This window comes from Microtus oregoni, unplaced genomic scaffold (assembly GCF_018167655.1).
Source record: "Microtus oregoni isolate MIOR12 unplaced genomic scaffold, Mior012 000084F_ref0000050, whole genome shotgun sequence".
NCBI classification, from domain to species: domain Eukaryota; kingdom Metazoa; phylum Chordata; class Mammalia; order Rodentia; family Cricetidae; genus Microtus; species Microtus oregoni.
This window is the reverse complement of record NW_024544550.1, coordinates 5,509,018-5,639,411: the sequence shown is the minus strand read 5'-3', so window position 1 is coordinate 5,639,411 and position 130,394 is coordinate 5,509,018. Positions and strand designations below refer to the sequence as shown.

Genomic DNA, 130,394 nt, shown 5'->3' with positions numbered 1-130,394 from the left:
TCCAGTGAGCCTTCAGCCAACATGAGAGATGAGATGGGCGTAGGAGCAGTTGAGGGCACTCGTGGCAAAGTTAGAAGCTCAGTTTCACTCAAAACTGTGTGCCGTCTAGGATTTACTAGGTCTCAGGTAGTAAGTGAGGGAGGATAGGAATGAGCAGGCAACACCATCCTGCTGTCTCCCTTGTCCCTCAGCCCTGCAGCACAGCAGTGAGCACACCCGAGATGGCCTCGTGCTCAGATGCTCTAGATGGTCCTTACACTCCATGGAGCGAGGTGGGGACCAAGACACTTGCAGAGTCATCAACGGTCTAGAGAGGAGACGATAGGAGTATGAGACAGAAAGGCTGGAACTGGCGAGTGGGGACCCTTCAGAGACAGGCATAGTGGTACCCTTGGGGAGTTCTTGTGTGAAGTGGGATCAGGACAATTAAAGGAGCCTTGCACTATCGCTACAGTTCCCTACACCGCGCGGGGCTGCCTATGAGCTCTCACTGCAGCCCAAGCTGGCAGGAAACTCCCAGCAATCCCCCTGCCTCAGGCTCCCTAGTGTTGGAATTACAAACAGGTAGCGCTGTTCTTGACCTTGACTGGTGACCTTACTGTGAGTGTTCCTTGTTTCCATCTCTCCTGGCCTTGCTTGCCACGCTGCCATGCTATGATGAAGGAAGAAAGGGTCCTCAGACGCAGAGTTTCAATCTTTCCTCATTCGTTTCTTTTTGCTTGCTTGCATCTTGTTTGGTTTCTTGTCAAGAGGATACAATTAGGTCATCTGGAGAGAACCGAAACAGAGGAGACAACACCATCATGTTGGTATTTTCTTTGATTAATGATCCATAGAGCTTGGCTTCACTTAGAATGAGTTCAAGGCTCATCTGCGTCTTGGTATAAACCAACATTTCATCTTTTCTCATGGTCAAATATAATATCCTGTTGCTGGATACACGATATTCCACTGGCTCATTTTTCAGTAGACAGACATTTGAACTGTTTTCTTCCAGTTGTTATGAATAATCCTGCTGTGAACATTTGTGTCTAAGTCTGTGTCAACACATATTTTCATGTCCCTTAAGGACTGGATTTTCAGTGTCATATGGTAAATGTGTTTAATATTTGGAAGGATAGCTTCTATTTCTTCTTTCTTTTCTTTTCCTTTTCTTCTTTCTTTCTTTCTTTCTTTCTTTCTTTCTTTCTTTCTTTCTTTCTTTCTTTCTTTTTTTTTTTTTTTGAGACAGGGCTTCTTCTCTGTGCATCCCGGACTGTCCTGGAACTCACTCTGTAGACCAGGATGACCTCGAACTCAGAGATTCACTTTCTTTCTCCTGAGTGCTGGGATTAAAGGAGTGTGCCACCATTTAACCCGACTTAACCTCTATTTCTTTCTTCGTGGCTCTAGTGATGTTGTCATACAGTTCACTGCATTGGTTTCCTGAAACATTCCTGTTTTCTTCCGTTTCTTGGTGAGTACCGTTTTTGAAACATCCCTCTCAAAAATTATAATCAGCTCAATATTCTATATCTTAGGCCTTGAGCACAGAAGCCAGAATAAAGATGTGTCTTTCGATACAGAGGGAAACTAGACACGGCTGGGTAAATTCCATGTGACCTGAGCTACCACCGAGAGCCAAATGCTGAGAAAGCACAAAGAACAAGAAGAGTCAAATTTCCTGTGGCGTGCTAAGGAGAGCTTCTGAAGGAAGGCAACACAGGCCCAGCCTGACAGGATGAATGTGGAACTATGAAAGACATGGAGGAGAGGGCACGTGCATCAGGTAGAGGCAAAAAGATGGGCTATCTGTGTGTGGCGACACGCCTTTAATCCCAGCATTCAGGAGGCAGAGGCAGGTAGATCTCTGTGAGTTTAAGGCCAGTCTGAATGACGTAGTAACTTCCGGGACAGTCGTGGCCTCTGTCCCAAATAAAACAGGAATGACAATAATAACGCCTTGCGAAAGCATGGAGAACTGAAGAAAATGGTTTCCAAGATGCCGCAAATAGATCGGCGGCATGGCCAGGGGCCTAAGTCCTTTCAGAAAGAGCCAGTTGTGACATTGGCAATGTCAGCCGAGATGAAGCTGTGAGGGGATCAAAGTGGTACATGAAGGAGTCACAGTGTAACCTGCTTAGCTTTAGTAAGAATACGGCCAGGAGGAACACGGTTGGCTTTGCAGAATTGATGACATCTTTTAAAAGAAAACTAATGTGTTTGTGGTTAAAAATCAAAGAGCAAGCATTGTTTATGATGGCAATCAACAGTCATGTTTGCCCTCTCATCTCCCACAATATACCTTCCCTTCTCTCAGCTGTTTCTCTTGGTAATGAGTTCCTTTGTTTATTCCTACGAATAAGCTTAAGCTGTTGCCTCCTAATGTGTCGGCTGAAGATAGCATCTCCGCTGCCACTATCTTCTGAGTGCACACCTTATCCTCCATTCCCTTACTGCTTTTATGTGTAGCTTTAGATAGTATGCTCCGGCCTATATTTCTTGTTCTGCCAACCCTAGACCGTATCTCTTGACTCCCCCATCCTATGAGATAAGGATGCTCGGCGGGCTGGCTGACCCTCAGCCCTTCTCTTCTTCTCTGCATCTCATCTTCAGTTACATGCGCATTTCATTTCACATTGTTGACACGGTCTTTCTGCAAGCGTAGTTAAATCACCCATGGCTTCTCCGTAGGCTGAGTTTAGAAGTTGGGAAGAAGGAGGCAGATATAGAGCTCAGACGGTAAGCTCATTTGTTGCTCTTGCAGGGGATCAGAGGACCAGGGTTCAACTCCCAACACCCACATTGTGGCTCACATGCATCTGCAACGCCAGTTCCAGGGGATCCAACATAGTCTTCTGACTCCTGTGGGCACCAGGCTCACATGCAGTGCACGTACATACATCCAGGCAAGACACTCATACACGCAAAAGAAACGAACCTTTCAAAACTGAAAAGAAACAGAAGCTACATGATTGAGGCTATATATTGTGGTCCATTCATAGCCCAGCTGTATATTATGCAACCATTTCCATTTCTTACACAGTGGTTTTGTTTCCCTAGAATTTTCTTTCTTTTCATTAACAGCTTTTTTTCTTGATTGTTTTTCTGTCTCTCTCTCTCTTTTTTTTTTTTTTTGGAGCTGGCCCAATATATAGTCCAGACTGGCCTGGAATTTTTCAATGTGGCTCAGACTGGCCCCTAGTTAAGGCCGTCCCACCTCAGCTTTCAAGAGCACAAGCGCCGCCACACTAGTCGTGACTGGGGAGTATTTCATATAGAGACGGAATACTCGGATTATCCATTCATCCATAATGGACATACTGGTCATTTCTACTCTTTCGCTAGTATGAATAATGGTGTTATAAACATTTGTAAACAAACGTTTGAACATGGGCTCTGTTTCCTTGAGTCACAGAAGAAGTGGGATTTCTAGGTTTAACTTACTAAGTAGCTGTCAATTACTTCGACGTTGGCTGCCTCATTTTACACTGCAGCGACTATATAGTTCCCAGTATGTCCACATCTTTACCAACCCGTGTGTGTGTGTGTGTCTCCTTGGTACACGCACATGTGTGTATACATATGTGTATGTATGTGTTTGTATGCTTATATAAGCATACATGTATGTAAATGGAACGTGGTAACTTTTAGGGTCATTCCTCTATAAAGCCACCCACTTTGTTTCTTTAGTTTTGGAGTCTTGCACTGGCCTGGAATTCATCAGGTAGGCTTGGCTAGGTGGCCAGCAAACCCTGAGGATCTGTTTATCCCCATATCTCTTGGGCTAGGATTATAAGGGTACCCCATCACCCTCGGCATTCATTCGCGTGTATTCTAGGGATCAAACTCAAGTCTTGATGCTTGCAAGACAAATACTTTAACTGACTGTCTTCCCAGTACACTTTTTGTTGCTTTTGGTTTTGAAAATTGTGACCAATCTAGAGGTGGTGAAATGATAGTTCTTGCAATGTCCAAGTCCTACAGTCAATAATCTCACTAGTCTTGCTCAAAACCTATCCCTGGTCTCGTGTGTGTGTGTGTTTTTTTTCAGAGCGTTCATCACAGTTTATACTTAGGGATTATTCTGAAGAATTTCTTGCCTGATGTCTGCCTCTCCTAGCAGGCCAAAGTTCCATAAAGCAGAATGTCAAATGCCCACTCTTTAACATGGTGCTTGGCACATAGTAGGCTCCATAAATGTTTATAAAATACAGGGAACAATAATTATTAAGAAAACAAAAATACCTGGCTCTAATTTCTTTTTCTTTTCACTAGCCCATTCTGCTTTGACGCTGAATATTATACCTGGCAACCAGGTAGAGCTCAAAAATAGTTTCTTCTCTCTCTCATACCTGAATATCCTTCATCCTCTCACCCTCCATCCATACTTCCTCCTCCCCCCGCCCATTTCCATTGCTAACCAGTTTTCCAGGAACGTCTGCCTGTAAGTGTTGGTAGATGCTAAACCACAGTAGGTCTGCCTTAAGTATCCAAGACCTGTCACTCACCTTGCAACTAGGGCCAGGGTAGAGAACTCACGTCCATGAGGCAAGCATGGAAAACAAGAGGGATATCAAGAGCTTTCTTTGGGGCTGGAGAGATGGCTCAGAGGTTAAGAGCACTGCCTGCTCTTCCAGAGGTCCTGAGTTCAATTCCCAGCAACCACATGGTGGCTCACAACCACCTGTAATGAGATCTGGTGCCCCTTCTGGCCAGCAAGCATACATACAGACAGAACACTGTATATATAATAAATAAATCTTTTTTTTTTTTTTAAAAAAGAGCTTTCTTTGACATTTCTCACTAGCCCCAAATGAAACCTAGCTAAGGTTGCTAGAGAACCGAGCCCCACTGCGCATCCATAGGAAACCCACATGGAGAACTCTGCAGAAAACAGCTAGACAGAATCTCCAAGCTCCAATTCTAAATCAGGAAAGAACACAGACGTGTCAGGTTCTATTCTGTGTCACCAACCTCTGACACTCAAGCCACTCCACACATCCCTAGCAACAATTCTCAGAACACAGGGAAGTCACTACTCCTAAAGAGAGCTATAGTAAGTTCCCTCTCTTGTCAGTTGGGCCGTCTTTCTCTCCATACTATGCTATGAAAGTTCAGACCCCATCTGAGTCAGAGGATATAAAGGTTTGAAGGACTCAGCACATATATATATATGTATATATATATATATATATATAAACCTATATCTATATTTATCACTATAACTGTATCTGTCTACATCTAACATGGAAATTAAATACACTAAAATATTAGCAATGATTACACTGGATGTAGGGGGGTTATTTGTGATTTTTCTTCTCTATAATGATCAACACTTGCTAAGTGTTGTCCATTAAATCTATGAGATAAGGAAGGAGTGGCCTGCGATATGCTATAATTGAACCTTAGTGGCATTGCACTTACTGGAAGAAACTAGTCATTTATTTATGGGAAGTTTCCAGGGGAGACTCTATAGTTGGCAAACAGATCCGAATGACCTAAAGACAGCAGTTATGTGGGGCTAGAACTGTCTGAAGAGTGTGAACTTCCCTGGAGAGATGAAAACATTCTTGACTGCTGTGCTGGTTGGTTTTTGTCAACTTGATACAAGCCTAGACCTACCTAGGAGGAGGGAACCCTAAGTGAGAAATTGCCTGTGGAGGTTTAAATGACAATGGCCTCCACAGGCTCATTCGCTTGAACACTTGGTCCTTGGTGAGTGGAACTGTTTGTGTGTGTGTGTGGGGGGGGATTAGGCGGTGTGATATTCTTGGGAGAGGTGTGTAACTAGGGTGGACTTTGAGGTTTCCAAGGCCCACACCATTCCCAGTTAGCTCTCTCTGTCTCTCTGCCTTATGATTATGAAGTGGATGTAAGCTCCCAGCTACTGCTCCAGCACCATCCCTGACTGCCAGCTGCCGTGCTCCCCACCATGACGCTCATGACTCTAACCCTCTACAGCCATGAGCCCCAAATCCAACCTTTTCAGTTATCAGTTGCCTTGCTTGAGGTGTTTTGTCATGGCAATATAAAAGTTAGTGACTAGAACAGTGTCCCATCAGATCGGCCTAAAGACAAGTTTCGGGGCCATTTTCCTGATTAACGGTGCGGGAGTGCCCATCCCTCTGGAGGCAGTGCCCGTCCCTCTGGAGGCCGTGCCCGTCCCTCTGGAGGCAGTGCCCATCCCTCTGGAGGCAGTGCCCATCCCTCTGGAGGCAGTGCCCATCCCTCTGGAGGCAGTGCCCATCCCTCTGGAGGCAGTGCTACTCTGTGCCCTTTGTCCTGGGTGCTTGAAAAAAGCAGGCTGAGCAAGCCAGCAAGCAGCTCTTATCCATGGCTTCTGCTTTAGTTCCTGCCTTCTGGTTCCTGGCCTGCTTTTGTTCTTACCCTGACTTTCCTCCACGAACTGTAACCTGGGATGTGTAAGCCAAACCAACCCTTTCCTTTCGTGTTGCTTTTGATTGTCTTTCTCAGAGCTATAGGAAGCAAACTCTGATCATTGTGACGATAAACCATGTAACTGTGTACCTTCAGTTTACAAAGCGTACTCTGTAGGATATGGGAATAATATCTCAATTCACTTGCTACTTAAAAAAGGATGATGAAACTAACTTTTAAAATATGTGTTGTGTTTAGAACCTGAGAGAGTGTACTGGCCGTTTTGTTTGTCGTTTTCATTGTATAACTTGTTTTTCAAGAAGAAAAGGTGAGCGTGGAGAATAAAGGCAAGAAAGAGTCAAGCAGGCGTGGAAGGAGTGAGGCCAGCAAGAGGCTGCCTTGCCCAGGTGGTCCTGCCTGATAGCCAGAGTTCACAGGTCAAGACAGGGAGTCTGCACCCACCATGACTCTTCAGCTGGCCTGCCCTGCCACTCCCAGGCCCGAGAGAGCCCTGCTCTGCCTCACCAGGCCTCACTCCCAAGATGCCTCCATGCCCTTCCATGTGTGTGTTCTACTCCCAGCCCTGTCTTGTGTGACCTCTGAACGCGAGTCTGTCTCTTCGCCTGGCAAGTAGGCATATTCAGAACAGTTTGGTAATACTCTGGAGAAGGGAATCGGCACGAGGTAGGAGAAAACACTTCCAACTGTTCGATTCTCTGGAGGGGGTAGGGCTAGAGATTATATGCATATACACACAGTTATATGTATATTGTTTATATACAAACGCTGGTGTTTATTATTTTTAAAAACCAGATGACTTACCACTGTGCTGGATTCCCAAGTGCCCAGGCGATCTGAATCTTTTCAGAAGAGAAACACACTGAAGAGTTCAGTGCTCTGGAAGCAGAGCTGGTGAGCAGAGGAGGCCAGGGAGAAAATATTCCAGATATGCAAACAAGCACAAGGCCACACATATAGTATCTGAAAGATAGCAGATAGCAGATGGAAAACCCTTTTCTTTGCTCGGTTCCTCATTCTCTTTCTGTCTCAGGTTTTCAGAGCTGTGACTGCCACAGGTTGGAACAAAGCTACGGTTCTGGGAAGGGGTAAAATATAAATTATATGTAGATTATCTTTGAAGTATGTAGTCAGAGAGATGAATATATAGTCAAGAAAGTGCCACCGGTCCTGGCTAGCTTCCATGTCAAGTGTGTGTGTGTGTGTGTGTGTGTTTACATTATGTTCTTGCTTGTATTATGCAGATACACATATGCATGTGTGCGTGGATACCAGAGGACAAAGTCCAGTGTCATTTTGCCACAAGGTCGTCTACCTATATTCAGAGTCAACCTCAATTCTCCAGAGACGGATGTACTATTCCAGTATAAATCTTTTTGCAACATCTTTATAGTTTTCTGCATGAGGAACTTCAGCGACATTGTGGGTGGCCTTGCCCAGCTGTGAGAAATGGCTAAACTCTAGGAGATGCTTCAAAGGCACACATAGACTTTGGAGAAGACCACCATCATAGTGCCACCCACTATGGAAAAAGAGTATGTCATCTAGACCAAAACTGGGTCAGGTAAGAGGTATCACGTTCTTTTGTGGAAATAGTGACTTCTCCCAAGATGCCCCGAGGCCTTTCTCTAGGATGCAAGGGACATATATAGGGTGCTGAGTGTCAGGTTGGTCCCATTTTCTACCCTCACTTCTACTGTGAGGATTTAGAATTTTCAGCTATGATGAGGAGATAATGACACTGCCCCACAAGGTAGCTGTCAAGTCTCTAACAGGAAGGTACTCAGTCAGGCATGGTAGAAACTGTCCAGTCAGGCATGGCAGCTATGCCTGCGATCTCAGCACTTGGGAGACTGAGGCAGGAGAATGGCCACAACTTGAAGGTGAGGCTGGACTATTTAGTGGGGAGTTTCAGCCCAGTTTGGACTACAGTGTGAGACGCTGCCACCAGAGTATGTTGAAGAACAACAGGAGAGGAGAGGCATAAAGTGAGAGAATGGGGAAAAAGAAGGAGGAGGGAGAGCAGGAGAGAAGGGAGGAGGGAGGAGAAGAGGAGGGAGAAAGAGGAAAAAGAAGAAAGGGAGAGGAGAGGAGAGGAGAGGAGAAGAGGGGAGGGGAGGGGAGGGGAGGGGAGGGGAGGGGAGGAGAGGAGAGGAGAGGAGAGGAGAGGAGAGGAGAGGAGAGGAGAGGAGAGGAGAGGAGAGGAGAGGAGAGGAGAGGAGAGGAGAGGAGAGGAGAGGAGAGGAGAGGAGAGGGAGAGGGAGAGATACCCAGGGCTGCAGGGAACCACCAGTATGTGACTGCTTCCCTGCCTTCCGCACATTAGACGCAGGACATCCAAGGGCCCTGGCCTTGCTATTTCACAGCCTGTTTGAAGAGGATAGAGTGGCGATTGGAAGGGCACAGCAACAAATCCAAATTAACTCTCAGTGAAGCCATTCTGCTCCCAGGGCTGAAGACATTAGATTAATTGCCTCCCTAAATGTCTCCATGCACCTTGAAGGAAGATGTTATCTAAGATGTTATCTTGGAGGAAGAGTCTAACCTTGTTGAGGACCAGGAATAATCAGTAAGGTGAGGTGCCTGGCCCAGGGTTACAGGGCCAGCAAGTGGTAGAGACAGCTTCTGCAAGGTCTTGATGGTGCATGCCTGACACAATAGAGTTGAGGCTCATGGGGTATGAAGTAAGACTTGGGGCTCAAAGCAGTATGAAAAGGGACAGTCTTCAGCAGTAACCAGGCTGATTGCCTTTGAAGACGAGGGGACAAAAATCTCAATTAGAGAAGACAATGGAAAGCGAAGCAGAAAAACAACCCGAAGATGTGTGTAACGGTCAGTAGAGCCCCAGGGAAGCACTAGCCAGGAATCAATGCCACCACATCTATCCTTAATGCTTAGTGTCCCTATACACAGTTTCTCTTCCTTGGGCCTCAGTTTCCCCATCTGCAAAGGGGAGGGAGTTAGAGAAGGTCCCTTGCAGAGCCCTTAGGGGAATTCAGCGAGGAAATTCAGATACAGCTCCTGAAATACTGTTCATCAGTTCGTATTCCTTCACAGAGGTCAGGCAGGCGAGTCAAGGACGGAGGTCACAGTCATGGGTGCCCTGGGAATTTTTTTCCTGAAGAGAACAGAGAGCTCGATGATTTGCGAACCTGGGAGTGTCTCTTGCCACAGCTGTGTTCTTCTACAAAGGTCAGATTAATGGACTCATAATAGAGACTCTCCTGCAGAGGTCAAGGAATTCCGACATTACTTTGATGTGTGGCTACAATGGAAACATTTTGTACTTGTGAATGGGATAGAGAGAAAGCAATGGCAACTTGAGTACCCAAAGCATCCACTCTGGAATGTGGTGTCTTAGCCAGATAGCCAGGGGTGGAGTCTTCTGTGTTTTCCTGAGACCTAACCTGCTACAGCTTCCCGGCAATCAAAAACCCAGGTGCACTCATCTTTAAGTGATGAGGTCTCATTATAGTTTTTCTCCGGGTCTGACACAATGAGAGAGACTTGCTGAGGATATGGGAGGCCGAGACATCCGAGGGAGTGGGGCTGAATGGGAATAACCCATCACGACGTGGCAGGAGAGAGGGGAGGGAAAACAGGCGACTAATTGTGTATGTCACTCTCACAGTAACTGCTCCTGAAATAGTGACAGCAATCCACTGACGAGGTCTTCGTGCTCATAACCTATTTACCTCCCCCTGGGACTTCACCAGACAATCCTGTTGTGCTGGAGTCTAGCCTCCAGTACCCGAACAGAGCAGACTCCTTACTATAGCAGATAAGCTGTTAAAAATGTAATGTGACGCTAAGCCCCAGTCTCTTCCAAGGGTCCAACAGAGACCTATGGGTCTTGCTTCCTCACAAATCTGATTCAGGTGGGGCTCCTTCAGCCTGCACCACCGCCTGCCGCAGTCCAAACAGTCTCGCTCTTCTACCATCTCCTCCTGTTGTGCCTCTGCTTCTACTTGTTCTTGATCGCCTTTGGTCTTTCCTGGACAACAATGCAAGGGAACTTGCAAAACAAACAAACAAACAAACCAAGCAAAAAACAAAAAGCAGCTAGCCTCTGGCTTTTTAAAGCAGAGGGTGGGCTTATAGCACACAGTTTAGAAGCACAGGGTTGTAGACATGGCCAAGATGGGTCTTCTGGCCAGGAGGTTCGCTAATTGCCCCAGAGTAGGGCAACTACAGGGATGGCCCAGAGGAAGAGGATGAGCGTCAACTTCCTGTGGGTTAGTGAGACCGATGAGGAGGAGAGGGCAAACTCCTGGAAGGACCAAACAATCCGCCAGCATTCTCTGCTTGGCCTCTGATGCCCCAAGCTGGCTGCCAGGGTAGAGGGAGTCCCAGGCAGGCCTTGATGCTTCAGCAGAGCAGGGGTGGTGAAGAGCCTGGGAACTCGGGTGCAGTCCACATCGACGCCCCTCCCTCTGTGGCTTGAGACCTTCTTTGCGGGTAGTCATGGGCCAAGTAACCCAGCTAGGTGAGGTCCAGCTGCTTAGCCAGCCAGCCTCATGCCCAAGTGTGGGCTTCCAGAGATGCTCACATTTCCTAGGCACCCACACTTCTGATAGGACCTGTGACCACACAGAGCACTGAAGCTGAGAACGTGCATTTCTGGCGAGCTCCCAGATGGTGCCAGGCTGCTGGCACTCCCGAGCTAATTCGGTGCCCTCCGATCCATGAGTCCTGGAGGTTCATGTTAATGGCACAAGTTCTTATGAAAGTGAATCCAAAGCTGGTGACTGAACTCCCTCTCGGGTCCATGCACAGCCTCTGAGGGCCAGCGGTGGGAGATGGAAACCTCCACATGATCACCCAGTTCTAGTCACGTGACTTATTACCTAAGTCACAGAGCCCGTGTGCTCTCCTCTGTACATGGAGAGGACACAGCCACATGCACAGATCATAGCGGTCAGCTGCTCGCCCAGCGCCCACCAGTGTTGTGTCCCTTGTTGTCGGTTTGTCCTCCTGATGCTACCTAACATCTTCCTTTGTTACTCTGCTTAGGTTGTGAGCTGAACTGTAGCGGGAACGACTTTAGAAGAGGAGGAATGGGTGCCTATTCTGGGTGCCCTAGTGTCACCCCAAACTGTATCACCCTTCACCCACCCACCCTTCAGGTACCCTCCTTGGGTCCTTGACAGTCGTTTTACCAAGTCCATTCATTCCCTTCTAGGTAAACTGCATGAGCTTTCAAGTAAGACTCCTCTAGGATTTGGCAGGTAGCCTGGAAGGGTAAGTGCTGGCAAGGGACCAGACTGCCAGAGAGGGCATTTCCACCAAGGGGGACAGAGCTTATGCCTTTCCCAGCTCTCATGCCCAGGTGGGAACATGGGTGCAGAGCCATAGAGCCACGGCTTTGAGGGTTCTCAGGGAATCTAGACATCCAGTCGTTGACATGAAATCTACCTGTTTGTAAATGGTTTAGTGAGCTAGATGAGAAATTCAAGTTCAGGGTAACCGCTAGTCAGTCATGCAAGCATGCTTGCGCGGAGGCATGCACGCTCCCCAGGTCGCTTACTGGACCATTGTTGTAAAATGGCGTGGCCATCCTTCAGAGCAGTGGTTCCTCACCTTCCTAATGCTGCGACAGCTTCATACAGTCCCTCATGCTGTGGTCACCCCCAACCACATAATTATTTTCCTTGCTACTTTGAAAGTGCAATTTTGCTACTGTTATGATTTGTAGCACAAATATCTGACATACACGATAGCTGATATGTAACCCCAGTGAAAGGGTCATTCGTTGACAAACACTGCTCTAGAGTCAGGGCGAGGCACCCATCTCTCTTGGGCTCAGGTCACGCCTGGTGTCACCAGCCACTCAGCGTCACCCATAATTCACAGCACTACCCATACTGGCATTGACCTCTAAGCTTGGGTGCCCACAAAGCAGCTGTGCACACGCACTGTGGGAGTGGCCTGGGTGGGTGACACAGGCACTATACAGACATTGGTGGGAAGCCGCTGATACAAAAAGGAGGACTTGCTTCCTGGGCTGCCCCTGCAGCTGCCCCTGGTAATGGAAGCAGCTGGAGTAAGCAGGTCCCTGAGAGCTGGGCTGCTGGGTGGAGGGGAAGCTGCAGCCTGGAGCCAGCTAGGCTTGGTATAGTCCACAAGAGGGCAGTGGTACTCCACGGGGAATGTAGCCATGGGCGCCAGGAAGCTGCTGAAGTAAAGCCCACCTCCAGCTACTGCCGCCTAGTCATTTCAGGGTTCTCTGGTCTCTAGGTCTTACCCTTCCCAACTTGTTCCCAACCTTGTTCCTTCCCCTGCCTGCTCAGTTCTCCCCAAGCCCTTAAAATAAAGAGCCCTCCTTTTGTGGGGATCAGTAACTGCGCCAACAAATATTTACTGAGTGTTTAATATGTGACAGCCCTTGTTGTCATGACCAGGTATAGACCAGGGACCGACGTCAGTAAGAACCGTGCACTTGCTGAGCAAGCATTCTACACGAGGAACAAATATAGTAAGTCATCAAAACAGTGAGTGCTTGAAAGTGACCAGTTCTTTGGTGAAGAGTAAAGCGTGAAAGAGACAGGCAGCAGAGAGTGTATTGTGCTTCCACTGATTCATCCATCCGTCCATCCATCCATCCATCCGTCCATCCATCCATCCACACACCTATCCACCCACCCACCTATTCAGTTGTTCATTTACCCACCAGTGCATCCACCAACACTCTGTCTGCCTACCTATCCACTTGTCTGTCCATCTAATCATCGACCAATTCACACATCCACCTACCCATCTGTAGGCCTCCTAGCAACTTATCCATCCACCGACCCACTCATTCACTTATCCATCCTTTCACCCACACTCCAACCCAAATTTCTTACTTTCTTTTCATAAGCTTTCTCCAGGGACGGTGACTGGAGGAAGGTAGGTAATAAGCAAGCAGATGCATGAGTTGTATTCAGCTATGCCAAGGGCTGTGAAGGTGACTAACCAGGGTGACATCGTCCTGGGTAGATGCCTACTTTGGTAGGGTGGTCAGCAAGCAAGTCTCTGAGGAGGTTAGCTACTCGAATAAGACCTCCAGGAAGGAAAAAGTCATCTAGGCAGAGACGCAGGTGGAAGGGTTCTGGGCAGTGGAAGTGGTGAGCAATTGTAATGGTCCTGGTGGGAACGGGTGAGCATTTTCAAGGACCAGCAGTCAACAAGGTTGCTGCTGTCCAGAGGTCAAGGGGAAAGAGGGACGAACAGGTTGGAGGGGTCAGTAGGTCCCCTGATGCGATGGGGCCTTTGGAGGTACTGGCTCAGTCCTGTTTGTTCTCCATCCACAGCTTCTCTGTCCCCAGCCCCCGTTCTCAGTGTCTGAGTTTCCTTCACTTATTCTGTTTCCTTTCCTTCTGTTATTTAGGAGTGGTTCCTGCTTCTGCTTTCTCTTCTGCCCTTTCCCACCCGCACAGCTTCCGCTTCAATCTGTTAGATGTTTAGAGCTGTCTTGGGCATTTCTGCCCTCTGACCATCATGTCCTCCTCTTTCTGCCAATTGACCACCAAGCTGCCATTTGGGACCCACAATATAGCCCTCCCTGCCCACCACATTCCTCCGTTTCCTTTTCTTCTCTTTACTCGCCATGTATTAGGTGAAATCTGCCATAGGTGGAGGTATGGACCTGTTTCGAAGGCAGAAAGCCCTATGTCTGGGGCTCTGAACAACCTAACCATTCTGAGGCTTAGTTCCCCCAGGAATTAAAAAAGGCTTGCCACGTGCATCTATTACCTAGCAATGTTATGCTGTTTATCATACAAAGTTATCAGCATACCTACAGGTTACTGTATTTTAAGGCCTCCTGGAGCCACACCCATCTGATGATACTGACCTCAAACATTTCTCCACCTTGAAGTTATCACAGAGGCTTCCAGAAAGACATGAACCCTGTTTTGTCCGAATGGCTATTAATTATTTCATATTTTATCAGGGCTCCATCTTGCTTATACCCAACCCCCCCCCCCCCCCACACACACACACTCAAGTTAAGTTTCTTAAGATAACCATCATATAATGTGTGCATTTCCAGGGAAGACACGAACAAAATTCTACTCAGTACAGATAAAGCGCCAACCACTGGTCCAAGAAATAATTCCATGTGTAGTTTTGTCGGCAGTTAGTTTATTGGGGTTACTTATAAGAATATGGGTGCCTTGTACTTATAGGAGCATGGACGCCTCAAAGGCAGCTGCATTGCCAGGAATCTCATCCAGGAAATCAACAATTCTCCAAAAGCTGCACCCCTGAGCCTTCTTTTACTGTGTAACAGGTAGTTTTGCTGGTCAGAATATCTCCTTTCCCAAGCAGTTATTTTTTTCTTATATAAACTTTGGATGGGGAGGGGCTTGTGTAATCTGAAACCTTATGCAACTTCCTGAGACTTGTGACGTTTGTTTACTTCCTGAGCCTTCTAAGTTTCACTTACTTCCTAAGACTTCAGGAGCCACTTAGCTCCCTCTGAGAAAGAATTTTCAATGCTGGGGAAAAACCCACACAACTCATGACCACCCTTCTTATAGCTTGGGAACATCTGGAATCAGGCGCCATTAGTATTCAGTCCCGAGTCTTCTGCCCTATCCAGTGCAATGAGGTAGGAAGCCCAACCAATTGCATTTGGAGCCACTTTTGAGATGTGTTTACATTCTGCTTCTGCCAGTTCTTACCAGTCAGAACTTGTCCAGACGGCATTGTTCTCAGCAGCTTGGTTCTCTCATCTATAAATGGGCAGAGGAGTACATGACTTTTAGGGTGTTGGCAAGACTCCATAAAACGCACGGACACCTAACAGGTTGCCCAATCTGATCCTGGCATAAAGCATGCATTTAATCCCCGTTGACCATGCTGCCTCATTCACTCTAGGGTCTTGCGCTACAGAGTCTCTGGCATAATTCACACAGCCTCCTTCACCCTCTGTAGGGTCCACAATCTTCAAGCCTTAGACAACCTTCCTTGGTCAGCTCCCCCCTGATCCCTTAGTACTCTAATGTCTTGTCATGTCTTGGGCTATGGGCATCAAGGATAGGCACCGGGAAGTGTTGTCTCATATGGGCACGACCAGCACAAGGTCTTTTGTAGAGAAGCCTGTGGAGTCTTCTCAGGGTGCTTGTGGCAGGTGGCATGTGCTCAGACTCAAGGGAGGCAGAGAGTTGTAGCAGAACCGGAGCTAGAAGCTGTAAGCAGAGAACAGGATTGAAACAAACCTAGGGAATGGTGGTAAGGATGGCACCCACACTTCTGTGGCACGTGAGGGAATACATGGATACTAAGAACTGCTGCGTGCCAGGCTCCATGCCCTGCTCTTTCTCTGAGAATGCCCTGCCAACCTCGAAGTTCACTTGTGAAGTGTCAGCCTTCACTTGGTCTAAGAGACCTGGGACCCCCCCCCCCCCCACTCCAGCCTGCTTTCTTTACATGGCAGCCCCGTGCAAAAGGTAGGGAGGAGTCTATGATCTTCTGCTTGAAGACTCTAGAATTGGGGTGCAAGAGCAGGTGACCGAAAAGTGGTCCGTGAGAGCTATTGAACATTGAGGAACTGTATCTTACCAAGGGTGCCAGAAGCTAGATGGCGCAGAAAACAGAGACAGCACGGAATGGGGTCGGGGCTGCTGCGTGCACACGGCTCTGCCCCATCAAGGTTGCTGTCCTCCGCAGGCCACCCCAGAAGCTCTCTGGACATGGCCTTTGGTACCTTGCCTCTTGGATTTTAGCTATTGTCAAGAAGGTCCCTAAGTGATACAGGTATGAATAATTTGCATTGATATGGACTTTGCTTTAGTGATTTAAATTTAAGGCCAATTTTGTTATATGTATATATATTTCTGATATTGATTAAGGTATTGTGATTGTGTAGTTCATTTAAAAATGTAATGTACATAGGTTGTTAATGGATAATCATCGATAATAGTCAAGCTTGTAGTCAGTCTGGGGCTGCTGCAATACCTCAGAAAAACCAAGCCGAGTGTAATGGACGTGGGATTGCCACACAGTCCAGTGGCACAGATGAATTTTCCCAGGCCCTAGGTCATTTTACTTTCACGCCCCCTTCATTCATCAATAATATTAGCATGCACTTTATAACTGCATTGTTACAAAGTAAGTGTTGTCCAGCCAGCATCAATCGTTCTGCCTTGATTATTTCTACATGATTTTTTCCGATGTTCGTATAAATTAACACCAAAACATTCTTGTGCTGGACCATGCTCAGTGGTGACTTTACCTGGCAAAGCTCACCCAGAGGCTATGCACGAGTAAGGAGTTGCTGCTTGGTGGGCAGAAGGGCATACACCAGGACAACTACATGTCTATCTCCACACTCTGGGGACAGGAAGCACATGGGCTCTTTCAGCATTCTCTGTATCCCTCACTCTAGTATAGACACTCCTTCTCATTTCTCCCTTCTAAGTCTTAGCCAGACCCCACTCTGTTTAGGTTCCAAGATCAGACAAGAGCAGGCATGTTCTGAGTAGTCTTGTCATTTCTCAACTGTAGTCCAGAGGCTGTGCAAGCAGATTCCTGTCAGGGCCTCTCGCTGTTTCCAGTGATCTTGGGCAAGCTTCTTGCTGTCAGCTGAGAGCGATTTATGGCACCTGAGTGGGAAGGGATGAAGCAAGGCATGAGGAAGCTTCAGGGAGAACCCTATGGCTCCCACCGTTCTCCCTTCTGAGGGGTCGGGGAAAAGCTGCATCCAACTTGAGGCTGGTCTCCTTCCAATTACCTTCAGGGCCAGGGGACATCTGAATTGGTGGCGGTTTCAGGCTGTCCATGGACTGGGACACACTGTCCAGGTCGTTGAAAAACAGAAACACAAACAAGTACAGGAAACGGCTGTGTTCTGGCCTGTGACAGCTTTATGAGGAGGGGAACGGGGAAGATGGCAGAGTGTGAGGTGGAAGTTGGGGGGTGAGAAGAAGTTGTGCTGACAAAGGTTTCAGGGCTCAGGGAAAGAGGGTGGCATCTCAGAAACGGAAGAAGAAAAACCGAATAGCACTCTCCAGTATGGTTAATGTGACCTCCCCACCCGTTTTCTCATTAGATAATTGCAGTCCCTTTTAATCCTCATCTTAGAACCAGGCTCCAGAGACAGCGCGAAAACAAAGCCTGCCTTTTATACTTAGTTATATTTGGTTAGTGGTGAAGCTATATTTGGACAAATACTGTCTGGATGACTTCAAAGTATTGGGTAGGTGGGAAATTAGTCAACGATGAAGCAACAGGACTGAGGGTAGGTGAGACAGAAGTGCCTTTTCTCTTGTTTTCACCCATCTTGGGAGTCAGATCCATCTCTGTACTACCTGTAAAAACACACCTGACTTGTTTCCAAAAGGTGAGCGGCATCAGAGCAGCTAACATTTAATGCCTACAAAATGCCAAGCACTGCCTCATTTACAAACCTTTTTTTTATGATGCTTGGCACTGTGCTGAGAACCTAATCTGCATGGGCTCATCTCCCTTGTGCAGCAGTACTGTCACCAGTGACCCTGTTTCGTAGCTGAGAAAAGCTGAAACCCAGAGAAGTGAAGAAACCCTCCTTAGGTCAGTTGCGTGGTAGCAAATGAGGATGCCCGGATTTGACGATTGGTCTGGCAAGGTCCAAAGCCCAAAGAAAGATTAGGATTGTGCAGGATGCTGAGTATTAGAAACAGGAGGAAAATACAGCAGAAAGTAGAACACAGTCATAAAATTATCAGCAATGACCCACGCACGGTAGAGACACCGGGGAGCGGGCATGTTTAGAAGATGACAGGAATTCAGCAGAAAGAACTGGAATAGAGGAGGCATTACACGGTAACACTGAAAGAGAGCTAGCAGAGCGAGTCAAACTGAAGAGGACAGAGGCAGTCTTGTGAAGATGAGAGAGAAGCCACATAAATAAGAAATGAATGAAAACCTATCAATTGTCTCATGAAAATCAATTCAGAATGATCATATGAAAGCGGTGCCATGAGTTACAAGGATAAACAGATTGCTAACTAAATTAAAACAGGAAGTGATACTTGAGTAGACTGTGAGTAGACAAAGAGATTGGAACTATGAAAAAAACAAATTCTTGAACTAAAGAATAACTGATCTAAAAAAGTTATACAGAGCTTACACATCAAACTTGATAGGCAGAAGAGAGCAAATAGAGACCGTGGAAACAGTTCATTTGAATTTATCCAGAATGGAGGGGCTTATGGGATACCATAGAGTGAACCAATGTACACATCATAGAAATCAAGAAATAAAAGGAAGAGAAAAAAGGGGGCAAAAAGAGTATATAAAGAATTAATGCTCAAAACTTGCCAAATGCAGATGGGAATGTTGGCATTTAGATTCATGAAATAGAAAAAAAGACTATACTTAGATACACTAATGCTATATCTTTTTCATGTAGATAGATTTAAATTTTATAATTTGGCAATTTTATGCATGTATATAATGTATTCTGTTCACAATCTACACGCTCTTACCCCTCCCATTCCTGCCACCACCAGCAAAATGCCCCTGCTTCTTCAATGTCCTTTTTTATTTGGCTTTTAGAGTTCAAAGACAAAGAATGTGAAAGCATTAAAGGGGAGCACTCACCTTCTAGGCTGGGGAGGAATGGGGCGTAGAAAGTCCTGAAAGAAAAACAGTCAATCCACAGCTCCAGCGCCAGCAGAACTGTCCTCTCCAAGTACGTGAATGATAAGGACATTCCTTCATCAACCAAAACCAAAGGAGATTGTCTCCACTTGCCAGATTTGCAAGAAATGCTAAAGGGAATTCTTGAACTTGAAACGAGAAGCTGCTAGACAGCAAAACGAAAGCATAGAGAACTGTCAAATTCCATAAAGATTAATATAGAGACGAGCGCAGCCCACTCCCAGGCTGTAATAACACTGGGGAAGTCATCTGTTAACTACAGAATGGAAGCTTAAAAACAAAACATTAAGAAATTTGCAACTATAGCCATGTATTAATGAGCACACAATGCAAAGGATAGCCATTCTGACATTGATAGTTTAAGAATACAGCAGAAGAGGGAAAGAGGAGGGAAGAAGAACGATATGACAGAAAACAACAGGCGATACTAAATCTTTAACTGTCAGTCACTGTCTTGAATGAAAATGCATGGAACTCCTAATCAACAAACTTGAACTAAGTAAATGGATTAAATAAGGCAATACCTAACTATATTTTACTTACAAGGAACTCATTCTATGTTTAAGTATGCATACAATCTGACTGTAAATTATGGAATAAGTTATTTCATGAACATAGTAAGCCATAAAGCAGGGGTAAGTATATTGGATAAAATAAGCTTTCTTTAAGTAACAAAAGGCCATAAAAGACAAAGGGCACGATATGAAGATAAAAAAGTTAATTCTCCAAACACATAATAATTATTTGTATTTAACATCAAAACACTGAAATATAGGAAGCAAACTTTCACAGACTTTGGGAAGAAATAGCAGCACATAAAAGTACATTTCAGCAACCACTTTCAACAGCAGCAGCAGAACTTAGGTAGGCGGAGAAGGCAGAACTGGATGCTGGGAGAAGGAAAGAGTCAGAGAAACGCCATGGATCTGCCACCAGAGATAGATGTGCTGAGACTTTGCAGGTAGACCATGACCTCGTGGTGATACACAGATTAATAGAGATGGGTTAAATTAAGATGTGACAGTTAGCCAATAAGAAACCAGAGCTAATGAGCCAAGCAGTGAGTGATTTGATTAATTCCGTTTTTGTGTGATTATTATTGGATGTAAGCTAACCAGGCGGTAGGGAACCAACAAGCGGCCTCCCTCCTCCTACACACACATGCTGATGGTGTTCATGTGGAAGGCAGGGGACAGCTTTATGGTGTCAGTTCTCTTCTCCTACCTTTATGTGTGTTTGGGGGCTCAAGCTCAATCATTAAGGCTTTCATCATTAGGCAGCTAGTGCCTCTACTGCTCAGCCACCTGGCTGGCCTAACCTCATGCTCTCCAATAACCAACAGGCCAAAGAAAAGATCAAAGGAGAAATTAGGAAAATGTGAAATGAAAAAGAAAATACAATATGGAAAACTTACAGGATACAATAAAAGCAGTAGTGCAGCAGTAAAACAATAATCTCTCCTTCTCTCCTTTCCTCCATCCCTTCTTCCCACCTGTAACATGAGGGCCAGGTTGTTGGGGTTTCTGTCCTGCCCTGTTCTCACAGCCAACAAGGTCACAAAGAAAATCACAGAAGTCTACATAAGTTATAAAACTGATTGGCACATTAGGTCAGGCTTCTTATTAGCTCTTATAGCTTATATTAACCCATTATTCTTATTTATGTTAGCCACATGGCTCAGTACCTTTTTCAGCCAGGAAGGTCACATCCTGCTTCTTCCGTGGTCTGGGCAGGACTGGAAGGAATGAGCTTCCTCTTCCTAGAGCTCTCCTGTTCTCATGGCCCACCTGTACTTCCAGTCTGGTTGACCTGCCTATATTTCCTTCCTGGCCAATCAGCGTTTATTTAAAACATGATTGACAGAATACAGACAATTCTCCCACACCACCCACCCCTCTCTCAGTTTAGGTGATGCTTGGGATTGAACTCAGGACCCCTTACACACTAGGTAAGCATGCTACAGATGAATTATTTCCCCAGTCCTTTAATAGCACCAAAATGGAGACATGTGTGCTCTAAGTTGAAATTTAAGTTGTAGGCTACAGCACGGTTTTAAATGTGTGGTTTTTCTGTTTCAGTTTCCCAAGCAACTGGAGTTACATGCCTGTGCCACAGTGACTGACTCAATAGAGATCGTGGGAGGGAACCTGTGGCAGATTCTTTACATATCATGCATTAAGCCCCAGGTGTCATTCCCAGCAACACACACACACACACACATTCACACATACACGCACACATATACACCTGCATGCTTGTGCACATGCACACATACAAGCTTGTTAGGAAAACAATAGTGAAAAAAGATTAACAAAACTGAAGAAGTACAACATTAATAGACATACTAACATGTAAAGGGGAAATCTCGAGGTATAGGTCCCCTCCACCCTACACAAAAAACTGCAGGCTACTAAGGTATGCCGAGAGTGGGAGAAATAGCTATCTAAGGGCTAGGCCTCCCCCAGTTGATTATTCGATAGCAGCTGCTCAGTCCTGAAAAAAGAAACATTATATGGATTGAGTTGTATTTTTATGTTCATGCATATATGTTTATGGACACACACACATATCACAAAGAAAAAAAGGCTTTCTGTGGATGCAGTTATCCACGTTGGGCACCAGCCATAAATTGGAGAGGGTGTGGGGGGACTCGGAAGGACGTAGAGAGAGGAAATGGAAGGTAAGAAATGATGTAATTATATTTTAATTTGAAAGTTAAATAAATAATTTTTTCATGACAAAAATTCAATTTCTTTAACTGGTAAAAATTCTCAAAAGGTTAGGAATAAAATGTACTTCATTATAATAAAGGTCACATACAACAAGCCCACAGCTGTCATCACGTTCAGTGAAAACTGAAAACTTTCTCTAAATTATGGAACAGGGCAAAGGGACATACCCTCATGACTTCCAGTCAACATACGACTGGCAGCTATAGCCAGAACAATTAGGCAAGCAAACAAAAGAAATGACATTCAAATTGTAAAGGAAGAAATAAAATTGCCTCTGCTCACACTTGACATGATCTTATATATAGAAAACATCAAAAACCCCTTCAAACAAAAAAATACTAGAACTGATAAACAAATTAATTTCCAGAAGAAAATGTCAACATACAGGATTCAGTTCTATTTCTGTAGACTAACAATGAACTATCAAAAGGTAAATAAGGAAAACCTAATTTAAAGTACCATCAAATATAACAAAGCATTTGGAAGCGAACAAATACATTCCCCCACTGAAAGTTGCACTAAACTGATGAAGGTAATTAGCAAAGACACAAATGGAAAGATACTCCTTGCCCTAGGACTGGAAGACTTAATGCTGTTAAATTATTCATACTAACCAAAGCAGTCTAAAGGGCCTGGAGAGATGGCTCGGTGTAGTAATATGGGGCGGCAGGGCTGCGTCCCCCACACCCGGCCGCCCACATGGCTAGCTTATGCTCCGAAATAACAACACACAAACTGTATTCTTTTAATCACTGCTTGGCCCATTCTCTTCTAGGCTAATTCTCACATATTAATTTAGCCCATTCCTAATCATCTGTGTGTAGCACCCCAAGGTGCGCTTACCGGGGAGATTCTAGCCTAGTCCATCCTGGGTCCGAGCTTCATCACGTGTGTCTGCCAGGGAGCAGGGCATGGCGTCTCTCTCTGAGGCGTCTGCTCCCGAGAGAGCTGTGTAGTCTCTGACCTCACTTCCTCTTCCTCCCAGCGTTCTGATCTGTTTACTCCACCTACCTATGTCCTAACCAATAAAATGGGCCAGGGCAGTTCCTTTATTAGCCAATGACCTTCCTCCATCATTTCCCCTTTTTCGGTTTAAACAAAAAAAAAAAAAGCTTTAACTTTAACATAGCAAAATTACATATAACAAAACAGTTATCAAGTAAAAGTTACAATAATCTTTATCATAACTAAGGAAAACTATAACTATAACTAACTATTCTTAACTCCATCAAAGACTCCAGAAAGATACAATACTACCTAAGCAAACAAGAAAAAAGCAACTTTTAAAACTCTAGAAATGACAGAGACATCTCGCTGCCTGGACAGTCACCCAAAGTTCCTCTGTACCCTTGGGGCATCCATCTTCAGCCTTTAGGCCCATGGTATCCAGCAGACATTTCCATAAAGCAGGAAAATTCAAAGTCAATTCAGTCACTATCTGTTGTGTCCTGCAGAATGTCTCACAGACTCTCTCATGAATCAGGAACCCCAAAAGATCATCTCACCTTAGGCAAGTTCAGTAGTCCTCTCTCTGCGGGTTCTCTGTGTCCAGTTTATGCAATAGTCCAGGCAAGAGCAGTTTCTTGCCCAAATGGCTATCAAAACTCCATAACGAGCCTCTTCGATGCCCATCTTCCTCTTGAAGTAGATTGGTGCTGCCTGGAGCAGAGTGTCTCATTGTCATGAAAAGTCCTCAGTTATTAAAACATTAAATGTCCTATTCTGTAATCTTTGAAAGACATGAAGAATGTCTATCTAACTGAAATACATCTCTATATATCTAGAAAATCTAACTAACATAACTACAAGCTTTACTATTATCGATGATTATCCATTAACAACCTATATTTCTTAATTATACAGTACATATTTAAATGAACTACACAATCACAATACCTTAATCAAAATCAGAAACACTTATACATATAACAAAATTGACCTTAAATCTCTATCAATAAAGCAAAATCTATACTAATGCAAATTATTCATATCTATATCATATCCCCCTTTAAATGTAAAAGAACATTTATAAACATTTTTTGGGAATTTGGGCGCAGTTATTTCTCTCCAAACTGCTTCCTGCTGAATGGGGGCGTCGTTAATTTGGTCTTTCATGGTATAACCTGTGTGCTAGTTTCATCTCAGTTGGCAGTTCAGCGAAGCAATTTTTTGAAGGCGTTCACACCAACCCTTCAGGAGGGCGTGGTCCATCATACCAAATCGGAATAGAAGAAATGAACAGCGTCTCATCCTCTGTGAAAACAAAATAAGAAACTCCTTTCCAAAGTATCATGTCTTTAGATCCAAATTTCAAATTTAAGGCATTTTCAAAGTATCTATGTTGGATTAGTTCAGCAGCATTTATAAACAAATATCTTTTAGCAGCTGTTGCTCCTTCCTCAGCATTCAAATAATTCAAAGAGAGCATAATAGCATACAGTGTCAAAATTCTCTGTTTATTTTCCATCTTTGTACAGCTTTGTTTTAACCTCTATTTCGTTTATTTTTACTTTTAACTCTTTGCTTTTTGAGACAGGTTCTCTGTATCTTTGACCTGAAGTAACTCTGTAGACCAGGCTGTCTTTGAACTCTCAGAGATCTGCCTGTCTCTGCCTCCCAGGCATTGGGATTAAAGGTGTTTGCTACTACACCTTGAACTCACAGAGATCTGTTTGTCTCTGCCTTTTAGGCACTCGGATTAAAGGCGTGTGCTACCACACGCAACAACTCTCTTCCTTTTTTTGTTTTTTACTTTAAGAACTTCAACTTTTAGTCTGCATATATTTTTAACTCGCTGTAAACCATTTAAAAATTTTCCTTGTCTTTGAATCTCTCTTTACTGTATATCTCTCTTTTTCTGACCACATGAGTCTTTTTTTTTTTTTTTAACCAAGTAATTTACCAAGCAATATCAGTAGGATTAAAGGCGTGGCTTTGCCGGCTAGATCCAGTCCATTCCTTAGCTTTCCAGCCTCATGGCGGATATACAGGCTGTAGCATGTTTACTGCAACAACTGTATGGCATTTCAAGGTCCCTGCCAGCAAGTGAGCTACAACAGACAACACTCAAGTCCTCTCTTGGTAGCCGGCCCTCCTGCCTCAAATAGTCAGAGTTTGCCCTGGCAGGACAGCCCAGAAAGCTGGCATTTTTAAATGGCGCAGCTTTTTTCCTGCTACGGCTGAAAACCGAAAAGCATGCATTCAGCTTTAACCGTTTAAGTGTTTTGTGGCAGGACCTCTTAATGAGCTGCAGGCTTTTGCAGCTAAAGCTGAGTCAGGAAGCCTCTCTTAGATGAGGCTCCCGCTTGCCTCTAGCAAGCAGAGCAGACCCGAGAACACAGCGAGTCTAGTTGCCATCAAACAAATCGTAGCACTTTACTCCAAATGCTCTATTCAAAAGCTCTGTCTCCTGCAGGAGCCAGACAGAGATCACAATGGTGGCACAGCCCCAGGAAGTTGCGCTTTAAAATGACACAGCCTTTTTTCTGCTACTGTTGCTGAATCAGGAAATCTCTCTACAGCACACCACCAACAAACAGCAAAAATCTGTGTTAAACTCTCTTTCCCTTATTTTTAAGCCTTCTCAGGCTTTTTAAGTGGGTTTAGTTGTTCACACGTCTGGGCACCAAATGTAGTAATATGGGGCGGCAGGGCTGCGTCCCCCACACCCGGCCGCCCACATGGCTAGCTTATGCTCCGAAATAACAACACACAAACTGTATTCTTTTAATCACTGCTTGGCCCATTCTCTTCTAGGCTAATTCTCACATATTAATTTAGCCCATTCCTAATCATCTGTGTGTAGCACCCCAAGGTGCGCTTACCGGGGAGATTCTAGCCTAGTCCATCCTGGGTCCGAGCTTCATCACGTGTGTCTGCCAGGGAGCAGGGCATGGCGTCTCTCTCTGAGGCGTCTGCTCCCGAGAGAGCTGTGTAGTCTCTGACCTCACTTCCTCTTCCTCCCAGCGTTCTGATCTGTTTACTCCACCTACCTATGTCCTAACCAATAAAATGGGCCAGGGCAGTTCCTTTATTAGCCAATGACCTTCCTCCATCAGCTCGGCAGTTAAAAGCATTTGCTGTGCAATCATGAGGGCCAGAATTAGATCCCAGCACCCACATAGCAATCCAGCATCCAGTACAAATACCTGTAACCCCACTGCTCACTGCTGTAGATTGAATGGGCAATGTTCCCTCCAGAATTCAGGCTGAAACTTCATCCTCAGTGCGAGAATGCTAAGAGGTGGTACCCTTGAGTTTAAGGGCTCTATCCTCATGAAGGAACAGATCTTTATAAAAAGTGGTGGGACTTGAATATGTAAGGCGTACTCTTTTGCCTCTCCATCCTTTCTGCTACTTGAGAACACAAGTCTGGAGGATGAAGCAAGTAGGTGCTTTCTAGGAAGTAGAGATCAGTTCTCAGCAGCCACTGACCCTGCTTAGGCCTTGCCCTTGAACTTCCAAACCTTCAGAAATGTGAGAAATAAATTTCTATTACTTGTGAATTATTCACTGTGGTATTTTGTTACAATAGCACAGATACTTGCTAAGTCCTTTTCTCTTTTTTTGAAAAAATATTATTTATATTATTGCTATTTGAACTTAATGAGAAACTTTATAATCCATAATTTGAATAATGTGCTGAGAAAGTTTTAAATTATTTTTTCCTTTTATTGAAAATAGATTTTTTTTCACATAACAATCCTGATTATGGTTCCCCTTTCTGTGTGCCTCCCAGTTCCTCCCCACCTCTCCTCCCAGCAGGCTGCGCTCTTTTCTGTTTCTCATTAGAAAATAAGGAAGCTCCTAAGGGATGATAATAAATTAAAATAAATAAGACAAAGCAAAAACCAACACATCAGAACTGAACAAAACAAACAGAAGGAAATCAGCCCAAGAGAAGGCACAAGAAGCAGAGACCTACTCGTTCATACACTCAGGAGTCCCATAGAAACACTAACTGGGAGCCATAATATATACACAGAGGACCTGGTGCAGACCCGTGCAGGCTCTGTGAGTGCTGTCTCAGTGAGTTCATATGAGCTTTGATCAATTTGATTTAGAGGGCATGATTTTCTTGGTGTCATCCATCCCCTTTGGCTCTTACTCTTTTTGCCTCTTCTGTGGAATTTCCTGCGCTCTGAGGGGAGGGATTTGAATAAGAAGACATCATCCCATTAAGGGCTGAGTGGTCCAAGGTCTCTCACTTTCTGCACAACGTCTGGCTGTGGGTCTTTCTGTATTTGTTCCCATCTGCTGCAGGAGGAAGCCTCTCTGACGATGGCTGAATGAGGCTCTGGTGTATGAGGAGAGCAGCATATCATCAGGAGTCATTTTATTGCTATGACTTTTGATTTTGTTTTGCTTTGTTAAGAACAGCAGTATTTGGTTTTACTCTAGGTCCCTAGGCTATCTAGTCTCAGGTTCTTGGTCACCCAAGTAGTGTCCGGTATGGGTTCCATTTCGGGGAGTGGGCCTTAAGTCAAATCAGATATTGGTTGGTTGCTCCCATAGATTTGTGCCACCCCGGGCTTGGTCCCAGTCCCATTCCAGTCTCCTCACTTGACAACTGTGTGCTGGCATGGCGGCAGGACTGTGTTTTTGGCCTTTGTCCAACCTGAAACCTTAAAAGGATGGGGTCCCATGAAACCCACAGTCGACAATTAATTTCTTCCTAATGGAGCTTCAAGCATTCTCTTTTATGAAGCATTTGATGGCTTCCCATTAGAGGGAATTTGCTGGAAAGCCTGGCTGGTTGCATGACGGCCCTGAAATGATGAACTGCGAAGATGTGTCTGGACTTGAATGAAAAGCAAATAGCGATTCTTGTTCCAGTGCATTAGCCTCCTTTCCTTGCCACAATGAAGTGTAGAGTCAAGTTATAGGGTGGCACCCCTCCGCCAGGCTATTTCTATAGGCAAGGCTGGCACACATATACTCGGTGTAAGCTGAACAAAATCCCACAGGCATACAGCAGAGATCTGGGCTGTTCCAAATGCCCATAAAAAGGACTCCATGGTTCCCTCATATGCTTGGAAGCAGGCACATGCAGTAACACACACACACACACACACACACACACACACACACACACAGAGAGAGAGAGAGAGAGAGAGAGAGAGAGAGAGAGAGAGAGAGAGAGAGCGCACATGGCATTTTGACCTGACTGCTTTGATGCATCCATTTAGACACAAGGAACATTGTGTTCTGACGGCTTTGAAGAGATGGCTTTCACACAAAGAGATTTTTATAAGGCCTAAAATTAAACCATTAAAGTTTCAGCTTCAAAACGAGCATTATTATCCAGCACTATTTGAAAAGGACATTCCCATCTCGCCACTTAACCTCACTCTGTTGATGACCTTCGCCCTGATAGGGCTTGATAGAGGAACTGAGGAATCCATAGGCCTGTTTGGAGCTGCCAGAAGAGTACAGCACCTGACCATAAAAATAAGGCCATCTGGCGAATGTTCAGTGTTGACGGCAGCATGATCCCCCAAAGAGTTCTTGGTGTGACAACGTGCTGGGATATGCTCGTGCAAGGATAGGCATGCCACACCAACATGTGTTCACACAGCATCCCAGAGAACCCCCTGGCACTGAGGCACGCGTGGACACACAGGCCCATTGACCTTCACCGTCTGGTTGACTGGAGGAGTGACCTTGGCTCTTGGGAGCTGCAAAGACTCGCCCTCTGCTGGAGTCCCGCCGAGAGGAGGGCACGGGAGTCCTACGGTAAGGGCAGTGGTGCAGCTCTAACGGCAGCACATGCAGCAGGAAGACCTGTCTGCCTAGTCGGTGCTGGGGCTGACTGTGCTCAGAGCCCAGAAGCAGGAAGGAGAGCTCCTCTTCAGCGGTCTGCTATAGCCTGTGAACCGTACGGGAGCCAGGTACTCACAGAACTGCCATATTGTCTGAAACCCGAGGGACAGTTCTGAGGCACTGGATGGAACAGTCATGAGTCTGTCCCCAGTGTTGCATCCAGAGTGGGAAAAGCCTAGTTCTGTGAGACCACAGGATAGCAAAGATGCAGAAGTCAGAAGATGCCTCTCAGGCCTCCTTCCTGCCCCTCCTGATGATTACCAGTGGGCCGTATCTGAAGGCATTTGCTGTACCTCCAATTGATGAGCTCCCACCAAAAAAAGGAGGGAGGAGACAGAGAGCAAGAGAGCAAGAGAGCGAGAGCAAGAGAGAGAGAGAGAGAGAGAGAGAGAGAGAGAGAGAGAGAGAGAGAGAGAGAGAGAAACACCCCCATCCTCAGGCAGATCGGCCCCTCTATTTGTCTTTTACAGCTCTCGCTGTCAGGAAATTCATCCTGATGTCTTAACCAAAGTGTCCATGTGATCAATTGCACATCTGGGAAGCATTCCTCACTGCCACCCTCATCTCCAATACAAATTAAGTCAGGCTCCTCTTGTGGGGCCTTGAGGAGAGATTGGGGGGGTTAAGTAAACACAGAATGGAAAATGAGATCTCTGTGAGGACCCCTAGATGGGGTAGCTTTAAGGTAAGTGCTGGGGGATCTGGCATGGTTTATACTATGACACCTCCTCATGAGGTGTTGGTCATGGAGGTCTCACAGGCACCCCCCCCCAAACAATACAAATTATTGTCATTCTTCTTAGTTGCCCAATACTACTAGATTATAAGACCCTATTATTGAAGACATCATACACTTTGGTATTTTACAAAGGGCAGAAGACCAAAAGGAGACGACGATAAGGAGGACCCACAACCTTGTTGTATGTCTAACCAATGATCTCTCTTTAGTAAGAAACATCCATGAAAGAAGTCTTGGCAATTAGGAGATAATGGCAACCCTGCAAAAGGTAAGTAACCGTTCTAGAAATACTTTCCATGCGCAGGGTTATGAGTCAAACAGCTGAACTGCCAGGTGCACTCATAACTGTTCTCGAAAGGGGTGACGGTGCTAGCTAGATTTGATTTGAGTAATAGGGTCAGAACCACCTGCCAAACTCAAAGTTTAACCACTCCTGGGAGTTGGAGCTTGAAGCCATCTGGGCCCAAGTCTCCGGGAGGCGATTATCTCTGGTTCTGTGTCCCAGTTCTGTTGGGCCGCTCTCCTTATTGTAACCACAGGAAACTGAGACCCTGAGGACAGAAGCCCCAGCCCACAGCCACCCACTAAGACGGGGGAAGGCTTTCCAGAGCCCCTCCAGCTTCAAGACTGTTTTCTGCTCTGCCAGGAAATAAAAAGGAAAAAAAAAAGGTGTGGGGAGGGGGAGGGTTCTGTCTTTTGATGGAAAGGTGTGAGTAGAGAGGTGGAAATTTCTATTTGCTATGAGTGTGTCATTGTCACATGGCTGCCTGCAATTGCCCAGCAGGATAGGAGGTCAGGTGCTGTTGGTTTTATCTTTATAGACTTATTTCCTGAAGCCAGAGGCAGCAGAGCAAGGTAGTGATAGAACCAGAAGCTGATCCCCTGATTCTCAGTCCCAAAACTGCTAATTCAGCAAAGGTCTTAGGTCTTGGAGGAAATGGGTGGCTTGGCATATGCCCCGGGAGATTCAGAATAACAGAACGCATAGGACAAGCAAACAGGAAGAAGGGGATTCGTTAGGAGGGATTGGCTTGTGTGATGTCAGAGGCTGTGACGACTCCACTTCTATAGTTGCCATCTGGAAGCCTAGGCTAGGTGAGTTCCCATCCTAGGGCGAAGGACTGGGACCTAGGAGAGCCAGCTGACTCAGTACCCAAGAAAAACTCACATTTCTGTTCATGTTCCAAGGCTGGAGAAGACTAATGGCGAGCTTCACAGTCTAGCTGGACGCATCTTCCTTGTCTCGGGGGCCTGCTGGTTGGTCAGGCTTTCTCCTGGTTGAATGAGGCTAGTCCGTTACTCAGTTTACTAATACATATTAATCTCATTCAAAACTACGTTCCCCACACTCTAGAATACACTGGACTAAGTGTATGGAACCTCACAGCTCAGCTGTGTCACTACTGAGAGCTTCTGGAGAGAGACTGGAGGAGCCCATTTATGGGATAGAGAATAGGGATCCATTTTTCAGTCCATAGGTCCAGGGCCCGGGAACAACTAAGGGACTGAGGTTTTAAAGCCAGGAGTTCAACGTGTTGGTCAGCATGGAACAGAGTGGCCACAAGCAGCTCCTAGAGTGGCTGGGTTAGCCGATGATAAAGAATGGGTAGGTAGGGGAGCGGAAAAAATGTATAGTGCAATAAAAACAATAAAAAAGTGGCACTGAAGGTTGATCATAGGGAGATGTGGATGAATGAAGTTGCTAAGAATAAAAGGGGGGTCACTCTCTTCAGGGGATTATTCGTCAATCTAAAAATCATGATAACTACACTGTTTCTCTCTCAGTATCCATCCTTCCTCTGTGCTTATTCCCAAGATGAAACTGCACATGAACCTCACAGTCAGGTGTTCTGCTTGTCTCTTCCGCTCTGCATCCACTTTGAAGTATTAACATCTCTCTTGTTCAATACTCCTCGAGGACTGGAGAGACAATTGGTCCTCATAAGGATCCCATGCTGTCGTACAGTTGGACTGATAGAAGCCATGACGGAGATTTCATAAGCAGACTCACTGAGGGAAGATGACAACTCAGGCACCCAAATCGTGAAATGGAGAGTTAAGGTCTACGGATATTTCCTCCTGGATATTGGCATGATGAGGACCAATTGAGCAGAGGTGAATGGAGTCGGGAAATAACACCATCTTTGAAGAAATGACTAGAGAATTTGGAGCCTGTCCAAGCCATAACATTGGGGAAATGAGAGCCAGGCCCTTAGGAAGGGCAGTTCCCCTTCCTGTGGCGATCCTGAAGTGTGTGACCACTTGACGTGGAGCCCCGAGTCTCCAAAAATCACATCACGTGTTCCAGTCCATCTGACCAGGCACTGTGGCCCTCTCCACGCACACAGTTGCCGTCACCGAGAAACTATGCCATGACTTTCACCTTTGCGGTCCTGCTCTGCTTGGGTGAGATGAGAAGAGTGGGAGGAAACTGTGAGCCCGAAGGGACTGTATAGCACAGCCCAAGACTTTCCCAGCAGAAAGGTCGAGGGGCACGGGAGGTTCTCTGGAGGGAAGATCTTTCTGAGAGGTCAGGGTGAAATCCTGAACAGGGAACTTTCTTCCAGGATTGAGTCTGAGACCCAGGAGCCCAGTGCTGGCAGGGATCTTTGAGAATAAACCCCGCCTATCAGTCCTGCCCAGATGTGTGGTGACCCCAGGAGAGAATGCGACCTTCAAGTGTTTCTCACAGGAGGAATATGACAGGTTCATTGTGATCAAGGAAGGAGAACAGAAGCACTCCATGATCATGGAGTCACAAAAGACATCGGCTGGGCAGTTCCAGGCCCTGTTCTTTGTGGGCCCTATGACTTCTAGCAGCAGTGGAACATTCAAATGTTATGGCTACTACAAGGCAAACCCACAGGTTTGGTCAGAACCCAGTGACCACCTGGAAATACAAGTCTTAGGATCAGCTATGAACATCAAACTATCAAAGGATGCATGCAAACCTAAAACAGCCTCAGACACCCAGGATCACACAGTGGAAAATCTCATCAGGATGGGGCTGGCTGGCTTGGTCTTCATAATTCTTGGGACTCTGCTGTTTGAGCACTGGCGCAACCAGAGTTGGACCTATCATGAAGCTGGGAAGTAATCAGAAGAGATAGAAGTACATCTTTTAAGGTTCTAAGGTTTAAAAAATAAATATGATAATCCAAAATTTCTGTAATAAAAAAAAAACAAAACAAAACAAAAAAAAAGAATGGGTAGGTAAGATTCCCCCACGATCCCCAGCGGTCCCAAATGGCATGGTCCTTCTCACCTTTGCAGCTTGGTGAGGATCAGGGAGGATGAAAGAATCACAGGCTTTCCTTGAAGGTCAGCATTTCTCTGAGATGCAGCTTGCGAGATTGAGGGGGGAAAAATACAATGTTGTCTTCCAATGCCAAGACAGCGAAGACTCGCTCAGGACACGTGGCGTGTCAGAGTCAGGAGCTTTGGATTCTGGCCCTAGCTCTTGCACTCATTGGATATCTGTGGATAAATTGCTAGACTTCCAGAGCTTTAGCTGACAAATGGAACTGCTAAGCTCTGACCTGTTTCCTCCCAGGTTATGGTGAAACTGACAGAAGATGCATATGAGAAAAGCCTTTGTTCTCAACATCCCTCCGGATGCTTAGCAAATATACAGCTGTCCAAGTTAGGAGGCTGGTGGGCATGAGGCAGAGCCCAGGTAATTGCAACCATCAGCAATGTCAGGAAAACACTGGATCTGTGGTCCTTAAGCCTGACACCATATCAGAATCACCCTGGGAGCTCTGACACCTCCATGTGTCCAGTGACCTCAGTCTCTGGGGGTGACACCCAGACATCTATATTAAAAACGATTCATCCATCATTGGAGAAGTTGAAACAGCAGCATCTTGCATTCAAGGCCAGCTTGAACCGCATATTGAGGACTTGTCTTAGAAACACAATGAAGAGAGGAAGGAAGAAAGAAAGGGACGGGGAGGGAGGGAAGGAGAGAGCGAAGGGAGGGAGGGAGGGAGGGAGGGAGGGAGGGAGAGAGGGAAAGAGGGAGGGAGGGAGGGAGGGAGGGAGGAAGGAAGGAAGGAAGGAAGGAAGGAAGGAAGGAAGGAAGGAAGGAAGGAAGGAAGGAAGGAAGGAAGGAAAGGAGGGAGGAAGTTCCAAGCGATTCTAATTTTCAGGCAGGGAGAAGAGTTAGTTCCCTGAATTCCCAGACATATAGATTGCTGCTGCTGCTGCGAGAACACCAGCAGCTGAGATGGGAAAGCCTCTGGGAGAAGGCAGTGTTGAAGGGAAGGCTGCATGAGGCTTAGAGTCAACTCATCGCCAGTAGTATTTCCCACTTGCTAGTACCATGCACGTGCCGACATCACCGCCCCTTTCTAGAACCACCAGTTTTATTTTTTTAGCCTACGCTAATTGTAAAAGCTCATGGGATTCATTGTGACACTTTCATACACGTGCTCTGATCATATCACCCCCTCATTACTGTCCTCACCCCCTTCCCACTGATCTTCTTCCTCCCTTCCTCCTCCCAAATAGTATCCCTTGTATTTCCACTACTCTTTTTATGACTTAGATTCTCATATAAAAGAAAACATGAGACATCTGTCTTCCCAAATCTGCAGTATTTTGTTTATATTATGATCTCTAATCCCATCTATTTCACCTGTAAAGTGACATAATTCTGTTCTTTAGAGCTGAATAAAGTTCTCTCTCCCCTTCCGCTCTTTCTCACCCCCCCCATCTTAGCGTGTTCGATATCTTGGACACTGTGAATAACTCACAATAAACATAGATAACCAGGTATATAATAGGGTAACTAACTCTGGCAACTGGTTTAGGTTCCTTCCTTCCTACACACACACATGCACACATGCACACACACACACACAGACACACACACACAAACCTCCAACAATCAGAGCCATCAAGTCCATTTTTTTTTCAAAAATTCGTTTTAATTCTTACTTTGTATGCATGTGCAATATTGGAGGCATATAGAGGTCGGAGGCCAGCTTTGTGGATCGGTGCTCTCCTTCTACTTTTACTGCACGCAGGGGATCCAACCTAAGATTTCAGGCTTGCTGGAAAGTGCCTTTATCTTCTTGGCATCTCACTGTAAAACCTTCAAGTTGTAAAAGGTTCAGTAGTGCATGAACCGGGAAGATGATAATTGACAGCACTCTTGGCCCTTCAGACTTCCAGCATTTACTCTGAAAAGCACCTTAGACTGACACATCAAAGTCTAAATGAAGCATCAGATCAACCTGAAAGGCTTGTTTCTCTGAGGAGACAATTCTTTTTCGCTGCTGACAATCCTTCTAACCCTTAGGGAGGGGACAGCATGTAGCCTGTACGCCTAACTTACTCCCTCAACTCCAGGAGGGAGGGAGTCACAGACAGAAATACAAGAAATCATCATGCTAGTGGTCCCTTGAGTTTGTTCCTGGGTTTTCCAAGAAGCAAGAAATGAGCTGATATGCTCATGGTGAGCAAAAACGACGGAAGGGGCCATTTCTGGGTTTCTCTAGCACCACAGAATCCTCGCATCAATTCTGGGAGATACACTGTTGGCCACTCCTCTCTCCAGATGAGGCAAGTGAGACTCCAACAGGTGGCAAGCTTCAGCTGAGGCCACACAGCTAGAACAGGAATAGCACATGTAAAACCCAACCAGGCTCGATGTGTTAATAAATCACAAGTGTTTCTTCAGCAAATATTTCAGGAATACAGTGACCGCAGGCAGAAAAAGAAATAGAATCATTACCTCACTCCAAATTCTAAAAAAAAAAAAGAGAGAAAAATGAACTTAAAGTTATGTAAACAGATGACAGGATCACGCTGTTGTATAGACCACTCTGTGGGAAGGTTTTTATTGTGGATTTGAAAAAGAGTGCAGCCAGAGGTATCTGGAAGATTCCAGAGCAGGGAGAGAAAGAAGTAGACGGAACATGGCCAACAGACTGGACGTGAACAGAGCTATCTGTGAAAGAGGGGAGAACTGTAGGGGATAAAGAATAGAGAAAACAGTAAGAGAAGCAGGGGTATAGGGAGGGAGAGAGAGGGGGTGGGGATTATAAGGGAACCTTGTGAGCTGGAGGGAGTTTGGGGCAGGAGAGGAGGTAAGAAGGGCTAGGGTGGATTCTGAAATGTCCAACAGCTACTTGTGCTACTGAGGGAGCAGGGAGGTCAACAACACTTTGGTATGCTAATAAGCACCAAGGGCAGCCATTTGTTGTTGTGATAAGGGAAAGGACTCCTTTTGGTAGAGGAGAACTGGCTTCACAGGTTCCACCAGAAATCCTCTACATCCAGGTTGAGCCCTTTTCTGGATATTTGGACTGCCTTTAGGAGTTTGAGAATTGGAGTTTCCTTTGGACCTAATAAAAATGAAATATCAGAGCTAAAACCATTAACAGAAAACAACAGTAAATCTTCATGATTTCAGATTTGGTAAATAACTTTTTTCTTTTCATCTGAGATGGGGCCTTCTGTCTCAGAAGGGAAGAAGGTTGGCCAGCTTAAAGGATGACTTCTTCATGGCCCAGGTTGACCTGGAAAAATCTGTCTTCCTGCCTCAGTCTCTGAAGTGCTGGGATTTCAGGTACCTATCAGCACACTTGCTCTGATTTTAAAACCTCTTACATTTAAAACTAGAAAGCATGAACAACCAAAGGAAAAAAATATAAATTGGAGTTCATTATAATTTTAAATTTTGGTGCTTTAAAGGACAGTATCACATAGTTTAAACAACCTACAAATTGGAAAAATATTTATGGTTTATATATCTAATAAAGACAGTGGTCAGAACAAAGGAGGAAATTTTACAATTCAACAAACAACACAATTCAAAACTAGACAAATGACGTGAATAGTCATTCCTTAAAAGAAAATACACAAGAAGCTAACAAATACATGAAAAGATGGTCAACATAATTAGTCATTAAGAAGACACTCAAAGGCATAAGGAGGTACAACTTCATACCTGCTCTGATGACTATAAAAATGGAGAATGTGGAGAAATAGGAGATTTGAGAATGCAAAATGGTGCAGCCACTGCAGAAAACACCTTGGTGGTTACTTAAACTGGTAAACACGAATTAGTTGTGTTTTAACACAGATTTTTACTTCTAGGTTAAAAACTTAAAGCAGACACACTCAAATATCAGGTCACAAGTGTTTGTAGTGGCATTATTCACAAAAAGAGACAGAATACAGAAATAAATCAATACATAAGTAAATACACATTATCACTTGGGTGGAACACACAAATATTGATCTCAGTGAAAGAGGACTAACAATCTCATATTTTCTGTGGAATATTAGCTAAAGATGTGCTATATTTGTTTTTGCTGTGGAATATTTGTTTAATGCTACAAAGATGTGTTGCATTCTTTTATGTTGCATTTGTTTAACTCTGTGAAGTTGTGTTACTTTGCCTGCCTAAAACACTTGATTGGTCTAATAAAGAGCTGAGCAGCCAATAGGTAGGCAGGAGAGGGATAGGTGGGGCTGCCTGGCAGAAAGAATAAATAGAAGGAGAAAAGAAGAAGAGGAGGAGTAAAAAAAAGGAAAAGGAGATGAGGATGCCAGGGGCCACCCACACAGCCACGCAGCCACGCAGCCACACAGCCACACACAGAAAGACATATAGAGAAGGACAAAAGCTCAGAGAAAAGGTGGAGTGGATAATTGAAGAAAAGGTGACTGGAGACAAACCAAGTTAAGGCCGGGTATTCATAAGTCTCGGTGTATTTATTTGGGAGCTGGGTGACAGGCCCTCAAATGACAAAGAGTAAAAGAAACCAACTTTTAACAAGTAATCAAACAATATTGTTTGATTCATTTATATGAAATATCTAGAACGGGCAAATCCTAAAGATAGAAAGTACTTAAATAATTGACGTTGAAAAGGGCATGTATGGTGATTGCTTAAAGGACATAGGTGTATTTTTCGTTTGTTCATTTGTTTTTTGTTTTGTTTTGTTGTACTTTTTCACACAAAAAGAAAAGGTTTTGAAACTAAAGAGAGATTAGTTGTGATGTAAATGTATTGAATGCCAGTGAATGTTAAACATTAATATGATTAAGTATATGTGATAAAATGACTGGCACCTCAAGAATCCTAAGAGGGAGTAAGGCCACAATGAATATGGAAACCTGGATAAAGATGAAGATTGCTATGGTTATTCGGAGAAAGGAGTAATCCCATTTTCTGAAGCTTAAAGGATGACTTCAAGGTGTTGACATGTTTGAGCTGAGTGTCCCTAGAGGTGTGAAGTTCGAGGAGGTCTTAAGATTCAGTAACCTCTTGATTTCCACTAGGATTTAGTTGGTGGAGTGCTTGCCTAGTGTGCTCTAGAGTCTGGGTTTGATCCCCTGTACCACATAAAGCCAAGTATAGTATTCTATATGTTTGTAATTGTAGCATCAGGAAGATGAAAGCAGAATAATCTACTATTAAAGGTCATGTTATACACAGTTCAAAGCGAACCTAAGATATGCAGGACCTTGTCAAAAAAAACTATAATAGGCACAAATTAACATATAAAAATATATTTAAATGTATAGTTAGCTGTGGACAGGCTGATAGCATTATGCAAAGACACAACACACTGTTTAGCTTACTTGTGAGCCTTCCCCAATGTCTGGGGAAACTGATTCTCTGAAAGGATAATTTTCCCAGACTCCCATAGCTATAAAGTGTCCAAGCTGAGCCTTGAGCACTGGATCCTCTGACTCCAATACAAACCCTACCTCCACCTGTGCCTAATATATGATAAGTAAACAGATGAAAAGGAAACGGAGGAATGTGGTGGGCAGGGAGGGCTACATTGTGGGTCCCAAATGGCAGCTTGGTGGTCAGTTGGCAGAAAGAGGAGGAAATGATGGTCAGAGGGCAGAAATGCCTGAGACAACTCTAAACATCTAACAGATTGAAGCGGAAGCTGTGTGGGTGGGAATGGGCAGAAGAGAAAGCAGAGTAGATCATTAAACAACTGAATTGGTGGGTATGTGGATGGATGGATGGATGGATGGATGGAGTGATGGGTGGATGGATGGAGTGATGGATGGATGGATGGAGTGATGGGTAGATGGATGGATGGAGTGATGGATGGATGGATGGATGGATGGATGGATGGATGGAGGGATGGATTGATGGGTGGATGGATGGATGGAGTGATGGGTGGATGGATGGAGTGATGGGTAGATGGATGGATGGAGTGATGGATGGATGGATGGATGGATGGAGGGATGGATTGATGGGTGGATGGATGGATGGAGTGATGGGTGGATGGATGGATGGAGTGATGGGTGGATGGATGGATGAAGTGATGGGTGGGTGGATGGATGGATGGAGTGATGGGTGGATGGATGGAGTGATGGGTGGAGTGATGGGTGGATGGATGGATGGAGTGATGGGTGGAGTGATGGGTGGATGGATGGATGGAGTGATGGGTGGATGGATGGATGGAGTGATGAGTGGAGTGATGGGTGGAGTGATGGGTGGATGGATGGATGGAGTGATGGGTGGAGTGATGGGTAGATGGATGAATGGAGTGATGGGTGGATGGATGGATGGAGTGATGGGTGGAGTGATGGGTATATGGATGAATGGAGTGATGGGTAGATGGATGAGTGGAGTCATGGATGGGGGGATAGATGGATGATGAGTGAATGGGTGATGTCTTAGGTTTTCTATTGCTGTGCTGAAACACCATGACCAAAAAGCAAGTCGGGGAGGAAAGGATTTATTTGGCTTCTGCTTCTGCACATTACAGAAGTCAGGACAGTAGCTCAAACTGGTCATGACCAGGAGGTAGAAGTTGATGCAGAGGCCATAGAGGAGTGTTGCTTACTGGTTTGTTCATCACGACTTGCTTGACCGGCTTTCTTATACACCTCGGGACCACCACCAGGGATGGTACAATGCACAATGCGTAGGGCTATCCCCATTAACTCTCTAATTAAGAAAATGCCTTACAGCTGGATATTATGAGAGAATTTTCTCAATTGAGGTTACCTCCTTTCAGATAATTCTAGCTTGTGTCAATTTGACAGAAAACTAGCCAGCATAGGTAGGTAGCTGGATGGATGGAGAGACAGATGGTTTATTCGATAGTTTAATGGATGGCTGGTGGGGTGGGAGGAAAACTGAGTGCATGGGTGGGTAGATGGATGGATGATGGATGGATGGGAGGATGGATAATGGATGGGTGGGTGGATGGATGGACAGATGGATGAATCAGTGGAAGCACAATACACTCTCTGCTGCCTGTCTCTTTCACGCTTTACTCTTCACCAAAGAACTGGTCACTTTCAAGCACTCACTGTTTTGATGACTTACTATATTTGTTCCTCGTGTAGAATGCTTGTTCAGCAAGTGTACGGTTCTTACTGACGTCGGTCCCTGGTCTATACCTGGTCATGACAACAAGGGCTGTCACATATTAAACACTCAGTAAATATTTGTTGGCGCAGTTACTGATCCCCACAAAAGGAGGGCTCTTTATTTTAAGGGCTTGGGGAGAACTGAGCAGGCAGGGGAAGGAACAAGGTTGGGATCAAGTTGGGAAGGATAAGGCCTAGAGACCAGAGAACCCTGAGATGTCGAGGAGGCAGTAGCTGGAGGTGGGCTTTACTTCAGCAGCTTCCTGGCTCCCATGGCTACATTCCCCGTGGAGTACCACTGCCCTCTTGTGGACTATACCAAGCCTAGCTGGCTCCAGGCTGCAGCTTCTTCTCCACCCAGCAGCCCAGCTCTCAGGGACCTGCTTGCTCCAGCTGCTTCTATCACCAGGGCAGCTGCAGGGGCAGCCCAGGAAGCAAGTCCTCCTTTTTGTGTCAGCCACGCCTTTTTGCAACAGTGGTCCAGCGACTGAGTATGCGACCTGGGGGGGGCGTGCATGCCTCTGTGCAAGCATGCTTGCATGACTGACTAGCGGTTACCCTGAACTTGAATTTCTCATCTAGCTCACTAAACCATTTACAAACAGGTAGATTTCATGTCAACGACTGGATGTCTAGATTCCCTGAGAACCCTCAAAGCCGTGGCTCTATGGCTCTGCACCCATGTTCCCACCTGGGCATGAGAGCTGGGAAAGGCATAAGCTCTGTCCCCCTTGGTGGAAATGCCCTCTCTGGCAGTCTGGTCCCTTGCCAGCACTTACCCTCCCAGGCTACCTGCCAAATCCTAGAGGAATCTTACTTGAAAGCTCATGCAGTTTACCTAGAAGGGAATGAATGGACTTGGTAAAACAACCAATGAAGACCACCCAAGGAGGGTGGGTGGGTGAAGGGTGATACAGTTTGGGGTGACACTAGGGCACCCAGAACAGGCACCCATTCCTCCTTTTCTAAAGTCCTTCCCGCTACAGTTCAGCTCACAACCTAAGCAGAGTAACAAAGGAAGATGTTAGGTAGCATCAGGAGGACAAACCGACAACAAGGGACACAACACTGGTGGGCGCTGGGCGAGCAGCTGACCGCTATGATCTGTGCATGTGGCTGTGTCCTCTCCATGTACAGAGGAGAGCACACGGGCTCTGTGACTTAGGTAATAAGTCACGTGACTAGAACTGGGTGATCATGTGGAGGTTTCCATCTCCCACCGCTGGCCCTCAGAGGCTGTGCATGGACCCGAGAGGGAGTTCAGTCACCAGCTTTGGATTCACTTTCATAAGAACTTGTGCCATTAACATGAACCTCCAGGACTCATGGATCGGAGGGCACCGAATGAGCACGGGAGTTCCAGCAGCCTGGCACCACCTGGGAGCTAACCAGAAATGCACGTTCTCAGCTTCAGTGCTCCATGTGGTCACAGGTCCTATCAAAAGTGTGGGTGCCTAGGAAATGTGAGCGTCTCTGGAAGCCCACACTTGGGCATGAGGCTGGCTGGCTAAGTAGCTGAACCACACCTAGCTGGGTTACTTGGCCCATGACTACCCGCAAAGAAGGTCTCAAGCCACAGAGGGAGGGGCGTCGATGTGGAGCTCCCAGGCTCTTCACCACCCCTGTTCTGCTGAAGCATCAGGGCCTGCCTGGGACTCCCTCTACCCTGGCAGCCAGCTCGGGGCATCAGAGGCCAAGCAGAGAATGCTGGCGAATTGTTTGGTCCTTCTAGGGGCCTGCCTTCTCCTCCTTATCTGTCTCATTGCCTGATGAGGCACACTGTGTTCTGGAAATCCATTCCTGTTTATGCTGCCTCCCTGCCGAAACCTACCTTCTTGTGCCCACAAAAGCCAGAGGCTGACTGATATTTCTGCCTGCCTGCCTTACTTCCAAGGTCCCACATTTCACTGATGAGGAAAAACCAAAGACATGCTTTTGTACGTAGAAAGAGAAGACAATGAAGGAGGTTATAGAGGAGACTTGATGGGGACCCTGGTCTCTTTGGGCTGTGGCTGGTTGTGATGCAGGTCAAAGAACTCCCACCTGAACATGCTGGGAGCCAGCTGTGTGACAAAGCATGATTCAGAGATCCCTACTGGAGCTCTGATGAAGATGAATTCTGACAGACAGCAGGACTTTCGTATTCCGGCTAATAGTACTCCTGGGTGAGTAAATGCTATAGGATTCCAAAGCCTGCACAGTGGTGTGCCATTTAACAAGCATTTATCTCAGGAATAGGCTACATATTGATTGGCCATCTCATCAGATTCTCTCCTTGAATGATGTCATAGCTCCCACTGACTAGCCTAAGCACATTATGGTGCTTGCAAAATTCCCTTGCCTTGCTCATAAGTCTAAGTTGCGTGACTAATTTCTTTAGACCTGTCCTTAGAAGTTAGTTTTATTTTGCTTTCTAGATTGACAGTTTTTTAATATCCACAAATGACAGTAAATAGTACTTTATATATTTTAGTAATATTATTTCGGTGACATCAGTATTGCCTCATAGAGAGGGAGGATAAAAGCTGGATTTTCTTGTGTGCCATGTACAGGACATGTGTAAAGAAGTTCACATAGACAACAGTTGTATAGCATCAACTCTAGGGAGGACTTGGTTTACCATAATTGCTCCAGACCATTTTGCATCAAAACTTGGATGCCACACAGTATTGTCTTATTTCTACGATGCCAGATGTGACCCCGACTACTTCCTTTTGGATTGCTCCCACTTGCCTGTTTTACTTCTGCTGCTGATGTTTCTAGATTTGCCAAGTTTGGGGAGAGTCTTGTCTTGAACTTGGAACCCAGCAACTCATGTTGGAATTGAACATACACGTTCACCACTCTGTCTTTTGTCTCATGTCAGGATTACTTGTGTTGACCACTTTTGGCAGAAGTACAAATAGCAATGAGGAAAAACCATCATCATAACTATTGGCTTCATCAGAGTATGTCCAGCACTATGATCCAGTCCTAATAAAGTATGAAGGCTGGCCGGGTATGGTGGCGCACACCTTTGATCCCAGCACTCGGGAGGCAGAGTGCTGAGAGTTCGATGTCAGCCTGGTCTACAGAGTGAGTTCCAGGACATCAAGGGTTGATAAACAGAGATACCTTGCCTTGAAAAACCAAAATAAATAAATAAATAAATAAATAAATGATAAAATTAAGAAAGTGGACCTGAAGATTTCATTTGGAGAGAATGGAGTAATCTGAGCACTTCTGTTGATTTGAATGGAATTCACATATCTTGCTTTCATTTTTCCTTTTGAAGTGATATTGACTCAGGGAGGATCAAATTTGGAAGCTGGAGAAAAACTTCTACTACATATGGAATACCATGAACTACAAAACTCCCATCTGTCTTAAGGAAACCAACAAACTCTTCTTCGTCTACCAGCATTCAGGCCATGAAAATCCCAGTCCTGAGGCTTCACCCCTGAAACAACTGAATGCCCCTTAATCTTGAAACAATCTCTTAGACTAATCCCACCATCTCCCGGACCCTCAGCAGCAGCCCTGGATACCTCTGATTTTTTGGCATCCCCTGCTAGTAGCAGCAGTAGGGTGGAAAAGAGTACCCTCCCCCGAGTGCCCCAAATGGCAGCAGGTCTGTGGGTCCAGGCCCATAGCCCACAGCTTAAAAGTTTTATGGCCACAACAAAATGGCAAATTCAAGCTCTTTCCTTTGGGAAATTCAAACAGAACCTGGCTTAGACACCCCAATGCTTTGCGGCCTCAAGGCACCCAGCCCTTTTAGGGTGTCACGTATGTGGCACAGGACCCCTCCCAAGCCTCTGAGGACTGCATCCCTACTGCTTTTGCTTTGCCCAAGCTGCATAGGAGTGAAAAGGAGGAGACCTGAGCCCGGAACACCCCTCATTAGAGCTATTATGGACTCGTGAGGTCATGGTGCAGGCTGGTACTCAAATCCAGGACCCTGGCCTAGGCATAGGATGGAGTTTGAAGTTTGTGTCTGAGTCTGCGCTTCTCCAGATTCTGCCTGCCTTCCCAATCCTCTTCCCAAGACAAGAGGTCTTCCCTTTCCCCCATGGTGTTTCCCCAAGTCCTGACTCCATGTGTTGGTATCAGCAGAATGCAAGGAAAATGCTCACAATCTGTGACCTATGGGTATGGTTGCAACCCCAGGCCCCAGCCCATTTTCTCAGCAAAAAGACATCCCTAGAGGCAGTGCACATCTCCAGTCATGCTTTATTGTTCTGCAGAGGGAACTGCTATGGCCTGCTCTTCACCTCTCATCTCTCATTAGAACAGAAGTGTCGTAGCCCAGGCCCTCCAGATCCTGCTCCCACCCAGAGATTATAATGTACTCAAGAGGGAGTTGTTGTGTGTGCATGCAGATATGTGTGTATATGTATTGATATATACATATGTATATATATACATATACACATATATATTCTGGCTGTACAGTATTTATAGGTACAGAGAAAAACAAGATAAACATTACAATGATAGCTGCAACCCAACACAATCCAGTTTCCTTAGCCAAAGACAAAGAAAGCACCACTTGTCCTCCGAATGGTTGCCAGATTTCTATCTGAACAAATATAGCCACTGGGTGGGATAGATTGGGCTGGAATCAGGGCCTGGATGGCTAAGGGAAGAAGCCCATTGTGTTTGTTCAGGGTGTTTGATTTAGGTCAGGATAGTTCTTATAGACCACCCACCATGGGCAAAAAGCATGAAGATACATCTGTACATCTTGCTGCCACTGTCAGCTTTGGCCTGGCCTGTGTCGTGGGAATGACCTAATTTACCTGTAGCTATGGCCATGAGTGGCCAAAGGCTGCCCACAACTCTAGGGAGTAACAAAGCAAGTGTGGACCAAAGCAAGGGAGTATGGTTAATTGGTGTCTTGGGGATTGAGAAAGAAAGGTTCTCCACCCTTATATCCCAAACTATCCCAATTCGTCATGTTACCTACCTAGTATGGGCCCATAGGGCCATCCTCAACCTGCCTCATAAGTCAGCATCATGTTTACAGAAATAAAGTGGATTGTGATCATTGGTGTTTTCCTGTGCTGTACCCCAGCTGTTGCTCCAGACCTGTATTCAGGGTCAATGTTGGCCCCAAAGGCAGGATCAGAGCCTCCAATCCAAACTCAAAAGAACCCTAGCAGCAAGCAAGATGGCTTGCCTTCTTGGTATGCAGAGAGCCCGGGTTGCACAATGCTCTCCACCTTCTTCCCCTTCTCAGTAGGTAGCTGCTGGAGATCAAGATACAGCAGGGTCTTCTTGGTCAGGTGGGCAGCAGCAGTCTTCTTGCTTTGGTGAGAACAGAGTGCAGTGTGGGGGGGGGTGAAGGGAGGTGGAGATAGGCCACCTACACTCTCTTCTCTTGTGTATGTGCAGACTAGCATTAGGATGTAAGCTGCCAGGCAGATGGCCACCTGGGCCTGGCTCTGTCCCTAGGGGTGTCTCAGTTCTTCTTCCCATTCATTTCTTTGGTAGCAGAGGCCTAGGCAACACCAGTCTAAGGCTCACAACTTGGTTTCAGGGCCAGCTGCCTGAAGTGTGGGGAAAGAGTCCCGGATCTTTGCCACTTCCATGGCACACAAGTGCCCGAAGACTTTGTTGTACCAGTCAGGAGAACGGCCCCTGGGGAGGAAGAGGTAGGGAGACATGAGAAATTGGGTTTCCACTGGGGCCTTTGTCAGGGAGAAGGAAGAAAGGAACTGTCTTTCACAATGGGGCTCACTGACATAGGGCAGAGGCAAGGGATGGACTCAGGGCCAAGAGTGTGAGGCAAACAGCCCAAGTCTGGTACCTGAGGTCAGCGCGGCAGATATGAGTGAGGCGAGAGCGGCCAAGGCCACAGGGCTCCATGAGGTACTGGGAAGTAAGCATGAGGGCCCGCACTCCAGACTCTGGCACGGGTTGCTCAGGATCCAGGGACTGGGAGACAAGGAGGCATCCACCACGAGGCAGGTCTGAGCGCCACATCCTGGAACACGGACAGCCAGACCCCATGTTCAGATCCTTGCTGCTGGCTCCTGCCCCACCTTTCTGGTCCCTGAAGCACAGCAGGGTGGTAGCAGTAGCCCCTCACCTGAGCACCACAAAGTCTCGGCAAGGATGGGGTGCCATGCTGTCAGTGACGTAGTGGTACAGCTCCACCCCTGGCATCAGGGCTTCCAGCACCTGGGCCCGCAGTAGGTCCTCATCCCACAGGGCCCGCTCTCGCAGGACACGATGCAGCACCACAGCTGGAGGGGCAGCCACTTCTGTGGATGCCTTCCACATCCGCAGGGGGTGACCGTCTGGTGCCTACAAGCCAAAGGGATGAGGTTAGGAACACTAGCAAGGGGAGAGCACTCCAAATTCATGCCAGGCCAGGTCTCAGGCTAAAGAGCCTAGAACTCCCTTCCTGTAGCTACTAGGCTCCTCTGATGAACAACTCTAGATTCAGATAAACAGGTAGACACCCCTGTTTCTCTGTCCTTCTCACATGTCTGCTCTTCAGTCTGCTCTAGAGCAAAAGGCAATGATGGATCCCAGGCATTTAGACGCTTGCTGAGCCTATGAAAATGGGCACAGCATGTGATATTTTTGGATGCAGGAAGAGAGGGGTGATTTTGCATGTGCCATACTCTTTGCCAGCTCCCTACCTTGACCCCATGGTGAAGATTAGTCATGATCATTCTATCACAGAAAATACCTGGCTCAAAATGTCACTCAAGATTAATAGCCCAGAAAGAGCAAGGCTACTAACAGAGGGGCACTGTTAGGAGCCACCTCCAGCTCTGACCATGACTAAACGTGGCCTGGGAGAGGTCTTAGTTGGGAGTAAGTCAGTTCAGATAGCAGGACAGCACAAACAGAAACAGAGAGTGGAGGTATCACAAGGGGTGTTGCCTGTTCAGGGCCAAAGGAAACCCAGGCATTTCAGGGAGCTATCGTGGTGGTACTGAGTCTGAAGTAGAACTGTGGAAAAGAACTCAGGAAGGCGTCCACAGAGGGATGCACTGGACTCATATGGTTTCTGACTCCTTCAGACACTTGTGCAGCTGGCTGCCATCTTCCAAGTACCAGGCACAGGCCCGGTAAGGTTGATTGAGCAACTCTCTGGGGCAGACTCAGGGCTCTCTCCCAGCCTACAACAAGATGAAGAGTGGGGTGCTCACCTTCCTACAAGCCAGTTCTGTGTGCTGGGGCCCTGGCACATTGGTCCAACCCTTGAAGCGTTCTGCAGCATCCCGAAGCAGCTCCTGCACACTCTCCTCCATGTAAAGGCTGAGACTCACTCCAGCAGCCTGTGCCTGCCTGAGCTCAGCCAGGGCTGGTCCAGGGGGGCTGAGTTCAGCTGCACTATATGAACCACACAGTTGCACCACCATATCTTGGGGCACCTGGAAGGGCACACACACATAGACACACTGAGTGGGTGCTGTGAGAGAAGGGCACCCCACAAGTGTCAGTGTTAAGACAGTAGAGAGGCACGGCTATGGCCCTGCAGTGGGACAGATAAGAAACTGATGAAGAAGGGTCACGAATTAGAGCCTAGCAGCATGTGACAAGCTGGGCCTCTTGCCTGACTTGGAGGCTGTGATGGCTGATCTTGCTTGTCAAGTTGACTAAGACTGGAATCAACTAAAAATCAAGCAGCTGGGCACACTTGTGGAGGATTTGCTTTACTAGATCCTTTGAGGTGGGAAGACCCACCCTAAATTGAGGCCATTTGAGGCCAGAACACCCACACTAAATCTGAGCCACACCTTCTGGTGCCAGCCCACATGAAAGAACATGTTAGAAAGCCTTTTGCTTTTACACTGCTTGCCCTCACTCTTGCTGGCAACTTTATCTCTCCTGCTGCTGAGGCATCCCTTCCCTGGTATTAGAACCTATTTTAGGATTCCAACAGAGATCAAAAACCAGCCTCATGGACTGAACAACTACTGTGACCTTTCTACTGGGAGGCAGCCATTGTTGGACTAGTCTGACCACAGCCTGTAAGCCATTCTAATAAGTCACACGCACACACGCACACACACATCCATTCTATCAGTTCTGTTCCTGTAGGGAAGTGGCTCTCAACCTTCCTAACGATGCAACTCTTCAATACAGTTCCTCATGCTGCGGTGACCCCCAACCACAAAATTCTTTTCATTGCTACTTCGAAACTGCAATTTTGCTACTGTTATGAATCGTAATGCGAATATTTTTGGAGATAGAGGTTTGCCAGAGGGGTTGCAACTCACAGGTTGAGAACCTGATACAGGGTCCAAAGGTCAGGGCTGATAATTCTCACAGTCAGGTGCCATGGCCTTGCCAGACTCACCTGGAAAAGTTTCTTGCAGTCACTGATCATGTGTGATAGGCCCTGGGTGGCAGCCATGTTCTCACTCAAGTCCCTGGGGCCCGGCCGACCAACCAGGCTGCGTTTGCTTTTGATCCTGGAGGGATAGAGGGAAAGAGCAGGATGGCACCAAGGCACCAGACAAGATGAGTGAGAGCTGCCTCTCAATAAAGTCACCTGGTGTCCTTTAGACATGGCAAGCTTCACAGTGGCGAAGGCTAAAACTCCTTGGTACAAGGGTAGGACTAGCACTAATAGCTCCCCAGGCTGAATGTTCTGGGAAGCCAAATTCGGGACTGGCGTCTGCATGCGCTACCCGGCTCACCTGGGAGAAGGGCTATCCTTCTTGGACACATTGAGGTGGAAGATGGAGGGTGCCAGGCACACTGCTAGGTTGCCAGCTGTCATCTGGTTTTCCTCTGCAGAGGCAATGTCACTTAGGAAGTAGAGCAGGGTCTGCAGCACTTCTCGGTTCTCATCGGGGAGCAGCAAGGTGGCAGCTTGCGCTGCTGCCAGCCACTGTTCTTTGGGGAGGACTGCAGGACAGGAAGGTCAGAAGGGCCTTCTTTATTTCTCCAGAAGCACCAGCAGCAAGCTTCTTGTTTTCCAGAATGTACAAGGCCCGACAGTTTCCAAAGAAAAGGATCAGGATGGGCTCTGGTGACTAGCTCAAACACTGCTCTGATATTCAGGGCAGCCTTTTGAAAGGTCCTTTCCTCAGGGCCTCAGTCTACCCTACCAAAAATGGGTTTGAGGGGGAGTAGAATGTGGTCCCTTCGCCAAGCATCTTTTCAAATTCAGAGAGTGAATGTTCCCATGAGCTCACGTGGCCAGCTGCCAGGTTTGCTTCCCAGAAGCCCTCAGGATCAGGCAGGCTGAGTGCGGGACAGGTTAATAAAGAGGGGTACAGGGGACTTACGCTGATAGATCTGCAGGAAAGTGGTGGTGAGCTTGCTGGTGAAAATGGGCTCAGGAAGATCCCGGAAATACTGCTTCAGTAGGTCAGCCACGTCATAGGCCGACTGGCCCTCATAACAGACGTTGTCAGGGGAGGTCTCATTCATTTGGCGCAGGCTCTGGATCCTGGACTTGACCCCAGACTTGCGGAAGATGCCCACCTGACCCATTGAAAGGAAGGAATAACATGATATGAAGAGGAGAAGGGAGACTGTGAGGGCTGCCCAGGACTGGGGTGGCAGGAACATAGGCCATCTTGGAGACCAGGGAGCCTGGCAGGCTTCCCGATGGGCTCAGCAAGTCCAGAGAGAAAGTTGTTTACAGCCTGGTGCCAAAGAGAAAGATAGCTGTCATGGGGATGAGGGTGAACAGGTGGCCTTAGGCTAAGGCAGGTCCTGAGACTAGGGGGACTGCAAAGCTGGGGGCAGGAAGAAGTTGCCCCCAAAGTGGGCAAAAGGCTCCATCCATAAAGAAAGGAAGGGAGCTTTGGCATCATCCCTGCTGAGGCTTGCAAGGGAAGGAAAGGTTTCTGGAGAGTAGTCCAACCCAAGAGGGATGGCAGAGCAGTCAGCCTGGGGCCTTGTCACCTCCCAACACCACTTCTCTGCAGGCTTCCTGAGGACTACTCACCTGATCTAGGCACTGGCTCCGTAGGTAGCGCATGGCTTGCTGGATGCTTTGGGGCAGAGGCTGGCCGGTGCGCTGCACATGAATGAGGGGTGGTACTCCAAATACATGGTGCCCCCGGTAGTCTGGGGTCTTATTCCTTTTCATAAACTTGGGCACTGACCTATTTGGGGGTTAACAAGCGATCAGGAAGAGAGATCTCAGTTGGAAGGCTATCAATCATCTAGAAATGAGAGGAGTAGCGAACACAGTATGTCCTCAGAAGCCACATGGACAAAGGTTCCCTCACCGATAACTCATGTGGCCAGCGGTAGGTCTTGAACTTAGAGGAAGAGCCGCTAGGAAGGGAAAGTACACCTACTAGGTCAGAGAGGCCTTCCTAGAGGAGGTGGTAAGTCAGCTGACTCTTGCGGGACAGAGTGGTATTGTCCACGGAAGCAATAAGGCAAAGGCAGAGGACAGCAAGTGCAAAGGCAAAAAACGCTCAGAGAAGAGCGACGAGTCCCACAGGCCATCATGATTCTGCTTGGGAAAGGCTGACAGAAGAGTCAGAAGGATGGGGCCACCCCAGGACATGAAAGGATCATGAGAGAAAGGAATTGACACTGGGAAGCCCTGAGGCTGTTTATTTACTCAATACATGACCACCGAAGTGTACTTTAGGACAATCTCACGGATGGTGCATGGAGGCTGGGATGGAGAAAGGACAGCTGGAAGACCTGGGGATTTCCAGACCACATCTATCCTTACCCGACCCTTTCAGCCTCCTGGAACAGTATCATTCCACTGGCCTGTGCACTCAGCCTGCCGGTCTATCCTGCCTCTGGGCTGTGATCCCAGGACATAGAGCCTAGGAAAGTCCATAGCTTCTGTCCTGCATGGCTCAGGAGACACTCACCAGACCCAGGCCTGTTTGTGGGGCACAGTGTACTTCTCCATGAAGCCAGTGAGCCGCAGCAGCGAGCCCTTGTGAAGCAGGTTGATCTGGCCTGCAAACTGCCGGTTGATTTCCAGCGACTCTGAGTTGAGGCTGGGGCGGTGGGAGTTCTGGAAGCTGTGCCAGCGGAGTTTCCTGAAGTGAGAGGGGCAAAGAGCATCAGAGACACAGTTTTGCTAACCCTTAGAAAAGGCCATGTCCTTTTGGCTCCTTTTTTTTTTTTTAATCTCCCCAAGGAAAGGAAGTACAGGGAGGCGGAGGCACATTGAGTACTTCTATGGGGCCTTGGGATGACAAAAGTTTGCTCTCAGCTTTTATGCCATCTAGGGTTCAAGAAGCTCTCATGGAGGATGGCACCAAGCTCAGACCCATTTAGTCCCCAAAAGGCAGTACTGGTCTCTACCTGTTCTAAGGCTACTATGGCAAGAAACACTCTTCATCAAAACTGAGGTGAAGAGGCCATCTCTAACACCCCTGTTGCTAAGATGAGGAGAGCAAGGCCAGAAGAGGCACCATTTCCTCAAGGCCACACTACGGTTAGATCCTGTACTGAGCATTCAGGGCTCCACATTCTTAAGCTCTGTCTCCTTTTCTCTTGGGACAGGCTGCCTGGAAATGATCTCCTGACCCCCCCCCCCCCAGAACTTTCCCCTGGGCTTTATGACTAGGAAAGCAGGACAGATAGAAGGCAGAGACTGAGAAGGGACTCCACCCCCATCCCTACTACCCCAAACTCCCACCTGCATGGTCTGGTAAGTGAGGCCCCAACACCTGAATCACGTCGCTCGCGGGGCACTGATGCTTGGAGTCCTGCCTGGGCTTCTGCAGCCTCTACCTCATTCACGGAGTTGCCACTGCTGTCAAGTTCACTGGAGGAAACAGCAGTGTCAGAAATGGAGTGTCCTTCTTCCACAGACAGGCTGGAGGCAGAAGCAGGCTCGACAGCCAAGTTTGCTTCTCGCTCATGGTCCTGGGCCTGGGCTGGAGCCGTAGCCTCGGCCTGTACCAATGGGTCTACCAGAGCAGGGGCCTGAGCCAGTATTATCAGTGGGACTTCCTCCTTGGCTTGGGGTGGAAACTCTCTGAGGACTTGAGACTCTGCCTGGGCTAGATCTTCATCCTGGCCTTCCACCTCAGCTGTGGCTATTTCAATGGATGAAGCAGCTTCCTCCTCTTCCTCTTCCTTATCTCCAGGCCTCAGGTCCGGGTACATGGTCTGAGACCAGAGCTCTACCCGTTGCTGCAGCCCCCACACATGCTCCAGGATGTCATCTAGATGGGCATAGCTGCCTTCGCCCTCCTCATCTCCAGCCTCAGCCTTGGCCTGGAAAGGCTCAGCTGGGTACAGCTCAGGTAAGTTGTCGTAAGTGCTGGCATGGCTGCCTGTGGAACCACAGGAACCCCGGCGCCCTTCATAGCCCCAGCACCTACCTGGCTTCCAATCTGCCAGGTGATGGCCATCATCTGGACAAAGACTTTCAATGGACAAAGAACGAGGGAATGTGCCTGGTTTATGGTCTCCAGGCACATGCACCAGGCAGTCACGCCGGCGAACAGGTTGAGGATGCCGGAATGTGGCTATGGGCCAAGCCTCCCAGGCCTTCTGCGTCTCACCCTCTCTGCCTCGGGCTGAAGTAGCGGCCCTGTTCTTGGCCCTGTAAAATCCAGCTGAGAGAAAGCCACGGCAACTGCGGAAAGATGAAGCCTTGGTGGCCTTTTCCGAGGTGGCCAGGCATTGCTCAGGCTCTGTTTGCCGATTGTCACCCTTTTCCTTCCTCCTTAGAGATTCAAGGTGCTTGAGGAAGCTTCGAGAATAATGCTTCTTTGCTTTGTCTTGAGCAGCCTCCTGGCCCTGGGTGGGACTAAGGAAGGGCTGGTTACTTGGGATGGGGACACGATCTAGCAAGGCCAGGTCTGCTGACTCTGGTGAGAGGCTCACAGAGATGGCAGGCAGGGAGGCAGCACTGAGCTCAGTGAGGACACTTTCACAGCTTGAGGTCCCCAGAAGGCTGGGGCTTGGTGGGGCCAGCAGGGCAGAAGAGCCCATGGGGGACCCACATTTGCTTTCCTGCTCAAAGGCCCAGTGGCTGCTGATGGTGCATTGTTCTTCCTCTTCGGAGTCTTTATCCTGGGGAGGCATCATAGGGAGGGGTCACAGAAGCCTGACAGACAAGTACCAGCTTGTGCCTTACTCTGCTTCCAAATGCTCTAGGGTGGAGCAGGGTGAAGAGCTTTGCTTTCTGGGAGAGGGCCTGGCCTGCAAATGGAAAGCTGGCTCTGGGAGTGTTGTAGGAAACCAGGACTCACAGCTAGTCTGGATGTATGATGATGGTCATCTAACCCGCTACCGCCATTTCAAAGACAGGAAATCCCACAAACCAGAAGCTATGTGCCCAGCATTATGTACTGTCATGGTTATGTCAGTGGCAGAGATTCTTAAATATTTAGAGGCTGTAGTCTTAGATTAAAATTATGCTCTCTAAGAACTGGAGAGGATTTTAGATGCTCTGATCCATTTTCTCCTTGGCAAGGTGAGAAACTGAGACGTAGACAGGGCACTTAGTAGTCAGTGACAGAAATGCCCCAGGCCAGGGATCTGTCAGTGCGGCTACCCTATCTGAATGCAGGCCTCTGGTGGGGAAAGCTCCAGAGGACACCAACAGTACTTGTCCCCAGGAAACAATGAAGCCATGAGGCTTACTTTTAAGGCCATGTACAGACAGAGGCCTTATGGCTTCTATAAGAAATGGACAAATTGGAAAGGCTCTAAACAGGTATGAATCCAGTCCCCTAACTCATTGTAGTGATGGAGAAAATGAGGCTATGGACCAAGGAAGTAAGATTTTAGGTGGTAAGGCTGTGGTGACCCTGACTTCTAAGACCATAGAGGCCATGATCTTTCTGCCACATTACCCAGTCTCTTCTCCCATTCAAGGAATCTTAGCCATGACAAACAGAACAGCAGTGGTTTTCTCCTAAGTGAGTGCATTTCTCTAAGGAATGCCATCACTGGGTCATGTGACTGACAAAAACCTAAGGGAGTGGTGGTTTGAGTAGGGTAGGGTCAGGTATGAGCCAGGGTGCTTGTTCCCACATGCTCCTATAGGGGAAGCTCCTCAAAACCCTAAGTGAGCTCATAGGGCCTGCAGTATAGGAAATCCCTTCATCTCCACCCCCATGCTAGAGACCCCGAACTCCTTGGATAAGGGAGTTTGTTCACAAATGCATGTTCTGGGATTTTCCCAGGTGCTGGGAGACCACAGACCTCGCCCCTTGCCGGGATTCACCTGTTTGCATTGAAAATGAACCTCGAGCTTCATCGAAGCACAGTTGTTCAAGGTCATCAGCCTCCTGCAACACAAAGTAGGTGTTCACTCAAGGTTCCTAATTCCCCAGAGGGTGGCACTTTCAAGATGCCATCCACCATTTCCCATGGTCTTCACCATGGTGCTGGGGAGATTAGAGCGCTGTCCTCCAGGTACTGATAGATAAAGAAACAAACTACTGCAGGTGTGATCAGTTGGAGAAAAGAGCATGTGGAAGGCACAGAGACACACCGAGGATGAGACCAGTAACTTTCAGGATGAGATGCAGTACAGTCAAAGAAGGCTTCCTGGAAAGCAGAGGGGCATTCTGAGGATAAGAGAAGCAGGGCAGCGATTCTAGACTTCTACAGGAGCCTGTCACAAGGTAACAGGGCACAGTCGGTCAACAAAGAAACTAGTGGGAGAGGATGTGATCAAAGGTAAAGGAGGGCAAAAGAAGGATGGCAAACGCCATGCTGAAAAGGTTTTGTACTTTTGCCTATAGGCAGTGGCAGATTTTAAAGAGGGGAAAGTACCCACCTGGAGTTTTACAAAACTGATTCTGGTAGCTATAGGGAGAATAGCTTTGTATGGAAGGAGGAGCAGAATACAGAGGCCAGCTGGCAAGGTGCCTTTAATAGATTTAAGGAGAAATCATGGTTTAGCCTTAGGAAACATCAGAACTGGTTTAAGTAGAAACAGACTGAAACCAAAGCATGCTTTGAGGAATTTGAATCAAGACCTGATCTGGATCTTCTGGTTACAATGACAGGGGTAGAGGAAAGTTTGAGAGACACAGTAACCACAATGAGCAATGGGATTGCAGAAAATGAGCCCCATTGATAAATTATGCTCCCCTATAATAGAAGGTACAAAGAGGTTGTCATTTCCACGAAGAAGCACAAAACTGGTACCAAGGCTTCTTAGGCCTGGCCCTCAATCCCCTACCTGCACAGGGCCCCCAGAGAGTCCTGGTCCAGAAAACTGTAGTCCTTCTTCACAGAGCCAATATCCAGGGGGAACACACCCTCTGTGTGGGGGAAAGAAGCAAAGATGAGTCTGGCAGGGGATCAGAAATGACCCCAGATACCCTTCAACTGCACTGGGTTGGGGTGAGGAAGAAAGGAAGCAAGAAGGCAAGGGTCAAAGCAAAAGGGAAAGCTAGGAATAAAACAGAGGTGGTAGGGTTTGGCTCTTAAGGTTTCTCTAATCCTTAGACCTTAGACCCACAGGGATCACATACCAGATATTTACATTATGAATCATAGTTACAGTTAGGAAGTAGCAATGAAATAATTTTATGGTTAGGGGTCGGTTATCACAGCATGATAAACTGTATTAAAGGGTCACGGCATTATAAAGGTTGAGAACCACTCAGAACTTGAGACCCATGCCTAACAGTCTAAGGCATGGGTTGAAGGCTTAAGTCTCCAGGGGCAGGTGCCCAGAATGTGGTGGAGCCTTTAGGAAGGAGGGCCCAGGGGAAGGAGCTAAAGTATTGAATGGGTATTAGAATTTCCCTCCTATCCACACTATCCCTCCTAGCCCTCCCTTCTTAGCCCACCATGAGGGATGAAGCTTTCCTCCACTCTGAATTTCCACCATGACATTCTATCTGGCCACAGGCCCAAAGCAACAGAACCAAGCAACCATGGATGAAAACCATAAGGCCAAATAAATTGCCCCTCTTTCTAAGTTGCTTATCTCAGTGCCTTAGTTAGGGTCTCTATTGCTGTGAAGAGACACCATGACCAAAGCAACTCTTATATAGGAAAACATTTAATGGCTGGCTTACAGTTTCAGAGGTTTAGTCCATTAGCATCATGGTGGACATGTAGGCATGCAGGCAGATATGGTGCTGGAGAAGGAGACGAGAGTTCTACGGCCCGCCGTTCCTATTACTACATTCTTTATCTTGCAGGCGACAGGAAATGAACTAAGATACTGGACACAGCTTGAGCATATATAAGACCTCAAAGCCTGCCTCCACAGTGACTCACTTCCTCCAACAAGGCCATACCTACTCCAACAAAGTCACATCTCCTAATAGGGCCACTCCCTGTGAGCTTCTGGGAGCCAATTGCATTCAAACTGCCACACTCAGGTATTGTGTCACACGGAAAGAAGGCTAATGAGCCTGGGGGAACCTAGGGAGGTCAGAGTTGGTAATTAAGGGAAAAGCCAGAGAAGTCTAGGAGGTCTGAGCTGAAATGAACCGTGTAAAGTATGTCCAGGCCCAGACAACAGGCCTGAGCTTTTCAATGACTGCCAACATCCACCTTGAGCTCTTCTCTTTCATTTGAATTCTGGACTTTCAGACAGGCGATCTCCTGCAAGTCCAAGGCAAATTATGGGGTGTAGGGGGGGAACAAGGTCAGAGGGAAAAGCATGTAGCTATACAGTGTCTATCCAAAGCAGTGGGAGCCATCTCCCCAGGACTCAGGGAAAGGAAAGCAAAAAGGAAGACACGTGGAGAGAGGGGAGAAAGGTCAAGCCATTCACACATCTGCTCATTCAACTGATACTGATGCCAGTTCATGCCAGGTACTGTGCAAGGTAGTAGTGAAGAACACAAAATTGGGGTCCCTACCTTCAAGGAATTGACACTCACACAGGTAACAGGCAGAAAGCAATACACAAACCACGGATAACACAAACGCCATAACAAACCTGATCCAGGGTGACAGAGTAAATAAAGGCTGGGGCAGGAATGGCTACTTGATGAGATGGAGTCAGACCAGGCCTTTCTGGGGGAGATTTCTGAGACAGAATGCCTGAAGGCTGAGAAAAAGCTGGCTAAGCAGAGAAACTAGAACAAGTTTCATCCAGAAATAACACAAATACCAAGGTTCTGATGAGGGAGAGACCAGGGAAGGAGCAGGGAGTAGACAGGAGCCAATGGTGTCGCCAATCAAGGAGAGCAGTGGGTCAGGCAGGGTGCAATATTGATTGGTCTCTCCCTCATCAGAGCACATGAGCCACGTGGTCTCAGGCTGTGGTCGACAGGTCTGGGGCACTGAAAGCGAAGCATGGAGTTCAAAGAAGGATCCTAGTGCTTTATTCCGGGTGAGCAGTGGTGGAGCGCAACAGGCCTGGAAGTGGAGGTGTTAGGGAATGCATTCACTTTGAAAGAAGAAAAGACTAGCAGGACATCTAGCCACGGGGAAGAAGAGAATTCAAGGGTAACTCCTGGCTATATGGAACCTGAGCAACAGAGTGGACAGAGTTGTTTTAGGCAGATCTCAGAGGTACCTGCTAGACCGCAGCATAAAGACATTGAGTTGGCGGCTGATTAGATGAACCATAAACTCTGAAACGAGGTCTGGACAGACCCATTCAGAGCTGTCACAGAAAAGATGAATGAGCATCTTCAAGAAAATAAACGTGGAGAAAGCAAAGGGTCTAGACTGAGCCCTGGAATACCCTAATATTTAGATGCCAGTTAGAGGAAGCAGAGTCAACAAACAGAGGGCAGCAGCCAGAGATGAAGAGGCAGGCGGAGGTACTTCAGAAGACGAAAGGGAGTGGCTACCAGTGCTGAATACTATCGAGAGAAAAGAGTAAAATGAGGGTCGGGAAGTGGCCATGGAGGTCATGGGTGAGCCTGACAGGATGAAGTAGGGATGAAGCCAGGGTGCAGCAGGGGTATGTAAACAACAGGGGACGAGGGAGCAAGCGTCAAGAACAAAACCCAGAAAACGAAGAGAAATGAAGAAAAACAGAAATGAGGTTATTGCCGTGGGCAAAGTGGGGTCCCACATGAGCCACAAGGATGCACAATTCCTCCTTCCCATTGTCACCAGGGTACACACAAGCCGCTAAGACACAAGTGGCACCAGAGCTGGAAGCTGATGAGAGCACTCCCCTAAGGGTCCTGAGCTTCAGGAGTACAGTCCCTGCACAGCTGGGGGGGATCGGGAGACACAGGGGCTTTGTGTGGCTGCAGTGAGCATGTATTCTACCCAGTTTGCAGATGAAGAGCTGTAGGAGAAAGAGAGTTTTGGAATAGGATAGGGAGAACAACTAAGCTTTACCTTCAAAAAGCTGAGCATACTGAGGGAATCCTGTTGCCCGAAGCCATTCACATGCTTTTTTGGCTTCCGCTTCTAAAACAGAACAGAGGAAAAGAAACAAGCAGAGTTAATTCCAGCACTTGAGAGGCAGACACAGGCGGATCTCTGTGAGTTTGTGGACAGCCTGGTATACAAAGTGAACTCCAGGGAAAAAAAAGAATAGCATGATACTGGGGGAATACTGCCTCACATCCTGTAGGCAGGCATACCTAGCTCTGATGGTTCAGGAACCGCAAGGAAGACACAATGCAACTGGCCAAAGCGCACCCTCTGCTCCCTTGATTCCACTTCCTGTGTCAACCATAGCTTTCCTGAACCTCATTCCTGGCCTGTTGCAAATCCCTCCCACGCTCTCCATCCATGTCCTAGCCCAAAACACACCACCACCATCAGCTGCTAGAACTGCCAGTCTTCCAGGCCCTGGGGAGAGCATCCTAGTTCAGCTAGGAGATAGGAGATGTCCAACAGGACTTTCTAATTCCTTTTTCGCTAGCACGGCTACCATCACCCAACCCGCTGAGAGGCAAATCTCATTTCAGCCATAATCACCTGTGAAGAAGGTCCAAACATTCTCACTGCAGCCGCCATATTAACAAACTCGGAAAGGAAATGACTCAAGCCAGGCACAAGACACACTTATAATCCCAGAAGTTAGGAGGTAGAGGTAGGCGGGTTGTGAATTCAAGACCAGCCTGGGCTTTGAGACATGGAGAAGATGGGAAGAAAGTGGACAGGATGGGAGAGGAGACTTGCCTGCAGTCTCACAGCTGACTGAGTGGTGGTGCGGGACCTGGTCCACGTTAGGTCTGACTCTCCTCTGGCCTTCCAGCCCTTGTGACAGCAGCTGCCCCGGTTCTTTCTCTCCCCACCTACTCGTTAATGTCCAGTCCTCCTTCCGCAGGGGACTTCCCAGAACACTCCTGCCTCTCCTATGGCCTCAAGCCTACTTGTGGAATACTATAGTGTTGAACCTTAGGCTATCACAGTGCTGGCCTGTGGGGTCTTGGAGAGTCTTGGAAGAGAAAGGCTTTCTCTTCTGCTCTGGGAGTACCTGACAGAGCTGGATGCAATGGACAGCCAGATCTGAGACACAGAGGAGACCCTCCTGGTCACTAGCAGCAGAGTCCTGGGACTACACAGCAGCAGCAGCTACTTCTTCCCCATGCAGGCGTTGCCAAGGTACTGCCCAGGGTGGGGGTGGGTGGGTGGGAGGGTAGAACTCTGTTAGCAGTACCTCAGCTTGTCTGACAGGGGGCGATGCAGGTCTGGTAAAAGATTCACCTCCCCAGGCCAGTGGTTCAGGACCAAAGGAAGGGGAAAGATGAAGGGACTACCCACGCCAAGTAAGGGAGCAGCTGAAACATACGGTTTGTCTGCTAGGACAGCTAAGCTGGGTACCACAACCACTTCCTTGTCCTCTGTTTTCACCATAGTCCCAAGAGAAGGCGCTTCTAGGATCTGAGCACCCTGCATTGTTTTCCTGTCATTAGGACGAAAAGAAAAATCGGAAGAATGGACAAGGTCAGACTTTCCAGAGAGGTGAGGACAAGAGACAGTGACCTCTAAAGGGTAGCAAGTTTAGTATGGTCACTAGTTCTCTGCATGCCAGGAACACATTTATCTATCTATCTATCTATCTATCTATCTATCTATCTATCTATCTGTGTGTGTGCGCATGTGCTTCTCACTAGCCCTGCATTAATATTATTTCAAGCTATAGTGTACAAGCACACACAAAATAAAGACAGTAAGTATCCAGTGTAACCCACAATTAAATATCATAACTGAAGCTACAATCCTGATCATTTAATTCCATGTTCCCATGATATTACATTACCAGTCCTCAGACTCCAGACAAGCAAGGAACCAGTTCTCAGTTCTGACAAATTGTTTTCTGCTCCTTCTTGTTTAGTGAAATCACAGACCTGTGTTCAAATCCTGATGTTGCCAGTCACAAACTCTGACAATGAACAAGTTACACATCTCTCTATTGCCTCCACTAAAAGGAGCATTAAGTAAAACATGAGGGGAGAGAAAAGCCATCGGTACACTATGCCAAGCACTCAATAACTGTTCCCTCCCAGATCTGGTTTTGAAAGTCCCAAATAAAAGAGAAAAGCCATTGGCACACTATGCCAAGCACTCAATAACTGTGTGCCCCCCCCCCACAGATCTTGTTTTGAAAGTCCAAAATAAAAGGGAGAACTGGAGAAAGTGACCTGGCCAACCTGAGTTTCTGTGTCTGTAGAAGGAATCCCATCAATCTCAGAATTGGGGCCAAATGGCCCAGGGAAGTGAGGTAAAGCAGCAGAGACTTTGGAGGGGCTGCAAGACAAAGAAAGGAGCAAAGGAGCCTGAGGTAGGTCTCAGGACTGAATTCCTCAGCAGCCCTCCAGAGCAGGAATCCAGAGAATGTAATGGGTTATTAGCGAGCAGGATGTCAGGGACACTGACTTCTGACAATGCACCATCTCAGCAAGGCCTGGAGGCCCCGGGGCTCCTTCTCAGATGGAGCAGTCAGGGACATATGTCTTGGTGATTAAGGGGTGAACTAAAGTACTTTGCTTCATCCATCTAACATGTCCCTGCCTGTCAGACTAGGCCAGGGGTGACCTCCCACCCCCACCTACATGAAAGTCAACTCACCTGAGGCTGGAACCAGCACAGCCCAGACCGAGATCTGGCTTATGTGCCCAACAGGAAGAGTGACACTGGGCAGGCTGAGGCGAGTGAGGCAGGAATGCCTGTAGCCCCTGGCCCTAACCTCTGTGTCCAGATCCAGATGTGCAGATTCCAGAGAACGACCGCCAGCCATTTCAATTGTTATATTCTGCAGCTGGTGCTCTGGCCAAAGCCAGGACAGGTCAGTAACAGCATTCAGCTGGCCAAAACTGGATTCCATCTATATGAAAGCTCAGATTCTCTCCCTGGAAAAGTGCCTAACTTATATAAGCTTCAGAGTCAGGGCACAGGAAAATGGGAAGCTCGAGAGAAGAATCGGGCTCAAAGGTCAACCCACAAGTGTCCTTTACAGAGTGCCACAAAAGAAAGGGTACCACAAAGCAGCATAGCAGAAGCCTTCTGAAGCCAGTGATAATATATGCACCTCCGTGCATACAAGCCATAGCATAGATCTTCTTAGCACAGAGCATGTTTATGCAGAGGAGGGATCAAGGTGAAAAGTAGGCATCCTGTTGCTGACATTCTATGAACACTGGAAAATTTCACACACTCGGGGAAAAAAGACCAATATCTGCCAAAGAGGTTAATGCCTAACAGCAACGACTAGATTGAGGGGGAAATTCTAATCAAGACAGTTCCCTGTTTACTGCTTAAATCATCGTGGGCACCTGGCTTCCCGCTCTAAACTATGGTTGCTACATTTATACAATGGGGATCAAAATTCTTGTTAGAACAAGGCCCTCTGAATCGACTAAGCAAGGCACATACGAGCTTACAGAAACTGAAGCAGCAAGCACAGGGCCTCCACGGGTCCGCAGTAGGTCCTCTGCGTATATATTATAGCTATTAGCTTAGTATTTTTATGGGACTCCCAACTGTGAAAATGAGAGGGTCTCTGACTCTTCCTCCAGTCGGGTTGCCATGTCCAACTTCAATATGATAGGTTTTGCTTCATTTTATTATATGTTATTTTGTCATGCTTGGTTGTTATTTCTGAGAAACCTGTTCTTTTCTGATGAGAGACAGAAAGGGAGTGGATCCAGAGGGGAGGGCAGGGGAGGGGGGAGGAACTGGGAGGAGTAGAGGGAGGGAAAACTGTAATCAGGATATATTGTATGAGAAAAGAATCTATTTTCAATAAAAGGAAAAAAAGAGTCTGCTGCCAACTTCCTTGGTTACCACATGGGTGTGATCAAACCTTTGGTGGTCCTCCTCCTCCTCTCCTTCCTCCCCTCCTCTTCCTGTTTGTTTCTGCGCTGGAGATAGAATCCAGGGCCTCATTTGTCCAGGCTAGGCAAGCTCTCTGCAGCTGAGCCAGACACCCACAGTCTTCCTTTGCTGGGTTTAAATGTGACAAATTTAAGTTGCCATTACACAGGGATAGTTTGGTTAAGGCTGTTTGATCTTTGTAACCTCCTGAGACTTTAAGGCTCATGGAGATGCTGTGTTCGTTCCAGGGAGATGAGAAAGGAGAACTAGGAGGAAGACATAAGGTACCAGGCAACTATGTTCCAAGAGGCAAGCAAGGCCTCACTCAGCCAACAGCATGAACCTTAGTCCAGGGATGGTACCCCTCTTCACATGTGTATCCGCGGTAAATTAAGGTCCTTCTGTTGAGATGCCCAGTAGTCTGCAAAGGAGCTGCTCAGGCTCCAGGTTTTTTTTTCTCTTTCTAACCAAAAAAGCCCATCTCAGGCCTGGGCGCCAGGTAAGATAACGGGCCCGAGGCTGGGAACAAACAGGTGTCCCAAGGACTGACATGAAATTGTCTCTTATTAGTTACTGCTCATGGGTAGTAACAGCTCTTGGGTAGATCTCACCATCACCTTCTACTCTATGTGCCCATTAGCTCCTGGGAAGATGTGAAAAATGCCAGTGTCCTGACTATTTAAATTTGAATCTCTTGGGACAACGTTGCATTTTATTTGTTTCTTTGCTTCTGGGAGCTCTGCAGGTGGTTCTAGAGTGTGGGAAAAATAAAATCTCCTGTCCTACCAGTCTTGGCCAGAGAAATAGACACACACACATACACAGAGCCCTGGAAAGATGCTCTCCAGGGGCCGGAATCAGGCATGTAGGCATGTTCGAGCCACTGGTTGAAGTTTGCTCCAGGCCTTGAGGGTACAAACAAGAGTACGACCAACACTAATAGGAGTGCCTATGGTGGGGAGAGGGGAAGGATTCTGTGGATGTTTGTGAAGGTCACTTAATCAAATTGTTAGCTGACTGTTCCTGTCTTTCAGAAGCCATAGTGGCCTCTTTTACCTTACTTACTAGCTTCCTGTTTGATAAGGCGTCTCATGACCCCCGCCATAGGTCGGATGCTTCACAAACAGAGTCTAGTATCAAGGCTGGTCTCTTCCACTTTTAGTGGGAACAGGAGGAAAAGCTAGTATTCCAAAGGTATTGTGATACCACTGTCTATGGAACAATGTAAGTTCCCAGGGTAGGCTCTGTGAAGCCCTGGGTTGGACGAGGAGAGGGAGGCAGGCCACGGAGCTGCATATCACTACAGGCCCTGTACTGGAGCTAGGAGATGCTAAGCTCTGTCTCAAAATGTCTTAGTTCATTTCTCTTGGCTGATCCAAGGTGCATTTCCTATTTTCACTCGCCACCCCTGGAGAGGAGCATTTTTAAGACAGAATGGCCTTGAGAGGGGACTTTGTGGCACAGAAGTGACCATCCTTGGCACTGGTCCCAATTGTTCCTTCTTCTTCTTATGGGCACACTTTACCCATCTAGCCTTTGAGCTTAGCACAGGAATGTGACTCGTAGAGGTGCGGCCAAGAGATGCTGTGACAGGTGACTAGCTGGCTTTCCTACCTCTTTGGGATAGAGAGAAAAAGGTCTTCACGGAACTATCAGGTATTCTGGGGCCACTGAGACTTCCCTTCTTGACCCTGAGGTGGAAGAAGGTGGATTAATCCCTGCCAAGTAGAAGGCCCGCACATCCACAGCCAGTCTCTACCACTGCGGCTCTTAGCTAGAATGGCCACTCTAACTCAGTTCTGGCAGGGGAAGGAGAAGCAGGGAGGAAGGGAGACAAGACAAAAATAGCTCCCATCCCACATTCCAAACCTCACTGGAGGGGCACCACGGCAAGGGCCGCTGTACTTCAGCCGGCCTACTTTGGCAGTACTAGACACTGGCTGGCCTTCTGCTTGCTAGGTCGTAGGGCAGGATTGGGGCCCTGCTGCACCTGTTCAGATGCCAGCCCGAGTCTCTGCCGGAACTGCAGCTGGATGCCAAGCTCCTCGGGCCATGTGAGCAATACTTTTGGAGTCTTCCTGTCACAAATGAAGGACCGACAAAGCAAACAGCTTAGGAGAGCTATATGGCAGAGGGTGGTAGCAAGTTCCCAAGCCACTGAAGTTTGGGGCTAGCTAGTGTGTATATGCAGAGCCGCTAAAGTACCACCCTTCAGACCCTTCACGTCTGCACCTGCTCACGGGGTGAACCTCAAGAGTGTCCACCAAAAGGACTCCCATCGGGGCAAATTTCCTTCCTAGTTGACGATTTCTGAAGCTGTCTTTGATCATCTCAACTAGATGTGAGGGAGAAGGTGGCTGAAGGGTCAATTTCAGTCTTGCCAAGACACCTCAGGTAGCCCTACCAATGTCATGGTGAGGTGAAGCATAGCTACCTCTGTCAGTGGCGATCCTTTGACTTTATGGGTCAGCCAGCAAGGTGGCAGCTCTGGTATGGAGTTCTATATATATGGAAATCATACAATCCCCTCAAGCACAGTGCTCTGGCTCCTCTCCCACTCCCCAAGGTACTGGTTTGAGCCCTGTAAGCAGCTCTAAATAAGAAGACTTGCATGAGCTATGAGGTTAAGTCAATCCTGGCTCACTAGGGCTATTTGAGAATCTGGGTCCAGAGGCAGCCAGGCCTGTGGTCTCCTAGGCTAGCAATTGACACAGCGGGGCCAAAGCAGTCAGTTGACATTCCTACCCAACCCAGCGTTTCCCCAGGACAGTGAAGGTCAAAGCTGCCACCTGCTCTGCTGCAGTTGCTCTATTAGCTTTCTTGCCCCCAGGGGCTCCTGTCCCCATCTTAGTCCCAGGTGCTCTGACAAGGTCACCACAACAAGGAAAGATGTTTGTTTTAATAAGCTATGTGCTATTTCACCCATTCTAGTCTCCAGCCTAGAGGCAAGAGATGCCAACCAAACTAGTCTAAGGCAGAATGCTAGAACCGCAGGAACTGCTCTCCTCTGCCGTATGGGCCCAAACCTTTGGCCTGAAGGGCAGGCAAACCACTTGACAGTTTTAGCTCCCCTACTAACTTGTGTGTAATATTAGGGGAGCCCCTACCTCTCTCTGAACCTAGTTTCTCATCTTCTGGTTGCTATCCCCCAACCTCTTGAGTGGCAATGGCGCTGGGTGGTTCAGTGGAGGTGCTGGCCTAGATTGTGGAGGAAGATGTGTTTGGTCTTAGGCACCCCAAAAGGGGAATGGGAGGGAAGAGCTCTGCTGATGTTCTTGCCTCAAAAGCCATCCAACACCTTGTCCTCCTGTTTCCTCCTGACTGAGTCATCAGCTTCTAACAAGCACACCCACTAAATGGTCAGGCTTCCCATACACAGCTATGTTCTAGATAGTCTCATGCCTAGCGTACCTCAGCTCTCTCTGTCTCTAGTTTCCAGTTTCTCCTGTCAACATGTTACCCTACTAGCTTCTCCTCCCAAAGATTCCAGTCCTGACCTAGTCACTCTCCTACTCTGCAACCTAATCGGCTCCTCACTGCACAGAACCTAGGGCAGAAACTGGCCTACTCTAAACAGACACCCAAGTTTCAGACTAGAGCGAGCATCCCTGTCCCCGAGGCCTCCCTGACTGTCTACATCCATCAGCCTGTGAAGCTGCCTTCCCCATTTGACTGGTAGCCCCATTTCACTGGCTTCTATTTGTCTGGGTGCTCCCAAGGCTGTGTGATAAGGGATACTAAATGTTCTGGCAAAGCCCAGACAGGAAGCTCTGCTTCCCAACTTAACAGTGTCCCTGCTTCTGGCTCTAGCTTCTGTAGGAACCAGAGCAGAGCATCTATCTACCTGAAGCTTACAGCGGGCGCTGTACTATAAGGTGGCACTGCTTGGCAGAATGCCATGCCCCGGGGCCGAAAGCAATGACTCGGGAACATCCAGGTAGGAGACCAGAAAATGAGCTCTGCCTAAGGTTGGAGGCATTCTACCCCAGGAGAGCTATTAGTTCTTCAACTTAGCTTAAGGACAGGCAATAAGGTTCATCTGAAACATTCACGAGCGCTCATTCCCTCTTCCTTCCCTCTCCGGGCCCACAAAGTCTTAGTGCTGGCTTATTTTGACCCCAGGCCACCACCTCTTCATCCTACTCCCCTTGCCTATTTCCCTTTCCTTTTGCTGAAGCCAAATATAAACTCCTGGGCAGGAAATGCCTTAAAGTAGTAGCCTGGCTCCACCCTGGGATCCAGAAAAAAAAATTGTCTCTGACAGAAAGGAAATGGGCCTTGAAAGAAGTGACCTCTTCAAGAAGCGAGCAGACAAGACTGCTCCCTTCAGCCCTGAAGCCAGCCAGAGAGAGGGGTGGGGTGTGCATGTGGCCAGGGGTAGGGCAGACCATGTGAGTGCTGGGGCCATGGCAGGACCATTGGGAAGAGAACTCCAAATGGCTGTGAAAGGCCTGCCCGGACAGCATTGTGCGGTAAGGTGGGAAGACTGCGGCTAACAACCTGAAGACACAGCTGCTTTCCATCCTTGTTAATGGACTGTGCTCATTAATGGCAATATGGATGATACCAAATTTAACGATTAAGAGCAATGAGTACCAGAAAGTCATAGTTACTGAAGAGTTACTGTCTTGCCACCCAAGGACTGCACAGATGGTATTCCTTGGGCTGCAAAGTTTCCCCATGCCTCACTGCCTTTATCTCTGAAATAGGGTTGTAATCACAGAACCAACATGATGTTTTTTTGCAATGAGATAACAGCCCATTTATCCTGTGTGTGCGTGGTGGAGGGTATGTGCCTGGGTATCTGGGGTGCTGAAAACAGGGCTAACCACTGGTCTCGCACTGATCTCACTAGTCCCAACCTGTGCCCCCACCACACACAATCCCAGTATGAATCCCATCTATGGGAAAAGCACTAGATCATCTCACATTCCATTTGGCAGTCCCAACAACCCTGTCCAAAGCAAGAAGTGACTACTGCACAACCAGAAGCCCGAGGCTGTGAAAGGGCAGGAGTCTTCTACTGGGGGACAGATGGAGCAAGGAACCTGCCTAAATGCCAGAACGCTTTCGGCCCATGTGTTCCCATTTCAGCCCCTCTTGGATTTCCCCTCCAAGATCATTCCCTGTGAACCATGGATGTATTCAATTTATGGTACATGAGTACCAGGCCGTATGCTAGGCACCGAAGTCTGAAGATACAACAGAAGCAGAGCTCTCCCAGTGTATCTAACCAGAGATGGTGTCTGGCCCATCTGCCGCAGGAAAGCAGAGACTAAGACAAACTATCCTTTGAGGCACCCCTGAAGCTTGTTTTGGAGACAAGATAACAGGGAACAAACGCCAAAGCAGGGGAGCTGGCAGCTAGCACGACCTAAGGAAGGAAGCTTGCAACCCCCGAAGAGTCTAAGATGGGTATACTTGGTGGGGGTGGGGAGGCTAGATGTTCTAGGTAACTCCCCCACCCACATAATCCCAATACAAGCATGGGCCACATGAGCTGAGGAGATCTCACAAGTGTTAATCCACCCAGCCTTCTCCCTGCCCCTACCCACCCACACTTTCTAAATAATGCAACCGGTTGTCAAGACAGCACATTAAAATGTCTCTTCTTCCCCGATGACACCCAGCCCCCTGCTCCCCATCCTCAGTGAAAGAAGGTGCTAATAAAGCAGACCTAGTGCCAATGCCAGAACCACCCCCAAACCCCTCCTACAGGCCCTTCCCAACTCCAGTGAAGCTCTAGTTTACAGTCTCTATCCCAAGATTTCTTGCTTTTCCTCCTTCTACCTTAGAGATAGGGTGGGGGGGCAGAGCCAGTAGGCCAGTGGTTTGGGGGACTGAATGCCCAGAAAGACGAGTTGCTTCTAGACATGATGAGCACTTGGAGGGAGAAGAGTGGTGTAAACCAATGCCCTTGCCTTCAGGCCAAGCATCTAGAAAGAGTCTGCCATTAAGGTTACAGGAGGTATCGTCAGAACACCTAGGTTCTCATTTTATCCCCCACTCAGTTGTCTGACCTTGGACATGTCTTTTCTTTAATTGCTTCTTACTCATCTTCTTTATATGTCATAGCTTTAACTGCCTTACAGAATCATCACAGGAGCTAAGTATGGTAAAAATGTGTCAAGGATTTAGAAGAGGTCACTATGATTGCCATTATCATCATTACCACAGTCTGTTGCAGTGTACAAATGCCACCAAAGATGACCAGAGGAAGAAGCCCTACAAGAGAAATTTCTTAGACGTGATAGAAGCTCAAGTCACAGGAAGTCCAAACCCCATGTACCGAGGTGGTATGCTGGAGCCCTGCATAACCCCAGGCCGGTGAAAGACAGCGAAGTAACAAGGCTGCACCAAGTACTACTTAGCGGCACTGCACACACACTTTATTTACTTAGCTGGACTGAATACTCAACAGCCTTGGGAGGCAGGTACACGTCTCCTCGTTGTTGGCAAACGCAGGCTCAGAGATGTGAAGCTACCCAGGGCTTTGTACAAGACTACCGAAAAAGAGCACGTTCTCACAACAGCCTCTTGCTCGGAATACCTTGTGTAGAGAGCTCTGCTCTACTCTGGGCCTTCCCCACATCCCATTCTTTCCTTTGCTTTCTTTCTCTTTGACGGGGTCCTATATATTCCAAGCTGGCATCAGATTTGCCATGTAGCTGAGGACAAACCTTCAACCTCTGATCCTCCTGTTCTGCCTCCCAAGTGCTAGGATCAGGAGTGTGTCAGCACATCCGGTTTATGTAGTACAGGGAGTTGTACACAGGACCTCGTGCATGCTGGGCAAGCTTTTTATCAACTGAGCCACGTCCTCAGTCTCTCTATTTTTTGTCCATTGAGACGGTCTTGCTGAGGTACAGGCTAAATGTGCCAGCTGTCTAGAGCCAAGCCCTTCCTACAACATCCCTGCCCCTGCCCCGCCTGATTTGAACTCAGTTTACAGCAAAATGGTGGGCTACAAGTACATACTTCAGACAGGCCAGTCCAGATAAAGGACAGGAAATCCCAGGCCACCTCCCCTGGAGGTTGCTCCTTCTACCACAGGAACAGAGTTGCAGGCAAGGCAGAGGTTCCTCTGTGGTGAGGAAGCTGCCGAGTCAGCCTCAGCTGCCTTGAGCGCGGGGGTGGTTTGAGAAAAACAGGGAGAGCGGAGTGTCGTGACCTGGGATCCAAATCTTGTCCCATTGGAAGCTGTTCTCTTCTCCTCCTGAGCCTCAGATGGGTTTCCCAAAGATCACATTGAAGGGATCAGGGCAGCTATTTTGCCGGGCTGTTTTGAGAACACAGAGGGACCATGGAAGTGAAAAGGTCCTGGAAACTAAAGAAACGGGACTGGCTGCTGTCATCATTGCTTGTCACAGGAAGGGATGACTGAGCTGGTATTTATCCCTGCCTGATTCACTCTTGTAGTCCCCACTGTAGGCATATCTCACACCCATTTCTGCCTCAGTACCCCCCAAAATGCCCCCTTTCCTTCCTCCCCACCAGTTGCAGAGGGCAAAGGGCAGAAAAGCAGAGTTTTTAAAGCCCCCCAACCAGGCTACATTATAATCAGCACATTTGGCTGAATATCTATCTCAACAACCTTGTCATCTGTCAAGGAAGAGGACAAACACTAAGAAAAAGGCCCTGCTTTCCTAATGGTTCCCCAATTTTGCAGACTGGACCCGAACAACAAAGCACCTGGACAGGATTGTCTAAGATGTCTCAAGATTCTGGGATCTTAGCATCTGCCTGGTGGGATCACTAGAGAGGGCTTATTAAAGTGGTCATCCTGAAAAGTTCAGAGTGAAAAGAAACAGAGAAGATTCGGGTGTACCCCACTGCTAAAAGGGCCACAAATATGAGGTTGAGGAGGAGGCCAAACCAAGCCCCAAAGGAGTATTTGCAGGAGCTGATATGGATGGGCTGAAGAAAATAGAGGGGTCTGCTTTATCTTCAGACTTCTGAAGGCAGAGAGAAAAGGAGGTGGTAGGCAGTTCCAAGGGGCAGAACTGGATCTGGGGGTTAAAAGCCTCAAGGTGATACTATTAAGTCAACAGGAGACAAAACATGCAGTCATCCCACTGATGGGAAGCAGCAGCTTGCGACTTACATTGCTCCAGGGTGCTGAAGCCAGCTGAATAGCTCCTACACAGCACTGGGGGTTGAGAGTCTAGCTTGAGAAGGTGTGGGCCTTGTGTGCTCCGAAGGCCTAGCTTCCCGGACTCTGTTTGCATACCTACCTCTAGGGGAGATTGTGAGGAAACAAAATAAAGGTGACTGCAACAGGCCAAACCCTCCCCTGATTCCCACACAGCCCTGAGATCTCAGGAACACCTTGGGCTCATATTCCCCGAGGGGAAAAGTCACTCATTAACTTGTGACTGAATGGGTCAGAGGGAGACCTCCTGGGACAGATGCAAACATGGGGAGGAGCTAGGGAGCAGACTGCCCAAGCCTGAGAGAACTCCAGCTGTGGCAGTAGTGGACTCAGATGTCCCAACCTGGCCCAGGCCATGCAGATGTAGTAGCTGGGCCTGGGAGAATTTGTAGCCAGCCCCATATCACCCTGGGGATAAGCAAAAGGTGTTAACTGGAAACACAAGCTTGCACAGCTGGAAGGGAGCTGGGAAATCCTGAGCCCATCTACCTGTCCCACCCAAGTTATAGACGTAGAAATTGAGGCCCAGGGCTAACACATGCATTTTCCTGAAGTCACTCAGAGACAGAAACAGAGGCCAAGTTCCTGGCTCTATTAGACACACAGGGCTCACAAAATGTTGGTGTCTGTGTTTGGTCTGAAACTATAGAAAAGTGTTTGTATCCTAGAATCTTCTAAATTGTGTCTGGGTTCTGGCCTGACTCTTCCCACCTCCCTCTGCCCATCTAGACACGGATTCATGGTGAAAGACTTTATCTTCCACACCGGAGGCCCTCAGTCTCTCAGATAACTGGCTCCAGTCCCCTCTCCCCTCTTCCCATCTCAGCAGTATGTGGGATTGGACACTGGGCTTCACACATGCTAGGTATGAATGAGAGCTGAGCCCCGCCCCCTTATTTTGAGGCAAGATCTTGCTAGGTTGGCTTTTGAACTTATTCTGTAGTCCAGGCAGGCTTCTGCCACGACTTCCTGGGTAGCTAGAATTACAAGCTTGTGCTACCAGGGTCATTGCTTGTTCTTTTAGGCTCCTAGAAATACCTCAATCCCTATCTGACTCTAAAGCCTACACAAAAGTCGACAACATCTAACGTGAGTATATATACTTCAAACAATAGGAATAGCTACCTTTGTTTGTCCAAACAGAGGACAGAGGGGCAGAACTGTAATTGGCTCCAGAAGTTTTCATGACTGGATATTTGTCAGTATCCCTCTGGGAGGATGTAAATGTTTAGGATGGGGTCCCTTTAAGGCTTGGAGTGGACAGGGAGTTAGTTAATGGCCATCCTGTAGAGGTGACTTTCCAAGGTGGTTATTATGTGGCTCAATTATTAACCAAGCAGTGGCAGGACCCCAGGCTTGCTGGAAAGGGGCCACTCCTTTCCCAAGGACAGCCCAAGAGCAAGAAGCTGTAGCCAGGCAGGACATTCCAGGGGTCTTTCTCTCCCTGACAAGACAGCCTGCAGTGGGGCAGATGAGGGCAGAGGCCTCACCCTGCCCACGTGGGGCTGGAGGAGGGCTGGCCCGGAAATGGAGGAAGTCAGCACACCCTTAATGGGGAAGGAGGGAAGAGAGAGACAGTGAAGGGTTTTTTATCATAAATGAAAGAGGAAGCTCCAAGCTGGGCCTTAGTGATTAGATGACAAGCTGGGAAAGACGCTCATCCTGAACGCATCCTGTTTTGCTTCAAATTGGCCTCAGGGTCCCAGAGCTGGGGAGGGGCCTGGACAGAAAGCAGCCTCCCAGGAATTCTCTCAGGCCTGCTGACCTCAAACTCTTGGGTGGCCCCTGAGCGCAGGACGCAAGTGGGAATTAAATCTCTCTTTTGCTGCTAGAGGAATGAAGGCAGAGTTTCTGGAGTTTCTACAAGAAGCTTCTGCAGGTCAGCCTTGGGATCAGGAGCCCCCAGAGGCAGCTAACATCTGCTACTGGCAATGTGACATCTGTAAAACAAAGAGCCCAGGGTCTCTAACCCTTCTAGCCTCTCTTCTCCAGTTCAGATCAAATGTCATCCACTGGTCAGTCACCCCCTCAGTCAAAAGCAGTTCCCCTCTGCTGGGAACTCTAGGGCAAAACAATGTGAATACTGACCAAACCTCTGGTGACACTGCGACACTGCGGGACTAGGTTCGGTGTGATAAGGGGATGCTGTGGTTATTGTGTTGCAAGTCCTTATCTTTTAGAAAGACATATTGACATATTTTAGATGAACTGATAACATGTCTGGCATTTGTTTCAAAGGAACAAGAAATGGAGTGAAGGAGCAAGGAGTATTGGGTGTTTGAGATCTAATTATGCCATTGTTTCTCTTTTTAAAAACAGGCTTAGAATTATTCGCGATACCTTTAAACCCTCTCTGAGGACATCTCAGGCCACTGAACCCCAAGTGGACAGCAGAGTTCCCCAGGGTCTCCTAACCATGGGTCCTCCATGAGCACTGGTGCAGAGGCTGACTCTAAATGACTAATCATCTAGACAGCAGCTGGTAGCTAACAAACACTCCGCGAGGAGTCCCCCTCATTTAATCTGGCCAAGGGAAAACCAGCAAGAAACTGTTGGAGGCACTGGGAGAATGAGAGACTAGATTTAGACCTCCAGGTGTCCAGCCCTCTGAACCCTCGTTCTTGGTTCTGTGGCACCATGGACTGCTAAGGAACTTAATATGTGGGTTCTCAAATCCCTGCCTGTGGCTGTGGTACACAGGAACAGCGACTACTCAGCGAGTCCTCAACAACATGGAGGGCCACGCCAGAGGAAACTCAACACACAAACTCGGCACTTGAGACTTGTGACGGTGACCCTGACTGGGGTCCTCTAGTCCACTGACTCTCATCTACACGGACCCGTGTACGTAAGCACAAGCACAAGTCAAGCCCCCGAGTCACAAATGAAAGAAAGCGCTCTTTCCCATCTTCCTCTCGGAGAGGCAGCTTCGCTTCTGCCTCTCCCCACTTCTCTGCTTCCCCCTTTCTCTGTCTCTTTCTCTTCTTCTTCTTCTTCTTCTTCTTCTTCTTCTTCTTCTTCTTCTTCTTCTTCTTCTTCTTCTTCTTCTTCTTCTTCTTCTTCTTCTTCTTCTTCTTCTTCTTCTTCTTCTTCTTCTTCCTCCTTCTCTCTCTCTCTCTCTCTCTCTCTCTCTCTCTCTCTCTCTCTCTCTCTCTCCCTCTCTCTCTGTCCCCCCTTCACCCTTTCCCCTCCACAACCCCCTGAATGAATATTCAACCTCAAAAAAAAAAACAAATGAAAAAAGTATCAATAAACCCTTGACCAACAACCGCACGACTGGCACAGCGCTCAAAGATCTCATCTGGAATTGCGGTGTGGGAGGGAATTTAAAACTCACCAATAGCTAGGGCATATCTCAGTACTGGAGTGATTGCCTAGAATGCACCAGAACCAGGGTTCAATCCCCACATTCCAAGCACCAAAATAAAGCAACCCCTGCTCCCACATCCTCACAGACTTTAAGACCATGCCTCCCATTCCAAACCCTGAAATCATTGCCACCCTCACACTGAGCAGCTAAATGACCCAAGGACATAAGACTTGATCCTACCCAAATTAGGAACTCGAAGAAAAAGTTCACTTTTTCACTCAAGAATAATCCAACTCCTTCTTTCAGCCAAAGACTTTTTTTCCATCCTTCCCTCAAGAACTTGCCATTCACGGAACCCATGGCTAGACCAAGGAGCTCCAGAAGTTAGCTAACAAAAGGCCCAAAAGCATGTTGGCCTGACATTCCTTTTCCTTCTTTTGTGACTGTCCTGATGTCCTGTCCCGCTACTATGCTTATACCTGGCTCCAGAGGTCCTGTGCTCCCATTCCAATCTGTACTCCCCCAAAATAGATTTTTTTAAACAGATGGATGGCCAGAGATGGTAGAGAGGGTGCATATGAGCAAAGTACAATAATAGCATGCACCTATGGAAATATTATAATTGACATTCCTTATTTTGTACATTAAAAATTAAGAAAGATAAAAAGACAAAAGGTCAAAGTTTGGACCTCTTGGTGTCTCCTTTCTTTTTCTCCCCTGCTCCAGCTTTGGAAGTATTAAGGCATCATCTTTCCAAGACTCATTGTCCCCATCCTCTGCATCCACACAAGCTACACGGCCACTTCGCCATCTTTCCATCTCCAGATATCATCTCCGGGCAGTCTCTCAGGAAGGCAGGAGGGACCTGCAGATGCTCACAGAGGCTTGGTATTCTTCAAAGGGCTGTTTGCAATGCGGAAGGAGAGTGGGCGAGCTAGGGAGAGCAGCCCCTTTTCAATATGCTGTTTCTCAGACCTAAACTAGAGAGGTCGAAGGAGCAGAAATTCCAAGGCAAGAGCCTGGATGAAAGAGCAAAGCTTGGAAGTAAGGACCAACAACAGATGACCCGTGAAATGGCATCTACAAGTCCAGGATGGAAACATTTACCCCCCACCCCTCCCAGACGGTCATTCTCCCCGCTGGGCTCTTTCCAGTCTACTAGCCTCCTAGAGACCGCCTGAAGTCATCTCAATGCCTGGGGCTGCCCACCTCCAGTTCCCAGAAAAGAAATGTCCCCCTTTCATTCCAGGAAGGCGAAAACAAGAGGAAACCCAGACAGCAAGGATACAGATGGCACAGGCAGGGACTGCAACCCTTAGAGTGGGTGTGGGCGCTGGTGGTGCAGCCGGAGTCAGGGTTTGAAAATAGCCCTGGGTGATTCATTACTCTCTCCTCCCAGGATTACTGGGTGCTCTGAGTGAGACCCAAGCAAAGCAGGACACCAGTACTTTGGCTGAACGTCGTGTCTAAGTACAATCTCTGGGGTCCCCAGTCATGTGTAAGTACAATCTCTGGGATCCCCCAAAGTGAGAAACCTAAAGTCTGGAAGAAAAGTCCCATCCCTCCTCATATTCAATATGATCGCTGTCTCCCCCAGAGTTCTCCAGCTAGTCTACCTGCATAATCATCCTAAGACTTGCAAACTGCCTAGCTCCAGTCACCCCAAGTATCTCGGAGACCATCTTCCTTTACTCACCCATTGAGAGACTGGGTTCAGGCACCCAGTTAGCGACTCTCAGAGCCCTTCTGTTATTGAGATCTTAGCTGCCAATTGAGGTACCGTTGAAAACACTTGACACTCACGAAAGCATGACTCGCCTGAGGTCACATGAACTGGCAGAACCCCGGTTTCCTGCGTGGTAATTTAGTGCTGAACTTGAGCAAGTAGTGGAAGAGACACGGGAGAGAATCTTAGACTACCCAAGTTAGAGCTCCCCCAAACTTCCATGTAATAGCCTGTCGCCTGAGCTTTTCTAACTTAAACTTCTGTGGAACTTCATGGCAAACTGAGTCCCAGAAAGATGAGACGTATTCAATAATATTTATTAACTTGCTCAGCACAGCTACCTCGAATGCAGGAGTAAATTCACAGGTGTTGTTCAGGTAGAAAGGCAGTGAGGCAGGGGGGGCCGACGGGAAAATCCAAGGGGCTGAGGCCTTCCCTGGAAATGCCCCCCAAAGTAGGAGGGCAGAGTGGGTGAGCCCCCAACTGAGTTCCTAGGAAGGCTGTGGAGCCAGTCAGGCCCGGGGGTCCTCAGGGGCCAGACTGGCCCATTTGCGGGGCTCGAATGGGAGAGTGCAGTCGGCGCACTCGCTCAGGAGTCCCCAGTTTCGAAAACTCTGAACCCCACCTCCTAAGCAAAGGCAATGCGGCTACTTTTCTTCCTGCCTCCCGCGTCCTTAGCCCAGCTGAACTACCATGAGATCCGCAGGGCCACAGCGCCAAGGAGGCTCGGCGGGCCACCAGAGCCCGTGGCCCCGTCTGTCTGAGTGTCCCCCTGACGTCGCCCCAACACTTACTTGGCAGCCGCGTCCACACAGAGGCAAAGAGACGGAAGGCGAGAGCGGGTTGAGCTGCTGGATGAGGACACGCGTGGAGCCAGGGGTAACGGTGCCAGCCAGAACAGCAGCTGCGGCAGCTGCTTAGCCGTTGTCAACCGGACTCCGCTCGCTGCGCAGGTGGGGAGGGAGGGAGCGTCTGCGAGTAGGCTGCATAGATGATCCGCCCACCTACAGGTCCCTAGACCAATGAGGGTTCAGTCCACCCTCCCCACGGCTCCTCCCGAAAGCCGCCCAAATAGAGTGGGCGGGGCTCTGCCAGCTAGCTCCTCTAATGCCCTGAGCCCGTGCCTTTCCCTTGGGTCACACCTCTGGAGCCAGGAGGCACAAGCCCAGGGCCCAAGACAGAGCTCGAAGGAACAGAGCTTAAAGGAGCAAGAAGCGAGTTGGCCAAGCACGCAGATGTATATTTATTGAGTTCTGAATGTGTCTGGCACTTGCATGCAGGCTTCAAATATAAATGCCATGTGCATGAGAGAGTTTAAATGACTTGTTCAGGGTAATTTATAGTAAGTCCAGAAGACTGCTTCAGTGAGATACACAATTAGTAGAGACAACCAAATGAGAAGAGAAGAAACCCCAAATGTGACAAGGATGTTGTTATTCCTACCTTATTCAGGCCAGCCTTCTGAAACCTCCCCAATGTCACCCTCTGTCCCCTGCAAGTCCAAACTTTACTTCCACATAGAAACACATGCAAAACTTAGGGTAGCAAAGTTAATTATGGAAAGAGAGGGCTTCCAGGAGTTCTGAAGCCAAATACCCCCCAGAAAACTTGTTCAAATTCAGTAACAAACAGTCTTTAAGAATTAGTTTCTAGCCGGGCGATGGTGGCGCACGCCTTTAATCCCAGCACTCGGGAGGCAGAGGTAGGCGGATCTCTGTGAGTTCGAGACCAGCCTGGTCTACAGAGCTAGTTCCAGGACAGGCTCCAAAGCCACAGAGAAACCCTGTCTCAAAAACCAAAAAAAAAAACCAAAAAAAAAAAAAAAAAGAATTAGTTTCTGCCTAGCCTTGCCTGTGAAGTTTCCAATGTAAGTTGATAACCTGAATTTCACTGTGGAATTGAGCACTCCTATTTAGCCAGGGCTAGGAGGAGCCAAGCTCCCAGGGCACTGCAACTATGTTTACGACAGAAACTGAAGAGAGAATACTTATCCTGGGCTACTCAGCAAACACATGGCAGAACTGCAGCATTGACTTGCACACTGGTATTTTCTCTATCCCTAATAGATGATCAGACTCCAGGAACTGCATCCATCTCACTGGATTGCTGAGTATCCAATGTGGCAGTTTGCTCAAGGTCACTGGAGCCAAGGACAGAATCAGGCATCCTGCCTCCAGTCTACTAGGCCAAACAAATCTCCCCACCTTCCTTCCCAGCTAGCTCTCATGAGAACCTAACTAGTGACAAAGAACCAAGCAAGGCAAGCCCTAGCGTGTGCTGTCCCCTAGTGTGTGCTGTCCCCTAGTGTGTGCTGTCCCCTAGTGTGTGCTGTCCACTAGTGTGTGCTGTCCCCTAGTGTGTGCTGTCCCCTAGTGTGTGCTCTCCCCTAGTGTGTGCTCTCGCCTAGTGTGTGCTGTCCCCTAGTGTGTGCTGTCCCCTAGTGTGTGCTGTCCCCTAGTGTGTGCTGTCCCCTAGTGTGTGCTCTCCCCTAGTGTGTGCTGTCCCCTAGTGTGTGCTCTCTGCTCTTCTCGACAGAAGGGCTTCAACTGGTATCTTATGACAGTTTTTCTCCCAAGTGAGCCATGTCCCCACATATCTTAAATGTGGTTTTAGCCTGTACACATGAATTCACTCCCCAAGCCAAAATCCTACCAGGAGGCTCTAATCCTTCTGATGGGTCGGAAGCCTCTTCCCTCAGGCAGGGCTGTAAATACTATTGTAAGCATGCTTCAGGGTCTGAATTGAAGTCAAATGTGCGTGGCTTGCACACAATGCTAGAAAGAACTTACAAGTGGGAGACCTGCCATGGTCCGATCCACAAGAAACCAAGTCAGAAATGAGTTTATCTACCCCATGGCACTGAGCACAATGTTTTCAATGGTTTCCCAGTAACGTTCACTAGTAGGTGAAGAAATGTTAAAGACACTTAGGGATAACCATGACGATCTTATAGGCATATGAATAATGGAAAACCCAATATAACATTCAGTAGATACCACTTTTTATTTGTAGCCCAGGTTGCCCTCAAGGTGATATCATTCTTACTTCACCCTCCTAAATGTTAGGACTACAGACTTGGGCCACTACTTGTAAGTTAGTAGATAGTTCTAACTGGATTAATATTGTCTAGGTTCTGAAATACCAGTGTGTGTGTGTGTGTGTGTGTGTGTGTGTGTGTGTGTGTAGGTGTGTGTGAGAGAGAGAAAGAGTGAGCACATACAAGTGTGCACATGCGTGTGCAGACTAGGGAACAGCCTCCAGTGTCATTCTTCAGGTGCAGCCAACCTGCTTTTCTTTTCAGACAGGGTCTCTCAGTGACCTGGGGCAGGCTGGCTAGACTAAACCTGCTAACCAGAAAGACCCAGGGACCCAGCTGTCTCCAGTAGCCCGGTGCTGGGATTATAAACCCAGCACCATGCACAGCAGTTTTTATGTGGGTTCTGGAATAGAACTCTGGTCTTCATGCTTGTTACCAAGCAAGTCATCATCCCAGCCTCTCTTGGTGTTATTTTTTTTTAAGCACTAAAACCAGAGACATCAAAAGATCGAAGTACAAAAAAAGCACCACCAAAAAAGTAAAACAGCATGAAAAAGTACAAAAGCTAGAAAATGCTATAAATTAATACAATGCCATTTCCACAGTACCTGACACAGAACGAAAACATTTTTTGTAGCAACATATTCTCTCTTGAGAAGCCCACACCCACATCTTTGCTACTTGCTGCCCCATTTCTTTAAGTGCCTCTCTCTTCCCTACCTCTGCACTTAAATGCACGTTTAATAAACACTAACTTTGATTCAAAAACAAACAAAAATTTTGATGAATGAGCGAACACAATAAAGAGAACTTTAGTCCTAACATTTATAATGCATAGTCATGCTACTTTGAAATAGCAAGAGGGTCATTTCTTTGGATCTTTAAAAAAACAATCTCCCTCTTTTATCTTGAGAACTTCAGAAAGACTAGTGTGTTCAGTCTCTTCATAGGGGACAAGATAGCTCAACAGCGCCTTCAGAAGTACCTGCCTCTTTCTTCTCCCCGCCTCAGCCCGCCCTGCACAAGATGGATATTCTGTAATAGTGCCTGGAAAGGATGGGGGGAAATAGTGCCTTTTCATAGGAATTTTTCTGGAATGCAAACTAATTGCCCTGGAAATAAGCAGAGCCTGCAGGTCCTGGCTCCCCCCTTTCCCACGAAACCCATTCTTGCCTGGGTATTCTGCAGTGCTTCGCTGTCACTCTGAATGCCAACACAGCCATCAGGCAGGGAACGGGTGATGAAGTTTGCTTTATTCTACCACTACCACGGGTGAGCTTTTTCATATAAGAGGAAGTATAACAAACTCTTGAGGCAGGTGTTCAGTGTACAAACCAAAAATCTAACCACGACCGCATGCATCATTTTCCTCACCTATGAAACACAAATGAAAATCACGGTCTTGTTAACTTACATGGCTGCTGAGCAGACGCATTGGGATCGTGAATGCTGGAACTAAATCCTAGGTATGGACAAAGCCACTGAGCTGTGGGGGAGAGCATCCTAGCTCAGGAAGCATGAGAGGTGCCTGTTCTACCACTTTCTGGCAATGCCACCCGGAACAAGTCACCGTGACACTGTAACTACCAGTCTTTTGACCTATAAAACAGGAGCGGTGTGCGGTGGCTAGTGGGCAAAGCAGAGACAATGGATGTGAGAGTATCTTGTAAAGGCTGGCCCCAGGCAGCAGAACATCATTGAAGGAGCCAAACTCTCCTGACCACAGTGGTAGTGAATTGTTTTTCTTCTGGGATGTGCAGAGAGTACCTCCAGATCCAATTACCCAAAGCCTTCCTCTAAGATCCTTGGATCCTAATAAGGGTTGAGATGAGAATACACTCCTCTCTCTCTCTCTCTCTCTCTCTCTCTCTCTCTCTCTCTCTCTCTCTCTCTGTCTCTGTCTCTCTGTCTTTCTCCCTCTCTGTCTCTCTCTCCCTCTCTCTCTCTGTCTCTGTCTCTCTGTCTCTATCTCTGTCCCTCTGTCTCTCTCCCTCTCTCTCTGTCTCTGTCTCTCCCTCTCTCTGTCTGTCTCTGTCTCTGTCTCTGTCTCTCTCTCTCTCTCTCTCTCTCTCTCACACACACACACACACACACACACACACACCCTAGCTCCATACCTTGTCCCTTTAATTTGGAGGAGTGAGTACATATTATATTTGTCTTTCTGGGTCTGGGTTACCTCATTCAATATGATTTTTTTCTAGATCCATCCATTTGCCTGCAAATTTCAAGTTGTCATTATTTTTTACCGCTGAGTAGTGCTCCACTGTGTAATCGCACCACCACATTTTCCTGATCCATGGTGGCAGGCCTACCTGGGCTGTTTTTAAGCAAAGTGAAGCCAGAAAATTGACAGCTTTCAGACTTGGTCACTTCTATTCCAGTTCTTTTAATGGCTAGTCAAGGGACCAAGATTCTTCTTCTGGCTCTGGGAGAACAGTGACATAACCTGGGCCATCTATCACACCAAGCCTCAACTTCCTTGTTTGTGAAATAAGGATAATAATTCCACAACACAATGGGACTAATCAACATATCAACACAGTGTGTACCTCTTATCATCTACAAAGCATGTTCCATATTCTTATTGTAGCACAGGTCTTTCTCTCTCTCTCTCTCTCTCTCTCTCTCTCTCTCTCTCTCTCTCTCTCTCTCTCTCACACACACACACACACACACACACACACACCCTAGCTCCATACCTTGTCCCTTTAATTTGGAGGAGTCACAAATTCCATTTGTGAGTGTAGGCTAGCCAGAGAGTTTGCAGTTGGTGTTTGCTGAGATCTGGGCTATCTCTTTAGGAGACTGTGGGCACTGGAAGAGGATGAGAGGGCTACATTTTGATCTCTTCTCCTTGGGGTAATGGAGGCACACAACTATTTAGTGATCAAATGAGTGTGTTTTACACGTGGGGGTGAGGATTTCCTCAAGGTCACGCAGTGAGTCTATTTCAGAACTAAGAAATCTGACTGTCCCCTTCCACCCGGCCATTCTATATCCCAGAATCCTTTCTGGTTCTCTCCCAGATGATTATAAGTGAGGAGCCCGCTTCTCTCTTCCTGCCCTCCAGCCTATCCGCAATCATATTCTGGGCTAGGACAGTTGCCCATCGGGATGCGCCCGGTTTGGTACTGTCAACTGGACCTTAGGACATCTGAGTATCCAGAAGTCCTTGTCCTGTCCCTTACACAGGGCCAAAATCTTCCTGAGGAAAAGGAGGCTCCCGTCAACTTCCTTCAAGCCCAGGAGTCTCCTTTCTGCTCTCTGCAGGACGAGAGTATGGAACACAGCTCCTGGGTGGCAGCAACTCAGGAGGAAGAACAGCGGCAGCCATTTCCTATCCTGCGAAGGCACCTCCCTCCCCATCTGTCCCTCCCTCCCTTCCTCCCTTCTGTTGCTGTCACAGGCCAGAACAGCAAAAGGACTCCAAAAACTGCTTTAAAATCCGGGAACTTTGAGCTGGAAAGACCACAAGAGGTCACTTATTCCCACAGCCTCCCCTCCGGACGGCCAGCTCTTGCAGCAAGAGAGTGTCTTACCTAGCCCCTTACAGTGTCAAAGGACCATGACCCTGGACCCAATGGACATCTGGCCAACAGTGTTGCTGGGAATGGGTATGCAAACGATAAACAAATGAAAAGGATTTTTGTTGTTGTTTTACGACCCGCTCTCTAGGCTGGCCTTGAACACACAGCACTTCTCCAGCCTTAATCTCCTGAGTGCTAGGATTACGGGTGGGTACTACCATACTTGGCAAGGAAACATTTAATAGAAGCCAAAGTAGATCGAGCACCAGCTCTGTGTCAGTCATTGTTCCAGGGCATTTAAAGTAATATTGAACGTTTACAAAGACACTCTAAAGTAGATGTTTGATTTTTCATAACCCTCACTGTTGCCTCCACTTTACCTGTGAAGAAACACACAGAGGCTTGTCCCAGGTGTGCGACATGCTGCACTCCCACAGCCTGTAAGTCAGTGGCTGAAGGTGAAGCTGGAGTGCTATTTTCACCTGCTTAAGGGGAGGCTCACACTTGGGAGTTGCTGGAACTTTTGCATTCATTTACCCCCTAGGGGCTGAGGGAAAGAATGCCAAAGATGTAACCTGAAGCTTTGATTTTAAACAGGGAATGTCTTTGAAGTCCCCGCTCTTATCTGAAACATCCTTGTGAATTTTCCAGTTGACTCGAGTATACGTCCCCATTGCTGTTTTCTTCTTTACGCCTTTAAGTTGGTTTGGCAGCAGAGGACGATGGCTAACTTCGGTCTCATGGATTTCTAGGCTCCCCTACCACTGCTTTGTATCCCAGGAATTCCAGACACTGGGGGTAGGACAGGCCCTCAGTCAATTAGAATAGCTCACATTTGTGGCATGCTTATGGTAGGAGCCAAAATTCTGAGCACCTTTGTCATATAATTTTTGTAATTCACATAATGCCTGTCTGTTTGTTGACTTGCTTGTTTTTGAGATAGTGTCTGACATTTTAGCTGGAGCCGGGTTGGAACTCACTGTGTAACCCAGACTTTATCTCAAACTCATGGCAACCGTTCTGCCTCATATCCAAAGTGCTCTATACCTGGTTCTACGTATTAACTAATTATCAACTCTGGAGAAGTCAAAATATTCCTCCTGCCTCCATTTTCGAAAGAAAACTTCAGCAGAGTAAACTTGTGTAATTTGCCCAGCGTCACGATTTGTGCTGTCAACTCTGGCTCATACCCACTGTACATACTGGCTTTGAAGGCCCAGAAGAGTTTCTGTTACCCTCTTCCTTCCAGCACTTCTCCCTTGGGCAACTGCTTGATCATTGACTAGCAGCAAACTTTCCAGTCAGGTGGGCAGAGCCCTGAAAGCAGACATGCGGTTTCTTTTCCCCACACCGGCTTTCTTCACATCAACGCTAAGCCCACAGCGAGGTGGCCTACACAGTGTTCCTCTTTCACACTTGGCCTCTCACCTGTTGCCTAATGGTTACAGCACTAGCTTTTCACCCACAGGTCCTCTGCCACCTTTTATGCTAAACCTTAGCTTCAGAACTGCTTCTCACCGCCTATGGAACGAGTCCATGTTTCTAAGGTTGGCAGTCAAAGTGCTGGCTGAACTCCCACCGCCAACTCAGCTGACCTTCCCAGAACGCAATATTAGCTGCATGCCCTCCCAGTGTATTTCATGTGCCCATATCTCTCCTGTGAATGATCATTGGATTTTCTTTCTTCCTACACCAAAAACATTTACATGGTAATCTCAAGTTGTCTCAAAGCCTTCAGGTACTATTATCATCCCATTTTATAGGGGAAGAAACTGAGGCATAATCATGCGGAAGTATTTTTGCCCTGTCTACTGCATCTGGAAGAGTCTCACAAATCTCTTAAGTATCCCTTATAGAGAGTGTAAATCATTCCTCCTCTTTTTAAAAAGTGGGGGGGGGCTACATGAGTATGTGCCCCACTTATGTGCACGAGTCCGCAGAGGCCAGAAGAGACTGAACTTCTGAAATTGTAGTTACAGGTGGCTGTGAGCTGCCATGTGGACACCGGGAACTGAACCCTTGTCATCAGCAAATGTGGTCAGCTTCTTAACCACTGAGCCACCTCTCTAGCCCCCACCATTCCTTTTCTTGACTACTCCACAGCTCAGTTGCATTAGCGGTGATTCCCAATAAAAAGTAATTGTCTGTATGTCTTTTTGTCCAATAAGCGTGAATTTTCTTGAGGCTAGAGAGATGGCTCAGTGGTTAAGAGCACTGGCTGCTCTTCCAGAGGACCTGGGTTCAATTCCCAGCAACCACATGGCAGCATATGACTGTAACTCCAGTTCTAGGGGACCTGACACCCTCATGCAGACACACATGCAGGATAAAACGCCAATGCACATAAAATAATGAATAAAATAAAGGAGAAAAGAAAAACTGCTCATCTTTTAAGAAAAAAGACTGAATTTTCTGAAGGTAGTGACTGCATTTTACTAGAGAATATTCCCTGCCCAGAAAGGAGTTTGTCACAGACTTGGTACTTCGAGGACATTTGTGAAAGGCTGGCATGAGCAGTAACTGAAGCACTACCTGGCCAGGTGAGTCCCAAACCTGCAAGGAGCCATTACCAAACCAAATGACGGCTGAATGCCCTGAGGTGCTCTTTCTTCCCCCAATATTTGGAATGAAGGAGCATAAGAACACCTCGACAACCATGAAGGAATTGCAATCTCAGGGGACAGAAAGGAAGATGAAAACCCTGGGACTGCACCAAACCAAACTTCATAGTTTCAATGTCCCTCTGGCTGAGGAGGCATCTAGCTAGTCACCAAAGCCAGCGCCTCTGGGGCTGCTCTGGGAACTGCTAGCTTCTCTGCTTTCCTCTTAAAGGCCCCTTGGTTGCTTCTGGAAGGTCAATTCATATGGAAAAGATTGAAAGGCTTCCGCTCACCCCAGGGAGTTGGGGTTTGTTGTTTTTGGTCTAAACCACTAAGCTTTGGTGGTGAACTCGCTCTGTCCTCTCCTGGCTGGCCAAATGCACTTGGTGGAAAAGTAAGAGGGGAGTTTGGATCCAACTCCGGGCTTCAGTCCTGGCTGTGGCACACAGGAGTTCCATAACCTTTGGCAAGTCACTGGACCTGGGTTTCTTCATGCAGAAAGTGGATCCCTCCACCCCTCCGTGGGATAGGCCTTGGGAGAATAATTCTGGTCAGGTAGAGCACTGTGTGTGTGGAAAATGACCTGCCACAGACGGACTTTCAGGATTCCTGTTTCTTCCAGTGGTGTGCCACAGCTTTGCAAAGGCGAGTCTCGGGCCTTCCCCAGCCTTGCCTGGAATGCCTATGGCCCAATTCCAGACACTCGGTAGCTTGTCCGGTCTTAAGTAAAACCAAAGGGGACTAAGCCTTTGCAGCCAAACATTGAATCAGAGGTTCTCAACCTGTGAGTCACGACCCCTCTGGATGGACACATATCCTACATAGCAGATATCTACATTACAATTCATAACAGTAGAAAATTACAGTTATGAAGTAGCAATGAAAATCATGTTATGGTTGGGGTTCACCACAGCATGAGGAACTATATTAAAGGGTCGCAGCATTGGGAAGGTTGAGAAAACTGCCTTAGACAGTTATTGGATAGGCAACCAATGGACACATGAATATAGGTTCTTTTTCCCCAGTGCTGGAGAAAGCAGCCTCTAAGGACAGCGACTCTCTAAGAAGTCTGGGAGACAGACACTAGCTTCAACAGATCTCGCATATCACTCTGGGTCTTGTTAACTAAGGGAAGTATAGCTGGGCTGTAGCTCAGTAGTCACTGGTAGAGCTACACTCAACTAGCAAGCACTGAGCCCTGAGTTCAGCTGCCCAGCTAGAAGAGAAGATGGGGATCGGGAGACAGAGGACAGCGTATATCTGCCTACCTGAACTGTCAAGTAAATCAAACACAAAGGCATTGGTCAGATGTGTATGTCAATAGGAAGAGCCTAAGTAGAAAGGCGAGAGGTGGGATTTAGACTCAGCTTGACTGGATCCCTCAGAACTATAGGCCTTGTCACATGATAGGAACATGGAGAGAGCCTTGGCTTGCTGTCTTGAAGTTTGGGGTGGCCCAGTAAGTTAAACCTGCCCAGTGAGGCTCATTACACTCAGACACCTCCCTTCTGTGCTTACACCACTTCCCCACTTTTTCTCTACCCGCAACCTTGGGGTGTCTGTTTTATATTCTAGCTTACCCAAGGAATCTCTTCTCTTTGTCCAACTTATTGGCCCTCCAAGCCTAGTAGTGCCACCCATATCCCACTCGGCCTGCCACTTGCTGTTGCCTCTGCTTCCATTACTTGCCCTCTCTGGACTGTGATACCTTCATTTCAGCATTAGGATTACCATGGAGGAACTGGGTCAGGGGAGAACTAGGGAAAACTGAACCCTTCGCCTATCCCACCTTGTTTTTATCAAAAGCATATTGTTTGCATCTGTGGCTTCTTTTAGGACTCAGTAAGCTGGCTTCAGGGAAAGTGTCCATCAAAGGAAACTTTTAAAGCCAATAGACACGGTGGTGCAGGCCTTTAATCCCACCACTATGGAAAAAGAGGCGGGTGGATCTCTGTGACTTGAAGGCCAGCCTGGTCTACAGAGGAAGTTCTAAGCCATGCAGGGCTAAATGGTGAAACCCTGTCTCAAAACAACAAAAACAAAAACAAGGGGATGGAGAGATAGCTCAGTAGTTAAAAGCAGTGTGTGTGTGTGTGTGTGTGTGTGTGTGTGTGTGTGTGTGTGTGTTGAGTTGGATTCATCCTTTTTTGGCAATTCTGACTTTATTATTAATCACGTGGTTCCACACAATTTTAATTAAACAGATTTTGAGAAAATATACTTGGATTACTAACAGACGTTGGTGATATGACGAAAGTGTTAAAGCGTTTATATAAGGTGCCAAGAGATACCTCTGCCCCATCAGACCCAGAGATTTGTACATTTCGTGGAAAAAGAATAAAAATAGCTCATTGGCATTTATCTAGCATTATTCTTTGTATTAAGAAGAGTTTTGGTTCAGCCGGGTGGTGGTGGCGCACACCTTTAATCCCAAACACTCGGTAGACAGAGGCAGATCTCTATGGGTTCGAAGCCAGCCTGGTCTACAGAGCGAGTTCCAGGACTAGCTCCGAAGCTACACAAAGAAACTCTGTCTCGAAAAGAAGAAGAAGAAGAAGAGGAGGAGGAGGAGGAGGAGGAGGAGGAGGAGGAGGAGGAGGAGTTTTCATTCATTTTTGAAACAGGGTTTCACTATGTAAGCCTAGCCTCAGACTCTAAATCCCCCTGCCTCGGTCTCTAGGCTACCAGAATTATACAGGCCTGCAGCTTTAGATGTTAGTTTCTGCACTTACACCGCAGTTGCCTACTGACTTAGCACCGAACTCAGCACGTAACAGTGATTCTTACCACTTCTAAAACCACATTTATTTGTTTGTTTCTGGAGATGTGCACCTGTGTGGCAATCAGAGGACAACTTAGACTTGGCTCTTCCCTTCCACCACATGGATTCTGGGGACTGAAGTCAGGTTGCCAGGCTTGGCAACAAGTGTCTTCACCCACTGAGCTATGTCACTGGCCCACTTGCCATATTTAAGCAGTAATGACAGTCCAGGCACCGGTGGCTCACACGTTAACCCTGGACCCACTTCTTTGGTCCTTTAGTGCCTCTGCGGGCCATGGCCCTTATTTTATAAATACAGTCACTGAGGCACTGAGGACTTCAGCAATTTGTCCAAGGTCACTCCGTGAAGGAGGGATGTAACTCTGTACTCAAACACAAGTGCCTGGGAGAACCTAGGGCTTCTTCCGGCAGCCAAGAAAGGCAATACGATGCTCTCCCATTGTGCCAGATTTGCTGAGGCAAAGCCTAAGTCCTGGGCCATTTCTCCAAATAGCCTACAGTGGCAACATGCTAAGTTTGTTAAGAAAATGAGGCCCCTTTGGCATTTTTAGAGCCTGGAAGAAACAAGCAACAGCTGTGGTGGCATCTTAGCAGGGCGCTGGGTGTGCCCATGGCATAGGACTCTACAAATTTTCTCCCTTTCAGCTTTTGCTGACCTCGTTCCTCCGGATCACCCCATCTCCCAGCTTGGCTCGCCTCCTTCCTTTTTCACTCTGTTTTTTATCCTGGCCCCTCTCCCTTTGTCTTCCTCTCTCCTCCCTCCTCTTGCTCAGCAAGATTCATAATAACTTACTAAACCACAACCCTCCTCTATTTCCACTTTCCAGGGGAATTCTGCAGCTGGTCTGACTGCCTGTCCTGATTGATCCTCCCCACTCCCCTCGCTGGCCACATTCATCTCTATTCCGGGCCGCACCTACCTCCCCCAGGCTAGTTCCCTCAATTTTAACCTCTCACCCCACAGGTAAATTGCAGAGGCTTGCCCCTTCCCACTTCAGCCAGCTTTCCCAGCTGCTCACTGTCTGGACAAGTCCCTTATCTTTCCAGGTCTCTTGGTTTCCCCATTTACTTGTTGACTGTTAAAAGGGCCCGACCGAGGTAGGGTGGAATGCTTGACCTCTGACGCGCTTTCCGCCTTTCATTGCCAGAGGTTTCGTATCTGGTTTGTTAGGGGACTGAATATTCTTCCCCGTATCTTTCTACTTCCTTTATAGAAATACACATTTCTTTCTTTGGCAGGCAACTTTGAAAGAATCCATTGAAGCGAGAATCTGAGGAACTGGATGCTAAGGGAGGCAGAAAGCGGAAACAAGGCTTGCAGAAATTTCACAGTGATGAAAGTGCTTGGGACAAGGCCAGGCCAGTGCCCACTTGGTGGAGCAACGATATTTGACAAGCCGAGCAGTTTTAGAAAAAGTGGTCCCCTCAACTAGGTTTAGCTTCAAAGAAAGGTCAGGGGACCGTGCGTCTGGAAATAGATAGTAGTCGGGCAGCTCTAGGTGTGTAGCCCATAACCCGGAGCTGCTGTCCCCATTGCCCGGAAGCACCAGCTGCCTGCTCTGCACAAGACGTGGGGGGTGGGGGTGGGGGTAGGGGCACTGGGGACAGAGCTCCCTATGGGCTGAGGCTTCTATTTCAAAGGTGCAAAGACAACATGGAGATTAATAGAGAGCCCCTTGCAGTTCCTAGGCTGCTTTCATCTGGTTTGCTTTTACAGCAACCCTGTGAGATAGTGATATAGGAATGGTTATCCCACTTACAGATCAAAGAGGAGACAGAACTCACTCAAGTTGATTTGACAGCAAGGGTAGCCAGACCTTACTCAGAGTGTTTTGACTCCAGAACCGGTGTTCCCTTCAAAACCCTCATGCTCCTGTTTTGTTTTTCTTTAAGGGAGTGGAGACAGAACCCGGAATTTCATACATGCTAAGCAAGCACTGTACAGCTGAGCTATAACTCAATCATCCTTCTTTCTTTCTTTTTTTTTCTATTTTCTTTTTGTATTTTTTACTTCGACTCGGGCTAGCCTTAGACTTGCAGTCCTTCTGCCTCAGCCCCCGGTATCTGGGATTATAGGTTTGGGGCACCAGGCTCAACAAACTTTTGTATTTTCTTTTAAAAGATATATTTTTTACTTTTTACTCTTATTGTGCGTGTGTGCACGCGCGCGTGCTCCTGCGTGCCTGCATGCTAGTGTGCGCAGGCGCACATTGTGCTCCTGGGCACACATGTGCTCGTGCACGTGTGCTACGTGCTTGCATGCATGAGCAAATATCATAGTACATGTGTGGAAGTCAGAGATGACTTGCAGTTTTTTAGTCCTCTCCTTCCTTCATGTAGCCTCCCAAGGTGGAGTTTAGGTCCTCCGGCTTGTTGGTAAGGGTACCTGCTGAGCCATCTCACTAGACAACTTTTGCATTTTCAGTAACACTGATAATAATTTCTGGCAAACTATAACACACACACACATACACGGGGGAGAGAGAGAGAGAGAGAGAGAGAGAGAGAGAGAGAGAGAGAGAGAGAGAGAGACTGTAACAGTAGCTAACTCCAGAAAGTAAAGGATCGTGGAACTTGGGCTATCTATTTTTAGCCAGATACCCAGTTTGAAGTTTTGACCTGAAGCTTGTATTTTACTTAATCTATATATTAAAGGAAACAGCTCAAACACAAAGCAGAATCTGATCCATATGATATCGCAGATACATAGTGTGCTGGGGATTTGGAAGAGGGAGGAGGAGACAATGTTTGAGCTAGGCTCCCCAGAATGGCAAAGGTCTGAAGAGACCAAGATGGGGGAAGCCCAGAGGCTGCAAAGTTTGCCATTCTCTCTCAGCAGTGCTTGCTAACTTCTGAGACAACAGACCTGCTGCAAAGGAATTCTTCCTGAACAATTAGGTGCACAGAGTACGTAGGATTTCCTGTTTCCTTTCCTTACTTCACACTGTATTGTGGTACCTGTGTCAGAGCCCCAGGCTTGGGAAACACCTGCTTTGATCCTTATGGCCTTTGGTTTTCCCTGGGCAGCTCCAGCTGGACCAGTTCAGCTAGACACAGACAGAAGGTGTTATCAGGACTAGTGAAGGGCCTCCTCCAGCTGCTTTTGGCCATTTCCTACTTGAACCCAGGAGTTTGTGTCATAGTATCTGATGATCAGATTGATCACAGTTTTGGTTAATCAAGGCCAAATCCCTTTGCAACAACATAAGCACAGAAAGGACCTTTAAAAACACAGACTCCAATTCTCTCATTTTAATGATTCGGAAATCTGGGCCCAGAGAGAACAGCAAATCTGCTGAAGGTCACAGGTCTGCTGGGAGTGAAGTCAACACATCCGGCCGGCCTGGTTGTACTTTAGTCTCAGGAGAGTGAGGAATGTCCAGCCTGGGAACTGGGTGTTTTCAAAGGTGCTTACTGGCTGATAGGAGAAGAAAAACACATCTGGCTTTTGGAGACCTGAAATCACAAGGCATTTCTTATCCTTCCCCATCACTCCACCAGAGGTTTCTCGCAGGCTATGGCCTCTCTGGAGTGGGGGTAGGGCTCTGGAATCCTGATTCCATCAGGCAGTCTCTATCCCAGAGGCCTAGGGATCCGTTCCTTGAGCCTCAGTTGATGCTTTTGTGATCTCAAGTCAGGTTTCTGGATAGAAGAATAACTCTTTCCTTTCAGCCATTCTGAATTGAACCATCAATTGGGAAAGTATCATCTATATCTTGTCTGCACACTTATAGGGCTCTCTCGTTCCCATGCTCACACTTAGGTCCTACAATCTAAAAACAGAGTACTGTGACCTCCATTTGAAAACATAAAGAAATGCCAGGGGTGGCGGTGCATGCCTTAATCCAAGTGCTCCAAAGGCTAAGACACAAAGATCACTAGTTCGAGGCCAGCCTGGACTCCATAATGAGTTCCAGAACAGCCTCGGCCACAAGCAAAAAAGGAAGAGAACGAAGGCTCGGAGAGGTATCACAGAGCTGACGGCCAACAGTCAGACATGGAACTGTCCAAATTCTCTTGCCATTCTAGAGTTACTTTTTTTTTGGTTGTTTTTGTGGCAAAGATGGAAGGATGTATAGGTAATTACAAGGAAGGATAGAAAAACAGGAAAACTGTGCCAACCCAAGATGAAAAAGGAATCCCTCACTCTGGAGTCTGGTTGATATTGATCAGGTAAGAATCAGAAATTTCAGTACAATTAACATTTGCTGTGATCATTGCCTACATATAGACAATATTTCTTTTATATAAAATTATATATAATTCTCAAATGAACATGTTAAAATAGCAATTAACTATGCTTAAGGCCTAAGCAGGTATGACCTTGAAACTGGATGGCCTTACTCCTCTGGATATTTCCTGGGAATCACATAAGCAGGCTCACTATTTTTTTGTTTACAGTGAAGATCTCCTCACTTCCTCCACTATGTTGTCTGAAATTACTTTCTGCAGCAAAATCAAGGCTTCAACTTTACCTAAGTGGAGGCAAAGTTAAAGTATAAGGGAACTCCTTAGACTGTTGCTGTGTCTCAGCCTCCCGTCCTCTGCCACCTCTGACAAGTGGATGAAAGGATGCAGGCGGATGAAATGGTTCCCAAATGTTCTCCCTGTGTCTGGCTCTACATCAGATATGAGGTTACAGAGAGAGAGGAGACAAGGTTGCTATTCCTGAGGAGCCCACTGCTTCACTCAGCGCTGCGCAGACTTTTGTTCTAAAGCTCCCCTCTCCTGCAAAGACCAAGCAAAGTGAAATTCTTTCCTCGGGAGCTAGAGGAAAATTCCACACCCACGTTTTATCCTAAAATGATGTTTTGCCCCAGATCTTTGTGGACAAACAAGCCATCCTAAGCAGATGGATGGGCTCGGAAGCATCCTCCAGAGAGGGTCTGTCTCCTTTGGCCTAGGGGGAAAGGATAGTATGTTTCTATGTGATGACGGTCCTGTCATACTGCAAAAACTTGGATTTTGGTAGAGAGGTTCTGTGTGCATTTGCAGTGATGCCCTGGTGACATGCATGCCTATAGAAACACTGAGCTGGGTGGAGTTGATTTTCTTGCAGCGCTGTATTTATATTTCTCTGAGACCCAAAGGTGACTACACATTTTCCCTGAAAACTATCGATGGACTATCCATGTTTTTCAGCCCAGAAACTGGAACTGTAAAAGACCTAGAGGCCCAGGAATGTTGGGCATTTTTCCTGGTTTTCTAGCTCACCCTTTTGCACTGGTCCTATTAGTAATGGGTAGGGTATGTTCTCCTCAGTAGTACGGAGCTGAGGTGGCAAAGCCAGGTAAACACACAGCAGTTCTTCAGAAGGGTGTAAGAGCTTATCTTAGAAGACAGGGGATGGCAAGGGACTTGCCTGCACTGAGTTTGCAAAATCAAGAAGCTTGTACTTCACAAAGCCTAGATACTGGTTTGTTTGTTTGTGGTGCTTGTGTGTAATTAATATCTGTTCCCTCTAGATTTGAAGGAAAGGATCTAAGTGAATGTGTAATTTGGCTATCCTCAAACAAGAGAGAAGTCCACCTCTTTCTTTGGCCATAGCTTAAAGAGAGCAGGGCATTGCTGGGGGTCAATTGTATCGATAATATTGGTGAGATCAAAGTATGACAGTTGCAGGTGAGGATAGGGTATGAGCAAGGGCTGGAGAGTGTCAACCAACGGCTCTTCCGCTCCTTAAAAGTCTCCTTTTGAACATTTTCTCTTTCCAAACCTTGAAGGACTCCCTGTTTGTTTTGTGATACGGGAGGCCATTCCCTTCCTCTGTGGAATATATGCCCTGAGCTATCCTGCTCCAGGGACAAACGGACACAGGGTTGGAGGTTTGTGTTCCCAGGAACCCCGCTTCCTATGTTTTCCTTTTTCTTTTCAAAAAATGCAAACCAAATCAACTCTTCCTGTTTCTGGGTTTGGGATGTGGAAGGTCACACAGCGGGAACCTCCAGCAAACAGTTCAGACAGGGACTCGGAAAGCTGGCCCTGGGCTGTCCTGCACTAGCGGGGAGGGCTGTCTGAATGGCTTCAGATGCGTGAGAAGACATGGATGATGAGAAACAGCATTCAGGTTGTGGCAAGGGTCAAGTCTGCTTCTGACACTGGTTTGTCCTGCTTTTCCACAGCAGACCAAAGCCTGGCCACCATGGAGTAATCAACAGCATAGTGCTTGGTCTCCCTGTGCACTAGGAGGCTAGCTGAGGAGGTCAGAGGGACTGTGGGAAATGATCATAGAGTCAAGGCTATTTAGTCCAGGAAAGAACAGGGTCTGAGGAGAACACCGTGGAATAGTAGGTGTTTGTCTCTATTTCGTCACTCACCTCGCTAGCTACATGTTCCTCCTCACTTACTTATGCTGGCTTTTAAGTTCCCAACGTCAATGAGCACATTGGTCTACGCAGCAACTAGGTCCCCTCTACCCCAAATGCCAGAAAAGTGTAAATACCAACAGTCACAGGGAAGATGGAACATACTGCTCTCATGAAACTCCAAAGGATGCAAATAGGATGAGTAAGTAGACGTTGGTTTGCACCCAATCCAGACTCAATAACATTCAATGGGCCAAGTAGCAGGTAATTGAAAACTTAACACTAAAAAGGCAGAGGCATATGGATTACTGCAAGCGTGAGCCCTCCTGAACTACATGGTTAGACTCTGTCTAAAACCAGCCCAGGAGAAGGAGGAGAAAAAGGAGGAGGAAGACTTTAAACTGATTAAGATATGACAAAGGTTCACCATACCTAGAAGGTTTGATCAGAGCCCAAGTGGACAGATAGGAGAAATGGTATAAAAATGGAGCCATCTAGTGCCTGAATACAAGGTTCAGCTATACTCCCTAACATGTGTTTTTATGTGGAAAACTCAAGACTCCAAACTATATCTTCAGGAGACCCCCCCCCCAATTTGTAAAGCTAGAACTAACTGAATGAAGAAGGTAGGAGATATTTCTCAACTCTGTCCTCTCGCCTGGCTCCCAAGGACTCTCTGGGGATTCTAGGACTCCTCAGTACTTGCTGTGAGATGCATTCGTTAACATGGCTCTTACTGACTCTTCCTATCCTGAGATGTAGGGCAAGCTCCAGGTTCTAATGGTTTAGTGGGAACATGTGCTACATGGATCTGCACCGTTGACTGAAGCTTTTGCGCCCCCAAAGCTATATCATCTGAATCCAGTGGGGCTTTCTGTTAATTTGTAATAGCTAATTCAGATAAAATGATAGGGAAGAAGGTATAAAAATTCACCAATTCTATTGCCAGAAGTTCTTTGGCTAAACTATCAAACAAACAAACAAACAAAAAAAAAACAGTTCCTGAAAGATTCACTGTTTATGTGAAGTCCAGGGCTTAGATCTGGAATACAGAGGTCAGACACGTGGACAATATACAAGAGCTTGATGGTCTGTTGGAGAGAGGAGAGAAGAAGACAGTATCAGATAAGGTAATGCGTTGTAATGGAAACATAGGCAAGATGGAAATGCTATCTAGATGGTGGCTTGACGAACTGGCAAAGCTAAGGATAGAGTTCAGTGGAAGAGAACTTGCCTAACATATGTAGCCAAGGGTTTGATTCTTGGCACTATAAATAAAAGTCAGAGGAGGTATGGGAAAGTTGTACTAGTGCAAAAAGCTTGGCGGTGGAGAGAGCGTTCATTAAACAGTAGAATCCATCCATGCCTGAGTTCCTGTAGGTGCAGATGGAGGGTTGTGATAGTGCGGGTGGCAAAGAAGGGGCAGATTTAGGAAATACTGCAAAGCGATCTCTTGTGTATGACTTGGTGGCTGAATGGCAGCATGTAAGAAGGATGAGGGAGCCCGTGGTTCTTGCTTGAGTGTCTGAGTGCATTAACAAAGAAAGGGAATCCCGGATGACGGGGTCTCCTGAGGAATGATGAAAACCTGTGATCTCTGGTGGTGAGTTTGAAGGAAACACAGGCCCTTCTGTGACTGTGCTAAAAGCACCTTCCAGATCCTTCTTAGACTAGCACTCTAACTGCAGTTCCGACTCCTCTCTGTCCTCTAACATCTGGATTGGCTTGGGCTATGAAAACGGGCAGGTATCTACTGTGTCTCAGTGTGTTCATCTGACCTGCACCTACAAGGCTAAGATGAACTTCATTTCACACTCTTGACCACAGGAACGAGGAGGTGAGGCTTCATAGCACCTTTGCCCTCAAAGAAAGAATTTCAGGTTCTCCACAGCCCTGGAAAGCCTTACCATCTCCCCCTCTTTAAAATCTTCAAATTGTCCGTTCTATCAATCCTACTACCATTCAGTTTGACTCCTGGCATGGTGTAGGACAGTATGGAGGTGGGACATACGAGACAACACAGAGTCAAAAACGCAGGAGACCATGGTCACTTTTTGGTTCAAACTTCTCATTAATCAGATAATGAAACCAAGGTCCAGTAAAAGCAACGCTCTCTCTGTCAGAGAAGGAGTTAATGTCAGGGTTGGGACTAGATGCTAGGTCCCTCAGCTCAAAGCCAGCTTCTGCCTTGGCTGAAAGCCAGTGTTTCTGCCTGTAGATTATGGCTGAAAGATTTCCTGTCCCAAATGATAATCCCTTCCAGATACCCCTACAACTAAGGAGATGTTTATGATCTTCCAAGTTGCTGAAGAAAAATATCTGTCAAATGATAAACAAGTCATGCTCCGCCAATCTTCTTTGCAAAATACCAAACAAGGAGTGACTGAGTCTATCAAAAATCAGCTCTAAGGATGATTTAGTCCTTTTCAAATGAAGGAAGTGGCCTGAGTTGTGATGACGACAATGATGGTTTTCATACGCTTGGCATTTTAGTCTCCTGCCCCTTCTGAATTTGGGAGGTGACACCCAATAGCATCTTGAATTTATGTATTTAAGTGGACAGATCTGTTTCTATTTTCAACCTTTTACATAGGCCATCCTACCGCTCAGAATTGGAGGGAGGGTACTGGACAGCTGATAGGCAAAGTCCAGCGCAGAAGACAAGCCTGCAGCCAGACTGGAGCCAGTCGGGTTGGGAGTAGGAGCTCTGGTTACAGGCAAATATTACCCCCCAGGTTGCTGCAGCCACTTCAACAGGAGCCTGGAGAGAGGCTCGGAAGGGCTTTGGGCAACAAAGGAGCTTTGTGCAGTGTGAGCAAGGGGCCTCCGAGAGGATTTGGCACAAGAGAGGTAGGAGAAAGGCCCGGGCCCCCTCATCTCTGTAGGCTGCTAAACAGGCGAGCTAATGGCTTCCATAGAAATGTGGAGTTTGCAGGTGGAGTCATTAACTTCAGAGCAACACACACCTTAGCAGGGCTTTAGTGAAGACTAAGTAGTTGTGTAGCTAGGGACACTTAGGCCCAGGGAGGAGAAGAAAGAAGCCTAAAGTCACACGGCTGGCAAGGGACAAAGCCCAAACCAAAACCAAATAGAGATCTTATGCCATCACTCCTCCGACCTGCCAAATATTGGAGGCTGGTTTGGATTATGGTTTTATTTGGAGGAAGTGGGTTCCTGTTAGGTTCAGAAATATATTCATCATAGAAACAATCCATGAAAAAAAAAACATGGCGGGAGGCCTTAGAGGAAATGGAAGGTCGGTGAAAGCTTGAGTATGGCGAAGGCCCTAAGGACTCCACGCCTGACCTGCTAGTTCCTATTCCCATAGTCTATATTTTCCACTCTTAGCTATATTTTGGCCTGAGATGATTTGCGGCAGTATGTTGGCTCTTTGAATTTAAATAACCATTGGTTTCATTTACCATCTATCAGGGAAAACACGACTAGTACCGTAAAGCCTAATAGAGGCTACTAGTTACAGTGGCTTCGTTACTGAAAACAAGGCTGACCTAAAGAAGTAGACTGACTGACTACTCACGGCACAGGATGAAGTGGTGGGGCAAACTCAGAGGCTGCTTCATGGACCTGTGACGCTTAAGAACTGTGCAGGAAGTCTGCAGAAGGATGGTGATAGCAGGGGTCCTGGGCCGTCCCCCTGAGTGCAAGCAAGCTGGGCAACCTTCTTGCCCTTTGCTAAGGGAAGACCATAGCAAGAGATCTCATTAACTCTCATACCAAGTTTTCCTCTGCCCATGGAACAGAGGAAAGTAACTCTGTCTTAGAGAAATCTTTGATTGACTCACCCTAGTAAGATGATTATATATGCAAACCACAGGCCCCCGCCAGATTTGAGGCACTATCTTGATTTTTTTTTTTTGCCTCTAAAATGTGTCTGGTTGGTCCTCTCCTCCCCCACTCTGCTCTGCTGTGCCAGCACTCAGGAGCACGTGGCTGTACTGCAATTTCTAGAAGGGAAGGATCTTTCTAAGGGTGGTTCCAGCAGAGGGGGTGGAGTCAAGACTGACCCCCAAACAAATGCTGATTCTACTGCCTGTGTTTCCTGCAGCCCCCCCCCTCTGGCACCATTTCCACAGCCCCACTCCCCACCCTCCACACTAGCTATCAGCTCACGTTCTTCAATCCATCCAAACTCATTGAGGAACCAAGAAGCTGGCAACATTGGTCACATCCAAGAGGATTTTTTGGGAATTGAGAGACAAGGGCAAGAAGATATTTTGGGTTTGTAAAACTTGAATTTCAAAACAAGAAGGCACTGCCTATTCAACAAAAATAATAGAAGTCTAGGTTTCTGCTAATTCTCTCAGAGAAATATCAGAAAAACTCCCTTTGCTCAGTCCTTTGACACTTTTTTGGGCTCAGGCTCTCAATATGTAAGTAGACCAGCCATCAGCCCTGGACCTCTGTCTCTGCTTCCTGAATGCTGAGATTGAGGTGGGAGCCACATGCCCGGCTCAGCATTTTGCGATTCTTGTGTCTGATCCTTGTGCGGAGATCATACTCATTTTCTCTAGCTTATTCCAGTTTTAGGATCCTTGCTACTGGTAAGCACAGGTCTGACATCTGTAATGCGCTATTTCTTCTGATCCATCTCAGTCTTGTGGAAGAAGTCCCATTTTACTGATGTGGACGGCACTCCAGGGAGGAAGCAATTGACCAGGACTTACACAATAAGATCTGTAAGGAACTCTGGGCTCGTGCCTTGCTGCTGCAATTACCACATTCATCTAAACTCATAATTTCTGATGGCTTTTCCTTGACTTGACCTGAGAACATATGTTCTTAAATAGACATTTTCAAACTCGAAGCCAAACCAATAGCAGGAAGAGCCTTCCCATCTCAGCTTCATAGATGGCAGCCTCTCCTGCCACCCACTGAATGGCATTCCTCTCTCCTCTGGAGGCCACACGATACCCAACCTCCCAGGGCTCAGCACTGGCGAGTCAACTTTGTACAGATATTCTTTTTTTAACTCAGTATGTAGACATGATGACCTTGAACTCTGATCCCTCGGCTGGCCTTCTGAATACTGGCTTAGCCATCTGCCCCACCACACCCCATTTTTGCTGTGCTCCGGATTGAACCCGGAGCTTCACGCATGTTAGGCGAGCCCTCTACCAACTGAGCTGTATCTGTGGTTCCCCCTGACACCGAAATTCTAACGAGACAAGTGCATTTGTCTGGGATAGGGGGTCACTATTTCAGGGCCTGAGGGGTTTCTTTTAGCATGTGCAGCTGGTGTCTGGGAAATGGAGAAGTTTGTCATTCCCTGAGTATGGGCAGCACCCGGAACTTGTGCTCTTGGAGGTCCCAGGCGCAGAGAAGGAACTGTACTCCACAAGAAGCCGTGGAATGATGGTGGGGGTTGAGAAGCAGATGCGGACTGTGTGCTTGTCAAAGCAATGTTTCTTCTTCAAAATAGGTCTCTCTCATCCGCTGTCATAGCAATGCAAATAAACACCCCACCCCGCCAGTTCTCCTTTTTAGCAACCGCCACCCAGGAACTCGGCTTCCTCTGGCGGAAAAGTCCTTGGGAAGTCAGCAAAAGCCCCCTCTGACTTCTGATAAGACTGCCTAAAGCAACTCCAACTGTCTTGTAAGGTTCCTAGGGTCCCTTCTAACACCTCCACAAGATGCCTCCTCACCTTGATTTTTAGCGTGACACTTTCTCGATGCTCTTCTGTTACGGTGGCCACCCCCACCTCCAACCCTAACTGGCACCCAGAAATGATATCCATTCAAGTCAGGAGCTCCTCTTGCTGAAAAAAAAAGTGAATGAATGGGAATGGCTGAGGCCTTGATGACCTCAGCAAACCTGGCCTAGGCTACGAGTTCTGGCGGTGACTGCAAACCCTTTTCTGGCTAGCATGCTACGTTCTCTTGTTTGCCAAAGCAGTCATCCCTCTGCAGACAGCTGTATTCTCTTCAGCACAGCGAAGCTGCTTGCAGACTCACATCCAAGACGACACCAGAGGGCAGAAGGCGGATAGGTGGTCAGACTCCAAGAGATTTGCCAGAGAGCAGAGGGAATTATTTAACTACACGCGCCCCCTTAGTATAATTAGTCCTGAGGTCTACCTCCTGGAACCCTTCCAGACATGAACCCCAAATACCAAGTCTCCTTCCTTCTACCTCGTCTTACCTCTGTCCCTTTCCTGACACTTTGTCCAGCCGTAGTACTCTTGCCAGGGGGAAGAAGGCATCTGAGAACAAGGGAAGCGCATGGGTGGCTGCCGCTTGCTGATAGCTCTGGAGGGAAATCCTCCCCTGGCTCACAGACAAGAACAAGACCTTCATCTGAGAATTAAAGAGGCGCAGCCCATAAGCCGGAGCCAGAAAGCAGAGCGGAAAGAGGCCAGGGTGTGCCCAGGGGAGGGAGACAGAGTGAATGTCTCCAGTTTTGCCCCTCAGCCACTACCTCCATTCCCTCAGCTAGCCCATACAGACGGCTGGCACGTTTCCTCTCGCTGTAAGTCATTTGTGAGGTGTAAGGTGCGTCTGGCATACTTACCGACATTCTTCCTCACCGGCAGCAACGGGAAGCACTGCAAAGGAAACAGAGAAGAAATCATGGCTTCGCAGGAAGAGCATGTCAAAATCGAAAGTGGGCCAGTGAGATGGCTAAGCTGGCAAAGAGCTTGCTGCCAAGCCTGACGACTCGAGTTTGATTCCCAGAACCGTCACAGTAGACGGAAAGAACAAATTCCTGCAAGTTGTCCTCTGATCGTCCTATCTGTGTCGTCGCACATATGAGTGTGTGTGCATACACACACTGTACACGCACAAGAAATAAACATATATTAAAAAAACTGAAAGGGCTCTTTAAACTAAGCAAGTGCCATCGAGCCATTTTGTGGAAGGACATATTGAGGCCCCCAGAAGAGAAAGAGAAAGTAAGAAGAAAAGTTGAGCCTACAATCCCAGACTCCTCTACCTACTCCACACTACTTCCCCTACTCCACTGAGTAATTCTTCTGATTCACTTTTGTCTTACAGAAAGAAGAGTGCCCCATGTAGTTCATGGTACAGTTTTAATGCCTGATGACACAGATTGTCAAAGAATTAGGAAGCATCTATTTGGCACAGATGTTGAACGCTGGGCAGGCTAGAAGTAAAGTTATTTGGTGGGAATAGAAATACTTAGAACTGGAAAGGCCAAGCTGAGGGCAGCCCTCCTTTCTTTGTGTGACACCAAGTAATGCTCACAATCTCTTGAGTATTCATTTCTGAATACTTCGGAGCAGGAGAGTAAAAATCCTGCCCTGACAGGTTTTGTGGGGGAAAAAAAACAGATATAAAAATGTTTTTCCCACCGGACAGAAATCTCAAGGTCCAAATCAGGAGCAGAAGGAGAGAGAACATGAGCAAGGGACTCAGGACCACGAGGGGTGCACCCACACACTGAGATAATGGGGATGTTCTATCGGGAACTCACCAAGGCCAGCTGGACTGGGTCTGAAAAAGCCTGGGATAAAACCGGACTCGCTGAACATAGCGGACAATGAGGACTACTGAGAACTCAAGAACAATGGCAATGGGTTTTTGATCCTACTGCACGTACTGGCTTTGTGGGAGCCTAGGCAGTTTGGATGCTCACCTTATTAGACCTGGATGGAGGTGGGGTTCCTTGGACTTCCCACAGGGCAGGGAACCCTGATTGCTCTTTGGACTGACGAGGGAGGGGGACTTGATCAGGGGAGGGGGAGGGAAATGGGAGGCGGTGGCGGGGAAGAGACAGAAATCTTTAATAAATAAATAAATTTTTTAAAAAAAGTTTTTCCATATGTAAAAAATACTTTGTGAATTCATCCAGCAAATATTTACAGAACACACCATACTGGGTGTTAAGAGTATAATTGCCCTCTAGACAAACGAGGTCCAATGGCAGACACTTCTTAGTGGTAGGTGACAATCAATAAGGAAAGAAACAAGGACATTTCAGGCATCACAAGCTCCAAGGAGAAACAAAAACCAACCAACCAAACAAACAAACAAAAAACCCACAAGCTACAGCGTGACAGGAAAGTGAGTAGGGAGACAGATATGCGGGGTGCCTCTCCCTCCCTGGAGCTGAACTTTGAGCAGTGACCTGGGTGATAAGGAATTTTCTATGTGAGAATCCGAAGAGACAGAGAGGTAACAGCCAAAAATCCACAGGGCTTTGAAAGGCACAAGTAGGTGGCGGTTGGGGAGCAAAGAGTGCACTGATAAGATCTGACTGCTGCCTTAAAAGGCTCATTTGGGCTGCTGCACAAGGAGTGGGTCGCAGAGCCATAATGGAAGCAGGGAGAGCTACCAGAAGGCTTTTGCAGGTTTCCAGGCAAACAATGTCAGAAGCTTGGGCTAAAATGATAGTAATCAAGCTGTTCAGGAAAGAAAAAAAGGAAGGAAGGAAGGAAGGAAGGAAGGAAGGAAGGAAGGAAGGAAGGAAGGAAGGAAGGTTTATTTCTCAGAGATAGCATCTTCTTGCTTGTTGTGTCCTTCATGCAACCTGAAATCCACCCCAAGGTTATCAGGAAAGGGGCTGTCTGTGTAGGTGCCTGTCTCTTACCCTCAGGACAATGATGAGCACATCTGATACGCTTAGGCCCAGTGATTCCCAACGCTAGGAAGACCTGCCTCCATCTTAGCTCACCTTGGAATGGCTCCAGGTCAAGTCTGTCCTTGAAGAGCACATTTGTCAACAGAAAAAGGAGCAGATTGGAAGCATATCTATTTTAGTGTTCACTGGTAAGTCCGTGGAGGATGTTAGTGAGATAGACAGAAAGTTCTAGAATCAGAGAAACATGCTCAGAGAGGTAGAGCTACGGAAGTCTCCTGAGAAGTTACAAAATGGAACATATAAGGGAGCCAATATAATGCTCACTGGTGGGCAAAAGGGAACAGAAGAACAAGAAAGTGAAGGGGTGGGATTAAAGGACAAAGCAGCGCCTTGTGGGGTCCAAAATGTGACAGTTCTGGGAACGCAGGAAATGCACTAGCAGTCAGCAAAGACGAGCACTCTGCAGTCCTATCCTAGTCTGTTAAATCCCTTCTCGCCTATCCTACTACCAGCCCAATTCATCACGGGTATAATAAAACCAAAGTTTGTTCAAAAGATAATTGGAGAAGGGCCTGGAGGTACAGACCTATAAAACTAGCTCTTCAGAAGGCCAAGACAGGAACACGTTCAGTGCCTACCTGTGCTAGGAGTGACTTCAAGGTTAGCCTGAGCTATGTAGTGAGACCCTGTCCCAAAATAAAAACATTGAAAAGAGAGGGTTTGGGATACAGTGCTCTCCACCCCTGGCCCTCCCCAGTCCCCCAGACTTGGTGTCCTGTGGTTCAGGCTGGTTTCACATCCGTGATTCTTCTACCTTCACTAGTGAATCCCTTGGATACCAGGCCACCACATCTACCCCCCACTTTACGTTTGCCCTCGATCCTGATGTTAAGCTCTGTAGAAGAAGATGGGGCACGAACATCTGCATGCTGGGGTGGTAAGCTACAGTGGAACTTCTTCCTGGCTCCAGGTCACAGAGCATATTCCTGCCAGATCTGGGAGACCTGAACCCAAGAACAATAAGGGCGACATTGATAAAAGACAGTCACTCTGATCTGGAAGAGGTGGTGGACACCTAGAAATCCAGCAGTCTGGAGACTGATCAGCAGACTTGCAAGGTTGAGGCTAGCCTGGGTACACGGTAAGACCCCTAAAGCAGGAAAGAAGTGAAAAGGGCAAAGATTAGCAGCGACAGCATCTTACTCAGTGAGCCATTGGTTCATAACGTGTGTATTCATTTCTTCATTCATTCCCTAAGTGTCCGCTCAGGACTAGGCCCTGTGCTGGGTACTCAGGGACTGATACAAATCAGACAGGTTTCCTCCTTGCCTGTGAATTCAAGCTACATGGGGAAGCTGTCGCATGTTGAGACGAGAGCAAGCCCCTTTGCTGCTGTAAAGCACGCGCTTTCTGGACAGAGCCGAGGGAGTCATTTGTTGGTGTTGGGAGTGGGAGGGTGCTTTCTCGTAAGGCTCTTTTCAAAGCACTTGGCCCGGGTCTTGAAGGCAGATAAGGGGGTGAAAAAGCCAGACAGTCAAAAGGAAGAGCATTAAAAAATGGCAAGCACGGAACCAAACAGGTTGTCTGAGAAACTGCCTGTGGTCTGGCTGGGGAGTGGAGTATCAGATGTGACCAGATCAGCCGATAGGGCCCCATCACAAAGGTCCATGACAGTCTGGGAAGCCTTTGAAAACAAAGGAAGAGCACACTTACATTCATGCTGTAATTGGCTGTTGTTATGTGGTTGGTTTGGTCTGCTTTGTTTTGTTTAGTTTGGGGCACTTGGCACACTTTATTAACATCATTAGCCATCAGAGAAATACAAAAAAAAGTCAAGATTTTGTTTCACCCCAACTGTCAAGAAAACAAACACTAGCAAGGACAGGGAAAGGGTCCCTTAGACACTGATGGTGGGGATATAAGCTATGCCAACCACATGCAAATCAATGTAGAGTAAAATTGATTCATCATATGACCCAGCTAATCCACTCCCAAATATTATATGTAATTTATCCTTTGTGTTTTTCACATCATGCTTCCCTATCCCACCCATCCTCCTCCCGGCCCCCAGAATAAAACAAAATAAAAATTTAAGAGAAAACCAAAGGGAGAAAGGTAGAATCTGCTCATGGAAGCTGCTATGTGACACAGTGAGTCACGCAGTAAACCCGCTTAGCCATACACTTTTAGACACAGGTGTTCATCGCAAAGATTCATTGTTCAGGTTCAAGGTCCCTGGTCTATGCTACACTATCGATGCTGGGCCCTTACTGGGACTCTTCCTGGATATCCTGCCCTGTGTTTTGGAGATCCTGTAGCCCTGGGTCCACAGGATCAATGGCATCCCCAGTCCCCACCCTCGTGCTTCAACAAGTCATAGGTGGAGGGTATGTTGGGGTGGATCAACCCACAACCCTGGTTCTGGGCCTGGGTAGTCGGCCTGCCAGTTCTCCCCTGTCCTCACCACCAGGGTGAGCTCTTCACCACTGCCCTTGCTAGTTCACCCTTGCCGCAGTGAGCAGGGAGTGCGGCCAGTTCTCCGCTTTCCCATCCTCAGGGTTCTCGCATAGCAGGGCCCTGCGCTACTGTGTTGCCCAGGCAACGTTTATAGGCCAGGACGACTCTCCTGCTCTTATGACATCACAGCCAGCTCCTCCACCTGCCTCAGGTACTGATGGGGAGGGGGCAGTCCAGGGGACATCTCTTCCCTTCCCATGCTACGAAATGACAGATGAGTAATGGGGACAGCTCTCCCATGCTCACAGATTCCTCTGGCCTCACCCACACCTCTGCCCTCAGCGTCAGCTCTGCTGTGCTGCCCAGGCAACGTGCAGGGTCCATTTTCCTGAGTGCTGCAGCGGATAGGTGAGAGAGTCAGCTTGCTTGTCTGTCACAGGGAAGGAAGGGGTGAGGAGTAAGGGGGTGCGTCTCTCCCCCACCCACACCGTCGCATAACAGATGAATAGCGGGGACAGCTCTCCCATACTCACAACTTCCGGGCTGGCTCACCCACACTGTCGCTAACAGGTTTGGCTCTATCGTGCTGCCCGGGCGAAGTACAGGGCCCGCTTTCTCGGGTGTTGCAGTTGGTGGGTGCAGGGACGGGTCTCCTGATCTTATGACCTCAGAACCAGCTCTCCCACCAACCTGAGGCATTGATGGGGGGGGGGGGGGTGCGGGAGGCATCGTTCCCCCCTCCATGCGGCCGCAAGCCAGATGAGTAATGGGGACAGCTCTCCCAGACTCACAACTTCCGGGCTGGTTTGCCCACACTTCTGCCAACAGAGTCAGCTCTGCTGCGCTGCCCAGGCAAGGTGCAGAATTCACTTTTCCCAAGTGCTGCAGCTGGTATGGAGGAGCGTCAGCTCCCTTGCCCACCACAGGCAGACGCGGGGGCGGGGGAACGGAGGAGGTGGTGGCCAGATAGCCCAGTCTCACACATTAAGGGAAGGAACAGGGCCCCCTTTAACCAGTACTGAAGATGATAAGGGGGACGGTCAGCTTCTTCTGTTCAGGCATCAAGGGGTGAGAAGTAAGGGGGGCATCTCTCTCCGACCCACACTGCCACATGACAGACAAAAAGTGGGGATAGCTCTCTTAGGCTCACACCTTCACTAACAGGGCTGGCTCACTCATACCTTCACTAACAGGGCTGACTTTCTCGTGAGGCCCAGGCAAGGTGCAGGGCCTGTTCTCCTGAGTGTGGTAGCTGGTGAGGGGCATGGACAGGTCTCCTGCTCTCATGACCTCAGGGCCAGCTCTCCCACCTGCCTGAGGCACTGCTGGAGGGGCATCTCTCCCCATCCCTGCTGCCGCACATGGCAGATGAGGGGCGGGACTTAGGTTTCCCACGCTCACATTCTCAGGGTTGGCTCTCCTGTGCTCTTGTCAACTGGGTCAGCTCCATTGCGCTGCCCAGATGAGGTGCAGGGGGCCTGCTTTCCTGAGTGCTGCAGCTGGCAAAGGGCTCGGCTCCCTCAATAGCTGGAGAGAGACATAGGGGCCTCCCTGCAGACAAAGGAGTTGGTACCAGCCATGCCCCTCAAAGCTGGCTCATGTGCATCATGTGTCTACAGGGAAAGCACTACTGTGCTGCCCAGGTGAGGCAGAGGGCCCTGAGTGCTGCACCAGGTGAGGGGTCAGGTCAGGTCCTCCACCTGCTGCAGGTGTTGAGGGATGGAGAGGAGGGCACCTTTTCCCTCCCCCATGACATCACATGACAGACAAAAGGGATGCGACCTGTTCTCCTATTGGCATGCCTTTGGGACGAGCTTGCCTATGCTCCTGGGAGCAGGGTCAGCTCTATTGTACTCCAGAGGTGAGGTACAGGACTCTGTCTCCTGAGTGCTTCAGCCAGTGATGGGCAGGGCCGGTTTTGTACAGCCCTATCCTCTATGCTTTCATCAGGGTCACAGACCAAGTCATGGCCCTTGGAAGCAGCCCCATAGGCAGACAGCTAGCCCTGGGTGGCAGTGGGCATCTGTGTCAGGCCGTTCCTCACCTCCCACGCCTCTTCAAATCTGTCTGTCTGTCTGTCGGTCTGTCTGTCTGTCTCTCTCTCTCTCCTATATCACTGTCCTGTACTCACTTCTGCTTGAGTCCTGCCCCTGCCAGCCACATGGCATGGCAGGGTGCTGATGTTGTATCTCATCCGGGGCTAGCATCCCCAAACGGCTCCTGGTTGAGACCTGAGATTACAAGCATGAGCAACTATTTGTTCATGGTTTTGAGTTTTCTTGTGTCTGTTGGTTTGGAAGCTGGGGACTGAACCTAGAGCCTCACACATGCATGCTTGGTTAGTGAACTGTGACTCAGTCCATAGTTTCATACTTCAGAATGTTACCCTAGATCAGTGGTTCTCAACCTGTGGGTTATGACCCCCATGTGGCGTCACATATCAGATATTTACATTATGATCCATAACAGTAGCAAAATTTTAGTTATGAAATAATTTTATGGTTGGGGACCACCGCAATGTGAGGAGCTGTATCAAAGGGTTGCAGAATTAGGAAGGTTTGTTTTCTACCTTTCTTCTCTCCACCTAGCAACCCCCTTCCTGCTTATGACTTTGGCTTTCCCCTTTTTTAACGTCAATCTATTTCTCTCTCTCTTTTTTTTTTCTTTACGGGAACTCTCATTCTGTTGCTCATGCTGGCCTGGGGCTCATAATCCTCCTAACTCAGACCTCCAAACCCTGGAGTATAGGTGGATGCCCCTAGACCTGGCCAAGATTCAGCCCTCTTTTTTTCCTGTCTGGTCACATTCTTTTCTATAAGACCACAGGCTCTTTGGTGGCAGGGAATGCATCTTTCTTTGTTCATCTTTCCTTCTGCAAGTGTACCCCAGTACCTATTAGACTTCTCTAGGGAGACGTGCCATTCTCTTAGAATCGATCAGATTCAAGGCAAGATTCACAGTAATGGAAGATTTCCTCCCATACACTCGAGAGCTGCCCTTTGTTCTGTTTCTGATTTTAGGGCCAGCATTCAGTCAGCTGCCAGGCCAGATACCTAGATGTCCTTCAGGAACCCATTTTCATTTCCCCATCCTCTGTCCCTTCTCTGGCTTCTACCATGTTTATAGTCCATTTTTTATTGATCCCTCAGACCTATCTTAAAGGTCTCTGCCTTACTACAGCTTTGATCCCTCTCTCTGGTTTTGCCTAATGCCCTGCCCATCTGAAGATGTTGTTCCTGTAGTCATGAACTACAAATTAGCTCCAGTACTGAGAGTCCTCCCAACAAAGAAAAATAGGAAGAGAAATAGATTGTTGAGAGAGAGAGAAGAGAGAGAGAGAGAGAGAGAGAGAGAGAGAGAGAGAGAGAGAGAGAGAGAGAGAGAGAGAGAGAGAGAGAGAGAGAGAGAGAACACCTAAGTGAAAAGGAGGACGGTGGTTGCTGGGTGGATGGTAATAGTAGGAAGGTCTGGGACAGTGTTGGTAGAAACTGCAAAAGCTATCAACAGGCTTCATCCAGACCCAGAGAACTCTCAAATTCACTGCTCCTAGCACCCTCTCTGGAAAGCCTACAGGCCCTCCACAGTCCCTGCCATGCTATCTGATGGGAGACCTGGAAAGTTGTTGTTTTGTCTTTTCACTGCCTGGTCTTTCGGCTTCCCGTTCCACCTTTGTCGCCCCCCCCTCCCCGCCATTCCGTCACCCCTGATCAACCCTGTGCTACAGACCAAGGCCTCAGGCCACAGTCATGAGAGCACGTTCCTCACATTCCAGCCTCCCCCAGTCCTCTCGACTTGGCCACACAGAGTCCTATTCATGGCCTGGCCCACCTCCCTTCACACTGGGACCTCACCACCCCCAGGCCAAACCCCAGCTCTTTTGCCACCACAGCAATGGTTACTGTGGAAAGCAAGCTCTCCTGGCCGCGCTAGAGCTCTAGGTTCATGCTACCAAAGTCTTTCAGCTGGGAGATGGGTGCATGAATTTGACAGGCTCTGTGTTGTGTGTGTGTGTGTGTGTGTGTGTTCGTGTGTGTTGTATACTATACTCAGTAAACTTGCTAGGGCTGGAATGGGTGCTGAATTGGGCCAGGCTCTCACTGGATATGAGTGACTGAGACACAGGCTGGGTCCTTAAACAAGTTCAAAGTTTAGTGTGGCAACAGCTGGGTACATGGTAGATGGCATGTTGGTTGGGGCTGGACTGAGCTCGTCACTAAATCCTACATTGGAACACTTCTGTCATGGCTCCACTTTTAACCCCATGCCAGTGTCCTGGCAACATGCACTGGTGTTCAAAATGTAATGTCTGCTGATAGTGGAAGATCTAGATGTTGGCAGTGGAGAGCTGGTTTTAAGAAGGACACTCTAGACTTCACCTTGCACCTTTGACTAGCCAAACCTCTGCTGGGCCTCCGCCTTGCTGCCTGCTATAATGACTGGGCTCTAGCAATTCTTCCCCTTCCGTATAACAGAAAGAGAAGGACAGTTCTAGTTGGCTGAGAGCAATAGAAGAAATCCTTCTAAAAGGCTCTTGTGAAGCTCCTTCTGAGACAACCGCTCCCTTTTTGTTTTTGAGACAGAGTTTCACGTAGCCCAGGCTGCTTTCAAACTCACTGTGTAGCCAAGGATGTCCTTGTATTCCAGACCCTGCTGCCTCTACCTCCTGAGTGCTGGAGTTGCAGGTGTGTGTCACCATATCTGGCTTTGTGCCACACTCTGGATGGAATCCAGAGCTTCATGCATGTTAGGCAAGCACCAGGAATCACCAGAAGACCCATCCTCCTGTCTTCTCCTTGAGACTGCTAGTTGTCCCATACGAGCTTGGAGATTATTGTTTCTCAGGAGAACTGAATGTCCGTTCTTATCCTTAGGACTACTGTGACCTCCTGTTTAGTCACCCACTACCCAAAAGACTCCCTGACCTATAGTCTCAGGATCACCAATCATTCTACAAGGCACCTTCACAAATGCAACCAGTAATTGCTTCTGATTTGGCCACACACCCCCACCAGATCTGTTAGGGCTGCCTTCTTCCTCCACCCTAATCCCTCACCAGGCCTTCAGGGCTGGCTCGATCCCTGGCTCCCCACATTTTGACCTCTTACCCTCAGTTCATCTCCAGTCTCCCTCCACAGTGTTGCCTTAGCAGGCTAACAGCCAAGTCATGGATGAGAGTCAGGGAGAAGCTGCAACCCCCAGGGGTTCCCTAGATAATCTCAGGAATGTCCTGTCCCAAAGATCTGACTTTCCCACCAGTCAACACAGATGCTCCTTCCTGCCAAAACCTTGGGAATCTTTTTAGGATGAGCAGAGTGGCCTTAGAGGGAGCAGTTTCCAATGTGAGCCGAGCCTCTTCTCCAAGCCCTGAGCTGTGACCAGAGGTGGGCTGAGAGATTTGGCGACATGAAAACTAGGAGACTGCTTGAACAACTCACTCCCTGAAATCCAAGGTGATAACATCGGTGTTTCCTATCATCCTTTCGCTTCCCCAAGATGCGGTCAGCAATAGGCTCCCCAAAGTCAAGGGAAGAAGGGACTGGCAGGGCTAAGTTTTCCGTATTTCCTAAGAGAGAGAACTGAGGGCTCAAGACCGTGAAGAGTAGTAAGTCTTCTAACTTCACATTAATTCATACTTACTGATCACCGACTCTGTGGCAGCCTTTTCCACACGCCGTTCCTACAATCAATTATGAAGTAGGATGTGTATCCCTCCTCGTGTTGTAGATAAGGGAACTGAGGCACGGGGAAAGATAAAGAGGCAGAGGCTGGGTGTTTTGCTTCCCTTTACGTCACTGTCTCATCACAGCCACTTTCTGCCCTCCATGTCTCAGTAGGTGATCCAGCTCAGGGCAAAGCGAAAGTTAGAGAGGTTTGCCTATGGCCGGCCTTAACTCTATTCTCCAGGGGCACACCTTCTTTCTGTGTGTTGGAAGCCTCAGCCTCAGAGGCCACGGGCCCAGATGTATGCTCCCTGGCGTCAGAGACACAGGTGGCCACCGAACAGTTGGACAGAGAGATGGGGTTGGTTGAAGAACACCCTTTCCTACCCACCCGGGAGACCTCTGACTCCAAACCCCAGCACTGGCCATCTGGCTGCTGCTCCTTGTTATTGTCACCAGTGATTTGGAAACATAAACCAAACCCTGGCTTCCATAGCTTCCTGGGTCTCCAGCTGTTCTCTGGCCCTAGGGGCTACTGGGAGGAACAGTCACCAATATAGGCGCTTTTCCCTGAGCCTGGGCTCCATTCCTTTCTCCCGAGGGAACTGGAGTGGAAATTGCTGACATTTTGAAAGCAGTATTTTATATTTCATTTGACCTTGAAGTTTGTGTGTGTGTGTGTGTGTGTGTGTGTGTGTAAAACTCTGATAATGAAAGCATCAGCGTACAAAAGACTCAGTAACCAACCCAACTTCAAGTTTTGTAGGCAGAGAAACAGGGGCCTGGATTATATATGACCACCACAGACTTTGGAACTAAATTACCTGGGTTGAAATGTCCAAGGTGGCCATTATGTGGTGACCCACATAATGGCTGTGTCCTAAAATGTCCAAGTTTCAGTCCATTGAAGATGATAGTGATGACAGTAGTGCCTTAGAGTGTAATAGTTATGATACACTGAGCTAATATACAGGAAAGACTTGCAACAGTGTGGACCCTAGAGCATGTACTTTATAAATGCTAGCCAGGAGTGGTCTGAGCCTTCTTTAGTTTTTAGTCTATGGTCTTCTCCATTTCTTCCCCTCCAAAGTCCTAGTGTCAGGTGCAGACTTCATCCCACAGCCAAACACGCTTGCCCACATTTTGGCACTAAAGAACCTAAAGACAAAGTTGTGGATCAAATAGACAAAAGGATTAACAACATCCTTTCTCACTCTAAATACTTGCTCTTTCTGACTGCATCGTGAACATCCAAGTGGAACTTCCACAGGAAAGCTCCAAGGTCTCAGGCTAAGTGGCAGAGCACTTGTCCAGTCTATAAAAGGCCCTGGGTACCTTAGCAACAAAACCTTAGCAACATCTTTCGTTCTTATTTATCAGCATCATCTCCACCCATCACCATTTGCTCCCAACTCCTATATCCAGGGGGTCGGGGGAAATGCCTGGATCTCTACCTCCTTCTTCTCCTGCTTCCAGCTTTATCTTCCCTGGAATTTCCGTGTTATTTTCATCAGTAGACCAGTTCTTTAGATCTGGTTCCATGTGCCAGGCTCTTATTTACCAGTTCCTTGGCAATTCCATTAAGGAAGTGACTGGCCCAAGAAGGCTGATTGACTTAGATATGGCAGTTAGCCATTGCTTTCTTCCTTGCCCACTTGTCTCCCAAAAAGCTTTCCTGAGTACAGTTTCTCTTGAACTCCTACTAGTCCAATAAACTTTCCACCACCTATTTCTTGCTTCAGTCCATAAGCCCTTGACTCCAAACTCTGGGGCCTAAGTCAGCATCAGGGACTCACAATTAACCATTCAGGGACAACCCACAGTATGGTCATTCACACAGGTCGAGAGTCAAAACCCACTACTCAACTGATACAATTGACTTGGCTGAAGACCTCTGCTCAGAGAGCCCAGAAGTGAACTCTATCTCTGAGACAGAGAGCTTTGCCCTGCTCCATTAAAGCAGTTTTCTCATGACCTGAGAGTCTATGTCATATTTTTTTGGATTCAATCACCGAGAGGTGACTCCATACAAATAACTTATATGTACACATTTATGTAAACATACACACACTCACCAGAGACTGGTTTGTTAACCTCTGGAATGCAGAGACGGGATCCAGAAGTCCTTTCCTAGCTCTTAACGTTTGTATACATTTGTGTATACTCAAATTCTCCACATTCCCCTTGCCCCTCTCACAAGCAGTCCACAGTGCATGCGATTGGTATCTGTTTGTAGAGATAAGGGCAAAGGAATGGAAAAAGCAGAGATGTCCTGCAAGATAAGAGTGGAAATACTGAATCATTGTCACACATACGCCCCATATCCTTCCAGGCCGATTCCCAGAAGAATGAGATGCTACGAGTTGGCATGGGGCAGAGAAAGCCTGGCTTATGAGCAAGCATATAGGAGAATGTATGAGTACACATGAGTTCAAGGTTGTGTGGTGAGCTGGAAAGCTTACTGTCACCAGAATGGCTGCTCAAACAGCCACATAGAGCTGGTTGCTGGTCACCTATCCCAGGACTTAGAGGCTCACACAGGTAGATTGCCATGAATTCAAGGCCATTCTGGGGATATATAGTGAATTCAAGGGCAGCCTGGACTTCACAGTGAGACCTAAAGTTAATGGAACAAAAATAAACAGAAAACAAAAGAGCAGCCATTTAGAAGTCCGTGTCAGGAGAGGAGAGAGAGCATTTACACAAGAGGGTGCTTGAGACTATGCACCTGGGTGAATTTGGAAGAGTCCCATGCACGGATGCACTCAGTGCATGAATACAGTGTATGACTTCAGTCCATGAATATAGCGACTGGACCACGGCTTGCTGACCCGTGTTGGACTACATCTGGCTGGCTAACTTCTGAGAGCCTTCCCAGTGTCCAAGAGACTTTTCTAGCCATGATTTCTTCAACTACTGCAGACTGCTTGTGGGTAGAAGAGAGTTGTTATCACATGTGAACATATGTGCACTGTGCGTGTATGGGTAGAATGTGGAAAGACACCCCCACCTAGCACTATCGTAAAATTTTACCAGATAGAAGCTGCAATTGAATTTCACAACACAAGGTGGAAGAGTACAGTATATAAGAGAGACTACACTTGATCAGCCTGTGTCCTGACTCCATCCATGACCTCGGGCACATCACTCCTCTCCTGGCCCCAGTTTCCTCATGAGTAGTTTGGAAGGGGAAAATAGATGACTTTTAAGGGCCTTTCTATAGCTGATACTATGTAATTACATACTTACATTTTAAGAGGATGAAAAGGATCAGACAATAGGAAAATGTAACCGTCTCAAAGTCACCCAGAGATGATGACAGAGATGGAGCTCTACCTCTCAAACTAGTGTCCTCTAGGCACTGGTGTGTTCTACTTGACAGACAGAGGCCTCATGCCTGGGCTTATTATGCACACAGCACCTAGCTAGGTGCTGGGGGGGGGCGGCAAAAGGTCACAAAGAAATGGTTAGCCCATCAGTATGGAGATAGGGTCTTATGCATGCTGATTGCACAGAAAGGTGGCCATATCTACCTTCCTGGCCCTGCTGGCTTCAGGGGAGACACATTATAAACTGTATATTGACCTTATTTCACAACCAAATGCATTTGCCTAGGCTGCTCCTAACTGAGAGAAACCCAAAACAATTCTAAGACTTGGACTGGCCCCTTGTACCTCTGTAGTATCCTTTGCTTCTGAATCGCCAGCCTTCAGTTCCTAAATGAGTCAGTTCTGTCGTTAGACTAAAGCAGGGTCAAAGTAGAGAGCTGAGGGTTAACAGTGACAAAGGAATGGACAAGATCTGAGACCCTAATCCTCACTCTCCAAACACAGAATAAACCCTGCCCTTTGCCTTGCTTGCTCTTAGTGCACTACTTGGAAATCCGCTTTGAGCAGGACAAGCTCACTGAGTTTCTTTGCGCTGCCAACACTGTCAATATACTTCAGGTCGGTAGGCTGTGGCTCAGAAAGCTCATGTTCTAAGGCGCACAGCCAAAATGCATGCATGAAGTTTGTCTGCTTTTCTCTTCCTCCTCCTCCTCTTCTTCCTCCTCCTCCTCACCTTTTCAGCCAATCAAAAGAAAACCTCATGGAGTATGGAGTTACTGGGGCTTGGCTTCCGTATCAAGGCTACAAGAAGGCAGGATTAGATGATTGGCAGGGTCTGCCAGTTGCATCGGGCTCTACACAGCCATGGGTCACCTTCAGGCAGCCTTTTCACAGCTGTGCGACTGTGTGTGGGGAGGCCTGACTCAGAACAGCAGCTTCCTCGGAGCAGGCTGACAGATCCAGAGCACCCAGCCTTTGACTGGCACCTTAAAGCAATAGCGTTGGAAAAGGGGACAGGATGCCGGGCGGTGGTGGCGCACGCCTTTAATCCCAGCACTTGGGAGGCAGAGGCAGGCGGATCTCTGTGAGTTCGAGACCAGCCTGGTCTACAAGAGCTAGTTCCAGGACAGGCTCCAAAACCACATAGAAACCCTGCCTCGAAAAACCAAAAAAAAAAAAAAAAAAAAAAAAAGGAAAAGGGGACAGGAGGCTCAGGTTTAAGTGTGGATCTGGCAAGCTGCCTCTTAGCCTTGCGATCTAATAATGTGTCACTTTGTATATGTAAAGATCACATATGACAACAGTGCTCCTGCCTTCCCTGCCTCTGTGTGTATGTGTGCAAACATTCTTACACATACATGTACATGTGTGTATATACACATGTAATATTGTACTGTACTTAATTTTGTGGATATGCCTGGATCTGTATATCTTCATACATGTGCTTGGAGGGGGTATGTAGTTGTATGTGCATGTTTCTACTTAGTGTTTTTTAACCTTCCTGACATGGAGACACTTTAATATAGTTCCTCATGTTGTGGTAATCCCCCAACCATAAAATTATTTTCACTTCTAATTCATAACTGTATTTTTGCTAACACTATGAATTGTAATGTGAATATCGGTATTTTCTGATGGTCTGAGGTGGCTCCTGTGAAAGGGCCATTTGACCCCGAAGGGGTTGCGACCCATAGTTTGTGTACGTCTATGTGTATATGGCTGAATGTGCACACACGCACACATACATGCTGTGTTCATGGGCACATGCATGCATGGAATCATATATGCTTCTTGCATCTGGGCTGGAAACCTCTGACCTTCTCTTTTCATTTCGGTAGTCTAGTGTTTTCGAAGAGCCTGTCATGAATCAGGGGTGTTTGCTGAGAACCCTGGGCTAATGAATACAAAGGGTTATGCATGCAGTCAAGTGAAGCACCTAGCATGGTTCACTGATGGGGTAGCAGATGGGCCCTCTCAGGCTTCAAACCCTGAAGTCACCTTAAATTCACCTTTCCTTTTTCTTTATTATTCTACCCAACTCTTCAGCAACTCCTCCCTGCCCGTACCCAGACTCGCGGCCATTGCAGCAATTTCCTTCCTAACCCGTCTCTCCACTGGGACCCTTCCATGTCACCCTTGCCTGCTGGGACTGCTGGAGTGCTTCTCCTAAACCCATCCATGCCTACAATTGTAAAATCATCTCCCCAGGCCCTAAAAATACAGACCCTCGACTTCTGGATTTCATGGGTAAGAGTAAGGGTTTTAAAACATATAGGGAAACAGAGTCACAATATTTAATTTTGCTGAAAACAGACAATAAAACTGTTCTCAATCTTATTTTGTAAAAATAAATATCGTTTGGGCGGGCAGTGGTGGCTCACGCCTTTAATCCCAGCACTCAGGAGGCAGAGGCAGGCGGATCTCTGTGAATTTGAGGCCAACTTGATCTACAGAGTGAGTTCCAGGACAGGCTCCAAAGCTACTTGGAGAAACCCTGTCTCAAAAAGTCAAAAAAGAAAAAGAAATATCATTTGAACCATAACCCCATTGGAAAGGTTCAATAATTTCCAAAGAAAGACTACTTCATTGAGTTGAATTAATATATATATAATATAATATATAATATATATATTTACAAAAACTGCATTGCCTTTGCTTTTCCCCAGTTCTATTACAGATAGGCAAAGTTCTCACTAGAATACCCCTCCCCCCAGTAAAAGAAGACCATAGGCCCCCACATCAATTTCAAAGTCTTTGAGGAGTAACCCCATCTCCTACTCTCTTTGCAGCTCTCTTCCAACTCTTCAGTTGATCCCCACCATGAATTCTTCCCCTTCTCTCAGCCCGCCGCTACCACCAGCACCACAAGCACCAGCGCCAGCACCAATCCCAGCACCATCAGCACTAGCGCCACCACCACCAGTACCAGCACCAGCACCAGTACCACCAGCTCCAGCACTACCAGCACCAGCACCAGTACCACCAGCACCAGCATCGCCACCACCAAAACCAGCACTGCCACCATCGGGACCAGCACCAACACCACCAGCACCAGCACCATCGCCATCATCATCAGCTCATGTACCAACTTCCAGACTTTCCACCCTCTGCCAATTATTGCTCCTGCATTTTCTGCCAAGGATGCCTGGGATTCCCTGCCTCTCTGTGTGGAGTGACAGGGCAGATGCATTTCTTCCTTCCACCTTCAGGCTCAATCCAGATGTGACCTCCTGTGAAATCATTCCAAGTCCCTCTGGGTGGACTGGAGTTTCCTTTCCTAAGAGCCCCAGCAAGTCTTCCATCCTATCTTAGAGTAAGGCCAGTTGCTCAAAAGTCTTGCCAGCAGACTGTACTTTGAGGAGCCATATTATATCAAGGAAAACACAGACTTTAGAGTACAGACGCCAACGCTGCCAGCCATAGCTGGGTACTGGTGTATCACTTTGTCACTTACAATGTCTCGTCTACAACTATCAAAGAGGGAAAGTACTAGATAGTGAGGAAGATCACCCAGGTCTGGCACAAGCAGATTCTAAATACACATTAGTGTCTTGGTACTTAAAAGAAATCTTGCATTCTGCATTCCCATGGATTCCGCTGTGCGCCTGCATTTCCTGTGACCAGGCTAGCGTAGGCCTTCAACAGACATATAGTGCCTGCCTACCTGTCTGTCTGCCTGCCTGCCTACATAGTGTGTGCTTGACCCGCAATGACAGCTTGATGAACATCTGTCATGGTTCTCATTTCCTTTTGAAGGATACAAGCCACACCCTTTTAGCCCTGTGTAGCTCCCTGGTACCTGGGGCACAATAGATGGATTTCAATGTTAATAATAACACACACACCATTACTTATGTGGATGGCACATGCCAGGCATCATGCTAGAAATGTCACACCTTAGTCCTTCGTGTTTGCAAGTATTTGCTGCTATGTGACCAGGAGCAGCAGGCCCTTATTGTCCAAAGCTGGTTTAGCTATCTTAATTTTTAAAGCTGGGAGAGGGAAGTTCAAAGAGCTCATGTATCTTATCTCTGTGGGGCAGGCTTGGGAAGAGACAATCTGGAGACAAATTTTCTGGTGGAAAAATAAAGAGCCACCTCACTTACTCGTTTCCATAGGAAAGAAGTAGAAGTTCAGAGACTCAGTTAAGTGACAAGGGGTGAGGGTTGAATCTAAGCCTCTCTGGCTCCAAGAGCCTTAGCCAGTCTCAGAAGCTAACCAGGCCTTCCCAGCAACCGTGCAATGGGCTCAGCTGCCTGCTTCTCCCATGAGCTGGGGCCCTAGCTGGGCTGCAGCTGAACAGACACTTACCTTGACTTTCCTGAAGCAAGCCCAGAACACATCCAGCAGAGGCATGGTGGGGTGAGTGAAGCTGCAGGGGGCTCAGCAGGACTCTGCTGGGCCTGAACCCTCTATCTAGGAGGAAAGCAAAAAGAGCCCCGGGGCTCTGTGAGAGCCAGCCCTGTCCCTGCGCTCCATCAGCGGCGCTGGGAGGGGAGAGGCAGACAGCGGCAGCCTGCTCAGCTCAACAGCTCAACAGCAGGCCCCTTCGGGAGAGTGAAGGGAGGAAAAGACTGGAAAGAGGGAAGGAGGGAGGGAGAGAGACTGGCTAAGGAGGAGGGACCAGGAGGCGGGCCACTGATTCAAACTCCGCACAGTTAGCCAGTTGGCTGGGCTGAGCAGCGGACACTGATTGAAATTCCCTGACTATCACAGTTCCCCAGCCTGGGTTTCCAGACTGTCTACTGGCTTACATGCTCATCCTGCCACCTGTACGTTGGTACACTGGCCAGCTTGCCTCCTAGCCTACCAAGGAACACACAAGCTATCCCTGGCGGCTCCAGGCACAGCCAAGACCACAAGCGAGCTGTAGAGTGCTGGAAAGGACTGAGGAGCAACTCCTGCCCAGGGACCTGTGAAGGCAGGCGGTGGAAAGGGAGAGTCTGTGGCTTTGGACACCCTTCAGACAGGAGCTCTGGCTCTACATCAGGGTGGTCCTTCTCCAGCCCTGTTCTAAAGCCAGCAATCTTGCCTCGGTCTGGCACCTTGCAGAGGTCATTGCCTTCTGGATCTCAGTGTTCTTGACTGGGCTGTGAAAGGCAGGGTTAGGGCTTTCATTCTCTGATATGACTCTTGTTACGGAGTGAGGTACAAGGCAAGGCTGAAAAAACCCTATTGTGGACAATTACATCTCTCAGAATTCCTGAACTGCCCCTTGGGAGTCCACAGAAAGTCAGACCACACCCCCTAGACAGAAAAGGCTGTTTCATCCATTCCCCTGCCTCAGGGCAGAGCGGCTCTCGCCTAGCTCACATAGGTTGCATGTGTATGTTTTAATGAACAGCTTCTGAGAGAAGATGATGTCCCTCCTTAATCTGCAGCCATGCCAAGAGCCCTTCAAGTCCCCAAATCTAAACTTCAACCTTCTGGATGTTATGAAGTCAGTTCTAACAGCAGTAACGGAGCAGTGGGCAGTTCTGGAGGCTTTCTGGGCAGAAAGCCATTTAGAAACAGTGATCCTTCCGCACAGCACCCACCCTTCCCCAGACCTCAGAAGGCAGGGTGCCATGGCTGCTGTCCAGAGTCCCCTGGGGACCCCATGGCACAGAGCCAGGCTTGGGTCTCTGGGGGAAGGGCATGTCACCATGAGGCCCAGAATAACTTACTCTCAGTGGCCTCACTTCCCCTTCAGAGGCCAAATCGGTCCGGCAGAGGGCCAAGTCCTAGGACCCTGAAAGGCCCCATGCCTGCTTTGCGCATGCTTCTGTCGGCCTTTGAGGACTTTCTTTATCCGTGGTTTTTGTCCTGAAGTTTATTCAGAGAGTCTGCTCCTAGATATGCTTACAACTTACCTGTGACCCTCTCTTTTCCCGTTTATGTACTGAGGAGTCTGGGGAATTCTTCCCCCACCCTTTCCCCAGCTCTAGTCTGAGAAGTAGCTTAGATAGAGATCTGATGGGCCAGGTCAGAAAGATAGCAACAGCTAAGACCGAGTGGCTCCTTCCCAGCCACCTCCAGCTGAGTGCAGGCTTAAAGGGAGAAGGTCCACTGCATGGCACGGCAAACCAAGGCACAGAGAAAGCATCTCTTTGAATATGGACCCTCTGTCCCTCCAACTAGAAGCCTGAGCATGGACAACTAAGCAGCAACTGCTATAGGTTAGGGATTGTGGCTGCCCTCGATGATGGCCGTAGTCCCTTTTCCCCGGAGTTTATCTCTGCCTTTAGATTCAGCCCCTGGGAGGAAGTAGAACCTCTGTGGCTTTGGTATTCAGCAAGCAGTAAGGCACAGCGTTCCACACTGGCCTTAGAAAGCCACAGGCTTCCGTTTCAACCCTGACCTTCCACATGAGTGAAGCCTTGAAGTGGCCAAGTCCATGAGCTCCAGAAGTAGACTGCCCAGATTCCAACCCAGCTCTGTTACTCGCTAACTGGGTGGCCCTAGGCCTGCTGCTGTCTTAGTTTTCCCATCTGTGCAGCAAAAGATAATAAGAACACCCATTTTGTTGGGGAGTTAAACTGATGGAGTTACAGGACTTAGGACTACGACTAGCATAACTGAAGTTCTCAACACACGTTATTTGCTATCAGTGAAGAAGCCACTGCCTTGAAGCCTGGCAGACTTACATCTTGAATCTGTCTCTTAACACTGTGCCTTTATCAGAGCCCCATCCCTCCTCTAAGCCCGGCTGTGGCTTCACACTTGTGCTGTTAGGAGCTAATGAGATAACGTGTTTGGTTTCCACTGAACATTCTTTAAATGCTAACCCCTTCCTCCTTTTCCTGTCCTAGATGCTCCTGATTCCTTGGCCCTGAAAGGGCAGTGGCAGCCTTGATTTATCATCATCCTTACATGAGTTCAAATCTAACCCCATCTACTTTGGGTTGTGTGATCACCTTAGAAGGGACCCCCGGGTTTCCTGGCTAAGCTAGGATTCTAGAAATCTCTACCCATCTCCCAGGGCTGTTGTCGTTATGAACAAGGGAGCAAGCAGGCATGATATGAAGGTGTGTGTGTGGGGGGTCTCCATTACACAAGTTCCCAGTTCTTCTGCCCCTCTCCATACAAATGAGGGCTCTTAGTCCAGGTGGGTCTCCACTACCTGGCATTAAGACCTGCTATGATGGGTAAGTGGAATAGGCAGTAAGCCTTCTTTCATAGGGTGCGGGATGTGGAGATTGTAACAGAGAAGGTAGAAGGGGAGTGCCTGAAAAGTTCTGCCCCGGCAGCCAGGAAGGCTGCTTCATCAACGCGCATCTTGGGACTGAACTCTACAATTCTGCGTATAGACTGTGCTGTGAAAGTGTGTCTCCCAGTAACATCAGAAGCTACACTAGTAAAGACTCACCCTTGACTGCCCCAACATGAGCTGAACAAGGAACATATGAACCAAACAGACCAAGATACATGGGGGAAAGCCCATGAAGCCTCAACACTATACAAAGAACTATATGTGACTCAGTAAAACTGGGAGCAGGAGAGGTGGTTGTCCCCAGGGAAGAGCATACCAATTAGCTACTGGGTGCTAAATGGTCAGCCCTGAAAACGTGCATACAAGTAACTTTATATGGACACACCAGGATATATTTGGGAATACATATACATGTTATATATATGAATACACACACACATATATGCATGCACTAACAATTAATGAAAAGAGAGACCATAAATTTAAAGGAGACCAGGAAAGTATAGGGAGGAAAGGTTTTTGAGGGAGGAAAGGGAAGGGAGAAATGTTGAAATTAAAACACAATCTCAAAACTAAAAAAGGAAAAAAACACTAAAAAAAAAAAAAAAGAAAAAGGGTATTTTTAAAGAAAATGGTCCAGAGATTCTTGAACCGCGCTTAGAGACACTGTTGGGGACTGCGGCCCTTAGACCCTGAATTTTCTATGACCCCTTGCCTGCCAGAGTAAACAGTTTGTTTTCCTGTGCTTGCAGCTGCTCTGAGCATGAGACCCTCATGAATTCCTGATGGTAGCAGAGTGGTTTCTGGTGGACTTGCAGCTGGAAAATCCCGAGAGCTAGGGCATGGTCATTAGTCAAGGAGGGCCCTATATAAGCTGCCCTGGAACACAAGAAAAGGGGACATTCTTGTTTCAAGGATCTCTCTCTCTCTCTCTCTCTCTCTCTCTCTCTCTCTCTGCATGTGTGTGTGCGTGCGTGTGTGTGCATGTGTGCCCGCATGCACATGTGTTTCAATCTCCAGCCCCTTGCCCGACTCGCGAACCATCCCTTGGTGTACAGGCAGAACGGTACAAAACACTGCATTAGAAGATCCAAATTAAACCACATCTGAGCTAGAATTCTTTCAGAGAACCCAGTTGAAAGCCCTCATTGTGCAAAATGGGAACATGAGGCCTGAATAAGGAAAGGGGTTACCTAGTTGCACACAGCAGGCCAGTGGCAGGGCTCAGGTTTGGCTGGATCTAGGTCTTCTGCTTCCTGAAAAAGTTGTTTTCCTACTGCTTTTTAATGGAATAAATATTTGAATTCTGAGAGTGATTGCCATGGAGAGCCCTACATTCTGCTGACAGGAAGACTTGGGTACCGGCAACTGTAAGTGATGCAGTAGTTAGAGCTTTCTAAGTCATCCAAAGATGAAGCACAGGCTTCAGCGTAATATAGCTGCTAGTCACTAGATGTGCACATGAAAACATCGTTCCAACAAACCTCCCGGGTTTCCCTCAGCCTCCACGGCCTAAAAGATGGGCCTGTAAAAGATACTTACACACAGTTCAGTCAGGGAGCTCACGGGAGAGCAGAATCAGTTCCTTTTCCAGCTTGAGCCAGGAAGGTGACAGGCAAAAAGAAAGGCAAACTGGAGCTGTGATAAGGCTCGGCACGTAAAGGCACTTGTTGCTGAGTGTGACAACCTGACTTCTAACCTGACTCACGGGGTGGGAGGAGGGAACCAATTCCTGCGAGCCATCTTCTGACCTGAGCCAGTGCGGTGACACTGACCTTGCCCCCACGACTACACATACAAATAAATAACTGTGATACGATTTTTGAAAGAAAGAATAAAATCTACACTTCATTAAAACATCTATATATTTATCTATTTACTCCCTATCTTTTGTTGTCTAGTAATTCACTCCATAAATATTTATTTGATATCTACTACATATTAGACAAGGTATATATGAAAGAAGAAACTTTTCATTGAAAGGTTGGATTTTCTCTTCTGACCATTGCTGGAAGAATAGAAGGGCATAAGTATTCCTAGGAGACAAACATCTGTGCTATAATCTCCAAGCAGCAGTCTGCCTCTCTGGAAAGAAGCTGTGATAGCTGTGCTCTTATAGACAGGGGTTTGAAGGCAGGAATTTCTCCTGAGAGAACAGCTTTCTAGTGGAACAGCTTCAATGGAAAGCTGCTCAAACTGGCATCCAGCACATTCTACCAACAGATCACGTGATCTTATATCCAGACCTTTTGCTTTTAGTCATGTATTCACTTATTAATTAATCTGGTAGAACCTGGTGTTCTGTAATACCTTCCCCTCGAAGATACAGAGATGACGATTTGGGCTGCATGAAGTGTTCTTGAAAGATACACACAAGTTATAGTCCAAAGTTACCATTCCATCCAAGTCTAGCTGGGGCAGTCGGTGGATTTACTGGGCTTACTTATGGGAGCATGGATGAAGGGTTAGGGACAAGGCTGTGGGTGTGTAAAACAGCCACATGACTAATTTATCCCCCAGCACGGATGGTGACTTCCTCCTAGCGGCATAGCGGGAGTCCTACTTCAGTCAGTGTTCCACTCCTTACATCCATCAGCACCCCGTGATGCCACATGTAAGGGAGCATGTTTTAGTTACTTTTCTGTTGCCATGCCAAGACACCGTAATCAAGACAGTTTATAAGAGAAAGTGCCTAACTGACCCTACAGTTGCAGAGGATTAGAGTCCATGGTAGCAAGCAAGGGTGTGGTGGGAGGAACAGCTGAGAGCTCACATCTTGATCTGCAAGCAGAAGGCAGTGGGACTGGCACAGGTCTTTTGACAACTCAAGACCCATGACTAGTGCACACCTCCTCCAACACGGCTGCACTTCCTAATCCTCCCCCAAAGAGTTCTACCAAGTGGAGACCAAGTATTCAAGTACATGAGCCTATAGGGAACGTTCTCATACAACCACCGCATTCCAGCCCCTGCCACTCATAGGCTAGGAGCTGCATCATAGTGCAAAATACATGTACTTCAACTTTGAAAGTCCCCATAGCTTTTCATCCTCAACACACTTTAAAAGTCCAGGGTCACTTCTGAGACGCAAAACAATCTCTTCATTGTAATTGCCTGTAAAAATCAAAATGAAAATTACATACTTGCAATATACAAATGTCACAGGACATACACTGCCTTTTCAGAAGTGATTTATTCCATTTCTTTTAAATTTAGTCTCAGGAAAAGTCTTTAAGACAAAGGCAGAAGGCAGCCAGATTCCTCTTCAAAACATCACAGGAGTGGCCTCTAGCTCAGTTGTTGTTAAAGCCCTTGCTTCCCTCTGCAGTCGCTTGAGCTGGGCCTCCACAGAGCTCTCAGCATCACTGTCTCTCAGCGTCCTACTAGGACGGCCCGTTAAAGCTCTAGTTTCCATATTCAACTGCTTTTCTAGTCCAGAGTCCCCAAATCTTCCACACTTGTTCAAAAAGCCCCCATGGTCGCGTTTGTCCCAGCAATAGCCTAGTGCATGGTGGCGTTTTTCATTCGGGCCGTCAGAATTTCACAGAGGTTGGGAAGAGTCACCAGAGGAGAGGCTGGACTCTACCTCCTCAACCCCTGTTTCTGTGGCGTCACTTCACCAGCTCTGGCCCTGTTAGTGATCTCCTTTGAGCACTCACAGCTACTATTACAGAAAACTGCACCTGGTCAAAACGAAGAGAACAACTGATCACGGGCTGTCCAACCCCAACTGACACATTCACACACAGTCCCCTATACCTAAGGCTCAGGGAACAGTGTGGGGGAGGGGCCAAAAGATTATTTAAAAAATAAAAGCAAGAAGACCTCGACATGTGCTGTGATATGTGTCCTTATAGGACACAGAAACTGCGCCAATGAAATCAGCTAAACAAAAACATGAACAGTGGCAACATCGGTTGACATAGCAATGTGACTGGGAGAAATTTCATAAGGCCCAAGCCCTAGGTGAACAGCTACAGGTAACGAATTCTGAGAAAAGGTGAACTGGATAGCCAATACCAACTGGTCAATCCTAAGAACATAGACATACATTAAAAGGCCTCTGCAGGTTGTGCTTAGATAAGCACAGAGGTAATCATTGTGAATAAATTTTTGTAACTAAAAATACATATAATGTATTGAAGTTTATATGCATATACTTATACACTAGCGTGTAATTGCAGATGTGCATGTTGAAAGAAAGAAAAACTGCACAGGAAAGCTTGTTTCTAAAACTTTGGATGTGATTGCACATGAACGTATTAATTCAAGTAAATCAGACTTAGAAAAACAAACAAACCAAGAGTGTATGATGACTTTAAGCCCATAGGACAGTGTTTCACAACAATTTGTAACAATATTCAATGTTTATTGAGCGCTTCATAAATACAGCACAATCTGTTCATTCACTTGCTGGTGGACATTTGAGCTGGTTTTTGCAACTTTTACTACTAAAATGGGTATTATATATATTCTTCTAAGAGCCTGTTATGAACATGATTTTATTACTCACGAATAAGTACCTAAAAGTAGAATTGTTGTATCACAGATGGAATAAAAATATGTTTACCATTAGAAACTGGAGGTGACAAGTCTTATCCACTGTCACAGACAAATTGCAGGCTGAAGTACTCATCTGAATCCGGAGCTCATGCTTTTCCACTTTCCCCTCTGCTCACATGTGACCCCTGCCCTAGCACAGGGCTGTCTCATGTTCCACAGGAGAGTTAAGCCAAGTAGATGAAGAGCTTTGATCTAAAATAGAACCCAAGAAGATGGAAGTGGAGAGGTGGGAAAGTGTTACCAGAGCCTAGATGAAGGTCGATTCAAGAGATTTAAGACTTAAGGGAAGAGATGATGTTTGGGTTGAAATATGGGTAGAATTGGGAAAAATAATAAGTAGTCCAGACAGAGGGAATAGCATTTTTAATGATCTAAAGAAAGGAATGCAGCAATTCTATATGAGAGTCTTTACTCAGGAGGCCTGTGGCATACGGGGCAGAGAGTGACCGTATAGAACAATTAAAACCATAGGATTCATCTTTCGGCGCCAGGAGACCCAGCATTGGGGTGAGTTTCTGGCCCACGGCGCCAGCCTGGGACGGGGAGCTCAGGGGTTTCTTGGCCCCCTGTCCTGCTTGGGCTCTCTGCAGGGCCTCTACTCCCCGGGTGCTGCCTCTTTCTTCCTGGCCCACCCAGCTTCCGTCCAGAGCCCTCCCCACTTCGCCCCCACTGCCCTCTTTTGGCGCGTGGCATCGCCCAGCCCAGCCTATCTGGGCGCTGAGTCCGAGTACCCGGGGCTCCCGGGGGGCAGCAGTTCCTTTGTTTCTGTGGCCTGCCTGCACCAAGCGGGGTAGGCGCTTTGTCTGCGAGCTGCCCAACCAGCACGGAGGCCTGATCTTTCGGCGCCAGGAGACCCAGCATTGGGGTGAGTTTCTGGCCCACGGCGCCAGCCTGGGACGGGGAGCTCGGGGGTTTCTTGGCCCCCTGTCCTGCTTGGGCTCTCTGCAGGGCCTCTACTCCCCGGGTGCTGCCTCTTTCTTCCTGGCCCACCCAGCTTCCGTCCAGAGCCCTCCCCACTTCGCCCCCACTGCCCTCTTTTGGCGCGTGGCATCGCCCAGCCCAGCCTATCTGGGCGCTGGGTCCGAGTACCCGGGGCTCCCGGGGGGGCAGCAGTTCCTTTGTTTCTGTGGCCTGCCTGCACCAAGCGGGGTAGGCGCTTTGTCTGCGAGCTGCCCAACCAGCACGGAGGCCTGATCTTTCAGCGCCAGGAGACCCAGCATTGGGGTGAGTTTCTGGCCCACGGCGCCAGCCTGGGACGGGGAGCTCGGGGGTTTCTTGGCCCCCTGTCCTGCTTGGGCTCTCTGCTGCCTCTTTCTTCCTGGCCCACCCAGCTTCCGTCCAGAGCCCTCCCCACTTCGCCCCCACTGCCCTCTTTTGGCGCGTGGCATCGCCCAGCGCAGCCTATCTGGGCGCTGGGTCCGAGTACCCGGGGCTCCCGGGCGGGCAGCAGTTCCTTTGTTTCTGTGGCCTGCCTGCACCAAGCGGGGTAGGCGCTTTGTCTGCGAGCTGCCCAACCAGCACGGAGGCCTGATCTTTCGGCGCCAGGAGACCCAGCATTGGGGTGAGTTTCTGGCCCACGGCGCCAGCCTGGGACGGGGAGCTCGGGGGTTTCTTGGCCCCCTGTCCTGCTTGGGCTCTCTGCAGGGCCTCTACTCCCCGGGTGCTGCCTCTTTCTTCCTGGCCCACCCAGCTTCCGTCCAGAGCCCTCCCCACTTCGCCCCCACTGCCCTCTTTAGGCGCGTGGCATCGCCCAGCCCAGCCCATCTGGGCGCTGGGTCCGAGTATCCGGGGCTCCCGGGCGGGCAGCAGTTCCTTTGTTTCTGTGGCCTGCCTGCACCAAGCGGGGTAGGCGCTTTGTCTGCGAGCTGCCCAACCAGCACGGAGGCCTGATCTTTCGGCGCCAGGAGACCCAGCATTGGGAGAGCCAACATTGGGGAGAGACAGCGTTTGGTAGGCAAGGAGACCTAATCCGGTAAAAGAAGATCCATAGGGAGCATTTGGAAGAAGAGATGGGCCGACGTCAAGGCAAGAATTCGCCCAACAAGCTGAAAAGCAACATAAAGCTACCAGAAACAAGCGACCTCACAACGGGAGGACAAGAACCCCTTAATCAAGAGGAAGGAGAAAAGATTGACTTCATGAAAGTGATTGACACCCTTAAACAGCATGTAAAAAACGCCCTTATAGAAATGGATGAGAAATATAACAGAAAGTTTGAAGAATTGAATAAATCAGTGAATGATACCCTAGAAAACCAAGGAAAAACAATCAAACAGATAATGGAAACAGTTCAAGACCTGAAAACTGAAATGGAGGCAAAGAAGAAAACACAAACAGAGGGCCGTCTGGACATGGAAAATCTAGGTAAACGAATAGAGACTACAGAAACAAGCATAACCAGCAGAATACAAGAGATAGAAGAAAGACTCTCGGATTCTGAAGATACCATAGAGAAAATAAACACACTGATCAAAGAAAACAGCAAGTCCAACAAACTCTCATCACAAAACATTCAGGAAATATGGGACACAATAAAAAGACCAAACCTAAGAATAATAGGAGTAGAAGAAGGAGAAGAAGGGCAGCTCAATGGTCCAGAAAACCTATTTAATAAAATTATAGAAGAAAACTTTCCCAACCTAAGGAAAGATTTTCCTATGAAGGTGCAAGAAGCATACAGAACACCGAATAGGCTGGATCAAAAAAAAACATCCCCTCGCCATATAATTATCAAAACACAAAGCATACAGAATAAGGAAAGAATATTAAGAGCTGCAAAGGAAAAAGGCCAAATTACTTATAAAGGTAAACCTATCAGACTTACACCTGACTTCTCCATGGAAACCATGAAAGCCAGAAGGTCCTGGATAGATGTACTGCAGAAACTGAGAGACCATGGGTGCAAGCCCAGATTACTATACCCAGCCAAGCTTTCATTCACTATAAATGGAGAAAATAAAATTTTCCAGGATAAAAACAAATTTAAACAATACGCAGCCACAAATCCAGCCTTACAGAAAGTAATTGAAGGAAAATCACTAACCAAGGAGTCCAACAATGACCACAATAACTCAGACATCTAGAGACCCTTCACCAACACAAAACAAAGAAGGGAAACACACAAACTCTACGACTAAAAAAAAAATGACCGGAGTTAACAACCACTGGTCATTAATATCACTTAATGTCAATGGACTCAACTCACCTATAAAAAGGCACAGGCTAAGAGATTGGATAAGAAAACAGGATCCAACATTCTGCTGTTTACAAGAAACACACCTCAACCACAAAGACAGGCACCTACTCAGAGTAAAGGGCTGGGAAAAGGCCTATCAAGCAAATGGACCTAAGAAACAGGCAGGTGTGGCCATACTAATCTCTAACAAAGTTGACTTTAAACTTAAATCAATCAGAAGAGATGGAGAGGGGCATTTTATACTCATAACAGGAACAGTTCATCAGGATGAAGTCTCAATCCTGAACATATATGCCCCTAATATAAAAGCACCCACGTACATAAAAGAAACATTGCTAAAATTCAAGGCAGCCATCAAACCGCACACACTAATAGTAGGAGACTTCAACACTCCTCTCTCACCAATGGACAGGTCAATCAGACAGGAACGTAACAGAGAAATAAGAGAATTAGTGGAGGTAATGAATCAAATGGACTTAACAGACATCTATAGAACATTCCACCCAAATAGGAAAGAATATACCTTCTTCTCTGCAGCTCATGGAACCTTCTCGAAAATCGACCACATAGTCGGTAACAAAGCAAACATCCACAGTTACAAAAAAATATTAGTAACCACCTGTGTCTTATCAGATCACCATGGATTAAAGTTAGAATTCAACAATAATGCTACCCCCAGAAAGCATACAAAGTCATGGAAACTGAACAGTCAACTATTGAACCATAGCTGGATTAAGGAAGAAATAAAGAAAGAAATTAAAGTCTTCCTGGAATTCAATGAAAATAAAGAAACAACATACTCAAACTTATGGGAAACTATGAAAGCAGTCCTAAGAGGAAAGTTCATAGCACTAAGTGCCCACTTAAAGAAAACAGAGAAAGCTCACATTGGAGACTTAACAGCCCACCTGAAAGCTCTAGAAAAAAAAGAAGCAGACTCACCTAGGAGGAGTAGAAGACTGGAAATAATCAAAATGAGGGCTGAAATCAACAAAATAGAAACACAGAAAACAATACAAAAAATCAATGAAACAAAAAGCTGGTTCCTGGAGAAAATCAACAAGATTGACAAACCACTATCCAAGCTAATCAAACGGCAGAGAGAGAATTTGCAAATTAATAAGATCAGAAATGAAAAGGGGGACATAACCACAGACACAGAGGAAATTCAGAGAATCATTAGATCTTACTACAAAAGCCTATATGCCACAAAATGGGAAAATGTAAAGGAAATGGATACTTTTTTAGATAATTATTATATACCAAAGTTAAATCAGGACCTGGTGAACAATCTAAATAGACCTGTTAGTCGCGAAGAATTAGAAGAGGTTATCAAAAACCTCCCTACCAAAAAAAGCCCAGGACCAGATGGTTTCAATGCGGAATTCTACCAGATCTTCCAAGAAGATCTAATACCTATACTCCTTAATGTATTCCACAAGATAGAAACAGAAGGGTCATTACCAAACTCCTTTTATGAAGCCACAATTACTCTGATACCAAAACCACTCAAAGACTCAACCAGGAAAGAGAACTACAGGCCAATCTCACTCATGAATATCGACGCAAAAATCCTCAACAAAATACTGGCAAATCGAATCCAAGAACACATCCGAAAAATTATCCATTATGATCAAGTAGGCTTCATTCCTGAGATGCAGGGCTGGTTCAACATACGAAAATCTATCAATGTAATCCAGCATATAAATAAGCTGAAAGAAAAAAACCATATGATCATTTCATTAGATGCTGAAAAAGCATTTGACAAAATTCAACATCCATTTATGTTAAAAGTCTTGGAGAGATTAGGGATACAAGGGTCATACCTAAATATAATAAAAGCTATATACAGCAAGCCGACAGCTAACATCAAATTAAACGGAGAGAAACTCAAAGCCATCCCACTTAACTCAGGAACACGACAAGGCTGTCCACTCTCCCCATACCTCTTCAATATAGTGCTTGAAGTTCTAGCAATAGCAATAAGACAACATAATGGAATCAAGGGGATTCGAATTGGAAAGGAAGAAGTTAAACTTTCGTTATTTGCAGATGATATGATAGTGTACATAAGCGACCCCAAAAACTCCACCAAAGAACTCCTACAGCTGATAAACAGCTTTAGTAATGTGGCAGGATACAAGATCAACTCCAAAAAATCAGTCGCCCTCTTATACACAAAGGATATGGAAGCAGAGAGGGAAATCAGAGAAGCTTCACCA

The 130,394-nt window shown here is 47.4% G+C and overlaps 1 protein-coding gene and 1 pseudogene across 3 annotated transcripts; both read right to left on the bottom strand.

Annotated features, from left to right (window-relative positions):
- Window positions 1-42,500: 42,500 nt before the first annotated feature.
- Window positions 42,501-44,634, bottom strand: LOC121441930 (annotated as a pseudogene).
- Window positions 43,863-117,582, bottom strand: Stard8 (StAR related lipid transfer domain containing 8). 3 transcript variants are annotated; one of them, XM_041643327.1, is made up of 15 exons: window positions 117,533-117,582; window positions 99,745-99,778; window positions 57,844-57,915; window positions 54,758-54,839; window positions 53,792-53,855; window positions 51,245-52,632; window positions 50,466-50,639; window positions 49,571-49,730; window positions 48,903-49,101; window positions 48,309-48,519; window positions 47,966-48,080; window positions 46,812-47,036; window positions 45,737-45,954; window positions 45,455-45,631; window positions 43,863-45,285 (listed from the first exon to the last, which is right to left on the bottom strand). In XM_041643327.1, the coding sequence occupies exons 1-15, from the start codon at window positions 117,575-117,577 to the stop codon at window positions 45,168-45,170; spliced, it is 3,282 nt and encodes a 1,093-aa protein (XP_041499261.1). In that variant the 5' UTR covers window positions 117,578-117,582; the 3' UTR covers window positions 43,863-45,167. The 3 variants fall into 3 exon arrangements, with proteins under 3 accessions (XP_041499261.1, XP_041499263.1, XP_041499262.1); XM_041643329.1 differs by lacking the exons at window positions 99,745-99,778; window positions 117,533-117,582 and adding an exon at window positions 75,756-75,885; XM_041643328.1 differs by lacking the exons at window positions 54,758-54,839; window positions 99,745-99,778; window positions 117,533-117,582 and adding an exon at window positions 75,756-75,897.
- Window positions 117,583-130,394: the final 12,812 nt, after the last annotated feature.

Excerpts from the sequence above, each read along its gene's own strand:
- Stard8 (XM_041643327.1), bottom strand. The coding sequence starts at position 117,577 with ATGCCTCTGCTGGATGTGTTCTGGGCTTGCTTCAGGAAAGTCAAG. Across the intron at positions 99,779-117,532 it reads CTTGCTTCAGGAAAGTCAAG|TGCTTCCCGTTGCTGCCGGT; the intron begins GTAAGTGTCTGT and ends TTTCCTTTGCAG. Across the intron at positions 49,731-50,465 it reads CACAAACAGGCCTGGGTCTG|GTCAGTGCCCAAGTTTATGA; the intron begins GTGAGTGTCTCC and ends ACCCCCAAATAG.